The 105,328-nt window shown below is 36.7% G+C and overlaps 1 protein-coding gene and 1 long non-coding RNA gene across 10 annotated transcripts; one reads left to right on the top strand and one right to left on the bottom strand.

Moving 5' to 3' along the window:
* Window positions 1-1,799: 1,799 nt before the first annotated feature.
* On the bottom strand, window positions 1,800-8,206 carry LOC148116909 (uncharacterized). Its single transcript, XR_015731536.1, has 2 exons — window positions 8,104-8,206; window positions 1,800-3,475 (listed from the first exon to the last, which is right to left on the bottom strand). It is a non-coding gene; the product is annotated as an uncharacterized LOC148116909 (long non-coding RNA).
* SYT14 (synaptotagmin 14) lies at window positions 7,980-94,813 on the top strand. Of its 9 annotated transcripts, none has more exons than XM_087883208.1 (9): window positions 7,980-8,228; window positions 14,217-14,264; window positions 32,752-32,916; window positions 37,965-38,183; window positions 74,508-74,773; window positions 77,700-78,149; window positions 86,145-86,334; window positions 90,323-90,379; window positions 91,674-94,813. In XM_087883208.1, exons 1-9 carry the CDS (start codon window positions 8,216-8,218, stop codon window positions 91,985-91,987), a joined length of 1,722 nt encoding a protein of 573 aa, XP_087739334.1. In that variant the 5' UTR covers window positions 7,980-8,215; the 3' UTR covers window positions 91,988-94,813. The 9 variants fall into 9 exon arrangements, with proteins under 9 accessions (XP_087739334.1, XP_034283616.1, XP_087739337.1 ...); XM_034427725.3 differs by having other exon boundaries at window positions 74,505-74,773; XM_087883207.1 differs by lacking the exon at window positions 90,323-90,379 and adding an exon at window positions 34,033-35,183 and having other exon boundaries at window positions 8,091-8,228.
* Window positions 94,814-105,328: the final 10,515 nt, after the last annotated feature.

Here is a 105,328-nt window from a genome sequence, read left to right as displayed (position 1 = left end):
TGGGCTATTCAGCTGGACGCCCCAGTTTTGTGCTGGTTCAGCTCCTTTCTCCAAAGCCAGCTGCAATAGGTGTTAATAAGGAGTGAGAGGTCTACTCTCCTCCCCCCAGCTGCTATCTTGTGGCATGCCACAGGACTCGGTACTTTCTCCAGTCCTTTTCAACATCTACATGAAGCTGCTGGGTGAGATTATCCATCACGATAGGTTGATGTATCATCAGTATGCTAATAGTACTGAGCTCTATAATCACCACTGATGATCCAAGCGATGCTGTGGCTGCCCTCTCACAGTGCCTGGAGGTTGTGGGGCCCTGGATGAGGGACAACAGGCTTTGACTGAACCCTGGCAAGGCTTTGGGGCATGGACCACCCCAGATCCAGGACCATGTCATCTGTAATGTTGGTTGGGGTTGCATTACCTCAAATGGATTTGGTCTGCAACTTGGGGGTTCTCCTGGACTTATGATTCCTGCTCAAAGGGCAGGTGGCAGTTGTGACTAGGCGAGCCTTTGTGCAAACTTTGGGTTGTGCACCAGTTGTGGCTTTTCCTGGATCAGGAGTCCCTGTGCTCAGTTATTCAGGCCCTAATCATTTCGTGGTTGGACTACTGCAATGCACTCTACATGGGTTACCCTTGAAGAGCATTCGGGAACTACAACTGGTGCAGAGTGTGGTGGCGCAGGCAGCTCTTGGGGGCCTCAAGAATGCAACACCCCTGCTTTGTGAGCTGCATTGGCTGTTGGGTCTGTTTTTGAAGGTGTTGGTAATCAATCTTTAAAGCCCTTCATGACATGAGTCCAGGCTACTTGAGGGACTGTCTCATCCCACTGGGATTGGCCTGCCCCATCCATGCTGGCAGAGGAGGCACACTGTGGACACTGTCAGCCTGCACCTCCCTGTAGAACATCTTGCCCCCTGGTGTGTGAGCAGCCCTAATCCTTCTGATCTTCCAGAAGAACCTAAGGGCCAGGCTCTGCCAGGTAGCTTGGGACTCCAATGAGGGAGTATCATAGTGGAGGTGGTTGATTGATTAACAATGTAACCCACCTACCCTCATTCTGCTCCCACCCCCCACCTTTTAATTGGACCCTGAAGTTCTGGATTTTATAGTAACTTTTTATGTTTTTAGTTTATATAGTTCTTAGTTTTTATGATTGTAAGCCGCTCAGTTATCTTGAAGTAAGATGGGCAGCCTATACATTTTATAAACAAACAAACAAACAAACAAACAAACAAACAAACAAACAAACAAACAACCCTTGTTTCTAATTTGCTTTATACATCTCTCTCCAAGATAAGGGGTGTGCATAAGCGCACCAGCGTGCCTACAGTCCTTGTCCTACTGTCCCCATTTATTTGTATTCATTTCCTTTGTTTATGTCCATATTCATATTCATACCTGTTATTTTGTACATTTTTGACAAACTAATAAATAAAATAAAATAAATAAGGATAATACTCAGCAGAAATAATATTCAGTCCATTGTTCATCTATTACAATATGTTTGTTATCTGAAACAGTAACCTGTGTCTCACTTAGCTTTTCACTTCTTAAACTTATGATTATCTATTATTCATGATTTTTGCACATTGCTTTATGATAACTGAAATAATTACAACACATGGATATGCTTAATAAAGTTCAGGAAGGTGTATGACATTATAATTAATGTGTAGCTGCCTATATGGAATGTCCATGTGAATGACTCATTATCAATGTCTAATAATGATGTGTAATCTGAAAATGTTCATTTTAAACTGGGTGAAACAATCATTATTACTTATAATAGCTATTCAATACAACTTCAGCAAGGTTTTATTGAAAATAATTACTGTTATTGCCCAAAAAACACCCAAATTGATTTTTTTTAAATACTAGTGTCATATAACTATATACAAATATTTGTGAGTTCAGTAACGTTAAAATATTCCAGTTTGTTTCTGTCTCCATTCTTATTTACAAGTAATCTATTTATTTTGCCAAAAGATAAAGTGTTGAATATCAGTGGGATTTTATATTGTAAAAAAATGCAAGACTGACTGTTCTTCGTAACAGCAGTCCTAAGAAGAAGTCTAAATAGTCTATGAAACCAAACTAATAACAATTAGAGATGAATTATGTGGTTATAATGATTAGTAAAATGTCTATGCTACTCTACTACCAGTTCACAATAGCATACAAAGCAAGATTAGTTGTGTTAAACAACACAGTAGTAATAAACAATATAAATTACAACAACACTGAATAATGGGATGGATACTGAAACCCAAGATCTTCCAAATGCTCTCTTTTTTGAAGGTAGGACTTCAATACTTCCTTAAGAAGGTAGTTCTTATATATTTGGGCAAGTTGTTACACAGGAGGAGTACCACTATTGAGAATGCCCAGATATAGGGTTCTTATTAGTAGGACTCTCAGCAGAATTTCTAAGTTCTTACCAAAAGGGCACATTCATTTTGGAGTGGGTGGTCTTAGAGACACCAGGATTGGAGCCATGTAGTAGATTGTCAGGATTTTATGTCAGAACTGTAATCACTTTCTTACAAATTCCTGCAGTGCTCCAGATCTCTTTTGTCTTATTTAGCAGCTAGATGATGATTTCTTTATCATAGCTTGCCATGGGGTGTCATCTTTGTAGACAAAATGTTTTGCCTCATAGCAGCTACTCAGAATTTTGTTTTGCAGATGACATTTTCCCCTGAAAGCCATATGCCCTCCTTACACTCCTATCTTTCTACAAAACAAAGACCTTGCTTTTTAACAGTTTATGAGTCTTATTTGAAAGTTGCCTATTAAGTTTTCTGGAAGCTGGGAAAGAAATAATTGTAAATAAAATAAATGCAGCTGGGATTGCTAGCAATTTATTCATTTTACTTCTCTCTCTCTTTTGGAATGAGTTGATTTTTGTGTAGTTTTTTTTTGAGAATTCATAGTGGCTTCAATGGAGAGGGCTATTTGTCCATTGGAGGTGAATACTATAATGGTTTTCCTGTGGCTGTATTTGATATCAAGAAAAACGAAGAAGGCCACAGGCTGAATTCCAGCTGCTTTGTCAGGGATTGTGAGTAGGAACTATGTGTTTTGGAAGTGCTATTTGATTTAATGCAGACTTCTAAGTTTTAATTCTGGCCACCCAATTCCCTCTTATTTACCTATCTTAATAAATAACTTTTGAGAATTCAAAAATACTCACACGATTTTTTTACTATTACTTCAAGATTTGCTATAATATAAATATGATTTTCTTTCATAGCTATCAAGCTATGCTGTATTTGTACTTCGTCTAACAGTTCAACTTGTTTAAAATATTCACATGGAGCTGTCTCAGGTCCTGCAACATTCACTTCCTTCTTTTATTAAGCCCTGCTTTCTGAGTCCTTTCTTTTTGAGACATTCTCTTCAGAAACTTTTGCTTCACGTCCTGTCATGCTAGACATTCCAGGCAAATGCAGTGCCATTTGACTGATTTTTCATTCTGTTAATAAATAATGTCCAGTGATGTGATTGAAGTTCATGATATGACACAAATGTAAGTCCAATAGATATTTACTTATTTATTCAACAAATGTATATAACCAACTATTTATCCAAGATGTTCTAGGCAGCAAACAGTAATAAAACATAACTAAAGTATATAAATCCAAATTAAAAGATACTGGGTTGATGGCCCTAAAAACTGGTTTATTATTAAACCAAACGACACCCATATCAGTGCTCCATCAACATCCTGATTTGACAGCTTTCTAAAAGGCCAATAGGATCAGAGCCATTCATATTTCAGGTGGGAGGTGTTCCTAAGACAGACACCATGACAAGGTAGGTGATACTGTTCACCAATGAGACTCAGAGTATGCCTATTCTGCCTATTCTAATGGACTGGGCATATCTATCCTTTAAATGCAAATTATCTTTCATATCTGTAACTCACTTTGACATATTTCCCTGGTGGAAATATTTTTCATCAATACAATTTAAAATACTGTATTGACTTCAATGGAACCGGGAATTATTTACATGCTATCAAAAAGGGATAGGAAATCTATAAACTTTGTTCTGAGCTTGTTGAGCTCATCATATCACAGCAATCTATTGGGCTCTTAATTTCTTAATGTTAAGAATTTATACTTTAGTTTTAGTTTATTCTAATTATATTATGGTTACTTTGGCTACTCCTGTTATTTTTATAACTCCAAAGCATAAATATGTCATGTCTTCTTTGGCATTACATAATATAAACAAAAAGAAAATATAAACACGTTGTCAGTTGGTCTATGAGTTTCTTTCTGCCTGCGTTACATTCAATCACTGACTATAGTGAATTTTTACTTGATATATATTTTATTTTTTATAGCACTCCCAAGGTATTTATCTCATATTTTATTCTTGTTACTATAAAGTACAGTACTGTACTTTACTTGCAATCACAAAAAAGCTGCACAAAGCCTAGGTTTTTTAAGAGGATCGCTGGAAGTTACAGGTAGTCCTTGGGCTACAATGGCAATTAGGATGGGAACTGCCAAAGCTAAGCAATGCTGCAGTAAAGCAGGACATCATGTGACTGCATCACTTAATGATGGCAATTCAAGTAGTCCCAGTTCCTGTCATTAAATGATAACTGTATAAGTGAGGGCTTCATGTAAATGTGACTTTTTTCTGGCTTCTCCATTGACTTTGCTTGTGGGAAGCTGGCAGAGAATGTCAGAAAACATGATTATGTGACTGCGAAGACACTTGACAGCTGGAAGTACAAAGACCTATCCTAAGTATCATTCAGGGCCATCATGATTTTGAACAGTTGCTGAACAAATGATCATAAATTAAAGTTATCTGTATTAGCATTTCTGAGATACAGTTTATTTTCAAATATAAGTAAAATGAAATGAAATAAATAAATATATACATCAGACATAAGAGGTTCACCACATTAATATCCTAATAGATCCCTATATTCCATCTTCCTATTTCTCAGGTAGGGTCCCCCCCACCCCATGTAGTGAACATTAGCAATTATTGTTTCCTGTCAAGCATATATTAACAAAACAATAATAGCTAGGCTAGCCATAAACAGTTAAAAACTCACAATTAATTTCCTATTCAGAGATCTAAAGGCAGCCAGGCTGAACATGGCTGGTTTAATCCAGTCTACTAGTTGCTTTTACAACACAGATTCCAAGGGGAGTATGGATATTTGAGGATCATTTAACAGAATAACAGAGTTGGAAGGGACTTTGGAGATCTTCTATTCCAACTCTTTACTCAGGCAGGAAACTCTATACAATTTCAGACAAATAATTGTCCAATCTTCTTAAAAACCTCTAGTGTTGAATTACCCACAACTTCTGGAGGCAAGCCATTCCACTGATAAATTGTTCTGTCAGGAATTTCTCCTTAGTTCTAGGTTTGTTCTCTTCTTGATTAGTGTCCATCCATTGCTTCTTGTTCTGCCTTCAGGTGCTTTGGAGAATTGGTTGGCCTCTATTCTTTGTGGCAGCCCAATAGATATTGGAACCATATCATGTCATCCCTCATCCTTTTTTTCATTAAAATGAATCCTGCTTCTCTCAAATCAATTAATTAAATTTCCCTACTGAAAACTATTCCAAATTGGGGTTCTAAAGCATCTAAAGCTTTTTATTTATAACCAACATTTCTATAGTTCCCCCAAACATAATTAGCCAGTGAAACTGTTTAAACAAAGCATTCAGCTGATCTTATAACTAACCTCTACCAATGTGTTGGCAATAGCATTTTGAATCATCTGAAGGTATCAACCATTCTAGCATTTACTGTGCAAACCTAATGCTGGCCTGGTTATGAATATCCATTTAATTCCTTGGCAGAACACTAGAGGGGTTGCCTTTCCTTCTCCAATGGGCATACTTAGTTGGATAATGAAGAAGGCAACAGAATTCCAAAAATTCCATTTTCTTTATTGGTTTTGACTATGTAGTACACAACAAATTGTAAATAGCCTTTAAAAACATGGCACTATGTAATCTTAGTTACCTGTTGAAGAATTAGGTGACCAAAAAGTAGCAGTTAGAATGGAATGTTGAGCAACTAAATGGTTCAAAATTGAAGAACGAGTATGCTGAAGTTGTATGCTGTCACTTTATTTAATTTATACACATTATAAAATTGCTTGGAGAAACAACAACTTCAGATATTCCTTTGATTCAATTTGAAGGGTCAAGGTAAAAAATACTTATGGAACCTTTTGTTAAAAGTGCAGGAGGAGTATGTAAAAGCCAATCTGCTGCTCACTATATTTTCCCCCCAAAAAATATTATGTTAAGGAGCAATGCCAACCCAAAGCAAATAGATATGGAGATAAACTAACAATAGACTTTTTCTTCTCAGGCTGAAAAGTTCACATAAATACTTGCAGGTTGGGAGAAAGGCTATGACAAAACAAGACAAAATATTAAATTACAGAGCCATCACCTTGACAACTAAAGTATATTTCACCATTATTGATTTTCTCAGCTATAATAAATGGCTGTGAAATCAGATTATCAGAAAAAATGATATCTTTGAATAATGATGTTGGAGAAAATAGTTTGGACATGTAGAACACATCTTTCAGTGACTTCAGAAAACTGAACAGAAACACAAACACTCCAGTGAAACTAAAGGTTATGTATTTTCAACACATAATGTAAAAGCAAGAATCATTGGAAAAGACACCAATGTTTGAAAAAAATAAGCAATTGAAAAAGAGGCTGTCAAGAAAACAAGTTGGCTGGATGCTATCAATGAAGGCACAAAGATAAATTCACAAATACTATATAATATTAAAATTTTATATACTACAAAAATATTAAATAAAGGTACTGATAGGTCTGGAGAAAGGGTAAATCACAAAGACTCAGAAACAGCTGAACCACTTAAATATTGGCCATCACACACACAAATCCCTGTGTATCCAAGACAAAAGCTAAATGTGGGAGTACATTTGAATTCTAATTTGCTTCAGTTTCTGATGACAGAGTTTCAATCAGTTTGTTTAGAAGGTAGGCAGATTTGGACATACTGTTGGCTATAACTTGGGGCAAAATATAGATGTTACTTAATATGTATCCACAACTCATTGTGTCCTTAAACTCGGATTATTGCAAAGAATGTTGTTAGCTGTAGTTGGATCCTAATTTAGAATATTACTCTTATCTTTTTAAGAAACTGCAGTTGTAACAGTCATTATATCTTAAATGATAACAAATCTTAAATATACATCTTACTTTGTAAGTGTACTTTAAAGAAATACATTCCATTTTGCTATCATTTTAGATCCTCAACCCTTTGCTGAACTTTATTCTGTCCTCACATATCCTAGCCTTGCCAACTATAAATTGGAAAGTTCCATATAGGCTACTGGGACTGAAAAAAACACCACCACCATATAGCATTTAAAATTTGCTGAACTCTATTCCATTTTATGGGTATACAGGTGTTTTCATACGTTTTAAAATCTAAAATCGTGATTCTTGAATTAAGGGCTGAGGGAGACGGCATATTCATAATTCTAACTGTTACTATGTAAGTCAATAATAGTTTTATAAAGTGTATGCAAACATTTTTTTCCAAAAATCAAGTGATTCGACCATCGCTTTCTTTGATGTTATCGGCATCTGCCTGTTGCCTTTCCTGAAACGAGGGAGGCGTAGAGGACGAGAGCTACGCCCGAGAAATCTGAGGCAAAGCGCATCAGATGGAAGGCTGGAAGGCAGAGTTTGGCTCGCGCGGAGCGGCTGCAGCATCCCTAGCACCGAGCCGCTTGACTGAAGGAGAATGGCGTGGGCAAGGAAGAGTTTTGGCGCGGCAGCGGCTGCACCGATGAGGACCGTTAGTTTGGGAGGCCGCACTAAATGCCCCGCCGCGCGCGGACAGAAAAACAAGAAAGCGAAGAAAGCGGCGATACTTTCGAAACTGGGCGCTCGGAGCGAAGAGGAAAAAAAAACAAACAAACCGGGGAGGCAGCGATGGGAGGAGGAGTCACGCGCAGCTTCATAGGTCCAGCACGCGCCACTCAGTTTTACACCTCCCCCAACCGCGCGCGCGCTTCTCTTCCACTTTGCTGCCACCCGTGCTGCCTCTTGCCCCCACCTTTCGAAGCTTTCTCTCCCGCCGCCGCCGCCGCCGCCGCTTCTTCCAGCCTGTGCCTGGCAGTGTGCGCCTCCTACGTGCGTTCCACTTGGTACGGCCCACCTGGAAGATCATGGCGATTGATGGTAAGTAGGCCAATAACGAGCTCCTCTCCTCTCGAATAACCCCCTCTTCACCTGGGCAGCGGGCGCGGGGTGGGGCGACCCCGAGCGGAGGGGCGCTCCCTCAGGGGAAGCCCGGAGTTGGGGGGGGGGAGGGAGACAAGAAATAAAAACAAAAAGGGCGCGGTTGATTTGTGTTCTTGGGCTCTTAAGCAGAGAGCTTCGGAATCGTTGGGGAGCGGGGGAGGGGGGATAAGGGGGCGCTTCGCTATTCCCCCCACCCCTCAGGTCTGGCGCTGCAACTGTCATAATTGCAGAAAGCGAGAATCGGCGCTTTTCCTCCCCCCCCCCAGCATCCCCATGTAATTGTATACAAGGACGCAAATTATTTTGTTTGAGTCGAGGAGGAATTTTATCTATGGTCTGGCTAAATAAGTGCTTATTTTCAGAGGTGTTTAAAAAAACAAAACCTACCGATAAGATGAATCTCTGGGATAGTAGTGGCCAACGGTCATTCATTATCGGTTCTTTCGCGTTTTCTTTGCGAGTTATAACAACCCTAAGCTACAGGCAGCAGAGATCTCGAGGCATTTTTTGACTAAAGGTGCACAGAAAATAACTGGGTAAAGAAGATTCTTTCTTTCTTTCTTTCTTTCTTTCTTTCTTTCTTTCTTTCTTTCTTTCTTTCTTTCTTTCTTTCTTTCTTTCTTTCCTTCCTTCCTTCCTTCCTTCCTTCCTTCCTTCCTTCCTTCTCTCTCTGTCTCTTTCTTCTCTCTCTTGCTCTCTTTCTCTTTCTTACTTCTCTCTCTCTCTCTCCCTTCCTTCCTTCTCTCTCTCTTTCTCTTTCTTACTTCTCTCTCTCTCTCTTTCTTTCTCTCTTTCTTTCTTCCTTCCTTCCTTTCCCTTTATTGTAAATCCTTATTTTGCTGTTTTAAAAGTCTAAGGTAAATGACGATTCAAGAAGGCTCTGCGTTTGTGTGCTTGGAAAAAACAATATTCAACACCCCCCCCCTTTTTTTTCTCTTCATTCATTTATTCATGCCTGTCTCCCAGAAATGTGACTAAGTTTTCATGATCTGTTTCTAATTCTGTATGAATTTGAGGAGGATTGAGAAGAAACTGAAAACATGAATAAAAGCTTTTCATTAAAAGCATTTGTTTGAGTAAGAGTTTTTATCACGTGATTCAAAACTAACTATTTTACAAGGAAATCAAGCATCATCTGCTTTTCCATAGGCTGTTAAATTTATTATCCAATTCTTGAAATATACTTTTGAACCTGTGCAGCATTTGAATGTTTAATTTGTTGATGCCTTAAGAAACTTGAAAACAAATAAAAACTACTGATAGGATGAAAATGTCATCAGTATCTTGAAGAAAAATGCAACATTTGCACTTCTAACATCTTATTTGAATTTGATTTTTAAATTTAAATTTAATTTAGTTAATTATGTTTAATAGCTGTCTAACCCTGAATGACACTAGGTAGCTTACAACTGAAAAACCAATGTATAGCAATTCAACCAAGTGAAAGAGAAAAATTCCAAACCAGACCAGTTAAAAAAACGGGGGCTCTCTAGTCACTATATCCTAAGGCTTGGTCTTCACTGATTTTATTACATAGTGGAAGATTTTATTAAACAGTGTAAGGGGGAGGAGTCAAGTGAATTTCTGAGAGGAGCTCATTCAGAGGGCAGGAATTGCAACAGACTGGATGCAACTCCTGTGTCCTGGCAAATGACAATTTTTAATTGATGAGACCTGAGCGCATCTAGCCTGCTGGGCTGAATTGGACAGGCAGACTTGACTGGAGATAAGAGGTCCTTCAGATATCCCAGTCTTACCCAGAGCTGAATTTATCTGAAAAATTTATGGGTTGTTTTGGGGGGAGGAGACTTTGGTCTTACTTTTATTCTTTAAAAATGTGGTTTGGTACAATTGATATAGTATTCCATCTTATATAGTATAGTGGCAGGCTGCATATATGTGCATGGTTGATATACCTAATTGTCTTTATTCCCATCAAAATGCAGCAGATCATAACTTGAAGCAGGCCTATAAATCTTAGTTTATGCATTATACACCAGAGATTTTCAATATTCATATAATTCATTATTGATATAATAGCATGAGATTTTTATATAGCTTCTTTAGTTTCTTTGAATAACAGAATAGTAGAGTTGGAAGGGACCTTGGAAGTCTTCTAGTCCAACCCCCTGCTCAGACACGCTATACCATTTCAGACAAATTATTGTCCCATCTCTTCTTAAAAATTTCCAGTGTTGGAGCACCCAAAACTTTTGGAGCACCCATTAGTTTTGTTCAACTGATTATTTGTTCTATCAAGAAATTTCTCCTTAGTTCTAGGTTGCTTCTCTCTTTGATTAGTTTACATCCATTGCTTCTTGTCCTGCCTTCAGGTATTTTGGAGAATAGGTGGAATCCCCCACTTCTTTGTGGCAGCCCCTTAGACCCCTTCGGTCTGTTGACAAATGAGAATGTGTTTATTTATCCAATTTGCTCAACTACCATATATAAATATTTAGCATATTACTTGGTTCTCTGATTTATAACAAAGATTAGTTCTTTGGAATTATATAACAACTATTTACATTAGTTAGCCTTAAAAATAATAACTCTTGATCAATTTAAGTAACAGTTATTACTATCTGCATTATTTTCCTCAATATATCTTTTATGGATGTATTTTATATGTTAATGTTAGTACATTGAATGTACCTCCTGGTTGAAGTGGGCAACACTGTTTATCGATTGTGGTTTGTAAAGGACAGCATAAGGATACTTGGGGCAGAGTTTGGATTAGGTTGCATTATGGTATATGAGTTGAAGTACAGAAACTGACCAGCATTGACCTTACCATTAGTATGGAATGCTACATGTGTGACAGATACAACTAAGACTAATAATTTAGTACCCCTTGTAGCTTAGTAAAAAAATGTTACATAAAACTGTATTTCCTTTTCCCATCTCAGTAATTAAACCTCTAATGCCATGATGGTGAACCTATGGCATGTGTGCCAGAGGTGGCATGCAGAACCCTCTCTGTGGGCGTGCCATCACCAGTTGCTTTTCTGGTTTCTGGTACATGCATGCATGCCGGCCAGCTAATCTTTGCGCATGCCAGAGCCCCGGAAACCAGAAGACCAGGTGGCCGGCATGCGCATGCGCACTGGCCAGCTGGTCTTCAAGTTTCCAGGGCTCCGGTGCACATGTGCATGTGTTCCAGTTTGGGCACTCGGTGCCGAAAAGATTCGTCATCACTGCTCTAATGCTGTGTTTAGTGCCATGATAGGGTTATATGTGATTATTTTTCAGGTTTTGCATTTTTATTATTTGGTGCTGATTGTCATATCTGTTAGCTTTGTGCATTTACTCTTGTGATTATTAAATTCCATTATATTAAATTCTATTATATTAAGATGTCTCTAGTTGAATTTAATTTCTGTTGTCTATGTAGGGACATTCTTGCTGTTTTCTCGGCAACAGTATGTAAATAATTTGTCATTGCCTTCTTTTTGAATATTCTTTGACTTGGCAATATAGCCTATGGCCATGATTTCTCTGATGATCTCTCATTTGACTACCAGCTGGCCTTGGTTCTACATAGCCAGACAAAATCAGCAAGGTGCTACTATGCTAAGATTTTATTGTATTACTTCCTGAGAAAATAATAAGGTGTTTAAAACATTAAATGTTATTTTTTATTTATGTATTAGGATGTAATCTCAGTTTCTTCCAATAAATGGATGTTATTTATCTGTTGAACTAATTAAGAACCAATTCAATATATATTACTCTATTGGGAAATCCCAGTATCAGTGCAAGGTCATTGAGCAAAAAAGCAATATTTTAAGGACTTTCTTAAATGACAGCATAATATATATATATATATATATATATATATATATATATATATATATATATATATATATATATATATATATATATAATGCTAACATAATATATAATAAACAACAGATTTAGAAGAAAGGAATGAATATCCTACAGGACAGAAGCAAACATAGAAAAAAACCACATCTTCGAGGTCCCATAAGAATAACCAGAGTATACCAAATCAGGTATACTCTACTAGTTATAGTAATTGGAGAGAAACAGTCCTGCAGATAAATAGTCCATTCAGCACTTGCTCTAAGATACAAAAAGTTCCCATAGTCATTATGAGTATGCTCTTGTGATTCAGGATAGATAGAAACTATTGAGCTTATTCTTCTCTATTGCCAGTTTTATACAAAACTTTGAAATGCTCTCATTACCTTACTTCTGACTGGCAAAATAAGATAAAACAATCAACAGAACAAGCAATTGCTACTTTCTGACATCAGCCCTGAAATAACAAGGTGACCAGGTTTTGCGTGGCGGCTTGAGAAATCAGGCAAAGAATAATTAAGCACAATTGCATCTGCTGGAGTATGGATCGCCAGAAGTGGCTCAGGTTCAGCATTAAACACTGACTTTGAAGTGAACATGCTAGGTCAGCTATTGTACTACATTTTTCTCAGGTTTGACAGGAGTTTGTAATTATAAGTTTATAATTCTTAAATCTCTTCTGGATAATTTTATTGTTTTATTTATGAAAATACATGTGTGTCTGTCTGTATCTTGAGTATGTATGTGTAATGTATGTGCTTATATGTACAATATATATTTGTATAGTATTTGTATTTTATAATGCTATTCCAAGTTTACATTATCCAGATTGATAATTTTAATTTCTTCTAATTATGGCCTGAATAAACCTTTTAGTATATAGGTAGTACTCAACTTACAACCATAATCGAGCCTGCAATTTCAGTTGTAAGTCTTGATGTTTGTATAGTGAATCATTACGTGACCGTGCCTGATTCTATTACATGTTTTGTGGTGGCTGTTAAGCAAGGGTTCTAGGATTGGCATGAAAAAAATTACTGAGATACTAAGCATGCGGTGACCCAAGAATTTGGGAACCTCTAATCCATAATTCTCGTAAAATGTTTGCTGGCACTTTCTCTACAGTTTAAACAGCTTAAAGATCATGGATTTAGCTTTTTATTAATATTTGTTTATTGTTAACTAGCTAATTTTATTAATAATTGTATGATTCCTATATTAAAGCAAATGTGAAAATATTGCTTAAATTTTATATGTTAGTACCAGGATGGCAAACCTATGGCACGTTTGCCAGAGGTGGAATGCAGAGCCCTCTCTGTGGGCACGCACGCTGTCACCAGCTGTACTTCTGGTTTCTGGCACATGCATGCATGCTGGCCAGCTAATCTTTGTGCGTGCCAGAGCCCCGGAAACCAGAAGACCAGGTGGCCGCTATGCGCACCAGCCAGCTGGTCTTCCAGTTTCCAGGGCTTCGGCGCACACACGTACACGCACATGGTCCAGTTTGGGCACTCAGTGCCAAAAAGGTTCGCCATCACTGTGTTAGTATTTCAAAATCCAAATGACTCAAATGGCATCAATACCAATGATATTCTTGCTTTTATTTCTTTCTCCATACCCTATATCCAGCTTCTCCTGTTTTCTGTGCATCTCTAAGCAATTAAAGGAGGAAATGTGACAGGTCAAGTTAAAATAATATCTATATCAAAGTAAGACTAGCATTAGCAGATTCTCAGATATTTGGGGGTTGTTGTTTTTTGTTTTGTTTTTGACTGAGGTATAACCTACATGAAACAACTTATTTTGATTAGTTAGGAACTTTTTCTTGCACAGCAAAATATTGTCTGTATTGTAAATGTTAAGCTGCTTAATGCTTGTTTAGGAAACAGATTGCTTTAATATAAGGTACAATTTATATATTTGAAATTCATGTAAAATGTCTTCAGATATGGAACCAATAACTACTATAATTTGAATTTTTGAGTTTTCTAAATTATTTTTAAAAATTATAATTTTTTATGTCTGAGTATAGACTTCAACAAGAGTATAAATATTATAATCTATTTTATATGGTATTTTTATTTCTCAATGTTTTTTCAACAGGTGGAGAGAGAACTTGTGGTGTACATGAACTAATTTGCATTAGAAAAGGTAAACATAATTTTAAATATTTTTAAAAATTCTACCTCATTGCATGTGATTCATGTAAGAACTGGCTATTATGTAAATTGATAGTTATTAAATCAGGTATTCATATTTTCAAGAATTGAAACCTACATTTAATCCAGTTTTCATTTTAGCCATTATAATTACTAATAATACTTCATAGTAAATGGAAAATATTGACCACCTTGTTAATAAACTACAAAAGAATAGCATGAGTTCCTGCAGACTGCTGACTATAAAGCCTGCTGACTATAAAGGCTGATCTCCTTATGCGGGAAATCAAAAGAAAGGAAGTGTCTGGAAACTACTGTACTGAATGAGTTGTTTATATGCTCATAGCTAGGGGGCAAGTCATATTGAGTCTGCTAGTGTGAGAGCAGAACAACAACCCTCAAATGGTTGCTGTCAAATCCATTTACTTCCTTGGTTTTGTTAAGGATATTGGTGTTGTGTTACCAACCAGCAGAGTAAATGCACAAGGAAACGTTGCTGAGAGCAATGAATAAGAGTTATGCAACTGGTTTATCAAAAGCTTACTTTATAGTAGAAAAACAGTCTCATAGTCTTTAAACAAATTCCAAGTCTTTGCCAGTTAAATCAGTCCAGTAGTTACAGAAATCTTCTTACCAAACAAACATTAGTTGGTTAGAATAACAAACTCACTCTGGTTCACAAACCACGATGGTAGCAGATCCATCAAACGATGATTAGCAGATAACAACTCCTCTCAATGGTAGCTTATCATAGCAGCTTCATCATCAGCTCCACACACAATGGCAGCATATCATAGCAGCAACTGAACACGTTACAATACTTTGCTTAAATACTCTGACAACTAGTCATTACCTAATTACAGCATGACTCAGCATTAAAGCTACACAAAGCTACACAAAGTTACACAATAGATATTCATATTAAAGTCACAGAACACATATATTGCCTTGACCAGTTGTTAGGCTCAAACCATATCCTAACAGGTTTGATATTTTATTTGAGTGCTCCTTTATAAGTTGTTGATTTGTTTTGTTTTCAACTGCTGTCGATGAATGCTCAAGGGATGGGGAGGGATAAACTTTAGTAGATTATCTACATCATGGAGAGTCCACTTTCGTTTTCTGTTACTCACTAGTCAGCTTCCCATCTTTCTGCCATACTGGCAGATCTCTGCCATACTAGCGTCAACATGGCATCAACATGAGATGAAGAAAGGTCTAATTTGTAAGCCTAGAATAGTTCTGGATAGTGAGATGGGTGGCATATAAATTTAATGAAAAACAAATAATTAGTTGGCCACCCTCAATGTACAAGCAATTGATCCATGAAAAGAATATCAGAGAAAATCCCTTTGGAAATTAAATCAAGGCAATGTGTGATAGGTGAAGGAAATCTACATTCTAAAATCTGAGCTCTCAATTGGTTCAGCAATAGTAACTAGCATGACTGAGAAGATAGATAGATAGATAGATAAATCAAATCAGGATGTTGATGGCTCTGATTGAGCCAACCCAAGCCCCAATTTTAAAGGATCCAGCTCCATCTGCACACCAGGTTACATGCAGAGGGTATAGGGAATAGGACGTAGGGAATGGCTTTGAAGGACAGGAGGAATTGCTGCTATCAAGGCAACAAGAAGTTATGCTTCAGTCCTTTCCCAGAAACTAATTTGAGAAAACATCTCAGACAAATTCTTCTCTAATTTCAAATGAAATTCTAGGCTTAGAAAACTTAGAACTATGCCGCCTTAAGTATGACCTAAGCATAGCTCATAAAATTATCTGCTACAATGTCCTACCTGTCAATGACTACTTCAGCTTCAAACACAACAATACATGAGCACACAACAGATACAAACTTAAAGTGAACTGCTCCAAACTCGATTGCAGAAAATATGACTTCATCAACAGAATGGTCAATGCCTGGAATGCACTACCTGACTCTGTGGTTTCATCCCAAAACTCCCAAAATTTTAACCTAAGACTGTCTACTGTTGACCTCACCCCATTCCTAAGAGGTCTGTAAGGGGCGTGCATAAGAGCACCAGCGTACCTACCATCCCTGTCCTAATGTTTCCTCTATTCTAGGGGTCCCCAACCTTTCGGATCTCAGGGACCACTAAATTCATAATTTTAAATCCCATGGACCACTAATATGATCTGCCTAATGATTGGCTGGGTGGATGTGGCTAGGTAGTCATGTAACTTGGTGGGCATGGCCAACTCGATGGCAAACTCAATGTCACTTGGGTCAAGGGGCGCCTAACCGGCCTCTACTCACCCATGCGCTGCCAGCCACTCCTCGCCTCCCCACCCGGTCTCTTTAGGGCCCCAACAGGAAGCAGTTGTTGGAGCTAAGCAGCCACCATGAGAAAGAGTTGGCAAAATAGTTGCTCAGTTCAAATTGGATCTGGCCGAGAAGGAGGCTCAGCAGAAGCATCTCACTGAGGACTATGAGAATAGGCTTTCCAAGCGTACGGAAGACCTGCAAGAGTGCAAGGCCAGGTACTGGCATCTGGAGGCTCAGCGGGCTGAGATGGTCAGCCAGTTCCAGGCCATGTGTTGTGGCCCGTCAGCGGCCTGTGCAGCTAGTAGCTGATTCCAACAGGGAGGAGGCTGGTGTGGTGCTGCGCCAGCAGCCTGTGCAGCTGGCACTAGAGTCAGACAATGAGGAGGCTGGAGAAGATGTGCCAGAGGCGGTAATTCAGCCAGGGCCTTCAGAACCTCCAGAAGCTCCCATAAGTGAAGAGGAAGAAGAGGAGGAGCCTCTTCTCAATGCACGGGTGCGCAGAGCTGCCAAAAGGCAGGAATGGTTCCTCAGGAGGAGGTCTCCTCGAGAGTAAGGCTTGGGGCTAATTGGCCACTCCCTTAGCCTATTTAAGGAAGGACAAAGACTGAGGCAATTTGCAGGGAACAACTTCATTCACTCTCCTTCGTGTCCTGATCTTAGTTCTCTTATCAGTGTCCTGCAAATTGCTTCTGGGCTTTCTGCCAACCATAGTAAGATTACGATTATTTATTCTTTGGATTCTTGTAGGCTGTTAAGAAAGTTAATTAACAGCCTTTATTTGAAAAAGACTGATTTAATTTAGTAAACTAAGATTTGTAAAGACTTTGTGTGTGCTGCGTTTTTTGGGGTCCGTAGCTGGGGCAGAACACCATAATGCAATGCCACTGGAACAAGGTCTTCCGTCTCTTTGCCACCAGTGGCGCTTCCCTCCAGCCTTCACCCAAAGCCCCGCACCAGGAGGCTGAAGCAGACCCCAAGTCAGAATTTCTGCCCCCCTCCGACCCACAGAAAAAGACCCGAAAGGGGGAGAGACTCTGCAGCAACACAAATGTTCATTGCACATATCCAGCCCAGCGTGAGTAGTTTGAGGACCTCTGATTTAGTGCAATATAAAGAAATGCAAATAATTTTTCTGCGGACCACCAAAATTTTCTTGCGGACCACCAGTGGTCTATAGGCCGCTGCTCTATTCGTATCTATTTTATGTATTCAATTCATGCTTATACTTATATATATTACTTAATACGTTCTTGACAAATTAAATTAAATTAAAATAAAATAAAATAAATAAAAATGAATAAAAATAAATAAAGATCATATAGGGATGGAAAAAACTGATTCAGGCATGTAACCTCAGAAGAACCTGAGGAAGTGGACAAGGTGTTACCAGCTCCTAATTCAGTCACTTGTGTATTAGATCCATGCCTTCGTGACTTATTAAAGCTGCACGGGAGAAGTGGGTCTGGGTGGTAGTTAATTCCTTCTTGAAAGAGTAATCCCACCAAATCTTAAGGAGGTGGTGATGTGCCCCCTCCTCAGACAACCATTTCATGACCCAATCAACCTGGACAGTTTTCACCCAGTTTCCAATCTTTTCTTCTTAGAGAAGACTGTGGACAGAGTGCTTGTGTGGCAGTTGCAGAGGACCTTGTATGAAGCAGATTATCTTGACATTTTCAGTTGGGGTTCAGGCCAGGATTTGGGACTGAAATGACATTGATCGTACTCATGGATGATCTCTGGTGGGAGCAGGATAGTAGTACCAGGATGGTGGTACATCCATCCTGGCTCTTCTTGACCTCTCAGCAGCATTCGATACATTGATCATGGTATCCTTCTGGGCTGGCTCTGCGAGTTGGGGATGAGTGTTGTACTAGTTCTCCTTCCTCTGGGATTGGTTTCAATCAGTGTCAATAGGCAGGGAGAGATCTGGGCCACACCTCCTACTTTGTGGGGTGCTTCAGGACTTGGTTCTGTCTCCTTTCCTATTTAACATCTACATGAGGCCACTGTGTGAGGTGATTCATTGGTTTGGGATGAGATATCAATATATGGATGCTATCCAGCATTATGTATCTACTTCAGGCCCTTTGACTGATGCTGTGGACATCCTATCTCAGTGTCTGGATTGGGCAAAATGGGGTCCGACTCAATCCTAGCTGGAACGAAGTGGGTATTTGGACCTTCCACAAACAATGTTCTTCCATCTCTAGTTCTTACTGTGGTGGCACTACCCCCACTATCTGGAAGTCTTTCTAAACTTATAGCTCTTACTTGAAGAGCAGGGGGCAGCTGTGGCTATTTCTTTTCACACCTTCGGTTAGTGTGTCAGTTTGTGCCCATTCCTGGACCAGGAGGCTCTGCACATCATCACCATCATGCCCATTTAAATTCCTGCTTATGTTCTATAGGGCTACCCTTGAAAAGCATTCAGAAACTTCAGTTGGTGAAAAATGTGTCTGTATGTGTGATAGATGGTGCCGGCTACACCGCCTTATGTAACACTACTATTCCGTGAGGTGCACTGGCTGCCGGTGTGTTCCTAAGTGCAATTCAAGCTACTGGTTGTTACCTTTAAAGCCCTATATGGCTTGGGACTGGTTTATCTGAGGGGACTGCTTTTTTCAAGAGTTTCTACCCATTCAGTCTGATCCAACATATTGGGCATGCTGCAGATCCTGTCAGCCAAAGAGTGTCAACTGGAGGGAACTAGAAGACAGGCTTTTTCGGCTGTAGCCCTTTCTTTGTAGAATATTCTCCCTTGGAGATTAAAATGGCCCTAATCCTGTTGACTTTTTACAAAGTTTTAAAAACATGGCTATGTACTCAGGCCTGGGGCTCAGAATGTATTAATGGCCCCCTTACTTGGGTTTACTATTAGTTGATTAATCAAAGCTGCCGTTTAGCTGCCAAGAGTCACTTGGTTGTGTTGGGTAGTTATAGTAATTGAATAAATAAATGAAATAATAAATAAGATTATATTATTATAGCTGTTCCAATAAAAGTAGTTTTAAACCAATTTAGAATCGGTTTCTTAATCTGGTTTGTTTTATAAGGTTTATAGAATAAGTGTAATAATAGCTACTATGCAAGCCATGATGTGTCAACAATAAGCTCAGGATGATTTAGAACAACAGTTGCAGGAATAATCATGTCTATCTGATCGGTAAGGCCTTGAACACTTTTAGCAGTCTTTCACCCCAGGAGGCTGCTGAGAATAAATTGGTTCAGGCTGCAATTTCAGCACTAAATTCAACTTTCATAAGACTTATCCAAAATGGTTTTGAGATCATAGGTTTATGGTAGAGGAAGTCAAGAGAATGCCAAGAAGCCTTGAATCAGCTCAGAAAGTTGCCAATAAGTCCTGAAATGTGGACTTCCCAGGAAGTGTATGATTGCATAGTCTTAGTGCAATTTATTACCATTATGTCTGAGACAGTACAGTTTTGGTTGTAGAATACTGTCCGGGTAGCTGTAATCAAAATTTACTACCATTTATTAGCTCACCATGCTAATGTTTCTGGATATGCAAGAAGTAGGAAGGGAGCCCCTCTTGGGAAGGTAGCTGTTCACTGACTAAAAAGCAACTAGAAACATCAGCCAAAGAGTCCCACCAAGAGCCATCTCTGCAATAAGGAGGGGTACTCATCTCCAAACTGCAAGGCATGGTTGACCAAGCTTCTGTGCATGCGCAGATCGCCTATGATGACATCCAGGGCAATGGGCGGAGCCTCCCGCCAGTTTTACTACTGGTTCTTGAGAACCAGTCCGAACCGGGGGCAACCCACCACTGAACAGCAGAGCCCTCTTTCTCAATGTGTACTGTTCTATAGAGAAAAAATAGTATACATTTTGAATTTGATAAAATGATTTCTTTATTAAAATATTTTACAGGAAAAGACGAATTAGTTTGTTTAGTGGCATTTTTCACTCCCTTTCTTCTAATCTTAACCGCCATTGATTTGTTGTGACACTCAGTTCCAAAAGCACAAGCCCCATTAAGCTTTGTTTGAGTAATAGAATTAATCATATAGTTGTGTGGATCTAGATCATGATACAATCCAAACCCAGCTTTGGTTGAAGTTATTCTTCCCCTTTCAAATATAAATGGAAGTAAGTAGAAATATATTCAAAATACGTTAATAAATCCCAGGTTTTTCAGTATAATGGATTCTATGTCATACTTTGGATGGCTATAACAAATTTAAGTAATACATAAATAAAATAGGGATATCAAATATAAAGTTATCTGATAAATTTGCAACAAAGAAAATAAGGAATAAATTCCTTTCTGTTCCTGGCTGTTCATTAATGCACACTGTCAACTCTTTCATACTGTCATTCAGATTTTATGCAAGAGCATACAGTGACTAACTTTGTCATCCTTGTTGATGCTACTATAATAACTGTTTGTTAGCATTTTATCTCTTAATGTTTAGATTTTACTGTTTATTGTTGTTTAATTATTTGTATTATAAATGCTTTAGTGGTAGGTAATAAACTACCATAAATTTTGCTACATTTAACAGTAGAGAAATATAATAAGTCAGATTATAGTTATTCATCCCCAGTCCATAGTCATATTTTATCTTTAGTCTAAAGTTTCAGTTTTAACTTAGGGAAACAAATATAAGATTACTAGGCCTATTTTACAATACTAGTAACATTGTATGTTTTGTTGGTCCTTCTTGTTCATTAATATTAGAAAGAGGATAGATTTGATTTGTCAAGGATATAACATTGGAATTACTTTAGGGTTATCTAAAAACATTTGTACGGTCATGTGGCCAGCATGACCATATACCAAGGCAGATGGAATAGGCTCAGCAGTTAAAGACGCTGAACTTGTCAGTGGGAAAGCTGAAACCTCAGGTTTGAGACCCAAGCACTGCACAATGGGGTAAGCTCCCATTCCTTGTCCCAGATCCTGCCCACCTAGCAGTTTGAAAGCATGCAAATGTGGGTAGATAAATAGGTACCACTTTGGTGGGAAGGTAACAACATTCCACTACTGTATCATATGCTAAAGTAAGCATGTTTATTATGGATTTTTTTTTGAATTAATCATACCTTGCCAATAGAATCAAAGTTCATAATACTTAAGGGGATTGTTCATGGACATAATCATTAAAATGTATGAACTGGAAGCAAAGAAATAATTTATTTTTCCTCCTCCTTTTCATCTACTTTGTAGAATTTCTGCTGATTATAAATAGAGCACATGAGAGTATGAACGATGGTAGAGAACATGACAAGCACCTTTGATATAGGTAACATCTTAAAAGATCTCTCCCATAACAGCAAAGTCATTAAATTGTGCAGTGGAGTTTATGGGCTATATAAGAAATATAGTTAATATTTTTTAACTAAACCTGAATATTTCTTTTGAAATTAGTTATGGATTAAAGTTAGACATTATACCTGTACCTGATTATTGTAAAGTAGGTAGTTATATAAATATGGATAGATTCCAAAATTATTTGGATAGATTTCCAATTGTAGAACAAAATTTTCTCTTTTTCTCTTATCCTTTGCCAATTCAAATCTATTCAGAAAGTTTGAGAGGACAAGAATAATTCTGTTTTATTGAAAAATGTTGTTCTACTAGTACACAGACACAATTGCAAAAAATTATAAATATTTACTGCTTCTGAATATTTCAGAGTAAAATTTTGGAAGGTATTGAATATTACAGTTTCACAAATCTACTGTTAAAAATTTCAGCACTGGAAAAAACCCCGCAGCCTAGATGGGACTTTATAAAATCAGTGGAAAATATGGCTTTTTTTTTTTTACATCACATGTCTTGAGGATCAACTTACATTACTATTTCAGTAATTATGATTTTCAATTATCCCATATGTTTCTTAGGAACAGACATTCCTTCAGTAGTGTAGGGATCAACTATGTAGAACCTCTTTCATCCTTCAGTGTTTTGTAATATATAAACTATTGTATTGTTAGTACGGTTGTATGTAATCTAAAACGTTTAAACATATTTTAACAAACATTTTAATATGGTTTAATGCAGATGTAACTATTATTTAGAGTTCTCTGATTAAGTAGCAGTAACTATTTCTTTTCAACATTTCATTTCATTGCATTATATAATTTTATTTTTATTTTGAACACCTTGATAAGCATTGGTGTTAATGCTGTATGTTATATAAATGAAATTTAAGTTTATATTATTATGTATTAGTATGTTGATTCCAAATGAGATTTTTTTTTCTTTTTTAATTAAAATTGTTACTTTGTAGCAGAAGTTAGAAAGCTAAATATTAATATAGTAAGATACCTGCTGAGTGCCAAGGATAATAGGTAATATTCAATTGTATTATTATTTAGGTTTATAATGCAGGTTTATATAGCCATAATCCATTCAAAATTAAACACTGCAAACTAATAAATCTAATCAGAGTAAATACCGTTGAATTTTGTGGAACATACGTCCAGATAAATTTATGTAGGATAGCAAACATCAAGACTTACAAATGAAGGTGAATATATGTGTCCCAGGATAATGTTGGGTTGGTCACCGGGACCAGAGGTTTTGACTTCTGAACTTTTGAACTAGCTAGAGAGAAGTTCCCTGACGATGGTCTCCAGCATGAGTCCAAAAGCTTGGAAGTCAAAACCTCTGGTCCTGGTGACTGACCCAGATTGAATCCTGCAACATCAAGACTTGTTGATTGCTTAGTGGGATCTAAGGAAATAATTAAATCTTTCCTTTCCCAAAAGAATATTTATTAATTTTAACTTGATTTTGCCCAATATTAAGAGGAATGTTCCAGTAATTTAGAGGAACTGAAAAAAAAAAAATTTAAGTGTAGGTTGAAGCCCTTTGAATCACTAGTTGACTCCTAATGCCATCTAATGGTTGATTCCTGAAATGTATAAAACACTTTTACCATAGAAAAACATACCTTTTCACAATGCAAATGCACTTTACATTTTTAAATAAAACATATTGGGAATCTCTTTGACTATTTTCATAATTGCTGTAGCATAAATAAATAAAGCAATAGTGAATGCTATTATATATCACTTGATTTTTACTTGATTTAATTACACACACACACACACAGTTTTCTAAGCTGTAGTTTTTCTATTGCTTTTATTCCAAAGTGGTTATTTATTTGGTATTTACTGTTCCCTTAGAATTAGAACTGTCTTCGTTTTAATGTCAGTAATTTGCATTTTTGTATATTTGAACTTGATACTTTTTTGGTTTTATTTTGCTTAATTTTTAATTATGCTGTTCTTACCATTATTATCTACGTATATTGCCAGAGTTGAGAGATTATAGATCCAGAGGGACAAGAAAAGAATGTCTCATCTTATATCCTGAAATCTCTGCACTGGTTCATTGATATTTAGTACCTCAATTCTCATTATGACCTGTGAGAAATGGATTTTGGGCTAATGCTATTTTCTTAATGTTGTGAGAACCCTGTTATCTATGGATGGATGTGCTATCACTTTGTTAATAAGGGCTTCTTTAGTTGCAGGTAATGGAGGAGGACATAATAGTGCTTACATTATGTACAGAGAAATAGTGACATTTTGTTTCCATACCAGTCTTCATGACTGGTTGGCCCTTGGCATTCCAACCTTGGCCCGTTCTGGAGGTTTTCCTTTCAGGACTGCCTATTGTGATCTACAGTATCATCTCATATTTTCAACCTAGCCTAATGCCTCAATTCAATAGCAAGTTGCAATGAAGCCAGATCAAAGTTAGAAGCTAGCCCAAGACCAGATTAATCACTTACATATCAAAACACAGGTAGTCACCACTTCTTTCCAGAATTGTGATTCCCTCAGCCTGTTGATTGCACAGCAAGAAAAATATGTATCAAATTTGAGCTTTGCTCCTGCTATAAATAGTGCTTGCATTTTACACTTGGCAACTGCTAGATTTCTTTTTTAATGATTTCACAAGTTATTTTTAACTTCAAATTGAATTGACTTTTAAAGCATAAGTATATTAATTGGCTATGATGGGTTTCAGATACAGCCCATATTGGTTTCATTTGTACACAAGGTAGATAACATTTCACTGACATCATTAATAATTAAGCTATCAATGACATGCAGTGAGATAAATATACAAGGCCATATGGCATTGGAAATTGTGAGTCAACACTTTATGTAAGTTAAGAAAACATTACAGATATAATTATATCTATTTTATCTTGCTAAATAATATTTATAAGTCTATATTGAAGTATAGTTGAAATTTTAAATGTGAAAAATACTGATTTTGTGGTAAAGGAGCACGATTTCTGTTTTTTTAATTTGCAAAAGAAAAAAATAAATATAGTAAAATTCAGCAAATTTTAAAGTAAATAATTCTTTGTATTTCTATATGTATTAACAATGTTAAATCAAACTATTCAGGCTTGATAAAAATGTTTAAAGGATTGATAATAGTTAGAAAATGTATCATTCATTTAAAATTTTAATAGCTTTCAGGATGCAGTTTTGAATAATTATTTAGGATGTCACTGTAGATGTCATCTATATAATTGGGATCAATTCCTGGCATTTAAGTTGACGAGTTAATATTCCTTTTTGTAATGAATTAATACTGTTTCTGTTTCATTTATGTCAACTTAAATACTTAACACTGTATTGAGGTGGTATATAGCATAATATACTGTACTGTACCTCATTCTTTATTTGGAAATAGAAATGCTGCTTGATGCCATTTTTCAACTGAATTATAGATTTATTAAATGTATTAATATAAAGTCTTCTATATAAAGGTTGTTATACTCCTTAAAGATGATCCAAGTGTGCAACTTGATACAAGATAGGTAACTTCCAAAGATATCATTAAACTGGTCTAAATGATGCTAAAGTTGCATCCTCTTTCCTGTATTCCCTTAACCCCATTAAATAGCATTAGATAAGGGGTTTATTCAAAGAACAGGTAAATATACTTGATTACAGCTTTGTAATTAATATTCTGATTGCATTAAATATGATTTGTATAATAATATTAATGTTGCTTTAATTTCTGATTGTGATGAACAGGACTCTTGTATTTACTGATAGGAGCACAATCTGCAATAGTGATCCAGAATATTAGTACAGTTTTTTTGCTGTTTTCTTGCCACTTTCAAAGTAAGATTATCCCAGATTAAATTTAAACTTCCTTCCTAACCTCATTCAGATATGTGTTACAACTGTTAGTAATGGAAAAATAATTGAGTTCTGGTTAGACTGGAGCCAAGCTTCTAGCAAAAGTGAAAGGAGTGAAATCATATTTGTGCTCTTAATGGTTTTTAAGATAATTCACTTGATTTCCCATTAAATCAAACTTAAAAATGGTTGTATTCATTTTTTCAGTTTTTTAAAATATATGTTACAAACTCTGTAATGTATTCAGATCACTTTAACTATTGTTGGAAAAAACAGAATAATATTACAAATAATAATGACTGAAAAGTCCTGCCATTTATAATTTGTCACTGCATGTCTAATAGAAAAAGAATATGAAGCAAAGTTCCTACGTAAATATGAAAGAAAATATCATATGGAAAAATGCATTCCTAGATCTGTAGGGCAGAGATCCATAACTTAAGGATCCAGTATAACATACAGCTACAAAATCTTTGAATATGGCTCTCAGAGATCTTAAATGTTTTATCAAATTATAACTTGGAATATGACAGAAGAGGATTTTTTTATTTGGAGAATAATTATATTAATTATATATAATTGTAGCTAAGTAAATGAATCAGAATTCAGTTTTGTTTTTCAAGTGCCCACAAAAAGTTGACCCCCAGTTTTAAGAGCCAGGAGCCTTGGTAGTACAGTGGACTAAAGCACTGTTATTAACATCTGCTGCTTGCAATTACTGCAAGTTCAAATCTCACCAGGCTCAAGGTTGACTCAGCCTTCCATCCTTTCAAAGGTAGGTAAAATGAGGACCCAGATTGTGGGGGCAATAAACTGACTTTGTATAAATATACAAAAGTATGAAGGCTATTGCTTAATGCATTGTAAGCCGCCCTGAGTCTCCGGAGAAGGGCGGCATATAAATTAAAGAAAAAAAAAGTGCTTCAAATAATTCTTAACTACTGTACTGCTACCATCTGTATGTACAATGGGCAATAGCAGGCCATTGAGTAAATCTTGGATTTATGATCACATAAAATATAAAAATTATTTTTTAAAAAAATGTTGAATTTTTCCAAAAAAATATTTTCATAGTCCAGGAATCCTGTAGCTTCAGAAGCCTTTTCTCTCAGATTGGGAGACATTATACAGTTAGTTGTTTTTAACAAACTATGAAATCACTGATTAAGGAGACTTATGACTGGTCCTTGTAGTTGCAGCTGTTTATGTGATTGCAACCTTGCCTGTTAGCTTCTGAGAAGCAAAGACAATGGGAAGATGGCAGGAGGTTCCAAAAAGGAATCATGTGACATTTTTCCTAATGACCACACAGGACTTGCCTAATGATGACCACAGGAATGCTACGACTGCCATTGTAATTCAGTGTGGTCATAGGGCACTTCGTGATGCAGCCCTAATTGCCATTGGTAAGCAAGGACTAGTTGCATAGGAACTAAATAGCAATAGCACTTAGACTTATATACCTCTTTACAGTGCTTTACAGCCCTCTCTAAGCTGTTGATAGAGTCAGCATATTGCCCCCAACAATTTAGGTCCTCATTTTATCCACCTCGGAAAGGATGGAAGGCTGAGTCAACCTTGAGCCTGGTGGGATTTGAACTGCCAAATTGCAGTCAGCCAGCAGTCAGCAGAAGTAGCTTGCAGTACTGCATTCTAGCCACTGCTTTGAACATAAGTTGGCATATATTTCCCTCCTTCCTGAACAGCTCCACATATAGTTTCACATACTGTCTTGTTAGTTCTGATGGTCCTAAGATTGCTACTTGCTGTTTCTCTGATGCTGTACAGTGTTGGGAACTGCAGCAACCACACAGAAATACGGGTAATTGGGGGGAGGGGGCGTGGCCGGCATCAGGCGATACGGTGTGGATTCTGGGGCTCCAGGAGAACACTGATTTTGGGGATCCCCAGGGATCATAGCTGTCTTGTGGAGACAGCGAAGAAAGAAGATGCTGTCTGGCATGGATAGGGAATGAGCAAGTTCCCTGAAGTGCCAGCATTAGTCTTCAACCCGTCGGCGAAGGAAGGCAGCCATTAAGGAGCTGTCACAAGCCAGAATGGCCACAATCAGAAAGAGGGAATGGTAAGCACTAAAAGGAGAGAATAAATTATAACATAAGAATTAATTGAAATTAAGATGAAAAATGGAAATTAAATGTAAAATTGAATGAAATTGAAATGTAAAAAATGATTTAAATGACATACTTCTAAGAAGTAAAGTAGAAAAAATATATTGTTAAAAGTAAAAAGTCTAAGGGTTGGAAAATTGAGTAAAGATTTAAAAGAAAAAATGGAACAAGATGAAATATACTGCTAATAATTAAAAAGATGAGGGGAAATTTTGAGGAATATACTTGATAAATGAAAGAAAGATCGGGGTTTCCTAGACTCCATAGTGGAAAATATAAAATTGAAAATGAATACGGCAATAGAGAGGGATGAAGTAAGGAGACGAGAAATGGAAGAGAGAAGGAAGGAGAGAGAGGAAAGGAAGAGAAGGGAGGAAGGAAGGAAGGGAAGGGGAATTAGAGTAGGAGTGAAGGTAAGAGGGAGGAAGAGGAGGAGAAGGAGAAAGGAAGGGGAAGTAGAGAGGGGAAGAGGAGTGGAAGAGAAAGTAAGAAGGAAAGAAAAGAGAGAGGTGGTAGGTTTGAGGAGAAAGATTGCTGTACAATAAAAAAGATGAAATGGAAGAAAGGCAACCCTGAACAAATATAAAGATATTAAGATAAAGAATGAATTGTTTAAAGAATAAAAGAGAACAAATATTAATAAATAGCAATATTTAGAATTTAATGGCAAATGAAGATGTTGTTTATGTAAGTAAGCATAGAAATATTGAGACATGATTTAAAAAAAGGGGGAAAAAGATTTTGGCAAAAACTGTAATTGAGTAAAATGTATTTGAATTTGATTAATTGTATAAGATAAGATATGGCCAATACTCTGTTCAAAAAAGATGTGGGTGAATGTGGGGGGGGGGACCAATAAAACTTGTTTAAAAAAAATACAGGCAGTTGGTTTGGAGACTTGTCATGATGCAAAAAGTTTGACTACAACTACTCTTTGGGATCATTGGAAGAGACAATTTGCCTTCAGTGATAGGTTGATAGAATTGATATGCAGAGATCATTGATGACATTCTAAAATAAGAGTCAGCAATTTGTCACTGATTGGTAGTGAAGTCAGATTTAAGTTTTAAAATTATCCTACAGCTAATTGTCAATGTATGACCAATCACTTAGCTACCATTTTGAAATGGTAGCTCTGAAATGGTTTTGAAATGGTAGCTCTGAAATGGTAGCTCTGAAAAAGCTACTTATGACCCAGATGTCCTGTCTCAGGCCAAGCACATGCACACACCCAAGAGGTAATTGCAGACTTTTAGTTATAATGGAACGAAAAATCATGTGCCAATGCATGTAACCAAATTCCTATCAGTCTAGTAACTTGGATAAATAAAGAATTCCAAGTTCCAGGGAGTCAGCACAAGAGGGGTCAAATGGTTCTGGATTCCAAGGCATAGAAGAGGTTGTGACCGGTCGGTTCCCAAAAGCATTAGGCAAAGGGATGAGGTGAGATGAGGTGAGGCAAAATGAGGCAAGGCACAAAGAGTTGGAGTAACTGAGGATTGTTTCTGACATCAGTCCTAACTCCAAGCTCCTCAGAACAGCCTGGTGTGCCTCATTTGGCACAGTGGGACTGCTTTCTCACAAGTAGCCTCGCTGACATCCACTGCTCTTCCCTACACTTTGCTCTATGTACCCTTGCATTGGAAAGGGGTGGCAGTTCATCTTCCTCATTGCATAACAGCAGCAGCTGTTCCCTCTCTCTGTCGGCCAATCCCACCCCTTCTGCCTGGTCAATTGGCTGTTCAACTGGCACCAACTGCTCATCCAAGACCTCAGTGCCTTCCGCCATGCTCTTAAAACCCACTTTTTCCAGCAAGCCGGGCTGGCTTAAGAAGAAATTTTTAAATGTTTTAATTGGTTTGTGATTTTTAATTTTTGGGCCAAATTTATATATATTTTAACTGTTTTTAAATATTTGTATTTCATGTTCTTAATTCTGGCTGTACACCGCCCTGAGTCCTCAGGGAGAAGGGCGGTATATAAATTGGAAATAAAATAAAAATAAAATAAAATAAATCTTCCATAGATATCTCAGGAGCTGGCTCCATGTCATTGCCAGACTCAGAATCCAAAGCCTTCATGACACTGGATTCAAAGTTCCAATATTTGGGTGCACTCTTATGTCACATAACCACATGTTGAGCTGTTGGCAACTGGCTTATATTTATGACCGCTTCCAGTGTCCTGCTGTCATGTGATCACAGTTTATAGGTAGTCCTAGACTTGGTACTGTAATGGAGCCTGCCCATTACAGTTGTAGGTCATTGAAGTCACGAAGTGAAGCGTCCATGTGATCGCTTTGCTTAATTACTAAAAATTGCTAAAAATGGAGCAAAAGAGCTGTCTTTTGAAAGAGAATAGGCAGCTCCCTTCCAGGCACAGAACTGGTGTGCTGGGCTGGAGAAAGGAAGCTTTGGATCACAATGATTCAAGTTTCCTTTTTCTAGCCCAGTATACTGGCTTTCCTCCCCTTTCTTTCTTTCTAGTCCAGGATAGGGAGCTGGTGTGATGCACTGGATAAACAATATTAGGAGAGTTTCATTTTTCTGGAGCAGCATGGCAATTGCCCTATCCTCCCTGGATTTTCTAGCCCATAGTGGGGAGGGGAGCTGGTGCACTATGCTGTAAAAACAAAGCAACTTGAAACCTTCCCTGCTGGCTTCCCAGTTGACTTTCTGAAGAAGCCAGAAGGGAAGATTGCAAATGCTAATCACATTTTCACAGACGGTTTAGCAACCTATTGTAAGTGCACAACCACAAGCCAAGAGCCCAGATTGCAATCATGTGGCTGCAGGGGCACTGCAATGGCCATAATTTCAAATAATAGTTGTAAATTCCTTCATTCAGCACCACTGTAATTTAAACAGTCATTGAATGTTATTGAGGACTACCTGCATGACAATTTTGATGGAAACGCATTTATTTCTGATTTCTGGCAAAACTGCCCCATAATAGCAATAGTACTTAGAGTGCTTTACAGCCCTCTCTAAGCGGTTTACAGAGTCAGCATATTGCCCCCAACAATCTGGGTCCTCATTTTACCCACCTCGGAAGGATGGAAGGCTGAGTCAGCCTTGAGCCTGATCAATAGATTTACTTAACAAACATGGTGTTCATTTAATGACTACTGCAAAATATTGTAAGGTTGAGCATGGCCACATGGTGACCCTCTTCATGACCATCATGACTTAGGACGGGTGAAAGGTAAAAATGTTTGCTATCGATTATGTGGGCATGGCTTGATGGGCGTGGCTTGATGGTCATGTGACCGGGTGGGTGTGGCCAACTTGACAACACTCACTGTTAGAACCAGGAGCTGTACATTTTGAAGCACATTCTGTCCCTTCTGAAGCCCCCAACGCTTTGAGTTTCCCTCTGCCACCCAAGCGAACATCAAAGCCTTCTCTTGCTCTGTTCTCCATCCCGGTGGGCCGCACATTCCCCACCACCACCACCAATCCTCCCTACAAACCAGTGGTCAAAACCAAAAATTCCTTCCTCTTTCTTTCTTTCTGTCTCTCTTTCTTTCTCTGCCCGAGACACCAGCTGGGGTGTGTCTCTCCATATTCTTCTTGCCGCCTCCGTGGCTACTTGCTGCTTTTGCACTTAAATGTAGCGCGCTGCACAATGGGGGAGCCACTGTCCCCTCCTCCTCCTCCTGGAGCCCATTACAACACGGAGCATTGGCTGCAGCCAGGCAGCCCAGCCAGTGTCTAGGCACAGAGAAAAGTCGTGCATCTCCCAACAAGGGCTGGAAAAAGAGGCAAGTAGAGGGGTACTACGCTTCCACTCTGGAATACGGAGTGAGTCTCAATCTGCCACCATTGCCCTTCTTAGGACAGGCGAGGAGTGAGGGGGAGGGAAGAGCAAGGGGGAGCAGCCAGCTGACATGGAACCACAGCAGGTGAACGAAAGAGCTTCATTTATCTGGGAACCTGAAATGACACTTGATTTAAATCATATGGTAAAAAGCACCCAATGAAGAAAGAACAACATCAGCAAAGAAAACCCAAACAAACTCAACCCTTGCCTGTTTTTGGAAATGGTTCAAGAGGGAACATGCAGGTGCGCATGCACGCATCCTCATACACACAAATGAGAGAGGGTGAAAGAAAGAGATGAGGGGCCAGAAAAACAGGCAAGTAGAGGAGCACTTTGCTCCTCCTCTGGAATAAGGAGCGAGTCTCCATCTGCCGCAGTTGCCCTTTTCTTCTCAGGGCAGGCGAAGAGTGAGGGGGAAGGGAGGAACAACCCAGTGGTGGGATCCTCTGACAGGGAGCGTTGGTAAAGCTGACGGTTGCAGCTCTGTCCTCCCGGAACACCACTGCCACCTCCGCCGCCCTTCTCAGCCCCAGAGTAGCAGCTGTGTCTCCACCAAGGGCCGCCTGCCCACCCACAGGCCAGGCCGGGCTGGACGCTGACTTCGGAAGGCAAGCGGGCATGGGGGACTGCCAGGAAGGCAGCGTGGAAGGCAGGCAAGCATGGGAGGGCTACAGGGAAGGGAGTAGGCTCCTAGCTCCCTTCCCTGCAGCCCTGCCATGCTTGCCTGCCTTCCATGTGGCCTTCCGCTTACCTGCCTTTGCAAGCTGGCCACGGGGATTCCGGGAAGGCCGCGTGGAAGGCAGGGAAGTATGGCAGGGCTGCGGGCCACGGACTTCAGGGGACGTGGCTAGCCAGCAATTGCTACCGGTTCGGCAAGCCAGCCCCAATCTCAGCTACCGGTTTTCCCAAACCGGTCCGAACCGGTAGCATTTCACCCCTGATTTAGGACCAAAATTGTGGGTTCAAGTATGATCATAAGTTGAAGACTACTTGCATTATGTACTTGGATATAATTTAGGGTGAGATGTGATAATCTGATTATTATAAATTGAATTAGTCTTGCACTCTGATTTAGGTTTTGTTTCTTCTAGTATCTCCTGAGGCAGTTGGATTTCTATCAGCAGTTGGGGTACTTGTCATCTTGCTGTTGATTCTTTTTCTGTATATTAACAAGAAGATGTGTTTTGAAAATATTGGCGGCCTCCCAGACCTCAATTCCCATTACAGTGCCAAAAAAAATTCACAGGACAAACTGCGTAAGTATAAAATTCTGCAACGTATGATTTTGAAAGACATAGGAAACTTCTAGGGCAGTAATATATCATGGAATGAAAGTTTGGTTGAAATAAAAACATATCTGGTAAATTCCTAAATATTTTTATTAATGTATCTGTAGTGATTGGTCATAATTATTTATTTAGGGAAATTATTTCATTTTATTTAGTTGAAGCTTTTAAAACATTTGGAAAAAATACTCTCCTAAATACAATTAATAAACTATATCATCATGTTAATATATAGCAAAACAAATATATTTTCCAAAATATATGAGATTCCTCAATATAAAAAGCTAGAGATGGAAGAGACTATCCAGCTGAAGCTAAGATTAGTTATTGAGTTATTTCCTTTCTGATACATTGGTCTTTCTGACTACTGAGTGCACCATTATGGCCCTGACCTGGATGTTGCTGCAGTGTATCAAAACATCTCATTGATGAGTAGGGTGGATGGGTTTTGCCTTTTATTTACATTGAGTGCAACCAGAAATTATATAAATACATTAATTTAAATTAGGCTTTTTTGTTTATATTTCTTTAGATCACATCCATTCCTCCAGAACAGTGATGGCTAACCTTTTTGCCATCGCGTGCCAGGAGAGGGGGTGGGTGGGGAACGTTCGCGTGCATGCGTGCCCACAATTCTATGTGCCCTGCCCTGCGCATGTACGTGCAAACCGCCCTCTCCCCCCCTGCTCCTGGCACGTGATGGCCCGGTAGGCCCGTTTTTCTTTGTTACCTGCCTCCAGATCCTGGAGCCAGCTAAGAAAGAAAAACAGGCCTTTCCCCTCCCCCAGACCCTCCGGAGGCAGGAAACAGCCTGTTTCCCTACTGCTGGTGGGCCCAGAAGGCCCGAAAATCAGCTGGCAGGTGCGCGCATGCGTGCCAGAACTGAGCTGGCGTGCCCACTGATATGGCTACGCGTGTTCGCCATCACGGCTCTAGAATGTTTGCAATCTGGAATGAAATTATGTTTTATAAATTCTTTATGCTAGGAAAAGGCAGGGGATGTATGTTATTGATTATTGTTTTGTACTAGCCCAAAACATATTCATTTTGGTATATTATTTAAATATTTAAATGTTTCCTTTGCAGGTGTAGAATAAAATTCAGCACCTGCTGTTCAATATTTTAAATATCTGGTTATAAGTAGTTCACGTTTTACTATAATATTGTAAGAATCCTAGAAAAGGATTGATTCTGGCTTCATAAAGAAAATATTTGTTCTTCTTTTTTACGTTTAAAAAAAATAAAATCAGAGGACTAATATTATTTGCCCTTTAGTTAAAGGAAAATAAATTGCAGGAGTGAGACATTCGCAATATTGTAATTTTCTTGTAATATTAATTTATTAATATAGAATTGAAATATGTCATTTTTCAAACATTTGCAACAAAATCTGAGTCTTCCTTCTGTGTCTTCTCTGGTTGACACATTAAGTAATGCTGTAGATGATCTTACTAGTGCAGTTGGTGATGTCAGCTACACAGTAGCTGACTCCGTTACAGAGCAGGTAACAAACATGTTCAGCAATTTTCGGACAGAAAGCACAACTACAGTGCAAGAAGATAAACCTCTATTAGACAAAGATAAAAAAGTAACATCACTAAATAACATTAAAGAAAATTTTGTGAGAGAAGAATGTGTACCAGAAGAAAAACACAGGCAAAGTGCTTCTTCAAAAACATGTACAAATGATGGTAGGGAGTTTTGTCCTAATAAAGGCAAAGTAGATTCTCAGCAAAATGTTCCTGAACCAAAGAATGTTTTTAAAGAGACAAAAATATGTGAGACACATGTAAAACATGCTCAGTGCAAAATTAATTACTTAGAAAAACATATATCAAAAAATAATAGAGAGAATTATAGTACTTATAAGCCAGAAGAATTTCTTAATCAAGAACCAGATAGACAGTCACATACTGTATCAAATCAAACTAATAAAAGCTTGTCTGAAAAAATAAAACAAAAACCAACAGAACTTAACTTGAAAAACACTAAAGAAGTACACAGTATTTCATTCAGGAGTTTGAAAAAAACTGAGGAAGAAACACTGGAACTGCCAGACTCAAGATCTGAAAAACTAAACCGTTTTCATCAAGTAAAAGGAAAGAAATACAAGACACTTGTGACAAAGCAAGAAGAAAATGTAACATCTGATCTTTTAAAGAAAAGCGAAAAGGAAAAGACTAAGTACTCAGAAAGTTTTTTAAAAGAAGTGAGTAGTAAGAAGACACCAGAAAAAGGTGAGGCGTCATATCATAGCCATGCTTTATACGTTCAACCTTTCCTGGATCTTTTACTACATTCTTCTTAGGTGTTTTATGGAATTGATTTATCTATAAAACAATTCTTTTTATGATATATATATTTTTCTAGAGCTGTAGCTCTGTTTTTATGAATGAAAGTACAATTCATAAAATGTCTTCTTCTCTTCTTTCACCACTTCCAAATTTTATCCCTGTGGCTCAGAAGGGCTCTCTTATAAGACTATGTAATATTTGGATTTGAAGGCAAAAAGGTGCTTCAGAGTAATGCAGCAGCACAAATGTAATATCTGTCTCCTGCCACTCCTCAAAATAAGCAATATTTTTGTAGAAAAATATGCTGTAAAGCAGTGGTGGTCTGCAAATTTTTTAACAATTGGTTCTCTGCCCTAATGACTGGCTGGGTGGACGTGGCCAACTCAATGTCACTTACGTTGAGGGGCACTTCACCTTGCCCGCCCTCTCATGACCGTGGGGATGATGCAACGGTCGTAAATGTGAAAAACGGTCATAAGTAACTTTTTTCAGTGCCCTTGTAACTTTGAATGGTCACTAAATGAACCATTGTAAGTCAGGGATTACCTGTACAAAAATACAAAAAGCTTCTTTGCTTGCAAAAAGCTGCCATAAATACCAGTCATTAGATTAGAAATGGGTGAATACACACTGAAGATCAATGAGTCACAGCCGTCATGGAAAATCTAAACCATTCTGTCTGAATGCCTTCCTTTTCCTCAGCAATACCTGCAACTTGGAGTTACAAATCAGGCAGGTTGCCAGAGCACATTGAGGAATTAAAATAGTTAAAATATAAGGATAACTATCAGCAGCCAAATTACTCTTGCTCATAAAGTGAAACCCTTTAGCAGAGAGGTCATTTAAGCTATCCAGAAACTGGGTTGGGCATATTTGGGCTACAAAATGTCCAGCTAAAGAGACAGATTAACAAATTAATATCTTGAGTGAGGGCTAATCCCATTCTGCCTTTGTTCTGACCTTGCTGCAGGGAATTTTTGCCTATGAATATAGCTATCTAACTCTTTATCTCTTTTAAGTGTTGACATTTTCTGTGGGCTATTAAGGGAGGTGGGGGCTGCTTTCTCCCTCTAAGAAAACATGTTTCTCCATTTCTCATTCAGGGAAATATATTCTTCCTTTTTAATATTTCTCAAAATATTTCATTTTTCTAGGAGAGGGGTGGCTGATAACTTTCTACAATTGCTGCCATGTTACTATGCCATATTATCATGAGAGAAAATTAAAACAAATTGGAAGGAGGATCCACTTATTATCAGTGAGCAATCATGTGCCTTGCCCACTTCGAAGCAATGCAAGAGACTCCTGTCCCAAAGGTGCTTTTTCAAGAGGCAACTGGACTTTCTGGAAACCAAGAAAGTCCAGTTGCCTCTTGAAAAAAGCACCTTTGGGACAACCATGACCTGGATGACTGAAGAATCCCCATAGACAAGAGACTCTGTGCTCAGTGAACTGACAAAGCACAGTTTCCTACCCAGGAGAAGCAATCATTAGATCCATTTGCACCACTTAAAGATACCAGCTGGTCTCACTCATCTCACAAGATATCCTTAGGTAATCATCCAGATTTAAGGAAAGATCACATGCCCTCAGAAAGGCAGTAAAAAAAATCAGAATGCCAAGCTTGCATCCTGCCTCTCAGCCATTTCTTCTATGGCTATGCCAACCCTTCTGTAAAAAGCTGTTCCAGCCGTGTTGGAAGTATACTCCAAAAAGCTTAAAACAACCCTTTAACAATATTTAAGAAAGTCAAGCCCCAGGAATAAAAGTACCACAAAAAACTCGGGGGGGGGGGGGGTCACACACACTCTGGAGAAGCTCAGTCTACATAAAGAAAGTCTGGGCATAAGGCTTACAATGTAACAAGCTTAACCCAGAGGCAGTTTCTGAAAACTTAATAGTAAAAGAGAACCACCAACATAAAAATTATGATGTTATAATGCAGTTCTTTTCCTGCTTGTTAAGAAAAAGACTTGTTTTAGACACACAACTCCTGGAAGTTGTGACTTCCTGGAATCATCCATTAATCTGCATAGCAACAATATAGAACTATTTCCTATTGTTTTCTTGAACTGTATTTTTTGACTTCCCAATCTTCCCAATTTTTTGACTTCCTTGCAATTTTCTTGTGATCTTCTCTTCAAATATTAATAGGATCTGATCCTACTGAGGTTTTCTGCTCAAAAAGAAAAACATGTTTTCTTAATAAGGATATATATATCCAACAAACAGAATAATGTAAACAGCTTGTTTCAATGTTATTTATAAATCTGATACCCAGATTTTTAGAAAGAAAAATGAGAAATTCAGTGAAATACTTAGGCAAAGAGGCAGTCCCGGAACCAGCGAAATCTGGGGGCTGGGCAGGGGACAGAATGTATCTGCCCTCAGTGTGGAAGGGATTGCCACTCTCGAATTGGCCTTTTTAGTCACACTAGATGCTGTTTTAGGACCTCTTTCAAGAGCACGATACCATCGCCTCTTGAGATTGAAGGATGCCAATGAAATGACTTAGATGGGATAAAATAAAGCACAAATGGAGGAATTAAATTATTGAGAACCTTATTATTTCTTCACTAGACATTTTGTGCTTTCTGAAGCATTAATAGAAATACATTTATGTTGATTGTCCAGTTATTTTGATATTTAAGATTGTCAGTGCTTAACTAAATATAACTTTAGGATGGCACCATCTGTTAATTTTTTTCTCTTTTCCCAAAATAGATAACTTATATATAAATAAAGACCAGCATGGTTCATCATCGGACAGTGAAGATGAGGCACTGGGTAAATACCATGAAGCCTTGTCAAGAACCCAGAGTTCATGGCCACCAGCAGGCAACAGTAGACAACAGAAAAATTATCGTTGGGAAACCAGACAAAAATATAGCCCTTTGTCTGCAGAGTATGATGGGTATAGTAGTGAAGCCTCTGTAGATGAAGGTATGACATGATTTGCTATAGTTCTTGTTTTTCATGTATTGTTAAAATACATTTTATTAAAATGTATTTTAAAGACATTGCATTTGTAAGTTTAAAAACTATAGATGACAGTACCCCTAAAAATGAGTGTTCTTTTGAAATAGTTTAGGATTTGCAATAGTGGCGAATATTTGTAGCTCGGGTATAGGATGAGGGTGAAGGTTCATTCTCTGAGCTTGTGGATTGGTTTCCGAATGTTTCGTTACCAGGCTAGGTAACATCTTCAGTGGAGTTTAGAACAGAAGGAACACTGACACTAACATTCCCTAAACTTCGCTGAAGATGTTATCTAGCCTGCTAACGAATGTTCGGAAACCAACTCACAAGCTCGGGGAACGAACCTTGACCCTGAGTTTAGGATTGTGGGTAAAAAATATGTTGTTTGTTTTCTAAGTGCTTAGTGTATGTAAAGTCAACTTTAAAGCAAGCAACAAATGTGAAATCTTGATTTAAAAGACCAGTTGGTAAGGAAGGATGTCTGTTATTTTGACTGTTCATTCATCATAACAATTTTCTGTCAATTGCATGAGGACAACATTATAAGCATTGATGCAATTTACATTATGTCAATTTTTGTCAGTTTCATAAGTTACACAAATGACAATTTTTCATTCAAATTTTCATTTTCAATATAGAAATGACAAATTTGTGTAACAATGTCATATTGCAAATGACATAAATTGCTATAGAAATCTGCATACAAACTTCATTGTAAAATAAAGGTGTCACTGAATTTTAAAATTACCGATGAATCACTTTCTGCTAGTTTTGGAGCTTATCAAGTTGCCCCTCCTGCAAGAGGAGGGGCAACCTCTTCCATCCTAATTGCCTGAAAGACCTGATAGAATTCTAAAGGAAACTTGGGGTAATTCTGAAGCTCTGGTTTATGCTTCAATTGAGGCCTTAATCACTGCTTAGCATGAACAAGGGACAGCAGCCTTAGATTGGATCTATTAAAGTCTCTATGTGGTTGGAACCAAGATGTACTCCTGGTTCTCAGAGGAACTCTGGGAGATGAAGTAGCATAAGAGATGCCTATAGTACCTCTGGTGGAAGATGAAGAATGATTCTGACCAGATAGATAAAATAAGAGCCTTTATTAAGGATTAACTTGTGGTAATAAGGGTGGTGAAACATGCCTATTTCTTTGACATTGAACCTGCAGTTAGTCACCTGGTGATCTTGTTTCAGGTGATCTGGTCCTTTCTGGATAAGAAAGTGGCTAGATAAACCTTTCTAGGGCCACTGTGAAAATTATGCCAAACACCTATTGAAAATTTTTTTTAGGATCCACTCAAAGCTAACTTCCAGCTGTTCTAAACCTAGGGAGATGACCTTAGTCTTGTCTGGTTATCTGGGCTCAATTTGATTGTGTAGCTTTTGAAAAGATGAATTGGAGTCCTTGGGACTGTGTAATACCCTGGTACCAGTGTATTAGACCAATGTTCTTCCTGGCTGATTAAGGCCTCCTGAGGACACACAGCTGGATTCAAGCGATAGTAAATGCTTCCTTGCTGGAATGGTATTTCCATCTACTTTAAAGGAGGTGATAGTCTGCCTCTCCTAAAAGGCCATGCCTGGACCCAATAGTACTGGACAATTTTTTGCCAATCTTCATCCTTCTTTTGTTCCCCTTTTGGAGGAAATGAATTATCTGCATTATCAGTTAAGTTTCAGTCTGGAGCATAATACTGAGGCAAAATTGCTCATGTTTGTCAGTGATCTCTAATGGAGCTGGAATGATGGTGATGCAACTATCCTAACCTCTTATATCAGCCAGTAGCTTTCATTACCACTGACATAATATACTTCTGGATTATTTATGTGGATTGGGAGAGACTCCAGTCTCCACCCTAAGGGGAAGAGAGGGGCTAAAATTTTATTGAGAAAGTGGTAGGTCTGTACCTTCAAAAGGTTCAGGAGGAAGTGGGTTATCTGGATCTATACCTAGAAAACCTAGAATATTATTTTTTCTTAGAATACACTGTATTTATAGCAATAGATTATGTCATAGCTTCAGGCTATGAGTGAAGCTCTACTTGTTTATGTTATGGTATGAAATGGAAAGTGGGAATAGTGTTGGGCAAGCATGCTAAGAGTCCGAAGGCAGGGGTGAAATGCTACCGGTTCGCACCGGTTCGGGTGAACCAGTAATAATAAAAGCTACTGGTTCGGCGAACCGGTAATAAAAAAAAGCTACTAGTTTGTCTGAACCAGTATTTCCGATGATCAGTTGTGCCGTGCAATTTAAATTTGCTAGAAAGCAGGAAATCCTGCTTTCTAGCAAATCTAAATTGTGCAGTACAACTGTTCCCCCCCTCACTGTTCTACTTACCTTCAAAAGGCTCCTTTTCCATGCAAAGCGCATGTTTGGTGCGCATTGCGCATTCATGCACAGCGTGTGTTTGGTGCGCACCGTGCATGCGTGGGCAGCAAACCAGTGACAACCTGCGGAGGATTTCACCACTGTCTGAAGGCCATAGCAAATGTTTACTGTTGCATTATTAGGATATAGTAATCAGTTGCAGGATACCAAGCCTGTAGTTTTTTAAGGAGCAGTCAGATATTTGTAAGATAATAGCTGCTCCAGGAGATTGCCTTTTAGACAGATTTTTTAAAATAAACTTTGATTATTATTTTTTGCATTCTTATTGTCTTTTACAGGATTTAGTCATTGTCATGTTTTTTAAGTTAAGGATTGTATTATTTTGTTCATTGTTGTAAACTTCTTCAGAAGGTAGAGCACATAATAAAATAAAAATATTAGTAGTAATATAAACAATCAAAATATGTTTATTTTACTAAAATTAGTTTAATCTGCAGTATGGAGCCTCAGTACTTTTTCTAGGAGTAATTTTTGGAAGGCATGAAGTTAGTAAAAGTAGACTGTAAGGAATCACTAACAATGCTGGTAAGAGAAATCCTACTATAGCTATAAGGAAGAGAGGAAGAGAGGAAGGAAAGGAAGAGAGGAAGAGACAAATAGCTTAATATTCTTTCTATATCAGTTACTTTGCTTGGGCTGTGTAAAATTTCAACTGCTATTTTCTCTTTTTTTTCCCATCATAGTTTCCATAGTGAAACTATATTGTGGGAATCTGGAAAGCTGATGGACCAGATCTGTTGTCTGTTATCTAAGACACTATGATGTGTCATTCCTAAGCAGTGGAATGTGCTTTCTTAGGAGTTGTTTGGCTTCTGCTTATTTCAAGTCTTTAGAATTGCTTTTATCGTGTGAATATTGTTGTATATTTTATTTAAAAAATCATATTGCTTTTATGTATTCTCTATTTTTAATATATTGTTATCCTTCTTCATTATTGACCTGGTCAAAATGATAGATTTGAAGTAAAATATATAATTGCATAATTATTATTCTTACCAATATCTGTCAGACATAGAACCAGCAATGAATCTCCTCTCTCCAGAAACTTAATATCACACAGTTAACTGTAGAAGCTTCATGGATGTGACATGACTAAATAAACAGCTTTTATTTTAAAAATAAAAAGCATATATTAAAAGCCGTAACATCAAGCTTTTGTTCTGCATTTACTTTCAATTTCCTAATCACATTTCTTAACAGAGCTAGCAAGGTTATTTATGGCTAGAAATACAGTAGGTACCCAAACTTTAAAGTACCACTGTACACAAAAGTCAGATTTCCTCATCCTGTCCTTTTTATTGAATGTATGAGATTTAAATCTTTTGAAGAAAATTGGGAACCTCTGTTTGTTTGTATCAAGGAGCTCCTGCTTCTGAGTTGGGAAAACTATCTCCTGAACAACTCTGAAAATATAGCTAGAATTGTCCTAAGAAACTAGGTTAAGGTAACCTGTAAAAACAAGCAGAGGAGTTGGCCCTAAAATTCATTTTTTTCTGTAGAAATAGATAAATGTTTAGATTTATTTTGATTTGTGCTTATTTATAAATGTTAGATAAGACTTTTTGTTTCTTGTCTCTGTATAACTTGGGGAATAATTAATATATACAGTACTTGGGATGAATTCAGTTTTACAGTCTGTCGTAATAATGTTTCTTTGATAAGAGAGAGGATGATAATATTATGAACTGTGTATTAAATTAGCAGTTTGTAGCTGACCAGTACCATCTTGTGGTCGAACTGCAATGCTGCATCTTTGTTTTTCTCAGTTGAAAATAGCAGTCAAAACCCTTAATTTACCTTTAATCTATCCTTCTCCACATCAGAGTATGTTATTCTATGTTAGAATTTGAAGTTAAAATTTGATTTTTTAAAATTTGATTTTCCCCCCCTTTCGATCACTTTTATGAATTGGTGTGTTTCCCCAAAAGAAATAGCTGGAGCTTCTAATTTATAGTAACATGTTACTATAGTGGTTCGGTAGAAATTATTTCATTTTTTCCCTATTTTTACCTCTCATCAGAATAACAGCACCGATTGTGAAAAGAATTTTAGACTAGGGTTAAGGAGAGGTCTACCAAGCTGCTATATGCAGATAGGAAGGGAGAGCCAGAATGTGTATTCCAGGCATATCCAACCCCCAGTCCAATTGTCACATATATTCCCTGTACAGCTAGTAATGCAACCCACAAGATCGTTAACTTATAACATTATTATGTGATTTTATATTATAAAACTATATATTTTATATGCTGCCCAAGACAATTCCTCTTTATGCAATGTGGCCAGGCAAGCTAAAAAATTGGCCACCCATTGTGTATACCGTAGGGCTTAAGGGAGAGGATATTTGAGATTTCCAGCTTTTTACTTTATAGGCCAAGCCATAGTGCTAGAGTCCTAAGAGACTGTCTGCATATTTCATGTTTCTATTTTTTCTTGTTGATAAACAGCAAAAATACTGTACATTCAATTTGCTTTTCTCAGCCATTCAAGTGGCAGACCAAAAGCGACATTTTAACAATGTGAAATACTAACTTCCCTGAGTCTTCGGAGAGGGGCGGCATATAAATTGAATTAATGAAATTAAATTAAACTTCCATATTGTATGTTTTTTGGTATCTGATTTTATGACTCATTTTAGTTCTGATAAAGTATCTGCAGCAGTGGCCTCCCAATGTCTTGGGCACCAAGGACTGGTTTCATGGAGGGCAGTTTTTCTGTGGACCGGTTGGAGGGGGGGGGGCATGGTTCCATGTGTTGCCTGGATCCCACGCGAGTGCAGATGGGGCTCCACTCCCTTGCACGGCCTGATTCCTGGCAGTCCACAGACTGATGCTGGTCTGCAGCCTGGGGGTTGTGAACCTGTGATCTACAGGACATGCACTTTTCATCAATATTTGATTTTTTTTAACAAGGGAGAATAGTAATAATTTTCAAGCAAAGCAGTTGATTGTTTTGGAATTTGGAATTATTTAGCTTATGGTATAAGCAGGCAGGCATCTATTTTTATTTGTTTTGTGTTCAAAAAGAATATAAACACCTTTGGTCACCTTGCAAATATAACATCAGAATACAACATAAAGTATAACATCAGAAAGTTGTTGTTGTTGTTGTTGTTGTTGTTGTTGTTGTTATTTATTTATTTATTTATTCATTTATTTATTTATTTATTTATTTATTTATTTATTTAAAATTTATATACCGCCCTTCTCCCTGAGGACTCAGGGCGGTGTAAAGCCAGAATTAAAAAACATAAAATACAAATATTAAAAAACAATTAAAATATATATAAATTTGGCCCAAAATTAAAAATACAAACCAATTAAAACATTTAAAATTTCTTCTTAAGCTTGCTGGAAAAAGTGGGTTTTAAGGGCACGGTGGAAGGCACTAAGGTCTTGGATTCTCCTTATCTCTGGGGGCAACTGATTCCAGAGGGTAGGTGCCCCCACAGAGAAGGCCCTCCCCCTGGGGGTCACCAGCCTACATTGATTGGCTGATGGCACCCTGAGGAGGCCCTCTCTGTGGGAGCACACGGGACGATGGGAGGTCGTCGGTAGCAGCAGGCGGTCTCGAAGATAGCTAGGCCCGATGCCATGGAGCGCTTTAAAGGTGATAACCAGCACCTTGAAGCGCACCCGGAAGACCACTGGGAGCCAGTGCAGCTCGCGCAGGAGCGGTGTTACATGGGAGCGCCATGCTGCTCCCGTCACTACCCGCGCTGCTGCATTCTGGACCAGTTGGAGCCTCCGGGTGCTCTTCAAGGGGAGCCCCATGTAGAGAGCGTTGCAGTAGTCAAGGCGAGAGGTGACGAGGGCATGAGTGACTGTGCACATTATTATTATTATTATTATTATTATTATTATTATTATTATTATTATTATTATTATTATTATTTCTATGCCACCCACTCTCCAAGGACTCTGGGCGGCTTACACCAAAGACAGTATACTAAATAGTATATTGCCCCCAACAATCTGGGTCCTCATTTTACCCACCTCGGAAGAATGGAAGGCTGAGTCAATCTTGAGCCGGTGAGATTTGATCCACTGATCTGCTGAACTAGCAGTCAGCTGAAGTAGCTGCAGTACTGCACTCTAACCACTGCGCCACTTCGGCTCTTACAAGTTAAATCCTGTATGATCACAATTCCTCTTTCATTGATTTTTTTGCTATGAAAATAAAAATGGAACTGTGGTTTTCCAAGAATTTGCAGTTTTAATGTTTAACAACTCAAGTGACTAAATCTTATAATAGAAATAGATGTTTAGAACAATATGGCTGTTGGTATTTCATAAGTACTGATTTTGTTATCAAAAGCCTCAATACACAGTGTCTTAAAATGTTCAAAGCCTATTTAGGTTTATTTCTATTTCAGAGAAAGAACATGTTGAAATATGACATATTACAAATGAATTTACTTTGAATGCAGGAAAACATTAATGAAGAACATTCAGTTATCCATCTGATTTGCAATGGAGAGATATCTGCCCATCCTAGGACATAATGGTAGAAAGAGCAGTAACCAGTACATCATTAACAAGATGAAAATACCACTAGCCTATTCATGAACGATCAGAGCTGAACTTCTGAAATTTTTTTCTCACATTAGAAATGAAGTCTATAAAACAACATTTATGCCTTAAATATGTATTATTTTGACATATATTCTGAATAAAATAAAGATTGATATAAAACAAATGTTTAACAATATAGCATCCTTTCTAGCTTTTATAACTATAGATATAAAATAGTGAACTACTTTTTTATTTATCTATTCTTAAGAACAGTTTGTTTCTTAAATTGTTTAGGGTTTTACAGATACTACAGTAGTTTTTATTCTGTGTATATACTGTATCATGAAGGATTTGGATTTTATATTTTAGGAAGTATATCCACTATGTATTTCAAGGATCTTTTTTCAAATGATAATCAGTACACAGATAAAAAAGTACTGTTACCCTTATTAAAGGAAGTTTATATCACTTCAAGGGAAATTCCAAATAAAAGTTATTGAGAAATGTTTGAAAGTATTAAAATGGTGGATTTGCAGATTAACCTTGGCTGTTGAGATAATGTTTAAAGACAAACTTTAAAAAATTACGTATACTAAGGATCTTGCTTCAGTTCCTGGAAAGAAAAATGGAATATGTCATAAAATTTAAAATATAAGTGATGAAATAGAGATCATTTATTTTTATTCCTGATATGAGCAATCAGATATCCTTTTTTACTACCATCCAAATGCCTCCTTGCTAAATTAAATCAGTAGCAACTTTTCTTGCCGCTTTGGGATAAAAATTGAGATAGAAGGCCTAAGGTAGACTTACCACATTTAGGATAAAAAAATAGCTCCCCAAAACTGCCCAAAACTCAAGAAGAAAAAAATCTAGAATTAGAAAGATGCCTGTATGAATGGCATGCCATTGTCCATTTTGTATCCTGGCCATTCTGACTGATGCTTTTTGTTCCCCCCCCCCAATGCAATGCAATACAATACAATGCAGTAACACAGTTTTGTGGTCCGCCAGCAGTCTGTGGAGCTGGCAGCAGAGTCGGACAGTGAGGAGGCTGGGGAGGAACATGGGTCAGTCCTGGAGTCTGGGGAGGGCTCGGACAAGGGCTCTGCATTGGAAGCAGAGATGGGGCCAGGGCAATTTGGGAGTTATGTGCGGACTCCGGAGCCTCCAGAGTTGGACATCAGAGAGGCAGAGGAACAGGGGGAGCCTGTTCCTAGTGCACGCATGTGTAGAGCTGCCAGAAGGCAAGAATAGTAAAAACAAAGGGACAACTCGGGAGTAAGGCTTGGAGATGATTGGCCCCTCCCATAAGACATAAAGGAAGAGCAAAGGCATGTGGGCCTTTGCAGGAAGCAACTTTGTGGATGGTGTCGGTTTTTGACTGTGTTTCCGTGTGGCCTTGCCAAGATAATTGCCAATTAGGTCTTTGGCAGCGTGTCAAAGAAGATAAAGGAAGCCTAGGTCAGAATACAGTTAATGAAAAATTAATATCTATGTTTTATACCATAAGGCATTTAGTAGCTAATAAAATATTTTTAAAGTTGCTATAATAACAGGCTTCAGTTGAGTTTTTAGTTATAGCACATTATGACATGGTGAAAATTGCAATTTCTCTGTTTAATGTAATCTGTGAATTATATTGTCAGGCTTTCTTATAGAAGATATTCAATGTCTATCAATCTTTGACCGTATTGGAAAGTTGGCTCAGTCAAGAAGCCAACAGATAAGATAAAGAGTAAGGGTTCTCTGCTACAAAATGGATGTCTATATATAACTGAAAACATATATGTATTACTTTACTATATCTTTTTTCCCCCAATCTGAATAGTCTAATCACATTATTACTATAGAAAGCTTTTGAGATTTTTCTCTAAACTTCAGCGGTTCACCTGACTGAATTCCTCATTCAGACACTCTGGCATTTTGCTTTTAAAAACAAAAAACCACAGCCTTCTTGTAAGGATATCTGCTTGGTTTGGATTTTAAGAAATTAATTTGCATGGAGTACCTTCCATCTGCAACTGATTTTATATAACTATACAGTCCTTAACAGTTGGCACATACAAATGAAGAAAAAAAGTTTCCTTTAATGAAAACAAAGTTACCACACTTAGTATAATTTCATTAAGAACAGCTATGTATTAAAAATACACATTACAATGCAAGATATATATGCTTTATTTCAACCCCACATATTTTTTCATGCATAAATGGTATTTGTATATGTGTGGGTGTAAAATAACACATTTTAAACGTAGCTTCAGCCATTTTCTGCATATAGTGAAGTTGATTTTAGGGGCCTTTGCTATGCCTTGGAAGATAGAATGCTGATACAAGCAATTCTAACAAATGAAAAGGTCTCAGATGGGCTTTTCTGTAAAAGGAGTTGACTTGGGAACAGAGCTGCTCCTGTTCACCACATAGGCCTGCGATTGCCAGCTAATTTGTCTGTTGCACCAAAAAACCCAGAATTTTATGCCACCTATAATACCTTAAATGGTTTTGACTCAGATTGTTAAAACACCTGACACTGTTGTTTTTAATAACATTAGATGGATGTCATGGACTTGTAAGTACCCAATTGTCCCCTCATTACACACTGAAAATTGGCTGGATCATATTCGTTTGTATGCAGAATTTGACTCAATGATTTATTTATTTATTTATTTATTTTGTCGCATTTCTATGCCGCCCAACTCCCAAGGGACTCTGGGCGGCTTACAACAAAGAATAAAACAATGCAAACAATCCCATAAAAAATGTTAAAATCAAAAACATTAAAACATTAAAAACTTTAAAAATGTTAAAACACATGCACTCCAATTCATGGCCAGGTCTCACAAGATCATTATAACGAAATCAACGGCTCCAGGCCTGCCGGAAGAGCCAGGTCTTCACCGCTTTGTGGAAGGCCAATAGGGTGGGGGCGGTCCGGACCTCAGGAGGTAATTGGTTCCAGAGAGCCGGGCAGCCACAGAGAAGGCCCTCCCCCGCGGGCCCGCCAGCCGACATTGTTTAGCCGACGGGACCTGGAGGAGACCGACTCTGGGATCTTACCGGTCACTGGGAGCTATGTGGTAGAAGGCGGTCTCGAAGATAGCCTGGCCCTGAGCCATATAGGGCTTTAAAGGTAATGGACATTGGTCCTGTCCTAAAAATTAGGCCTGTTCTATAAGTAATTATAAACTCCCCCTCAAAAAATCAGTTTATAGACTAGGAAAGCCTTGTGCATTATGGGATATTAAGTTAAAAAGAATCCTGAGAACTGTAGTTTGGAAAGACTTTTCAGAATCTGTCACAGTACAATGGACAGCAGTTTGTACAAAAAACAAGACAGATGAGATATCTCATATAAGCTTCAACAATATGGACTGTTAGAGGGTTTGGACTTACTTATTTCTTACTTGGCTATTTAGAATTTTGCAGTCCAGATGTGACCTTGTATGTTAATTAAATTGGTATTTAAATAGAGCCAAACCTTGGTTTAATGGACTGCTTAGGAAACAGGTGGCTTAAACTCCAGTACATCTTAAATCCAAATATTTTCCTTTTTTTCCTTTCTCTTTCCAGTCACAGAGGTAGCCTTCTAATAGAACTCATTCTCAGGACTGACTTTAAGAACAAGTTTTCTCAAATGTCTATCAGCAACAAAGTATTGTTCAGAATAGGAACCAGTTGGAGGAAAGACATTGCTGTTGTTGCTATATCATCCATATATCCTTTAGCCTGCTTTTTAATTAGTTGGTGTTCCCAGCAGCTTACTTACTTTCCATATTAGCTGCTATTCCAACATGCTGCTTTCACCCACATTTCCCAAGATGCTACCTGACCAATTTCCCAGGCTTCTCAGTCTCCTTTTCTTAATTCTTAATCACCACTATCCCAGTATACTACTCATCACCTTACTTCATATTCACAGTACCTTCTATTTCTCCCTACTAAGAGGAATATAAACATAAAGTATCAGAATATCTCACCAATGTATCCAATTTTCCTAGCAATTTCCTTTCTTCACTTGGAAATCAAACATGGACTGAAAGATATCCATTTTGTGGGAAAACAAAGTCTATTGTTGAAAGTGCTTCTCCAAATAATGGACAAGTCCTTTATTTGGCATGCTCTCCTGATAAGGATATTGTCCATTGTATCCGAAATCTGCTACTCAAGTCTGTTAAATTGAGGTTTTACTCTGATACAGCTTTGTATAATAATTGTATGCAGAAGATAAGAGTATATGTCTTAGATCTAAATAACTATAAACAGCAAATAAAAATATTGCTGTTATATATTGGGTATATTAAATATTGGACTTCATCTATGAACTTCTGTGAAAGCTAATGGAAGACACTGAGAAAAATAATAACATATCACACTTTCATTTAAATGCCATCAGACAATGTTGACCCAGTGGCCACAAAATAGACCTCAGCCTTCTGATCTACCAATGATGTATCCATTGGTAGATAGGTTCAGGTTCATCCACCTTGCTGCTGTTCATTCTCTTTTTACTTTTCCTTCCACCTTTCCCAGCATTATAGAGTTCCCAATGCTTTTTGCACCATGTATTTAGAATATAATATGAGTCTAGTTCATCTGTGCTTTGAATTGTTTTGAGATTCCTATTTTCCTGAGTATAGTCTACAGCTTGATATGATAGACACAATAAAAGGTTTTTCTATAAACAATGTATATTGATTCCTTTTGGGGTTTAACTTAAATGATCCAACGTATGACAGCAATTTTGTCTCTTGTTCCCCAGTCTTATTTAAAGATCACTTGGACATTTGGAATGTCCCTTTTCATGTAGGACTCTAAACTGTACTAAATGATGTTGAATGTTATTTTGCTGATATATGAAATTAAGGATGTTGTATGATAGTTTGCACACTCTGTCAGGTCTCCTTTCTTTGGTATTGGTATATTAGCCACTGTTTCATTTTCTAAATTTGCTAACATAGTTTGGTTAGAACTTTTACATTAATCTGTTGTTATATTTCTATAGATAGTCCCTCAATGAAAGTATCATTGTGATCTATCCAGTTGTGATCAACTCTAGGGATCAGTGCTCCTGTCTATTTCTTAGCTGAGGGAGCCACCATTGTCCGAAGACTTTTCCATGGTCATATGGCCAGCATGACTATATGCCAAGGTGCACAGAATGCTGTTACCTTCCCACCGAAGTAGTACCTATTTACCTACTCACATTTACATGTTTTCAAACTGCTAAATGGGCAGCTGGGGAAAATAATGGCAGCTGACTCCGTCATACAGTGCTTGGGTCTTGAACCCAGGCTGTCAGGTTTCCAACTGACAAGCTCAGCATCTTTAACCACTGAGTCATCACACCCCCTTCCCTCAATAACTAGCCTTTTGATTTGGTTACCAAGTCTTGACCAAAGTGTTTCTTCTTCTAATAAAAGAGATTCTTATAAGTAAGTAATACTTCTAATATCTAAGTATCTTAGATATTGATATCTACTGTACAGAATGTCAGTATACACCTTCTACCTCTTTGATTTACTTTGAATCAGTTAATATTTAACTATTGATTTCTCTAGCATAGTTGTTTGAGATTGAAATCTCCTTATGAGTTCAGAGATCTTTTGAAAGACTTTCCTTATATTGATGCCTGTCTCCATCATCAATATTTTTACAAATGTCATTGTAGTGCGTTTCTTCTCTCTTATAACAGTTCTCTGAAATTCTTGGTTTTGGCTTTTTGACTTAGCGGTTTTGATTGTTTTGACATAGCTTTGCTTTCTTCTTTTTCTTGTTCTTTGGCAGTTTTGTTTCACATTCATCTTTAACAACTTTGATTTCATTCCATGGTTCTTCTGGTACATTATTAATGAGATTCAGGACTAGAAAACAATTCATGATGTTCTCCTTGAAAATGCTCAAGATCATAGCTGGAAATTGGTTGATTTTCTGCATTAGCTTGATTCAGAGCTTCTATATGAACAGTTCACAATTTATTCCATATCACCCCCTGGCCATGATTTTGCTGTTGTGACTGAGCTCTTATTTTTCTTCAATCAACAACATATTCAATTTGACTTCTATGTAAGGTAGTCCTCAATCATAACTGCCCAGAATTGTGTAAATTGTAAATTATGCCAGTTATGTGATTGACCATGCTTGATTTTATGACTACTTTTGTGGCATCTTAAACTAACACCATAGCCATTAAGTAAACACCAAGGTCATTAGGTAAATCCATTTTCTCCATTGGGTATTTGTTTTGTTTTTTTGCTAGAAACTGGAAGTCAATGCTGGATTCTGGCAAAAAGCTTTGTAACTTGTGGTCATGGGACTGTGAGATGCTGCAAACGGCCATAAATATGGGCTGCTTGCCAAGCACCCAAAACATGATCATGTGACCACAGGGGTAGCTGTTGGAACTTGAAATCTGGGTCATAAGTAGTACTGTGGAGGTCCATCATAACTTTCAATAGTCACAAGTTGAAGACTAACTGCATTCCATCTGGCGATATTTGTGTATATACTATCAGTGCTTAAAGCCTAAATTTGGATAATAGTGGCTGATATTATTGGGTCTTTGGCTGCATTGTACCCAGGTACTGTGTTTGTTTTAATCTCATGCTCAAGTACCTTAATCTCATGCTTACAAGTATTATAGGTTTTAACTGAGTGGGGTAGCCTGCCTTTGCTATCATATCCTCTGGCCACTCCACCACCCTTTCCCAACATTTATTTGGTAGTAGCTCAGTCTTTTAACTGGAAATGTAGGAAGAATAAGGTTTGCAGCATTGCTGAGTCTCATGGTAGCGCTCTCATTTCAGTAGTCTGAGATAATTATTTGTATCTTGACTAGATTTGCTCTTGAACATATAGCCAAAATTCAGCTAACAAAAGTATATTTTTACATCTAATTTGTCTACTGGCATATAATTCAAATGAATGAGTTTAAAATAGCATTCTGCTTTAATTGTTTTGCTCAGTTTGCATTCGAATCCTTAAATGAAATCACTCTTGACAGGCTGCATTATAAATTTGTATATAAATTATATGTCCTTATTTTCACACAAAATCTATATAGGAACATGTATAATAATTAATAAGTACATTAATAAAATAACTACTTTTCATCTTTAGAAACAGTCTTTCAACTGTAGATTTGCCAGTCATTATTATTACATGGAGCAGAAGCAGGCCTGATTAAAAAGAATTGATGAGAATAACAATGAAATGAAAGATCAGACAACAAAGGGATATCTGAAATGCTTTTAAGACATTTTTCATGACAGTTCAGATTTTAAAATAGAAAGACTTGCAAAGAAAAAAAACAAATATAACCATTTCTCATAACCAAGTGTCTTTTTTCTTTCCCACTGTCTTTCCCCCCCTCCTTCAAACAATTCAGCATTGAAGTTTTCTAGCTACAAGCTGTCTTAATTAAAAGCAACAATAGATTGCAGGCTTTTGGAGAACGCTGGTACAGTATTTGTAATGTATTTATAGTTAGGAACATTAGAATATTTCTACTACACTAGGTCACCTTCCATCGGAGTCACTTGCATAGCTCTTATTTATTGTAATTGATCTGAAGATTTTGAAGATTGTTTAAAGCTGAATTGTATTCCAGTCAAGCAGTTTTCATAATCTATGCCTTTATGGGGAGTTTAAAAATTCTGTCAGCTTCCATTAATTCTGTGGTAAAGGATTATTATGTCTGCAATCTTTCTTTCTTCACTTCTCTTTTTACTATTGAGCAACTTGTTTGACTTCTATTCATCTCTGCTCGAAGTTATGAAATATATCTTAAACAGAAGAGGACTATAGTGTCCATGTGATTTTTAAGACTCACAAAATCATTTGGAGTTTCAAGCACTATACGACGGTATTATGGTGAACTACCGTATTTTTCAGACTATAAGATGCACTGGAGTATAAGAGGCACCTAGATTTCAAAGAGGAAAACAAGAAAAAAAAATAGTTTTTGGCTTCCACATGTCCAAATTTTGCTCTCCCCGGTCCCCAGGAGCACTCTGCAGGCCTCCCAAACCCTCTGCCCGGCCCATTTTTGGTGAAAACGGGACATGCAGTTGTGGTTTCGGGAGGCCAAAAACTTATAGACTTATTTGGTCTATAAGACGCACTGACATTTCTAAACAATTTTTTTTGGGGGGGAGGGGGAAACTGCGTCTTACAGTCTGAAAAATATGGTAGCTCAGATTTTGGAATTTGTGAGAAATTATGTGGGTCAAAAGAAGCCAAAAAGATTTTGTCCCCTTCACCTATGCACATATATTGGGGTCTAAATTTCTGTACAGCTCCTCTCTGGGGTTTTTTCCCCCCTATGTCTTTTTCAGTATCCTAATTATTTCTTGTGGTTTTCTGAAATTTTAAAGGAATCCCTGTATAGTGAACTGGTGACCAGTGTATGAAAAAAGCTACATGATCTGTAAATGGCATCTTTGTCATTCATTATTTACCACAAAGGAACCGTATATTTTTTGTTCAGGAAGATACTTGAATGTTTACATTCCTTTGTACTCCATTTTAAATTGTTTTTTTGTGTAGAGCTACTTTGAAAGCATTCCAATAATAGTCAGGTTCTGTATTTTCCAACAAGTGCTCTAGACATTGTCTATTTGTGACATATATTAATTAATTATATTAATTAATTAACCTTGCTGGACACAAACAGTGTTGTTTAAATAACAACAGGATTTAAATACAGGTAGTCTCAAACTTACAACCACAACTGAGCCTGGAATTTTGGTTGTAAGTTGTTGCGGTTATAAGTTGAATCACCATGTGATCCAACTCAATTTTATGACAGTTTTATAACAATCATCAAGTGAGTCACCATGGTCATTAAGCAAATGATGTGGTCATTAAATGAATCACATGTTTGTTAGCCTGAATCCAATAAACTTTTTATTGGATAAAGTTTATCCAATAAACTTTTTAAAATCATTTTTTGCTGGAAAACAGCAGAGGTCAAAAAATCCAATTTGGAAAATTAAGGACTTATTATACTTTGCCCTAATAAAATGTATTCTCCTTTTGTTGCTTTTCTGTTTTTGTTTTTCAGGCAGCTATCTACTGTTTTGCATTTACTATGTGACTTTTCTGCCTTTGTATCAAGGCAGTTAAGTAATTATTTTCTTTATAATAGTTCTTTTCACTATTAGATTTTTGAGTTTATGTTCTTAATATAGTCTCCAGTGCTTGGATCTGTTAATACCTAGGCCAGTGATGGTGAACCTTTTCAGCACCGAGTGCCCAAACCAGAACGTGCACGCACTAGAGTGCCGGAAATCCAAAGACCAGGTGGCTGGTGCACATGTTGGCTTCGGGTTTCTGGCACTCCAGCGCACTCAAAGATCAGGGAGCCGGTGTGCATGTGCATGCTGGAAACCCAAAGCCCATGTGGCTGGTGCATGCATGCGCATCCGCCACCTGGTCTTTAGGTTTCCAGCACTCTGGCATGCACGAAGGCCAGCTAGTCAGCACACGTGTGTGTCGGAAACCATAAGAGCAGCTGGTGACAGCACGCGTGCCCACAGTGAGGGCTCTGTGTGCCACCTCTGGTACACGTGCCATAAGTTCGCCATCACTGACCTAGGCCATTAGTATGATAGTATACTAAATCAAATCAAAGTCCTACTTACTCAAAAAGTTTATTTCCACTGCAACTGAAAATAATACTGATTACCTTCAGTAGTAAATATGATTTATAAAATTCTTTTTAAAGTAATCTAAATTGATGGTCATTACTACATCTGGTATTCACCAAGTTCTATGTAAAGGTATGTGCCATATGATAAATAATAGTAATAATAATGTGAAATCATTCCATTTATCTATTGCTATTTGACCATATTCTACTTCTTCACAGATCTATTATATCAAATCAATTCCAAACTAAATCAAGTGGAGATCCTATTTTGCATGGAGCCTTATCCCTTTCCCCCCTTTCTTATCAGTGGAGTTTTTCATCCAAATAAGGTCTGCTACAGGGAAGACCATGGTAACGCCTTCCAAACTGGATTACCCTCTCCCTCCCACACTTCCTCTGTTAATTAAAAAAAAAAAAACATTCTAGGCTTTTGCAAATTATTTGAATGACATATTGTTGTGCAGAACTTTTGAATGTACTGTTTTTTCTATGGCTATCCAGAAATCTAGGAATTTGTACAGTGCTTTCTTAAAATGTCCTTTTTTGTTTTACTTGCTAAGTTATTTTAAACTTTGAATAGTTAGAGTTCGTTGATTCGTTTTACAGCCATCATGTTTACTTTATTTTGTAGCAGTTCATCACTTTAACAGAAAGGTACAAATGCACCATTTTATGGATACTGCACATTAATGTCAGCTCTTTACAAAATGCATCAATTTGTCAGATAAAGAAGAAAATTAGTTACACTTTTTAATGTTAAAGTCACACCCTACCTAATTTAGAAGCACTTTTTACTTGAAGTTGCAAGCCTTAGGATACTTATTTGAATTATGCATGACTGCCTACTTTGGAGATCCATTAGCCTGCTGTTTGGATAATGTAAACATGCTCAGAATTTTAAGTATACTGTATGAGTGGCAGATAAAAATAGAGCTCATAACAGTATATATTTAGTTAGATGTAAATCTGAAAGAATAGAAAGCTGAACACTACCAATATTTTGAATATGGAGTGACTATCCAGGTGACTATTATCTGCTCTCTGGTAGTTCTAGTAGGATGAAGGGATAATCGTTTCTTGCCTCTGGACACAAGAGAAGTTGGATCTCTTTCCCCAAATCAGAAAAACTAGAGATAAAGATAAGGAGGGGTGATGAGAACAACTGCAATGTCACAGTGAGGATTAAATTGCTCAGATTTGCTTGCAGTTGGACTCAGATTATAGAGGTCCTATGAATTGGGAGGAATTTGAAAATGTTTGTCCTGATAAAGCGGACAGGGTCCCTAGAGCTGTGAGTTCAGCTTTTTTAGACCCCTGTTTTTCCTGGATGATTATGTTCTTCTAGGACATAACAGGTGATTGGGTCCAGATAATAGTGAATGCTTATCTGTGGGAAGAGACTGTTACAAACTCCTTGTCAGAGTCGGTTGGTTGTCTTTTCCATAAGTGGATATTGCTGGACCTAACAAATCCCTTTTTGGGAAAAGTTGTTGAGAAGGTGGTCAGTTTACAGCTATAGTAGGACCTGGAAGAGGCAGATTATCTGGATTCCTTTCAGTCAAGATTCAGGCCTGGTCATAGTACTGAGATGGTACTGTTCAAGACTGGTCAATGACTTTTGGTATGGTTAGGATAGGGATAGTGCATCCATCTTGGCCCTCAACCTGTTAGCAGCATTTAATATCATTGCTCATAGTATCCTCCTGAGCTGGCTCAGGGAATTGGGAGGTACAATGTTATAGTGGTTCCATCTACATGAAGCCTCAGAAGAAAGTTATCTGTTGACAGTGCACGATCATGAGTATGCTGATGATAGCCAACTATATATCATTGCCCTGGGTTACCAAGGTCCTTTCTTCGTGCCCGGAGCAGGGGTGGGTTCTACTTAACTTTACTATCGGTTCGCAACGGGATCGCTTCACTCGCGCATGCACAGATCACTTCTGATGACATCAGGGTCAGTGGGTGGAACTCCTGCCAGTTTCACTACCGGTTCTATAGAACCAGTCCGAACCGGGGACAACCCACCACTGGCCCAGAGGCTGTGGGGGTCTGAACGGAGGAAAATAGGTTTCAGCCTGTCAAGATTGAGTGGCTGTAGGTTTCAAGGCAACCTGGTTTTGGAGTTTTTCTATCTTTAATTCTGTTTGACATTTCACTTCCCCAGTCAGAGCTGGCAGAAGAATTTTAGCTACATGTTCTAAGGCTGACAAACTTCAATTGTATATTAAGTAACTCTAATACAGTCTTAAGTGTAATGTCAGTGTCATCCAAATTTCATATAGTCCTAATAAATTTTCACTTTACCAATCCCTAATATAATAATTATTCAATACATTCATTATGAATCCGGGAAATACATTTACTCATTAGCTGGATGCAGATGATGCAAATGACAACTTCCAAAAAGCTGATTGCATTTAGATATGCTCTAAAACTGATTAAGATAAAAACAAATAGAAATTGAAATGGTCTTGAGATCATCTTTATTTTCTGAAAAGTACGTTAACTCTTTGATTTCAGTAGTGAGCATAGCACTTCATTATGGTGGACAAATCATTGTACACCTGCCTGCTACTATGCTATTATCCATTTATGGATTAATCAGGTTATTTAATAGAGGACAGTTATACATTCTGAGGCCTTGGGGTATGGACATCCATAGTGCAAATGAAAAAAATGTATATGAGCACGTGGTAATGCAAACTCGTCCCCTTTTGTACTTGCATCACAATGTACACATGTAAGAGACAGAATTTTTATTGTGCTAGCCTGTTGCCTATTGTGTATTTTGATAAAATCGGCTTGTTGTAGATGTTCCTGCCTGGGACTTCATAGAACCTTTGATATGATTTTCCAAACCCATCAAAAAGTAGCCATTAAATTTACAGTTCTTAATTTACAGTTCTGGAATCATGAAATACCCTGGAGTAACCAATACCATAGAAATAATTCAATTTTAATGAAATGTAAATACAATTAAATTAACTATAGATTTTGTTTTGTTTTTCATTGTGATTCAGATGCCAAGTGTATCCCTTAGGCCTTAAAATATCACACATTTTTGTATTGGAGAGTTAATCTTGTAGAATACAATGAGGATTACTATTTAGAGTGCATTCTTAGATATATCAGCTGTTGAATCTGAAAAAAATGATCGCCACTCATGTAACCCTGAAAGAGACAAAGTGTGTGCTTTCTTCACAAATGCTATAGCTACATAAAATAAACCATCTGTTGCAATTTAATCTAGAAGGTTAACTATTCTTGTTTGTTTATATACAATAAATTCAGATCATCAAATGTTCTTATAATCTGCTTTTGAAGGGTGACATAAAGCATAAATGAATACATAAATGTTGTCTCTTCTTATCCATATTTTATAGAAGATGCATGTAATAGGTAGTTTTAGGATCAATTTGCAAATCAGTATAGGAAGATCAGGGGTTTCCACAAGTGCGTGGAAAAATGATTGGAATTCAATTGTATGGTTCAGCTACCACCTTAATTGTATTGTCCCACTCAGATACCCCTGAGAAGTATCTAACTTTAAGAGAAAGAGAACAAAATTTCTAAAAGGTATGAAAATAACATTGGGTAAAACCTCTGCTTTTAGAAGAAAGTTTGGAAGACAAAGAATGATGAAAATGATTTTGGCTTCCAGAATATAGCCTGAAAAGGCAGATTTTGTTGAAGATGAATCTGAATCTGTTAAGTTTGTTCCACTGAATAATATGTAAAATGTTCTATGCTGTTACATTTATAAGTAGGATTGGTGGGTGACCCATGTTCTAAACTGAGTCTTAAACTGAACGCTGCTTGTATTTTACTTGAGAACTTCATTGTTATTTCTGAAATTCACAAATTACTACCAAAAGAAACAGCAGTATTGAAAGTAAAAACTCAATCTCTCATTGAATTGGCACATTAGGGATCAATGTTATCAATTTTATCTCTGAAATCTATTTAATTCTGTTTTTTAAAACAAAAACAGTTATGATGTATTTAATCTAGAACCTAAGTAGGTATTGTGCAGCTTGTTTCTGAGAGGGGGTAGCAAATTTAAGGAGTGGTATCAAGAGAGCAGAAAACATAGATGGCTCAGATTCCTCCTGTGTGAGTTTCTAGTATTTGATAAGACACACAAAGCAGTTTGGGAGAAAGCATGTCACTGGTATCCATGGCAACTCCAAAGATACTTCAGAACTCAAGGGGATAAAGTGAGCCACAGTAATGGGTCACATTATAAGGGCAAAATTCATAAAAGGCTTAGACATATGCTTGTAATTAATTGTGGTAACAAGAAGATGTGCCAGTTTAAATGGCATTTAAGAGCCTAAAGATATACTAGTTTTAAAAATGAATAGATTCATAAATAAATTTAAAATCTTGCTATTTAAATATACGGTATATATTAGAAGCAAGCCAATTTATTAGTATATAAGATTATATAAGTGTGTTTGTACACATACGTATCAGATGAGATGAAGTCAGGAAAACAAAGGCTCAGAAGAACAAAGACTTGGAACAAAAGTCAAATAAAATAAAAAAAAAGTTTATTTCAACATATAAATAACAAGAAAAAAGTCAAGAATACAATCGATCCACTAAAGAGAGAAAATGGCAAGGAAGTAACAGGCAGTCGAGGGAGAGCAGAGTTGCTTAACTCATTCTTTGCATCAGTCTTCACGCAAAAAGAAACTACAGATCAACCTACCAAAAACATAGACTAGAATACAGACTAGAAATAAAAATTAAAATAAGAAAATGGTAAGAGAAGACCTGTCTGTTCTGAATTTAAATCATCGGGACCTGATGGTTTATATCCCAGAATTCTGAAGGAGGTGGCAGATGTTACCTCAGAACCATTGTACCATATCTTTAAAAAATCCTGGAGCACCAGGGAACTACCAGAGGATTGGAAAAGAGCTGATGTGCTTCCCATCTTCAAAAAAAAAAAAAAAAAAAAAAGCCTAACATCAATAACTGGGAAGATATGGGGAGGGGGGGGGGACAAAAGTTATAACTAGTAACCAGCATGGGTTTGTTAAAAACAGGTCATGCCAAACCAATCTTATTTCTTTCTTTGGACAAAGTGACTAAATTAGTAGACCAGCAAAATGTTGTGGACATAGTATACTTAGACTTCACTGAGGCATTCAACAAAGTAGACCATAATCTACTTCTTGGCAAACTAGAAAAATGTGGAATAGACAGCATCACCACCAGATGGATTTTTAACTATCTGACAAATAGCCAACACCCCAGAAGACAAGCTCAGGATCCAAAAAGATCTTGGCAGACTTGAAAAATGGGCCCTATCCAACAACATGAAATTTTATATGGAGAAAAGTAAGGGTTTTCACCTAGGCAGGAAAAACCAAAGGTACTAGTACAGATTAGGTGAAACCTGGCTCAAAACCAATAACTGTGGGATCTTGGAGTCTTAGTGGACAATCACTTAAATGTGAGCCAGCAGTGTGCAGCAGCAACCAGAAAAGCTAGTACAATCCTTGTAATACATTACAAAAAAGATGCTGAGATTTTGGAAAAAGTGCAGAGAAGAGCAACAAAGATGATTAGTTGCTAACTAAGGGCCTGGAGAGAAAAATGTATGAAGAACTGTTGCAGAAATTTGGTATGGGCAGTCTGCAAAAAAAGACTAAGGGTAATATAGCAGTGTATGAAGGGCTGTTGCAAAGAAGAGGGGTCAACTTATTTTCCAAAGCGCCAGAAGGCAAAACAAGAAACAATAGCTAGAAACTAACCAAGGAGAGAAGAAACCTGGAATTAAGGAGAAACCTAACAGTGAGGACAATTAACCAATGGAACAGTTTGCTGTCAAAAATTGTAGGTGTTTCATCTCTGGAGGTTTTTAAGAAAAGAGTTGACAGCCACCTATCTGAAATGATATAGGGACTCATGCTTGAGCAGGGAGTTGGACTAGAAGACCTCCAAGGTCCCTTCCAGCTCTATTCTGATTTCAGGCAAACAATATTTCTTGCAGATCTTCCAAAGCACCTTTGTTGCTACTTTGTCATGCCATCTATGCAATCTTCTTGCAGCAGCTAACTTGGTGGTCCACTGTTCTTTCAGCTTTTTGCAGAGATGCACTTGCTGTCTGTTGCTGTCTTCTCAATTCTGGCTTTATACATGCATGCATTTGTTCTTAAGGCTTGATCTTGTGCAACCAGAATTAGCCTCTCTGTCTCTTTCTTCAATTTTCCTGCTTTTAGCCATTATTATCTGCTTTGCCTGCTATTTTTAAAAAAATGTTCTGGCCATGTAATATTTTACCTTGCCATGTCTCTTTTCTGTTTTTCATTTAGTCTTTCTTGTAGGCTAGTTTGGTCTCTCCAGTACTCAGTAAGCCCTCAGGGTATACTAGCTTCAGTGCATCTTCTTCACTGTCTTTCAGATATTCATCTAATGCCCTTTTTTCTTCTTCAACTATTGGTGTACACCCACCTATTTTCATCAGTAAGTAGTGCCTATCAACATTGCTGTGTGGATAAAAGATATGATTTATTGTCATTATTTTTCTGCTCTTGTCACGGGCTTTAGTTCTATCTCAACCCAGTTCATTATTCCAGGTGTATATCTAATTACTGGAATTGGCCAGGTGTTAATTGTCTTGATGTTATTTCCTCCACTGACTTTGGACTTTAACATATTTACTCCAATGATGTATACTCACTTCTAACCTTTTGATTTCAATGTGCTTGATATTGTCAATTGAAGGATTCTGAGTTATTTATAGTGATTGACTTAATCCAGTCTCTTGATGTTATTTCCATAAGGCATCTTGATTTCTTCTGTTTTCACTATTTTTTCCCTGTTTATTTATTTATTTATTTATTGGTTCGATTTATATGCCGCCCTTTCTCCGGAGACTCAGGGCGGCTTATAATGCGTTAAGCAATAGCCTTCATACTTTTGTATATACCTGCTTAGTAGGGCTTTCGGCTTCCCTAAGCGGTGTTCTTTTTTATACAAAGTCAGCTTATACCCCACAGTCTGGGTCCTCATTTTACCTACCTTGAAAGGATGGAAGACTGAGTCAACCTTGAGTCTGGTGAGATTTGAACTTGCAGTAATTGTAGGCAGCTGGTGCTACTTAACAGCACTTTAGTCTGCTGCACCACTGTTGATGGTGAGGACAGCACATTTGTTCATTTCCCTTGCAATATCTTGGCTGTATATATGAACAGTGTTGAGCAGCAATTCTGTTTCAGATGTTCTTTTTCTATGTAACTTTAGATAGTTCATGTAAAGGAGATGAGATAGCTGGCAGATGTTTTTGATGTTTGATATACATGGTCTGATTTGTTCAGTATTGATGACAGAGGGATTAGTACAATGACAAACAGTAATGGTAATAATGTCCTTAAAAGATTCATTTTTATTAGGAATATCCTTTTATTAATCTCTCCTATGTTGTCACCATTGACCAACAACTGTGTCTTCTACTGAGACATTTATCTTTACATCAATGTTTCTGATGTAATACTAATGTTTCTACTAACTCCTGTTATTTGTAATCACTTTATTATCCAATTATGTGACAGGGTGTTAATGCCTTGTAATCAATCCAAGCTACATTCAAATTGGTCTTCCCTCTCTTGTAATTTTCCAAAGTCATGTTGTCAGTTAGGAGCTGATCTTTTGTTCCTCTGGTATTTGGGCAGTTTTCTTTCTGCTCGGGTGGGAAGTTCTTGTTTTCAACTTGGTGCTATTGAACTGCATTGACTACCACCCTAGTTAGTAATATGAAAGTTGTTGATAAGTAGATAATTGATCTATAGTTGCCTGATATTGCCACTTTTGTTTCATTATCAGGTAGGTTTTGCCAGATGTTAACCCATCTTCAATTTCACATTCCTGCAATAATTTTGTTAAGCTTAGTAATGAGTTGATGTTTCAACCAAAGACTACATAATTTATCTTCACCTGGTATTGATCAAGTTTTGATTTTCCTTGCTCTTTTTTCCACCATTTCTGCTGTTATTACAAGTTCTTTCATTTCACCTAAAAGAAATATCATCTAAAAAATAGGTATTATTTGGTTCTTCACCTTCTTTTCTTTCATTTGTTCTAATTTGCTTGGATCTGGTCGTAGCTTGCTGAATTTATTTTTCAGCTTGAACTTCCACTTTGATGATGCACTAGTTGGCCTTCTTCTTCTTCTCCTCTTCCTCCTCCTCCTCCTCCTCCTCCTCCTCCTTCTTCCTAGGTGTTCAATTATAATTGCAGCTGTGCTATGCATTAGTTAGTTTCCTTCTTGTGATGAATTGGTCCTCATATTTGATATTACAGTATTGGCATCTTTTAACGCTTGTGCTAGCTGAGTTTTTTGGAACAAGCTTCAGTGTAATCAACCTTATTCAATTGTTTCTGCACTGTTCCAGATACTCAGTTATTCTCTTTCAATTCTTCTACTTCTTTAGTTAGAGGGCATTTTAATTAGTTTTCTTTTGTGCCCTGGGTAGATCTTTGCAATTCTTTCTATTCTGTTTTGTTTCAGTGAATTCTTTATTTCATATTATTAGTCAGCTAGTCTCTGTTCCGTTTTTTTATTATTATTATTATTATTATTATTATTATTATTATTATTATTATTATTATTATTATTATTATTATTATTATTATTATTATAGATGTTGTTCTTTCCAGAACTGGTGCATTCATTTCAAATACTCTCTTATTGGACTTGATTTGTTATAACAGATAATTATTTCTTTGTTTTTGGTCTCTGTCTATTTGTGATGAGTAAATGCCCTTTCCACAGTAGTTCTGCACCTGCTGGCCCATGTTGCTAAGCCAACAGTCCTCAGTCCTGTAACCCTTTTGCCACCAAATGTGACAATGGGAGCTTGAACACCTACCATGGTCCTTGTTGACCATAGTGATGACTGATCTGTCATGGGTTTCTGTAATTGTATCTCACCATATATATATATATTTTTATAGGAGAGACATTCTTTGTCTGGAACCTCTGATAAGACATATGCAGTATGGTTGAACCTCTGGCATTGCTCTCATCTTCTTCAGAAAGCACAAACCCCATAGTCCCATCAAGATAGTGCCTCACTAGGGAGGAGGAGGATGTCTTGAATTTAATTGAGAGAAAATAAATTGCAAGCTACTATGTGTGGCAGCTGAACCAGATTTAAAGATCTAAAAGAACTGAAGGAGCTTCTTGAATGAGAAGCAAAAGGTTTTCAAGGAAAAAAATCAAGAAAGTCCAGTTGCCTTTTGGAAAAGCATCTTTGGGATATCTAAAAGATAGAAGAGTAATTTAGAGGAAATATTTTAATGAAAAAAAAATTCCAAGCTAAGAATTATCAAAATAATCCTGTTTGTAAAGAACCCATCTTTATACATTACAATGCACTTCATCACATTATTTCTTCTTGGTTGCTATAGAAACTAATTCTGTTGCAGCTGTGTGATCACCTCTTAATATTGTAACATTAACTAAAGTGATGTTACAATATGTATTTCTCAGTATAAGTCAAGCAAAGTGCTGTATTCTATGTGGTTAAACCATGGCCTTTATGTTTCAAATGAATTTGAGTGCATAAAGTGTTAATGTAATTATTTTTGAATATTTCCAGAACTATGCTTTTCTACATGTTTAGCAAGTTTGTAAGGAAATTGTATTTTTTTAAACAAGTTGAATAAGTAGAACTGATAGAAACCATAGACATAGTAATCTTATTTTTTATCAGAGTAAAATAAGAGACCAATAAATGTTGTTGTTGTTAATTGTGAAGTCGTGTCAGACCCATCGTGACCCCATGGACAGTTTTTCTGTCCTCTGCCATCCCCTGGAGTCCATTTAAGCTCACGCTGACTGCTTCAGTGACTCCATCCAGCTACCTCATTCTCTGTTGTGTGCCTTCTTCTTTTGCCCTCAATCCTTCCCAGCATTAGGGTCATCTCCAGTGAGTCCTTCCTTCTCATTAGGTGGCCAAAGTATTTGAGTTTCATCTTCAGGATGTGGCCTTCTAAAGAGCAGTCAGGGTTGATCTCCTCTAGGATTAACTGGTTTGATCGCCTTGCAGTCCAAGGGACTTGCAGGAGTCTTCTCCAGCACCATAGTTCAAAGTCCCCAATTCTTTGATGCTCAGCCTTTCTTATGGTTCAACTTTCACAGCCATACATTGCAACTGAGAAAACTATAGCCTTGACTATATGCACTTTTGTTGGCAGGGTGATGTCTCTGCTTTTTAGTATGCTGTCTAGATTTGCCATGGTTTTCCTCCCCAGGAGCAAGTGTCTTTTAATTTCTTGGCTGTAGTCCTAATCTGCTTGGATCCCAGGAAAATAAAATCTGTCGCCAACAAATAGAAAATATAAAACTACAACCCTAATCCGAAAAACACCTCACATAGCAGCAGAGAGTATTGTGATAGTATATTAGAGCATATTTATACCAGAGTTATTCTCAAGGATAATATTAATGCTATATAAGACTAAAGCACAATGAACCTAAGACCATTATAAAATAGACCAAAATCCAAAAATAATGTTTTTTGAAATACATAACTATAATCTAAAAAAGTGCAGCATAATAAAATAGGAAGCAAGGAAGGTTATCATTATAACCAGCTTAGTATTTTGACTGAGGCAGTACAAAACCTAGCTATTGAGTGACTGATGTAGGATATCAAATCTTTTTTTATTTTTTTACAAATTAATTTTTTATTTTTGCTATATAAAGAAAGAGCAACAGTTTCAATATCTATATAAACAGTATGTTGTCTGGTTACAATTTAGTTGGAGCAATCAACATCATTATAGTAATAATGTTCCTTAATAGTAGTCCTACAATAACAGTGTTTTCTCATCATAATAATAATACTTATTAATTGTTAATACTAATTCATATTAATAGTAAAGATGTCATAATTCTCTCAAAGTAAAATTAGTTCTCTTATAATTTACATTGAAACTTCTGTTTTTGTTAGTTAACCATTGATAAAACAAATCCCATATTTCAGAATATTCCATGTCTTCCTTCTCTTTAATTTCAAGTGTTAGTCTGTCCATTTCTGCACATTCTAGTATTTTTTCTATTATCTTCTCTTAAGGGATCTCCACACCTTTCCAATGCTGTGCAAATACAATTCTAGTCGCTGTTAAAATATGTAGTATTAGATACATAATCCCTTTATTATATTTTTCTGATATAATACCCAACAAAAATATTTCTGATTTTAGATCTATATGTTCCTTTATCATTTTTTCTATCCAAGTATGTATTTTTGTCCAGTATGCTTTTGCCTTTGGGCACGTCCACCACATGTGGTAGTACAAGCCTGGAATCTGATTACACTTTCAACATTTTGCAGACATATCTTTAAACATCTTAGCTAGTCTTGCTGGTGGGAAATGCCATCTATAAAACATTTTATATAAATTTTCTTTATATGCAGTAGACATTGTTAATATATAATTTCTATCCCACAGCTTTTGCCATTTATCCAATTCTATAGAATAACCAAAGTTTTTAGCTCACACTATCATTGTTTCCTTTACTTGTTCTTCTTCCATCTAATGCTCATTAAGTGGTTATAAATTCTTTCAATTAGTTTCTCATCAGTTCCTGTTAAAATCTCATCCAATTCTGTTGGTTCTTTATAAAAACCATATGTATTAATGTCTTTCTCATATCTTGATTGTATTTGTACCTGCAACCACCATGCTAAATCTATCCCTTGACTATTCAGTTCCTGTTTGTTTTTCAGTTCTCCTTTCTCATTCAAAATCTCTTTACATCAATGCCTCCATCACAGAGAGCCAGACTGGTGTTTTCAAATAGTATTTTTCTTAATTTTTGCCGATACTGAGAACAGAACATTTTTAATATAGTGTCCTCGGATGTATTTGTGTATTTTGTTTTTCCCATACCATAGGAAGGCGTGCCACCCCAGTTGCAGATCATGTCCCTCCAAAATAATTGTCTGTGTCTCAGAGTTATCCATTCTTTTAACCACGTAAGTGCTGATGCTTGGTAATACAATTCCCAATCTGGCAACCCAAAACCTCCTCTATTATTAGAGTCTTGTAGCAGTTTCAAATCTTCTAAAATAAATTCACAAGTTGCTAGTCCAGTCTTCCAGCATGCTTGCATAACTGGGGTGAACTAAGCAAACATGGCTGACTGTAAAATAACATCTATCCACTCTAAATGAGTTCAAATCACCAGAACTAGGTGGATTATATCCCAGAGATCTGAAGGATCTGGCAGACATGACCTGGGAATCACTGAATCATATGTCTGTAGAAATTCTCAGTCATCCAGGTCATGGTTGTCCCAAAAGTGCTTTTTCAGGAGGCAACTGGACTTTCTTGTTATTTTTTTCCTCTGAAGACGTTTTGCTTCTCATCCAAGAAGCTTCTTCAGATCTGAGAGAATAGTGGAAAATGGAAGGATTTATATTCCTTGCAGATAGCTAATCATTTGCATCCTTTTAGAGGGTCGTTGAAGCACTTGGAGGTTTATCTATGTCCTCTGGGTCACCTGAGTAGTGCTCCTGGTTCCTGTAGTCTCCATTCCCCCCCCTCTGAAATCCATTCCTACTCCCACACCATTCAAAGGGTGTTCATCCCAAATTGTACAGCTAAAAGTCTGTAGAGATTCTCAGTCATCCAGGTCATGGTTGTCTCCTACTTTTTCAGGAGGCAACTGGACTTTCTTATTTTTTTTCCTTGTTGTTGAAACATGTTCAAAGAAAAAAACAACAGGAAAGTCCAATTGCCTCTTGAGCTGGATGACTGAGAATCTCTACAGACCTTTAGTTATACAATTTGGGATGAAGACCCTTTGAATGAAGAGAGAATCAACCTATTCTCCAAAACATCTGAGGGCAGGACAAGAAGTAACAGATTAAAACTGATCAAGGAAAAATTGACCTAGAACTAAGGAAAAAATTCCTGACAATGAGAACAATTAATCAGTGGAACAGCTTGCTTCCAGAAGTTGTGGTTGCTCCTCTACTGGAAGTTTTTAAAAAGAGATTGGAAGCCATTTGTATGGAATGGCATCAGGTCTCCTGCCTGAGAAGGGGATTGGACCAGAAGATTTCCAAGATTCCTTCCAAGTCTGTTATTCTGTATTATATCTTTATCTCAAGATCACTCGCCAGAAATGCCAGAAATGCTCAGTTAATGGAATTTTAGCATATCTGCTTTGCAGCAATGTAGGGGCAAGGATGTATCTAAGTACTGTATAAAGAATGCTTTTCTCAGCTTGGGGGAAGGTGACAGTATGTAAATAGTTCACTAGTTACCATACACCCATTACCAGCCAAATTCTGTTATTCTGGGACTTTATTTATTATTTAATTCAGCATGATATTCCATATCATTCATTATTTGGGTGAGTGTTTGCTAAACCTGATCCCCCCCCCCCCCACCAAACATTAAAAATAGTACTGAAAGTCCAAATGCTGTAGGCTTTTGTTCTGCCACCAATTTCTAGTTTATAAGTGGCAAGCCTGTTGGGAAGAACTGAATTGATCAGCCTCCAAGCTCATTTTTGAATTGTAGGCACTCTTATCTCCAATCTAATCTGGATGTTGGCTTTCCTGTTAGGGTCACAAGAGAGAGTTCTTAAACATTTCATTTGCACTGGCTCCAGTTTGTTCTTCTTGGAATAAATTTCTATTTGCACCCCTTCTAAGTTTTGAGCCAAAGCTTTTGCTTTAATGAAGTTGGTAGTAAATTGGTCACCTTTAGCAACAAAAGAGCATTGAAATTTAAACAAACAAACAAATAAACAAATGCAGTATTAATAGCCTTAGGTACTAGATGTGCTTCATCATGTGTACTCATAATTTGGAATAGAAGACTATCACGAGATATTTGAAGATACTGACTTGTTTGAACCAGTTCCCCTCTATTATCCAGCTTTTGTTCTCATGGCAAAAACTAGAAATTGTTTTGAATTGTTTTGAAATTAGGTACAAGATGGTTTTTCTTGCTTATAGCTCTTTTAAGTTTCATAGGGGTCCATGATATAATAGCAGCATTGTCTGCATGAAAAAGTATGGGGATAGTATGTCCTGCTATTTTGGTGAGCGTGAAAATTAGGATTATATAAAATATTCATCGGAATTTGTGTGTGTAAATAATCAATCTCAGTCCATGGTGGTATATGTCTTCCTCAATCTCTGGTCTTCTACCAGAGGCCTTGGAGTTTTAGGGTTCTCTGTAATAACTTAACTGTTCCTAACACTGTACTCTTCTGAACAGAGAACTCTGACCCTGTTACTGGGATCTGTAGGAGCCACTCTGCCAGTTTAGGAGTCAGAGCTCCAATGGCTCCTACCACCACTGGGACCACTTTGATTTTTTTATTCTCCACATCCTTTTTACTTTCTTTTTCAGGCTCTGGTATTTCTCAAGCTTCTTATACTTCTTCCTTATATCTAATATATCTGTTGAGGACAACATTCAGCAATACCTTTAGCAATACCTATTCCATCTCATTCATATTACCGTGTTCTTTCACTTAACTACAATTTTTTTCCTCCCTAACTTTTGAATATATATAAAGAAAAGAGGAGGAGTTTAATGTTCCCCATAATACTCAGAAGAAAATATTGTGAGTAGTCATTATGCCTTTGAGACACTACAGAAAATACTTATCTAATATTGTTTCACAATTTTTGGTTAAATAAGTTTGCGTCTTTGTTGATATTTGCATAGAATTGGCAATGGAAACATTTTAAAATTTGTTAGAGCAGATTAATATACTACTTTGCTTGCACTAAGGGAAAGAAAATCCATTTGTTTTTGTCTTTTTGTTGCCAGATTAGTTCCAAAATATAACAATATATTATAATGAAAAAAATAAAACTGGTCATAAGAGACCATTGGAACATTTTAATAAAATATAAAATCACTTAGCTTATAAATGGAATAAAATCTTTTTGTTTGTTTATTTCAGAATCATTATTCCCACATTTTACAGCTGTAACTATCAGATTTCTTAGCACTTAAGCTACTCATCAACCACCTTCAAATGGCTTGATTTACAAGCTGTGTAAAACAGTGATTTCAATTTACGCATCAAAACATTTTCTACCAATGAAATCGTTTCTTGCAAGTTTAATTGAGGGTTGAGGGACAAACCTACATACCATATATTATTTTACAAAATATAAATTTTACAAGAGCAAGTTCTTGACAATACCCTTAATGTAGATTCATATGCTAAGGTTTTTCGGGAGAGATGTTCCCAAGATTCTTCCCCCTTCTTGTTGACTTTCCCTGCTGCTAATTAGCCAATATTAATTAATTGCATTGGTGATGAAGATCCAATTGATTTTGTTTGTAAATATCTGTGAGTGAAGTGGGGAAAGAGTGTGCTAAAATCTAGATGCAGAATAAATATTTTCACATTTAATGCAGAAAGTTTAGGGATAAGAAAATGAACTGGAAATTAAACTGTTTAATTCATATCATACATAGTACACACTTCTTACCAATTTCAATATTTTCACTAATGAGGTAGTTTTTGTATGAATTGCACTGAAATGGCTGCCCTTGTTCCTTTCAATAGAATATTTGTAGCTCAGGATTGAACTGTGGAATCCTTGGTGCTCTCTGAGGTTGGTGGTTTTCTTGCAGATGTTTCATTACCAAATTCAATGCTAATATGATAATATGTAGCACTGATAATGTTACCTAGTTTGGTACCAAATCTTCAAGAAAACCACCAAGCTCAGAAAGCTCCAAGCAGCCCTCATTCCTTTATTCTCTCTTCCTTTTTCATTCATTCTGCCAATTTCTCTTTTCCTTCTTCTCCCTAGTATAGAATTGATAAGTAATGGAAAAACTTATTATATCATGTCTTTCATAACTAATTTTCTAGCTTTTGGTGAAGTTTTTTTTAAAAAAACTAAATTTTAATTTCTTTGGTTAAAGAAATAAGAAACTGTCATAGTATTTGTTATACTTTTTACATTTTAGCAGATTTTCCAAACAAAAAATAGCTAAACACATCCCCATTTTGACTTTTATTCCTCTAAGTAGGCTTTTGCATATATTTTATTCATTCACTGGAGTTTCTCCAGAAAAAAAGTGAAACTAGTAACAAGTATATACAGTAGCCAGGATTTTCTTGTTGTTTTTTTTCTAACCACTTAAAAGGATTTTGTTGAATATTAAAAATTATCTTATTTTTTTAAACAGCTAAATAATTAAAATCACATAAAACCACATTATCCATGTTTTGTGTTCTCTTATTAAATTGCAGCACCCACATCTGGGACAGCTTTGGAGATTTCAAAAATCAGATTTGAGGTAGAATTTGGCTTGTAATACTATAGCTTGCCAACGTTGACCCTAGGTGGAACTTATTTCTGGATAATTCTTAAATTGTTTTTGCTTATTAAGTTACAACTACCACAATATTACCTGCTTTCACTTCTCACAACACATATTGATTTTTCTCACTTTGTAAGTTGTCTTTCATATTTATTATTTTCATTGGGAAAATAGATTTTATAAGTAAAACTTTTGCAAGTGGAACCTGAGATAACTCTTTCATTATAAGATATCTGCATATACTTGTGTAATTTCACTTGTATATTTTTTCTGTTTGAAAAGAAAGGGGGAAATAAAATGTTGCATATCTTCATTAAATATTTATCATTGATATCCTGTACACTTGATACAGAGCAGGGTTATTTGGTGAGATGAACACCAAAAATATTAAAATATGAAAATTCCATTTACACTTAGTACACTGGTGTAGCATAGCATAGAAACCTCTGTGGATATTTAATATTTCAGAATAAAGGATATTGTTCAATTTTTAAACATGTATTTCATTTTATGTTTTATTTAAATTGTTTTAACATTTGCTAGAAGCCCCTGAAGGATTAAAACTTTTGAAACTTAGGTTAGATTAAAAATAGACATGAAGAATGCTGCATAGAAAGAATAGTAGAAAAAGGGAGGCCAGGGGTATCAGAGTATGCCACTGAGAATGAAAATAGGCCTGATTACAAAGCATTACTTGCAGAAATAATCAAGCTGTACAGTGCTAAAGAACTGTAGTTGATAGAAACAGGATGATAATAAATAACATGTATGTCTTCATATACTAATTTAAAGAATAAGAAAAAAACCTCTTAAGTTAATATGCAAAATGGGATTTGATATAGCTATTCTTTAGCTAAAAGTTTTGACTTACCGGTACTTACAATAATGAGGAAACAGTTTGCAGATGTTAATGAAACAAACAAAAAAAAGAAATAGTTTGCAAAAACTGAATATTAGAACAAAAATAGGAAGAGATGATAGAGACCTTTGGGGCACTGCGAGGCATACAAAATAATTGACATTAATGTTCTGTTTTTGGAAGGAGCTAATATGGAAGACAAAATTAAAGAAAAACTGAACAACTGAACATTTTTAAATTGAGGGGACAGTATGGAGATTACAGTTTAAACATTAATGCTAATAGTTATAGATCATTATTTTTCTCCTGCAGAAAAAATATTTTTTTCTATACTATTTATTTTTAATGTAATTTTCTACCTTTTTATATCTGTTGTTTTTATATATATGTTTTTATCTGATTGTTGTGCTCACCCAGAGTCACTTTTGGTGAGATGGACAGCTGTACAAATTTGATTAATAAAATAAATAAACACTTGTTCACAACCCTCCAAAATTGACTAGTATCATTAATAGTTTCTCATACTCTTTTTTTCTCCAGAGAATGGACGTTTTCTGGAGTATTATCTCAGGCAAATTTTAGAAAGGACTAACATTTGTAAAGTGCCAATGATGGAGTAGCTTGAAGCCATTTTGAAAAGTTTAGCCCTCTTTTAGAATGACAGTTAAAACTGCAAGAACTTGAGTCAAATAGGCAGAAAGAGCTGGAAAGTGCCACGGTCATGAAAGTTCATCATTAGTAAATGAACAGTAAAGATCACACCCAGAGGTAAAGAACTTAGATAATGAAAAGATACTTTTATTATCTGCCGACTGATGTTAAGCAGGGACTTGCTATTTGCATTAACCTATAATAATCATAGCCATTTATCTTCTTTGCCTAAAACTGTATAAGTATGCTGCAAAATTGCAAACCTGCACACTTGCTTTGTGGCACCTGCTCCAATACATCTCTGTTCTTTTGTACAGAATAAAAATTGGATTTTGGTTCCTGTATTTGAATGTATTTTATTGGCAAGTGAATAAATCTAGTGTTGGGCTGGGCCAGCACTAGGAGTCAGTTATTGTTGACAGTACATACATTTTCAAAAAATAAACATTCTCAAATATTTTAGTTGAAACTCTCATTATATAAATCCTAGATAATGATTTTTTTAAATTTTTTGTTTGCTTGTAAATGGGTAGGAGAATGGTAAATGTTCTGCATTCTTAAATGGATTTCTCCATATAGATTTGCTTGATTATTTCTTAGAGTACCTTCTGTGTCTCCTGCTTTAAACTATATTATGGTACGCCACACTGATTTGCAAACTATAAATTACTGGAAGATTATTTGAGTTTTGTTTAATGTTAAATTGAAGAATTAACTATATCTTTGTTAATGTGCTAATTAATTTGATGAGAAATTTTAAAAAATTAAAAAAGAAATTAAAAAAAAAAGAGCCTGTAGTACAGTGGACTAAAGCACTGTAATTAACATCTGCTGCTTGCAAATACTGCAAGTTCAAATCTCACCAGGCTCAAGGTTGACTCAGCCTTCCATCCTTTCAAAGGTAGGTAAAATGAGGACCCAGATTGTGAGCGCAATAAGCTGACTTTGTATAAATATACAAAAGTATGAAGGCTATTGCTTAACGCATTGTAAGCCGCCCTGAGTCTCTGGAGAAGGGCAACATATAAATTAAAGCAAAAAAAAAAAATGATTTTGAAAGAAATTATATTCTTGTTTTTAGATATGCATATTTATGTGTAATATATCAAGCGATTTATTTTAAAAGATGCAGCCCTTTTATTGTAATGGAGATAGAAGGTGGAATGCCAGTTCAATGAGTATACATTTTAAAGTATCTTATTATGCAGAGTTATGTTTTTAATTGGGTAAAAATGTTTCAGTTGATCCATTTCAGTAATTAATTAATAGCATAAATAAAATCATTTATGATCATTTGGGTGTGGGTTTTGCCATAAAGACAAAAATCTTTAGTATACTTTGCAAAATCAAAACTATGACTGAATGTAGGATCAGGACATGCGCTAAATAATAATAGTCAAAGAAGCTTTATACATATTGATACCGTGTTTCCCTGAAAGTAAGACCCTGTCTTATTTTTTTTGAACCCTGAAATAAGCGCTTGGCCTTATTGCCATGCGCTCAAAAGCCCGATTGGGCTTATTATCAGGGGATGTCTTATTTTGGGAGAAACAGGGTAGGTGCAAACTTATTATTCAAGGCACAGTTAAAATATATCAGAATGTACTAATGGTTTCTATTTCATATACAAGGTCAAAATATAGTTGAACAAAACTGTTAGCAGCAGTGAAAATTAGCAAAGGTGGACCATTTTGGAAGATTGGGCAAACAACACGTATCTGGATCTGTCAGGCCTTAGTAAGTTACATGGAGTAAGTTCAATGTGTTTCTTTTTAAATCAGAACCCCACTTTGAATATGGTCTAGCCAAACAAATCCTTTGCCTACCCTCTAGTCATATTACTTACAAAATGAAAGTCTATGCTGTCATTTCTTCACAGCAGACTGTATTCAAAGAATGAGACAAACACCTCCTCTTGATGAATTGCAGCCTCCACCATACATGGATGATAGTGGCTCTCCGCATCTCTCCTGTACACCTTCTGAAGTTGGTGAGAGCAAATGTGAATTCTCTCAGTGCAGCAACAGCCCAAGATGTTCTTATAAATGCCCAAGTGAAGGAAGTAACGGGCATGAAATAGAAAGTTTCCATAACAAAGGATATGAAGAAGATGTGCCTAGTGATAGTACTGCTGTCCTTAGCCCAGAGGTAAAAAAAAAAAAAAGTTCCCAAAACTGTTTAGCATAAAATGAAGCATGAATTTTTTAAGCTCTTTTCTATTATGTATTGACAGATATCCATTGATTGACCTACGTATGTGCTTTCTGAAAAACAATTTAAAAAACCCTCATTAAACATTTTTTCTCAGGTTAACAGAGATGTCAAAGGTCTTTTCTGTTTACAAAAAGAAGGCCAGTGTAAAAGCAATGCTCGTAGTGCATAGTAAAGTCTTAGAGTGTTCATATTGAAGTATTAAGGTATAGGCCCTGTACAAATATACCATAGGATAAATAGAGCTCCTGAGCTAAGAGTTACATTTCCCTACTTTATGTGCCCCCACTGCTCTACCTCTTTTCCTGGTGCATTTTCTTGCCATTTTGGAACAGGAAACTCATAAAAGTTCTTAATTTTATGCCAGATTGTATATTTATCACAATTTGCAACAAAAATAATACAACAAAATCTTGTTGACTATATGGTATTTGTCTTCTTAACACCTGTTAAGACAAGTATTAACAAAATGTTGCTTACTTCTGTCCTCTTGCATAATATGCAACCCAGTAGGATGTCACACCAGCTGACTTGAGCTATTCTCAAAAAGCTAAGGAGGGTATGACTTGGTTAAAACTTGGATAGGAGAGACCTGAAAATCCAGGGTTATAGACTAGAATGGAAATTATAAAATATCCTGTTAGAAGGCAGCAGCAAACCACTTCCCTTTATTGCCTCAAAATCTATGTAGGTATGTCCACAAAATCACCAGAACTCAAGCTGAAGTAGATAAAACATTACCGTTTACATTTACATACAGGCTGAGATTTGGAGTTCAGCCTTAAGAAGACAAAATTATCATACATACATACATACATACATACATACATACATACATACATACATACATACTCACTCTTTAACTTCACAATATTTCATTTAAAATTAGGCCTATTTTTCTTTCCTTCCTCTAAATGCATATTTTGTAAAAGATACTCAAGGAATTAAGGAAAGTTGGACAAGTTGTCATTCATACAAGTATCCAGAGGCATTTGTAGGATCCAGCATTTGTATCAAAATGGCTTTACATTATACAAAATCTGTCACTTTTGTTTATATATGCAAAATCATGATTTAAACCTGCCTGCCTGCTTCATAGACACAAAATTCAGATTATCACCACCATTAACTTTTAAAAGCTATTCACATAAAAGTTTTATTGTGAATATAATCTTATCTAATTTTTCTTTTAATTTTCTATTTTTGTGGTCCTTGCTTCTATGTAATAACCAATTTGACCAAATTTGACCATGCAATTTTCTGTTTTATATTTATATTTATTTTGTTGTTATTGCAATCAGTATAATTTTGTTAAAAACAGTGTGTTTTGTTATTCCTTATTGCATTTTTATATTCAGCACAAATACTGCAGCTATGTGAAATTTTGATAACTGTGTGGCTTCATGAGAGAAAAATTCATAATCCATAGAAGGGGAATATTATCATTCAGAATCAGAATACATTGATTGCTCTAACCATGGATTATAAAACATAGTAATCATCAGGGCTGCGCAGAGCTTTGAGGAGATGTTTTGCATCAATGAATTTTCATAGGAAAAAAATGTTTTGAAGCTGCTTTGCGAATCAACATGCATGTTTCTAACAGTGAAATAGCTGCGTGAATATGTCAGCTAGCAGCTCTTAACTAGAAGAGTCTTCCTGTCTTCCAGCAACTAGAACTGTTAGATAAGGCTTTATGTCAACACAAAAATTACAATATTAATTAATTTCATAAATAATGATAATCCAAATTCTACAAGTTAACTAAAAATCAAGAAGCCCTCATTCTAACTTTAAAATACAAAATAAAAATGCTATATTTCATTTAGAATTTAAGAAAATTGCATTCCCTAGTGCCTAGTACATATCTTTATTAGGATCAAACAAATGGTATGGAGTTTCTGTCCTGCAACAGTTAAGCAACTTAGAATGTACACCACAAATCAAAAGCCATGTGAACAATTGGCAGTGAAATAAAATATATATGCAGATATATTAGTAGAGATGTGCACATGTTTTGTTGTTATTATGTTACAACCCGAAATGTTCTATTCTATACTTAAAGAATAAATGATCAATTTATACATCTCTTTGGTTTAAACACATCTCCTGTAAAACTTTAAACTTTCCCCTCTGTTCTAAGATGCAATAAGACTTTGGATATTCTTTTTCCCATGTCCCATTTTACTTTTTTTGCAATCTATAAAAGTATATTTTTGTTGCTGTGCATATATTGTCCTTAATAGATTGTTTGATTGCTCTGTATGTGAAATAAACAAAAACTTTGTATAATGCAAAGAAAGATATTATTTTGATATTTTTGGAATATATGTGTGTGTGTGTGTGTGTGTGTGTGTGTGTGTGTGTGCAAGTTTTGGTGTATTCGGGTCTTTTCCCGTGTAAGATTGAGCGTATCTTGGCGACGTTTCAACGAGGTCCCACTCGTCATCTTCAGGCTGGTGTCTTTGGCTTCGTGCTTGTGTGAGGAAGCACGAATTTCCTCTCACAAGCACGAAGATGAAGACACCAGCCTGAAGATGACGAGTGGAACCTCGTCGAAACGTCATCAAGATATGCTCAATCTTACACGGGAAAAGACCCAAATACACCAAAACTTGCATACCTCTACCCATGAAAATCTACGAAAACAAATATATATATATGTATGTATGTATATATTGTGTGTCTACACACACACACACACACACACACACACACACACACACACACTGAATTATATATATATATGATAGATATAGATATATGAAAATTACTTTTATTCATATATATCAATAGCAATATAAATATTTGAACACATGTGCATGACTGTAAACCTACTTTTTTTTTTGTCTCACTCACTTAGAATCTGTCAGTTCAAGGATCATCATCACAGCTCCCTAAATCTTTTGATCCAGAACCAGAAGCTAAATATGGTACCTTGGATGTGACGTTCGACTATGACTCACAGGAACAGAAGCTTCTGATAACAGTCACAGCTGTCACAGACATTCCAAATTATAGCAAGACAAGTGGAAGTCTGTGGCAAGTACACCTAGTTCTCCTTCCTATCAAGAAACAGAGGGCAAAAACCAGCATCCAGCGTGGTCCTTGCCCTGTCTTTACCGAGACATTTAAATTTAATCATATTGAGTCTGAGATGATTGGGAATTATGCAATACGCTTTAGACTATACAGTATACGTCGTGTAAAAAGAGAAAGAATTTTAGGAGAAAAGATATTTTACTTAACCAAATTAAATCTTCAAGGAAAGATGTCAGTACCGGTGACTCTAGAACCAGCATACAACATTTCTGTAAGTATTAAATCAAATTGAATAAACGTTCAGTCATTCATTCAATTGATTCTGAACAGAGGTGCTACTAGTAAATATAATTAAACACATCTTAGAAATTTGAAGCTAAGTGTTGCTGTAGGGTAGTTGTAAGAACAAGGAAAGGTAATCACCTTTCATTATCTCTTATCATTGATCATGCTGGTTGGAAGCTATGACCATGAAGGTCATAGATTCCTTTCAAGTCAGTGTCAAGGTATTGATTTTGATTTGGAAGCCCTTAAAAGATTTGAGACCCAAGTATAAGACAAGTTCTCTCTTTTTTTTCCAACTAACTTGCCTCATCCAACTACTGTGCAAAGCACATTGATAAAAATCTATTATTATTATTATTATTATTATTATTATTATTATTATTATTATTATTATTATTATTATTATTATCCTATTGTGTTCTAGTTATGAGTAATGCTTGCTCCCAAGAAGTGCTAAGTTTGCTTGCTAGAAGTATGCCTTATGCTAATCTTAGGGCTGTTTTTATGCCTGGCTAAAACATAGGTATTTACCCAGACATTTCAAAGCAATTTGATGCTACTGTAATGACTGTGATTAAATCATTTGTTTCTGCTGATTGGTTCTTTCTTTGATTGGTTCTGGTTCTTTTTCATTATATTGTATAATATATTGATAATAATATAAAAACAGATAATCTATTTCTGATTCAGATGTTGATTCTAAATGAGAGAATAAAATGAGGACAGCTTGTATCCTCTTCTCCTTTATCCCCACATGCCTCTGCAATCTACTTTTAAAGAATTGAATGACTTGATAAAATAATGTGAGGCTGGGGAACAGAAATTGCCTTCTAATCCTTTCTAACATTGAGAATACTTTCAGGAAAAGTTCATTCAAGGATTGCTATTTCAAGCAGAAGAAAGTGTTAACTGAAATCCAACATTTAAAATTGGCCACTATTGTAAATGTAATCATAAGATGTACAACATAGAATACTACATGTATTACTAGGCAGAATGTTTGAGCTACCAGAGGTAATAGTATATCGCTTAGCTGAATAAGTGAAAAACTACCACTGAAATCAAAAGCTACTAATAATTTGGAGACAGCAGGAAAAGAAATTATAACTAATAGTGGGAAATAGTGGGAATAGTGGGAAAGGCATAAAAAGTAGGAAAATGGTTTTTTAAAGAGGAACCTGGTTAAATTTTAAACTTCCTAAAAATAATTCCTAGAATTATTTTGAAATTATTATTTCTTCAAATATATTTTTATGCCATTAATAAGCCATAAGTAACAAATTTCTTCATTATTAAAAACTGTTCTGTTCCATGTTTACTTTGAAGTCATAAACTGTCCAATGTGATCATATAGTATTGCTTAATTTTGTGGACAGCCAGTTCTTTTAGGTTTCAGGTTTTTTCTACTGAGAATGGAACATAAACAAAGGTATTGTTATATAAGTTAGTTTTCTAAACTAACAAATATTTAGTTTTGAATTATATAGTTTCATTTCTTAAGTGAGATAATTTGTTCTCATTGGTCAACTGTTCCATTCTTTTTTTTTTAATTTAAATTTTTGCACAAAACTCTTACATCAGTGTCCTTTATTGGCAGAAGGCTTTTGATCAAGTTTAAGCATCTATTGACAGGATGGCTGGAGATTATTCTCAATAATTAAAGATGGAGCTGACAGGAAAGGGTTAAGTCCACCTCTTCCAGTTATTTATTTTCTAATTAAGTTCAGTTTCCGCAGGGCTAAGTCTTCTGCATTCTATGGAGATACCCTGTTAGAATTCAGTCTTAGCTCTGCCATCTAGAAAAGAGGGACTTTTCTTTCTTGTCGGCATCATTTGGTCCCAAAGGCATCCTTGGACAAAGAATTGAGATATAAGGAAACAATTGAGCAACGACAAGGAAGAAGAGCTTGATCTCATAGTAGAGGGGAATGGCATTAGTAGCCTTTAAAGGAAGCAGTGATATTTTTCCTTTCTCCCTCTTTGTTCCCTAACCCTTGCTCTGGGGTGGTACCCATTTTCCCCTAAAGACCCCACACAAGATTACAATATTCATTTAGACAGCAATTTGTGAAGAGAGCTTTTTCAGTAGCAGAACAATGAGTGAATCTGTCCAGTGGGCTATAGGCCCAAATAACCCCAATTGTGGAGTGCTCAGGGGTTGACTCAGCTCATTTTCTGGTCAGTTCATTTTCTGATTACTCAAAGGAAAAAGAAATTATCTATCTGTGGCCACCCATCTTTCTATGAATATCTGAAAACATGCAATAGAGTAAATATTTCTGTTAGAGCTCGCTTCTCTCTGACTCTCCTTTGAGAGGGGTAAGGGCTAACGTTAAATACTTCATATGGACTATTCAGATATTTCTAGTCATGAAATTTTTTGTCGCAAAAATACATCCATTGAATCAAATGAAACTGGGAGCTGCTGTTTCTAAACATATTGTTGCTTTTCATTAGCATGGAAATAGTGAAGCCTAGTTTTCTGCTATGTGTTAAATTCCCCGTATCAATAGATATGTGAGCTTAATGTTCTTGCTATTAACATTTAGAATAGAAAGCATATGGCACATTCTGAATTACCTGGTCTTGAACTCTTTTCCACAGTGCTGAACTGACATAAAAAAGATCCTTATATAAACTTGCACAGTTCCCATAGAACTCCATGAGGAAATCTTTTTCAATGGTCCTAAAGTAAATTCAGATTAGTTATACAATGCTAAACCGTGTAGAATTAGCCCAGCTAAGAAGTTCAAAATGCAAAGCAGGTGTTGGCACAAGATAGATATGCCATTGGGCATACATATTAGCAGGATTTGAGAAGAATGACTGAATCTTCAAATAATCTGTCACTTACATCCTGGTTACTTTGCAATTTGACTATTACAAAATGTTCTATGTGGGGTTGCTCTTAAAGATCGGCCAGAAGTTGTAGCTGGTTCAAAACGTAGCAGTATGATCCATAATAGATACATCTTGTTATATCTATATGGCATAGCTCATAGACATATGGCATTGGTTGCCAGTCAGCTTCTAAGTGCAATTTAAAGTGTTGGTTGTCACCTATAGAGCTCTTCGTGGCATAGAACTTGATTATCTGAGGACTGCTTGTCTCCACCTGATATGTTCAGATAGAGTGATTGTGCTCCTGTTTGTGTGTTGTGTGTTTGTGCCTTTGAGTCAGTTTTTGACTCCTGAATTAGTTCCTGCAGTTTCTTGTCAAGTTTTTTTCAGAAACGATTTACCATTCCCTGCTTCCTAGGGCTGACAGAAAGTGATTGGCGCAAGGTTACCTAGCTAATCTTGTACCTAAGGCAGGACTAATTTCACATTCTAGCCTGATGTATTAATCACCACACCAAACTGGTTCTATCAAGGACTCTATCAAGGACTAATGGACAATGGATTTCAAGTACCATGTTTCCCTGAAAATAAGATCCTGTCTTATATTTTTTTGAACCCCAAAATAAGCACTTGGCCTTATTTTCGGGGAGATCTTATTATTTTGGGGCACGTGAAGCAAGATGGAGCTCCTCTTGCCATCTTACCTGATTTCCAGCTCTACGTTTAAATATTTTCGGAGAGGGCTTATTTTTTGGGGGGAAGCTTGTTTTAGCGCATGTGCTCAAAAGCCCAATTGGACTTATTATCAGGGGATGTCTTATTTTCACAGAAACAAGGTACCTCCACATTGCTTCTAAATTGGGAACGCAGAGCTACCTCCGGTCCCTAGATGAACTGATTTGAACTCTGTTTCATAGGCTGAATTACGATAATTAAGATATCCACCACTTTGATATGAATATTCAGAGTCTATAACCTAGCTGTGTGTTGAGACTGCCTAAAATATTGGATTTCAGTAGATAGTGCCTAGAAAAAGCTCTAGTTTGTGTTCCTTTAAACAATAGGCAGCTCCAATGCCAGAACATGAAACTCTGCCCCCTGAAACATATACTTCCTCCTTCCTTAGTCACATTGCACATAATCCCATCTCTCAGTACTCTGCATGTAGGGACCCTTCCTTAAAACGAAGCATTGTCAGACCATTTGTGCTGCTGTAACATAGACCAGTGTTCTCAACATTTTCCACCCTTTAAATATGGACAGGCCATAACTTAAGATTTAAATCATAACATTTCTTCAAGCATTCGTGGCCCCCTGTGACGACATTGCGGCTTCCCAGGGTTTCACGAGCCACAGGTTGAGAACATAGACAGTATGCCAGCCTTCCTGTCCACAGTATTTCCTTCTGAGGAAAGGTCCTTCAAAACAAGACATCTGTTAGGTATTTTGAAAAGTAGACCTGCTTTCTTCCTCAGTGACCAGCCTAGAGAGACATGCTGGCTATTTTCCAACTTCAGCATTTTATATACAAAGAGAGCATGTGAGCTATTTAGATCAGTGTTTCTCGGCCTTGGCAACTTGTGTGTGTATTTCAACTCCCAGAATTCCCCAGTCAATATGCTTAAATATCTTAAAGTTGCCAAGGATGAGAAACATTGATCTAGAGATCTACTCATTTCCGTCTGTATGAGAACCTAGTTGACATATTAGGCTCTTCTGCCTCTGAGGACACTATGCAGCAGATAGATATAGATCAGGAGTGTCAAACTTACGTCGTCATGGCAGCATCACGTGATGGATTGGGACTTTTCCCCCCTTCGCTAAATCGGGTGTGGGCATGGCCAGCACGTGATGCATCCGGCCTGCAGGCCACGAGTTTGACAGCCCTGGTGTAGATGGTGCTATACAGATAGTTGTGAGTGCATTCACTGTAATGGATGGTTTGGGCCCTGCTCTTTCTAGTCTCCTGTTTGAGATCCAAAATGTGTCTCAAGAGAGGGCAGGCATTGATTTGGAAAGTTGTCTGTGACTTATAAGTGAAAATTGCAACATATGATAGATGTCTGTCAGGCATCAAAATATAAAAAATAGTTAAGCAGTAATTTCACTGCCTTGTCACATCACATTCCAGAGAGATTAAATAATTTATCTTCTTAATGTTTATCTCACTATGACATACTATGTAAGTTTTATTGGAAATCTTATAAAGGTATCGTAGATCAAGTATCAAATGAGAAAAGTAGCACAAGGGTCCTATTGTTACCTCATCAAATGTTTATTAAGGAAGTTGGAACACGGATTTACTGCAGTATATCAAGCCTGCTTGTCATTTCATTTTCAACATACATTAATAGTTTAAGTTTGGGAATAAAACAATCTATGAATCGTGTGATGCTTTTGTCTGTAGAATAATTTGTCTATGTATGTATTTTCAATATCACTTATGATTTCAGAAAGAAAATTTGATATAGCTTTATAGACTCTGGAATAATAAATTAAGCCTGTACATAATAATATTGAAATGTTTCAGTCTCCTGGTTATACTCAGTTAAAGAACTGTGTTTTTTTTAAAATTTGATTTTACCTTAAGTAGTCTTGTATGGGGAAGGGGGAGGTTTGTATATAAGAATTTCATTGTTTCCTGATAGTCAAGGGAATATCTAAAGAGATGGCTATGCCTATGCCATGTGCACTTTAATCTTTTGGTTGGAAAATCTTTTGGCCTGAAAAAGATAGATAGCATGTCTTTAAGGCTCTTTACTGATGAGTCAAACACACCGTTGAAATCAGGTGGAACAGAATTTCAAGAAGGCAGGTAGATATTAATGTAAGACATCCCATTAATGGTCTTCTCTGATTTCTTTTATGTATTTAATAACAGGTAGAAGCACTGTGTCTCACAATCAGAGGCATCACATTGGCAAACATAACTGCTCTTGGGGGAGGTAGGGTAAGGTATCAAAATGGTGTTGGATCTGGTTAGAACTTGCTTTGGAGACTACCAGGAAAACCCAAGGTTATAAATTGGATTAGGTAACTTGTGTCCCATTAAGATATTTTTCAAAGCTATTTCTTTACCTCAACAGAGAAACAGAAAAAAACAGCAGGCAGGAGAAAAAAAAAGCAGTGGGAGTGGGGGCAACTTCCAAATTCCTGCCGGCTTTCCCATTGACTTACCTTGTGGGAAGTTGGCAGGGAGCTTCAAAAATCTCCTTCCCTCCCTTCCTCCTTCCTTTCTATCCTTCCTTCCTTTTTATCTTCTCTCCATTCCTTCCTTCCTCATGTTCCTTCCTTCCTCCCTCCCTCCTTCTTTTCCTCCTTTCCCTTCCTTCCTTCCTCCTCTCCCTCCCTTCCTTCCTTCCTTCCTTCCTTCCTTCCTTCCTTCCTTCCTTCCTTCCCTCCCTCCCTCCCTTCCTTCCTTCCCTCCCTCCCTCCCTCCCTCCCTCCCTCCCTCCTCTCCCATCCTTCCTCTCTCCCTCCCAACCTTTCTTCTGTCATTATTTTTCTTCCCTCCCTCCCTAGAATTCTCGCCAGCTTCCCCATTTACTTTGCTTGTCAGAAGTTTTTAAGGAGAAAACCAGTGAGGAAGTCAGCTGGAAGGTCCAAGTCTAAGGCATCAGGCAAGTAAGCGGCTGCTACCAGATAGGGAGGGAGCAAAGGATATATGGGTGTATGTTAGAGAGTTGCTGTGCAAGAAGAGTGTGGATACGTGCAAGAGATGCTCTGTGGATTGGGCAAGGCATATGGGTGCAGTGCAGGTTGAGAAGGGTTCAAGAGGACCCCAGAGATGTTAGAGATGTGCCACACAGATTGGGGAGGGCACACGGAAATGGCATAGGTCAGGAAAGGTGCATAGGGATGGTGCAAGAGGTGCCACATGGGTCAGGAAAAGTGCTTGGGGTGTGACATATATCAAGGGGTTCCATGGGGATTCCTTTCTCTCTGTCTGTCCCTTCCTATCCTCTCCTTCACTTCCCTCCCCTCCTCACCTGTTCCCCCTTCCCTTCCTAATACCCAAGCAAGGATTGTGAAACTGATTGTGAAACTGTCACAGACATTGAAAATGAAGATTGTGTGACTGAAGCAGCAACCCAGCAGCATAGTAACAGTAGCGCTGAAGCAGTCACAACTTTTCCAAATTTCATTCAGTTGGGAGTCATGGGTCACAGATTTTGGGTACCCGGGCTCAAAAAGTGTTGCCCTATGATACACTGTTTTGCACAATTAAAGATGATAGAAACAAGAGTTTTAGTATGTATGTGGGGAGTTAAAAAAATACCTAATTACTAGAAGATGAATTAAGATTGAAAAAGATTTGACTCAGCTCAACTTGACTTTGCCAGCTATGTAGCACCAGTAGCAGACACATGGGTTGTTGTTGTTGTTGTTGTTGTTTGCGTAAGCCGAAAGATAAAGAAAATGCTAAAATGTTGCATCCCGTATTTGAATAGGTGCTGTTAATTAAACAAAAACCAAGCGAACAAAAATCAGGGCTTCTCTTGTTTGTGAAAAAAAACGCCTCACTAACTAAATGATTTAATTTCATATGCACAGTATGTACATATGAATGTATGTACAGTATACAAATTAGCAGATATCCTATGTCATGATGCTGTGGATTCCCGCTTTCTGACCTATTTTTTTTCTTATAATATGTCTTTGTGACTTCATATGTTATTTTGGTTCCCCTAAAGGGAAACGCCTGTGTGCAAAGTCCTGTTAATGATACCTGAATATTTTCAGTTATATACTTTACATATTTTATTTATTTTTAATCTGATTACTATATTGGATTTGTATGCCACCATTCAGAATCTATTATGATTATATATCTTTAACCCCAGTAAACAAAGAAACAAGCAGATAAACTCATTTCTACTCAAAGAGCCATGCTAAGCATTTGCCAATAATTCTGTAAGTCTTTGTGATACACCTTTCTTTGGCATATAAAGTGGAGATGTAGTTTGCATTTAATGCTATAAATATGGCTTATAGCATCCCCCTATTCATTCATTTATTTATGTATTTCCATTACGTTATGCACCATTAGGAATGAAAAATTCTGAAAATTAATACTAGGAGCAGATTCCTCACTATTGTGATGACTTAAAATGATTGCAAACGCTGCTTTTGCTTCTAGGGCTGTGAGTCCCAAATGAGTATGTCAGAGGCTTCCTGCAGTGAAAGTATTTCCTCTTGTCAATCTTTGGCACATGGCTCAGCTCCCGAAATTCTCATCGGATTGCTTTATAATGCCACAACTGGAAGACTAGCAGCAGAAGTGATAAAAGGCAGCCACTTCAAAAACTTGGCAGCAAACAGACCACCCAGTGAGTAGAATATATATATTATTTCATCTTAATACTTCTGCACTTGGGGGGATTTCACTGGTAGGGACTTCAGTCCTATCATTTAGCCTTACCCAGTCAAACTGAAATAGTATAATCATCAGCTAATCTGTTTCATGTTTTCATTGGGGAAATGGCAGTAATCTAAAATTCTAAATATTGGTTGCGATTCAACAAGATCCTTTTAATTTTTTATGATTGACTGGCTGATAAATTGCCTTTATCTTAATGATTAACTACTAAACTATTAATGTCTCATATAACAAAGCCATTATAGAAAATTATAATGTATTTTAAAAGTTGTGTGGTAAATGTTTATGTAAATGTGTTGCCATTTCTGTGGTTAATAATACTAAAATAAGATGTTATAAATCTATGAGAATTTGATATCAGCATGTGGTAATATACATTTGATATTCTCTGTGGTGATTAAAAGTAGTATTTATTCTTCATTCCAAGTAAATATGCATGAATGGTCATGTATATTTGTGTGATGTATAATTTTCAAGAATAAAATTAAATAATGTAGTAAGATGACCACAGCTAAATAGAAAAATAGTTAAAATTGGCATAATTGATGTAACTTTTTGTACATTTCTAATGACCAGATTCTGCAAAAAGGAATCAGAAGTACATCTGACATCTGGATCCAGACTTCCTACAAAAGTCTGTAAAACTACAAAACAGTCTAGCTACCATATATCTACAAAAGTCCATTTGAAAAAGTACAATTAAACAAGACCAATATTTATTTCTTTATTTAGGAAACTTATATGACTTCCTATCTTATATAACATAATCCTAGGTGCTTACAATAATATTAAATAAAAATAATATAAACAAAATTAACCAAATCCCATTATATACATGATTAGCCTGGTTGCGGTGCTATAATATCACATAAACTCTTCACAGTCTTAGATGTGCTGGGTTTCCATCTCCCCCTAGTCAAAAGCCTGGTTGAAGAGCCAGATCTTCATAGCCCTCTAGAAGGCTAATAGATTGGGAGCCCTTTGAATCTCAAAGGGAAGCCTGTCCGGTCTCAGAGGGCAGCCACAGAAAAGGTACACCGTAGTTTTTATCATGCCTGCAGGTAGGCATGTTTCAGGTGACAAGGTCCTTTCTCAGTAACACAATGAGAGCAAAGGGCGCACTTGACATGATGCTGTTTCCAAAATATTATAAGGACAGAAATATGCCCTTATAATATTGAGACCTATTATCTATTGCTTATCCATTTTGACAGCAAATATTTAAAAAAATTATTTTTAATCTATGATATAGGACCAAGAAAATTATACTAATAAATATGCATGAAATGATATGAACATGACATCAAGCTGCTATTTATTGAAAGAAACATGGTTGTGCTTTAAGGTTGCTGTAATGCTCAAACAGGTTGGTCTGAAGAGCAGCTAAATCATGTCTAAAAGTGGCAGTTTCAGCTTTCTGATGTTATGCTTATATTGTCCTAAAAATAACATTTTTAGTTACTTGTTAATCATTTCTGCTTTTTGATCACTCTAGATATTGTTTAAATTATATGGTTAGCAACATCATTACATTTAATGTTAAATGTGGAGAAGTCCAATTTTCATCTTAACCAGAATTAATAAAGAAGGAAGTCCAAATATCTCATTTCCCAGCCATGATCAAAATACAAAACTTATCATGCTAAAATTACTTAGCATAAGGAAGTCCTCATTTGCACTCATGGTTCACCGCTCCCCTACTTAGAAATTATTGCAGAGTAGGGATCAATTTCCATTCAGGTTATTAATGGAAGCATTATGGTTGTAATGAAAATCTCCTCTCCTCCATAGTTATTGGTATATTTTTAAAAATCTTGTTGAGTCTGCCAAGTACAAAATTTGTAGAAGATGCTTCCTGTTTCTTAAACTCCTTATTTCTAATCAAAAATGCCTCAGAATTTCTGAATGTCTCTTACATGCTAGATTGCAAATAGCTGTCTAGAAGACATACAAAAGTGTAACACATTTTTTGGATGCAAACTTTCAGAATATGTATTTCAGATGAGAAAGCAACTCAAGAACAGAATAAAAGCCAATAGATCAGTCTACATATTAGATGATGTGATGCCTGTCTGGCTGTCTACCTATTTACCAATTACTGGGGTGGGTGGTGGTGGTGGTGGTGGTGGTGTAGGAAGATCTTACATTTCACAGTTCTTCATTACACCAAATCAATTTATAAGGATATTTGCATAGCTCACAAGCGTTCTCCTCTCCTTGAGCCAGCAAAAAATTAAACTGGTATAAGTCTGCAGTCTCATTGCCCATGCCATTTGCCTCCGTTCCAGATTTGAATCAGCTCAGAGTGTTTGTGTGTGTGCGCATGCACTTCCCTTCACAACTTCATAATAGAATAGAATAGAATAGAATTTTTTATTGGCCAAGTGTGATTGGACACACAAGGAATTTGTCTTGGTGCATATGCTCTCAGTGTACATAATCGCTTTTGGTTAGATATTTCTCAGATTGTTTCAATCACAGATTTATCACTTTTCAGCAAATGCTGAAAATCTGTGTTTAGAAGCAGTCTAAACAGCAATAGACAGGCTTAGTGAGAGAGGAATTGTATCAGAAGTGTCTGAAAATTAATTATCTCTTTGTATACTTCATCATACAGGCATCCCTGGTCAACTATTATTCAGGCCAATCCAAGTTCCTTGAATCAGAGAGATGTGTAGAACATGTACAGAGGAAAGACATAGTGGCATTAGAAAACAACACAGAACTCGTTGTTACTCAAAGCTTATATGAGTACAATGCCCAGGGCCCACAAAAGTGTACATGTACCCATCTTAAGTGGCCATTAGTTCCTGAGCTGATAAAACTCCTAGAAGTCCTCTGACAGCACAACTGACAAAATGATTAGTAAAGTATATCAAACTGTGTCTGTACTAAAATTGCCTGTTGGCTGTTTAAAATACTAGTTTAATGCCAAAACTAGCAAAGGATGACTTTAAGCTGTCACATGTGTAGGTTGAAGACAAGATGAAAGCAATTGTCATGGCGGAGAAAAGAGATTGCTGGGGAATATCCACACCATTTTTAGATAAAGGTAGCAAATGACCTTTGTTGCAAAACCAATAAAAATCTATTTTGATATTCTTGATAGAACTAAGAAAAAATTGCTTATTTTGTTTATTTTCCATTTCATGTGGACTCACACTATAGTAGTATAGGGAATCTTGTGCACATAGGGCATTGTCTGTTTAATAATTATCATTGTTTATTTAGTGTTATCCCAATGTTACAATTTGAATTGGAAATTTGAACTTATGGGAAGCTTTTATGTGCACTGAAGAAACCATGTAGCTTTGAATTTTTTTTAAAAAACCTTTGATCTAATAAACTTGCATTTTAGCCTAAATCATTTTCTCAAATGAAAGATGCAGCAGAGTAGCATTAAATGAGTAAAGTAGCCAAAGTAAATTAATTTAACCAGATTTCATTATTTTGTTTACAGTACACACAGAATGCCATTCAGCAATCATTTATTTTACTGTAATTCTATTGACCTTCTCTACTCTGAGTTTGTTTAATTGATCCTTACTTAGAAAGCTGGAGTTTGCATGAAAAAGAGGAAGGTCTGCTAAAGAACATATTTGATTTCTAGTTGGTAGCCTGACTTTTTTGCATGAATCTCCATGCACTTGTGTTTTAAACCCAACAGAAATTACTATTAAGATACTACATTATTTGAAACAGTGTAATTTTTTTTGTTAAAGATTACACAGTGAACATAACAAAATTCATTCATTAATCTACCTACCCATTCTTTTGCTCAATTCTTTTCTCTAAAATTGATTTCTTAAGGTGCTGTTTTCTTTCACTCTGGTGAATAGTGTTTCCTCTTAAACTTTAACCTTTGATCCTGTGTCACCCAACTATTGACATCTGGTCATTATTTCTTTTACTGCTTTCCACCCCACCCCCGTTGTCAGATGGACTGTTCTGTTGTCTAAAACACTTGATAGGTGGACAGGTTTATATAATACGAGGTGAGTTCCTGTGGAGACTAATTAGATGTTGTCTTTTTCATGCAAAAGAAATCTGCCAGCTTCAAAGCTCTCCACCACTTTCTACCATGTTGGTTTCTGATGATGTACAGTAGTTATTTCACTGTTATATTGGAGACAGAGCTGATCTCTGACTATGGATGGTGGTATTTCAAAGATTTATAAAATAAACATGTGAATAAATGTCTGGACATTCAATTTCATTATTGCATTTCTTTTTTTTTTTAAAACAATCCAAATTTCTTTTTTTAAAAATTCAAATTCATGCCTATAACAAAATAAACAAAAGACAGAAAATCTTTCTGTTTTTAAATAAAAACAAATATTGAAGTACATACACAATTCAATAATTATGACTGTATTTTCTCAGACAAAGTGTTTCCACACAACAGTAACAATGAAAATTTTGAATATCAATGCTATTTCACTAAATTCATATTCATAGTCTAGTAGCCCCAGTGCGCATATGGAGCTTCAGACAGAGGGGGGTTTCTTCCTTTTCCTCTCTGGGTATCGAATGTATCCTCTGTGCATCTAGGATTTTTTATTGTACTCTGAATATTTTAACTATTATATTCATTAAATCTATTTTATACTGCTTCCTGTACAAAAACATTGCAAAAATTTTGTACTTGAATAGTATGGTATGACATACTATTCATTAGAATTAGTACAAAAGAATTATGTACTAATTATTTATCGCACCACATATCTGCATGCAAAAATCATGCATGGCTTTATTCACATGAGTAAATATAAACTTTTATGTGGATAATTTTATATTTTGGCACTTTAATTGTACAAAGTCCAATAAAAAATCTTGACAAGAAACCACATCCATGCAGAGAGATTTTTAAGCAAACATTTCATCATGAACACTGTGATGTTATCACTGCACTCCACTCCCATTCTTTTACCTGTAATTTCTTTTTTCATGTCATTATACACCTATTTATATGATCTAAAAACTCTGATATGCTTTACAGTGCTGTGCCAGTTGTAGCTTGCTAATGCTATATGTATCTGCTTGGTGCAAATGAGCAAGGGATAATAGTAGGATTATGAGGTATACCTGTAAATCAATTTATTATGAGAGAATAGGTACAATTAAGTAAAAGTCATAATGAAATATTTTTTCTCTGTCACATTATCAAGTTTAGTCAATTGTTCAAATCCAATATGGTATACACCATAATCTTAAAGATAGTCTGATATATTTTGGCAGGTGAAATGTTTTGTCCAATACAACTCATGTATCAAATTGTCTATTTTGTAGATACATTTGTTAAGCTGACATTGCTGAATTCCATGGGTCAAGAGATGTCCAAATGCAAGACATCCATCCGAAGAGGACAGCCAAATCCAGTCTACAAGGAGACCTTTATTTTTCAAGTGGCACTCTTTCAGCTTTCCGATGTTACACTTATATTATCTGTGTATAACAAACGCAGCATGAAGCGAAAGGAAATGATAGGCTGGATTTCTTTAGGTTTGAACAGTTCTGGTGAAGAGGAGCTGAACCACTGGACTGAAATGAAAGAATCAAAAGGACAACAAATATGTAGGTGGCACTCTTTATTAGAATCTTAATGTAGAATTGAAGCTCCACTGAATGTCAACATACAATGAGATTGTTATTTTCGTACAGCTAAGAGACTCTTACAGAAATTACAAGTTTTTGTATTTCAAATTAACATTCCTCTTTAAAAAAATGCACAAAATGCTGTGAAGTATAAACATTCACATTTTCATTTAATATTACTGATATTTTTTTTAAGCATCAGATACAGAAGACAGCAACCACAAGTCTTTATCATGAAACATTTAGGATTCTCTCACCTATTCTTATTTTAGTTAACATGTAACTTTTATGTAAATCCTTTATTTGTATGAAATTCTCTGACTGTTTTTCCCCCGTTCCTTTTAGTAGTGTTAAGCTTCATGTTATAGATGATCTATCAAGAAACAGATCTAGAGGGGGAAAGAAGAATGGTTAAATGGCAGAAGAAAGCTCAAGGATAGGAGAGAAATATTGTAGGTTTGCAATAGTAGAAGTGTTATTTTTTTCAATTCTTAGTGATTTAATATTTCTGACAGTTTGAAGAGTTGCTATGCAAGGGAAGCTAGATGCTGACTACTTATGAGATTCTCTCTGGTGTCTGTTTTAAACATGATTTTTCCCCCAGAGAGCTGAAACTGTTTTGAAAGAGAATTACCATTTATGGTGTAAAGACGCATAACTTTCATTCTTGATAAATAGGCTTTTGTATTATTTCAAAAGCTGTAAAACGTGTTTGACCAGACTGTAAATCTCACCTCTTAAAAATTACTGGGATGGTGTCTTCAGTTTTAACATATCTACGATGCAGGATTATTCATTGTGTGCCTTCTTTGGATCTTAATGAAATAGGACCCAGTGTAAGCACTGAGCACTTTTCAATTTTCTGATTCCTCATTTGCCAGCTTGAAAGCACAGGATCCAAAGATTTGCACAAGGGAGCTTTGGATATGTGATTTTGAAAAGCAGAATTCTTTTCTTTGAAACTGTGCTTCCACATAGATGTTTCTAATGGTACTAATCAAAAGATATTGTATGACTGTTCCATCTTTCCTTAATAAAATTTCTATGCTCAGAAAAAAAAAAAGAAAGAGAAACTGAGGAAAAAAGCGTGGAGGTTTACAAGTAGAAGACAATAATATCTAATTTCTCCATAAAATTCCATGAATGCAGTAGGGCAAAGCAGTGTGATGTAGTGGGAGGTCTGCTCTTCAAAGGAAAAAGGTAAAACAATTCACTGGGCAGCCAGAAGTTCCTGGACATAAGTAAAGTAGTCCCTTTACCCATTTATAAGAGGCTTAAAGAAGCTGATGACAACTTGCAGGCAGTTTCTTCTCATGGATTTCTTAGTGAGAGATGCTTTAGTTTAAGTAAGAAAAAAGGAAAGATTTCACTGATAGATGCTTTTTAATTAAGGTATTTGGTCTTTATATGAATTATGACTATTGGCAGTTCAGAATCTGAGAAACACACAAATATTTTTTAAAACAGAAAGTTTTAGAAATTACCGTAGGTAATTTTAGATAATGAATTAATCCCAGAAGTTAATTCGCTTTCTTTCTCACACACACACATGCACACAAGCTTGAAAAAGACAGTTTTGTGAATTACAACAGTTGATATATCCAAGGAAGTATTATGAGCTTGTTTATTCAAGAATTCTTGCAATAAATGATTTCACTTCTTTCTTTTCAACAATTGCAAGATTTCAGTTATGTTGAAGGTTAAGATACTGCTTGCCATGAATATAGTATTGAGATCATGATAGAAGAAAGTATAACTTAAACACCCACGATGTCTATGGAGTCTATATTGGTTCTAAACATAGCCAGAACTGATGAATTCTATTCAAGTGCTAGCTTTGGCTCTAGAGAAGCTGAAAAAAAGAAGGATCAATGCATTTCCTTTTATACTTAAAGTAGACTGATTAAGTACATGTTTAATACTCCTACCCACAATAATATTGAATGCTGCTATGTTTGAGATCAAAGACGTTGCAGACTTGCATGAATGGATTCAAGTCCGTCACGTGAAGGTTGTGTAACGTTCCCAGTTTCAAAATTTTTAACAACCTCCTTAAAATTTCTCAGCCGTAGTCTTAAAATTGTTATTCAGTGCCTTTCATGTTTCACCACTTAAATTTGTAACTATAATGTGATGCTGAATTGATTGATTTTAAAAGTTTATCAAATGATTTTTCCTGTGTTGCATGAAATGTATAGCACAAGAAATGTAACTTTGTTAATAAATACTGTTCAGGATCTTTTGCAAACTTAAATATAAATAATGTTACAATTTATTGTATTATTTCCAGTTCTAAATCTTGTTAATTTGCCTTCATACAAGCCTTGTTTCGTATTTTGAAAATCCTTACTAGGTTGCATTTCAGTTAAAATTTAAGCATTTGGATTTTATTTATGGATTTTAGCTTCAATTCCAAACTTGCTTACCATAAAATATTTACTTCTGAAATGCATGTTTAGAATTATGACTTGCAACATCACAGTGCCTTGAAGAATGGATAAAGTATTTTTACAGAAGAATGAAATGATGAAAAACTGTGATTATGATCCAGGAAATTCCTGATTCTGAAAGTTTCTTAGTCTGAATTGTTCCTCTATATTTTTATTTTTAAAATATAGTCTATCATAGACACAACTATTGAACTGTTTTGTTGGAAAGCAAGATAGATGTGGAGCAATTAAAAATATATATTTGTTTTTCTGCCACTGTCATGTCAATACTTTTGTCTTAATTTTGAAATGGTATACACCTTGCTTGGAAATTACAATGTATACATAAATAATGTTTGATGGTCTTGTAAACATAATAAACCTTTGATTTGGCATAAAACATTGGATGGGTGCCGGGAATGGAAAACATCTGTTATTTTCTATAGGATTATTCTATAAAACAGCTTAAAGTTTACCACAAGATATTGGGCAGGCCTAGTGAATTCAAAACTCAAAAAATGACATAAAATCAAAGCAGTACAACATTGTATAAATGTGATCTTTTTTGTTTCTTTTATTACTGAGGTTTATTTGTTATGGATTTCTACAAACACGTTTCCCTTTCTGTTAGATCAGAGACTTCTGCCAGTAAGGAGGTTTTGTATACAAACTGCTCTTTTTTAGTAGTATCATTTTCAACTGAATGGGTCATGAGATCTATTGAAAAAACACACATTTTATACATTTGATGTCCTAAAATATTTTTTACATATAGCTTTTTTGATATAGGTAAGCCATACTGACCCATCTGTATCACCTTCCCTGCATGTGTTTACTTCAACTTTCAGAATTGTGCAGCACAATCATTTAGCTGGGACTTCAGCTCTCAGAATTGTGCAGCTTGATTATTTAGTTGGTCATACATGTACTTTTGAAATACCACATCTATCACCCTGGAGATAGAGTCAGTCTTGCCTTTAACCACTTGGACTAGCCCTAATAGACAGTTGTGTACTTCCTAGTAAAACAGTCAGTCTGCAAAACACTTAATTCACAACTAGCTGTTTCTTAGTTCAAGACTGAACCTTTTGACGCCGCTTTCAGAGTACTGGTCATTGGGGCAAATGCATAAGAGAAAAATATATGATTTATATCTATATATGATTTCCAGGATCAGAATTGGGTTGCACTAACACACAAATTTGGTGAGTTTGATTAAAGGTATCTTGTTTAGCTGCCATCATAAAGTTGCTCCTTTGAATTTGGTCTCACAGACCCTCACATAGGCATACCCCATGCTAACATTTAGTTCACATAAGTATTTTAAATACCTACGTATTCTGGTTTATCTTTCTCCATTTCGATATCTTTCATGCTATTGGATTACAACTTCCATCTCATTTTATTATTGGATATGCTAACTAGAGATGCTGGGAATTGAAATACTATACATGTAATAGCACCTATTGGTGGAGGTTAAATTGCTTTGTCCAATTGATAAAATATTAATTACATGGCAGGAGAAGCAGCAAATAAAAATGAACAGGAAAATCACTCTTAAAAATAACATATGCGTTCTTTGGTAGAGTTTGACAGCTTCCGAAAGTAGATTTCTTGACCTCTTTATAGAATTATAGAATTTCTAGATTTGTAGTATGGCAAAAGAGCTAGTCAAATGGAAGTAGAATTGTGGCCATATCCACACAATAGCATCGTATGGATCAGACCATTTTATAATTTAAAGAGATCTTTTAGAAAGTCATTGAAAGCTCATGTACAACACTCATTAATTTCAGATTTTTATACAAGTCTTTGGGATTGACACATTTTAATGTACCAGTTTTGGATTATTTTGAAACTTTAGATATATGGTTGACTTTGCTTTAAATTTAACTATTTTTTAAAATTATCCTATTTTTCAATCCTGCCATGGGTCCAGGCAGCCTCTCAATGTGTCATTTGGTCCCCTAAACAAGTAACGTTTGTGCCACCAAAAATCTTGAGTTAAAATAGTTGATTTCTGGTGGCACTTTTTTTTAAATTGCTGCCATAAAATTAAGGTTATGTATGAAAGAATGAGACAAACCTCTTCCATTCCGACAAAAAAAGCTATCTTCTAGCAAAAGAAGAAAATGTCTTTAATTTATGACATTGAAGTTGGGGTTTGGGGTTGCTTCATATGAGATTAAAGGTATAAATGGAAGTGGTTTGCCTCACAGATTCAATTTCTGTCTTCAAAACACAAAGTTTAAAAAAGCCCCTCGCCCCCAATAATTTCAGCATGTTGCTGCTAATTGAAAGACTGGAAAGCCAAGTTATGGCACTCAACCCCTTGAATATGATCTATCGTTCTTCTAGTTTTAGTGATTTTTGCTATATGCCAATTTGCCTGTTAGAAAGACCATTTGTTTACTAGGAAAGGGAAGTTTTATATGCAGAAGACCCCAGATTCAAACCTTGGTACTCCAATTAAAAGGATCACAGATAGCAGAGAAATCAGGAAATGTCCTCTGACTGATCTAAGAGAGCTAATCTGGGTAGGTTCACATTTTGGTTCAACATCAACCTCACTTTCTCAAATTCATTAAGAAATGTATTTATTTACACATTGTTTAGCCTACCCAACTCAAAAACTATTTAAAAATTATAAAAGTAACAATAAAATAGCTTAAAGGTATAAGAACAACAGTAGTGATAAATCATCCGTTGAAAAAAGTCACGTCTTTCCCAAGATGGACTCTGATAAAACATAACCAGAGTTGAAACCTGGTGAAATAAAATTGCCTTTAAAGATATTCTCAAAAGCACGAAGGAGGGAGACTTATAAATGGGTGGGGTTAAGAAGTTCCAAAGGGTGGGGTTACTACAGAGAAAACTTTTTATATTGCCCATGACGTCTTCACTTGGGGGGGGCGGAGTCTTAAAAGCAGTGGTGAAATCTAAAATTTGTCGGTGCCGACAAATTTGGGTGTGGCTGTGGGCGTGGCTTGGTCATGTGACTGGGTGGGTGTGGCTAACTTGATGTCACGTATGTCACCCAGTGTTAGACCCAGGAGCTGCACATTCTGAAGCAAATTCTGCCCTTCTGAAGTCCCCAACGTTTTGAATTTCCCTCTGCCATCTGGCTTGACTGCCCAAGCGAACCTCGGAGCCTTCTCTTGCCCAGCTCTCCATTCCAGAGGGCCCCGAATCGCCTCCCTGCCAATCCTCTGTACAAACCGCCCATCCCATTTCTGCAAAGGCAGAGCCCCCCCTGCAGGGCGATCCAAAGGGGAGGGAGATGCTGCAGAAAACGCCGCCTTCCACCCATGCCTCCGGTGCCGGCTCCGCAGGGCTTGGGGCTCCAAAGCAGCCCACTGGATTCCCACCCAGCCACCTGCCTACTCTCTTTGACCATTGGTGCCATTCTGGGAACTCTGTCACTGCGTTATTTTATTTCCCAGCTGAGCTTCATCATTTCTGGACTGTCAGACTCTCCGTAGCTTTGCCAACTTCTTATCAGTAAGCTACGTGTTTCCGCATCCACCCACATTCCTTCACTTGCTTAACACTCACTCTTTTCCTTTGTTCTCTTGCCAAAGGTCCGGCTCAGATAGCCGGCAAGAATTACTTGCCAAAATGTAACAATTAACTTTTCTTAGTTAGTGAGGTATTTTATTTTCTTTATAACAAATAAATGAGTTTTATTAGAAACCTTCCTTCGCGTTTCTTTTCAGATTATTGCAACAAGGAATAAGCCTCGATTCATCTCCTCCTCTAAACCAGGGTAATTAGTCCCAGAGCCAAACATGGGATTAATAAATGCCCTGACAAACTCGGTTCACGGAGTCCGGTGCTTCGGGGGAAGGAGGCTCAGCCATGCCGCTGCTTCCTAGCAGCGAAGAAGTAGAGTCAGAGGGGCAGAAGCCCCCCATGTGGGGAGAGGGCAAGGCCCAGCTGCACCACCACGGAAACTGCGGCGCTTTCCCTTTGACCTGGGTGGCGCCACTTACCCAGGCAGGCCAATGTGGGTAGCCCTTCATCTTGGTGCTCCCTTGCCCTCTGCTGCCATTCTTGCCACTGTCTCTCCCCGCCTGGCTGCAGACATCTGCCTGCCTGAAGCAACCTCCCGAAGCAACCCCATCGCCGTTCACTTTCATTTTGTGGCGGGAAAAGGAAGAAAGTAAACTGGCAACGTGATGGTGGTCCGGGAGGGCAGGCGGGCCATGGACGTGCATGTGTTGCGCCACTGTCGTTTGCTTTCTTCCTTCTGAGCCTCCTTCCCCCAGAGCACTGGACTCTGCGGGCTGAGTTCCCAGAGTGGCGCCGGTGGTCAAAGAGAGCAGGCAGGTGGCCAGGTGGGAATCCAGTGGGCTACTTCGGAGCCCCAAGCCCCACAGAGCTTGCACCGGAGGCACAGGTGGAAGGCGGCTTTTTCTGCAGCATCCCCCTCCCCTCTTTGGATCGCCCTGCAGGGGAGGCCTCTGCCTTTGCAGAAGTGAGGCGGGGTGAGCGAGTGGTGACTGAGGGACCGGTTTGGGGGCGTGGCCAGCCAGCGGTTGCTACCAGTTCAGCAAACCAGGCCACATGTTCCCTACTGGTTCTCCCGAACTGGTCCGAACTGGTAGCATTTCACCCCTGCTTAAAAGACTTTCCTTTTAAGATATTCTCACTGGATAGGCACGTTCAATTCTGGCAATTTGCCATTGCTCTTGATTTCCTTTAACAAAGGAAAATGCACACTGTTACCTGGAAAAGTAATAAATTATTTCATGCTAATATGGTACATTACTCTTATTTTTGCAGTTGGGTGTTTCATAAAAATGAAAAAGTGAAACTGAAATTAATAAAACATTACTAATATTGCTGAGATACAGTGCTATTATTTTTTACATGAAGCGTTATAAAACTTCCTATCTTCATAATCATTTAATCTATAGAAGGGTGGAATAACTATGTTTATATCCATGCAAATACTTAAAGGAGTTTCATTCAAAGATTGACTGTAAAAAACTTTTAGGAGAGAGACAATTCATAGATTTTGTCCAGAGAAAGTTAAATTCAGAATGTGCAGAAAACTATTTTTGATTAAGGAATTTAAGTACTGTATACGGGCAGTGCTTGTTTCTATGTTGCTGGAACAACCGTCTAGGACCCTGTTCTGTGTTTATAGTCCCACTTTTTAATATTCTGTAGTATTCCTTTCATTTCTATGCTACAGTAGGGATATACATTATGACAAAATGTGATCAAGTGAATTTGTAATTGAGAACCTTTCTACACTTCTTAAAATGCTGAAGCACTTTTTTTCTTAGCTGAGCACATTGATTTCTCGTTCAGTTGAAACTCAGATAGAAGTCTGAAAATATATTTTGCAGCACTAATACTGAATTTGTGAGATGGGCTGTTCCTCTTCATGAGAACTTTTGCTTCATCCCCCACTGTTTGGCTCCTCTGCTCTTATTTCTGCCTGCTGAAATTAAGGTGTTGCCTCACCTCTCTTTTATTATTCTTTTTACCTTGAGTAATCAAGGTTTTTCCCTCTGAGCAAAAGAAAGACAAAGCCTGGGGGCAGGAGGCTGGTTGGGTGCCCTTTTGAGGGGTCCATTGGTAGGATTGGTCAGTACAGAGGCAGGATTCAGCATTGCCAGAACAACAATGATGAGGATAGTTGAAATAATGGTTCTAGGGTTGAAGGTAAAATCAGTGATTAGAAATAACTTGAATTCAAATGTTGGAATGTAAATAAACCCAAGTATATCAGCTCATTCCTTTGTTGCTCTTTGACTTACTGGTGTTATCCCTACCTGTAGGGAAACATGACCCATGTAGGAAAACATGGTCAGTCTGTTTCAGGCAATTGATGGACCCAGTGGGTTTCCAGAGACAGTTTGGGATTTTCTCTGAGGAACTGATGGGTGGGCTTGGCTGAGTCCTTATTTTTTGCCTAGAATGAATGAGTACTAGGGTCACAGTTTCCAATATCCCCTTGTGGCTTCTTCCCATAACATGGTCACAGAGTGCATCTTGCTTTACGGACGAGCTCTGAAAGATGAAGATATCTGTTAGATGGAAAAGCCATAGTTTGTTACTCTTTCCATGGCCAGGAATTTACAATGGGGTGCTGCATAGATTTTGTATGGACTCTGTAAAGGAACAACTTCTCAGGAATTTCTCAGGCACTCTGATATTCATGCAGACCAGGTTTTTATAGGTATAAAAAATGAAATTAGGATCCAAACCTGGTTTGAAAAGGAGTTAGAAGCCAGCATAATAAAACTGAAAGAAAACCCTAAAGCAAGATAGCATCCTAAAGCTCCAAAATCACAATAGTGGTCAAAGTCAAGAAGGCAGGAATGCACAAGTCAGGGTTAAATGGATTAAGGTAAAACAGTTTTCAACACCAACTATGTACAGACTTTGGGCGTATAACTCAGTCCATTTATTAGAGAATAAGTATCTGTTAGGCAGAAATTAGGGTCATATACTCAAATTCATTGCAGTAGGTATTTACTTATTAAGCATTTATTTTCTTCTTTTCGTTCAGGGAGTAGGAACAAGTGAGCAATCCTATTTGGATAGCACATGCACTTTCTTTATATATGAAGCCATCCTTGTCCTCTATGAAAGGCAAGTATATAATTAAATTCTTTTTAATATATATGGATTCAATAAGTTTTAGAGATATTTTTCTCTTAAGATATGTCATCTGCTACAAACTGATGGGCAGAATTACATAGCAGATGATACAGCTTTCTATTCATGTAGAGATAAGGCTGCAGCCTCATGGTAAGAATGAAATCATGCTTCTTTGAGAAGGAAAAAAAAGACTGGAACTCAGCCAGAGGCTTGGCTTCCTTGGCTGAATCCTGTGAATCTATGACATAAAGCCAAACTTTTTCTCCCCTAGACAACTTTTCTTCTATCTCCCTTGAATTCAGTTGTGTGTGTGTGTGTGTGTGTGTGTGTGCGCGCGAGCATGTGCATACACATGTACATTTGCATGATGAAAAGGACTAATCCACTAAATGTTGTACTAGCATGCCTGTTTACACATTTTTGGCATAACCTGCAACACAAGAAGAATCAAGTCCTTCAGTTTATCAACTGTCTGTGTGTGGTCACTTGGAGGCAAATATTACTTGCCACAGGAAAGGCCCTATTGACTAGCTTGGGCGTGGTCAAGACAAAGAGCTTTGCAAGCATAAAATCTGATAATAGATAGTTTTTCTTTCATGTAAATCCCTTCCTTTTTAATTATATATAATCTATTTCTGCAAATTTTCTCAGAACACACATTTTAAATGTTCATTCACATTTTAGTGAAGTAAGATCCACACGGTAAATGCCACAATACAAAAAAGTTGTTTTATGAAGAAAAATCAAGAATAAAATGATATAGGAACACAAACAGTGGTGGGTTCCTCCCGGTTCGGTCTGGTTCCGCCGAGCCGGTAGCGGTGACAATATGATGTCACCGAACCGGTTCTGCCCCCCCACCCGCATTATTTTTACCTTTTATTTGGCCCCACCCCCAATCTATTGCTACTTCCTGAGTCCCAGCTGATGGCTAGAAGGAAAAAAACTGTTTAAACTCTTGCTGCAGGGCTTCAAAGGGCTGCCCTACAGCTGATCAGTGTTAAAAGAAAACAAATGAGTAGACCAGTGCCTGCAAAAATACATGAGTAGACCAGTGCCTGCAAAAATACATGAGTAGATCAGTGCCTGCAAAAATACATGAGTAGATCAGTGCCTGCAAAAATAATTGGGTAGATTGGTACAACTCTGCAAGCAGTTAAAAGCCTGGTAGACCAGTACCTCTGCTAAATCCTAAATAATTGTCACATGACCATAAGCCACACCCACAAAATAAGCCATGCCCACAGAACCGGTAGTAAAAAAATTTAGAACCCATCCCTGTTAACACAAACCTATATAGGGACACAAGAGTTTGTAAACCATATTCCACAGCTTGACAATCAAAGGCCTTTCTATAATCGGTGGAGTACATATTGATTTCTTTAGTAGTCTTTGGATTTCTCAATCATACAGGTGCATCAACAGCAATTTTTCTTGTTCTTTAGCCTTGTCTAAAACCAGCTTAACATCTGGTATCTCTCTTTCCATGTAACTTCTGTTAAGCGTTAAACATTATTGTACTGGTATGTGAAATTAAGGATATTGTATGATAGTGTATGTGCTCTGTTAAGTCTCCTTTCATTGATATTGATGTATAAACTGTCTTCTTCCTATTTTTGAGCACAAACCATTTGCTGATATAATTTGGTTAAAACTTTTACTAATTCTTTTTTGTTGCTAGCCATATTTTTGTAGGTATTCCATTAGTTCCTGTGGCCTTCTGATTTAGTAATAGCTGGAATATTGATCTAATAACATTTTCTAGTACTAGAGTTTCTTGTAAATAGAGAGGTCTTCCCTATTCACAATATGTTGACATTTCTGTAGTTCAGAATTTCAATATATTCCTTTGATCTTCTATGAATCAATTATTCTCTGTCTGTTGATATCTTTTAGCATACCAATTCAAAGTTGGAGCCTCCTTCTGATTTCAGAAACATTTTGAAAAATATTACTTGTTTTTCCATGTTTGTTTCTATCTTTCCTTCTTTCTTCACTTAAGTACCATCCCTCAAGCAAAGGTTTGGAGTTACTTTTCCGAAGCAATTACAGACCCTAATATCAAATAAACATCAGCAGTTGTAGCTAGTTAGCTAGTGCAGTCATGTGGCTTGGTCTTTTGCCAGGCATTTAGAAATACTTAAAATCCACCACCAAAGATTCTCTCCTCTTCATTCCACTTGGCAGTAAGTCATGCCAACTTTGATAATAACTTTATTGCCTCTACCAACTTTCTGAGCTTTAATGCATCTTCTTCATTATGGCCTAAAGTGAAAAGGGAAGACACATTCCATATTGTTCTTGAAAGGGAACATAGGCCAATAGTATGTAATAACTTCGGCTGGAATTTTGCCAGGGCATTTGGATTAATTACCTTCATGTAGAAAATATGGCCTCAGGTCTTTAATTAACTGAGGTAATTATCATCTCTTTTATATCTTATCTAACAGATGGCATCTACCAAAAGGAAAAAAAAAATAAAACCAAAAAGATTTTCCTTACTATTCCTCCCTTACCAGAGGCACTGCAGCTTTTATAGCACCAAGATGATACATGTAGCTGAGAGAAATTAGGGAGGCTCTCCTTACAGTGGCTGCTCATAAGAGTCTATAGATTCTCTTAGCTGCATGTGGGGCTTTTTACAATAGAATGACTGAATAAAGGAGCACCACTTTTAATCCAACTGATTCATATATTCCCAGAATTGTTATTATATAGCTTTTGAAATTTATGTGCCAAGATTAAATTACACAGGATGCCACTAAGAAAATAATGATCAGTTATGTTTGAGCTTAGTAGCTTTCTTCCCTCAATTTCTATGTGGAACAGCATTCAATTTTTCATAAAAGGTTATATTTGAGCTTAGGGCATGAAATTGCCAAAGTGGACAGGACCCCTATTTTTAATGCATGATATACCTGCTGAAACTTCTCTCTATACAGCTATTAAAGTAAGAGCCTATCTGGCCACAACCTTTCTCCATATTAAATACTGTACATAAAATGGATTTATTTAGTTATTGCCAAAAGGACTGCAATACCAGGAAATATTTTATATTTGATTGTGAAACATATTAGGTCAAATATTATTTATTTGTTTATGTCAGGAAATCAATCCTACAGTTTCTGAGTTCAATTTCATTGCAAAAAAATACACTAACTTCCTATTTATTGCAAGCTTCATTTTTCATAAAGTACAGCTGATACTTTATAACAGCTTTATTACAGATACTGAACATGGTTGTTTGCACTTGTGTACTTGTACAATATCCATCCTCCTAAAATGGTCCAGTGGCACATTATTCTACTATTAGATGCTGACAATGAAATACTTTTGTCTCTGATTCCTGTCAACCTTAAAAAAAAGCCTTGGGAGCTCTGTTATTTCATTACCACAACAAGAATCTATAAGCTATTCCAAATCTAAAATCCTAGAGTATTTTCCCCAAACATCCAAAGTCACAGAACTAGTAAATAAATTTGAGCACATCATCAAACAAATCAAAAACCTTTAAATGCTTAGTTTCCCATTCATGTGACACCTGAAATATCCATCTGAATTATACATACTGAAAGATACCCAGTTATCTGCCTCAGCCATTCAAGCCTCCTATTTTAATCAAGGCACACATTCCTTTTTATAATCCAGTGAATTAGGGAGGCATCTGCCTGAGCCATCTTCAAATGCTATTTCATTGTTTTGGACTTTAAAAACTATTTCATCCATAACATTTCCTGCAAATTTCTATTGAGGTCATCTTCCTTTCTACACCTTGTGATGCAGGTGCAATAGAAACTACAGCCAATATTTTGTTATACTACCAGTATAAGAAACAGTTGCTTTCCCCTCTCTTCTTTAAGTTCCTAGGCATTATGATTTATTTTACTTACATTATTTATGAAAAAATTCTATTTCCTTATGTTATTGAGTTTTGTTATTTAGTATATATACTCCACTCACTATGAGTCTTAATTGTTAAGGCTCTTCAAGGCTCTTACTGTGGTCTTTTGTTTAGTTTTTATTTTGATCTATGACCGTAATAAATTCTTATCTGTCTAACCATCTATCACAGGGTTTGTTTTTATAAAACCGCTTTGTATATTGAATTCTTGCATATATGAAAACATTCTTAAGTATCCAACAATCACATCACAATCAGTTATATGAGTCCCACTCAAACATTCACATTTAATATATGAATATGTGTACAATAATTCCTAAACCTACAGAGATTTCTCAAATGACATCAGCTTTTGGAAAACATCTAGTCACATGATATCCACAACTAATAATGCCTTTACA

The sequence above is a fragment of the Pantherophis guttatus genome, chromosome 1 (assembly GCF_059756535.1).
Source record: "Pantherophis guttatus breed Tessera chromosome 1, ASM5975653v1, whole genome shotgun sequence".
NCBI classification, from domain to species: Eukaryota; Metazoa; Chordata; class Lepidosauria; order Squamata; family Colubridae; genus Pantherophis; species Pantherophis guttatus.
Note: the sequence above shows the minus strand (reverse complement) of the source record. Positions and strands in the feature narration are given on the sequence as shown.

Excerpts from the sequence above, each read along its gene's own strand:
- SYT14 (XM_087883206.1), top strand. The coding sequence starts at position 34,307 with ATGTCATTTTTCAAACATTTGCAACAAAATCTGAGTCTTCCTTCTGTG. Across the intron at positions 35,184-37,964 it reads TAAGAAGACACCAGAAAAAG|ATAACTTATATATAAATAAA; the intron begins GTGAGGCGTCAT and ends TTCCCAAAATAG. Across the intron at positions 86,335-91,673 it reads GGCAGCAAACAGACCACCCA|ATACATTTGTTAAGCTGACA; the intron begins GTGAGTAGAATA and ends TCTATTTTGTAG.